General features: G+C 53.3%; 3 protein-coding genes, 1 non-coding gene and 1 pseudogene across 5 annotated transcripts; 2 read left to right on the forward strand and 3 right to left on the reverse strand.

Moving 5' to 3' along the window:
• Positions 1-11,803: 11,803 nt before the first annotated feature.
• On the reverse strand, positions 11,804-11,888 carry TRNAQ-UUG. The gene has a single exon. It is a non-coding gene; the product is annotated as a tRNA-Gln (tRNA).
• An 18,296-nt stretch (positions 11,889-30,184) lies between these two features.
• Positions 30,185-55,887, forward strand: LOC123603102 (GRB2 related adaptor protein). Of its 2 annotated transcripts, none has more exons than XM_045487567.1 (6): positions 30,185-30,366; positions 39,839-39,936; positions 43,889-44,011; positions 52,515-52,650; positions 54,491-54,664; positions 55,367-55,887. In XM_045487567.1, exons 1-6 carry the CDS (start codon positions 30,289-30,291, stop codon positions 55,448-55,450), a joined length of 693 nt encoding a protein of 230 aa, XP_045343523.1. In that variant the 5' UTR covers positions 30,185-30,288; the 3' UTR covers positions 55,451-55,887. The 2 variants fall into 2 exon arrangements, with proteins under 2 accessions (XP_045343523.1, XP_045343522.1); XM_045487566.1 differs by having other exon boundaries at positions 30,187-30,366; positions 52,515-52,683.
• SLC5A10 (solute carrier family 5 member 10) lies at positions 55,875-114,738 on the reverse strand. Its single transcript, XM_045487565.1, has 15 exons — positions 114,542-114,738; positions 108,923-108,994; positions 108,560-108,664; positions 108,185-108,244; positions 107,510-107,614; positions 102,707-102,812; positions 102,333-102,413; positions 100,640-100,845; positions 96,843-96,978; positions 63,704-63,811; positions 61,246-61,396; positions 57,183-57,351; positions 56,785-57,000; positions 56,346-56,403; positions 55,875-56,224 (listed from the first exon to the last, which is right to left on the reverse strand). Exons 1-15 carry the CDS (start codon positions 114,653-114,655, stop codon positions 56,118-56,120), a joined length of 1,794 nt encoding a protein of 597 aa, XP_045343521.1. The 5' UTR covers positions 114,656-114,738; the 3' UTR covers positions 55,875-56,117.
• Positions 72,646-100,578, forward strand: FAM83G (family with sequence similarity 83 member G). The gene is made up of 6 exons (XM_045487564.1): positions 72,646-72,817; positions 73,273-73,939; positions 86,688-86,855; positions 94,106-94,230; positions 94,971-96,228; positions 100,058-100,578. The coding sequence occupies exons 2-6, from the start codon at positions 73,418-73,420 to the stop codon at positions 100,466-100,468; spliced, it is 2,484 nt and encodes an 827-aa protein (XP_045343520.1). The 5' UTR covers positions 72,646-72,817; positions 73,273-73,417; the 3' UTR covers positions 100,469-100,578.
• A 10,803-nt stretch (positions 114,739-125,541) lies between the features above and the next one.
• LOC123604219 lies at positions 125,542-126,509 on the reverse strand (annotated as a pseudogene).
• Between the last annotated feature and the right edge of the window lie 2,806 nt (positions 126,510-129,315).

The raw sequence follows: 129,315 nt of genomic DNA on the forward strand, positions 1-129,315 counted from the left end.
TTGGCTGCTCCGTGCCTCCGTTTCCCCATCTGTAAAGTCAACTTAATGACACCTCAGAGGGCTATTCGTGAGGAAACACACCTGGAGCGTGTACCCAGTAAGTGTGCAATAAATGATAGCTGTTCCCTCTGATGTTCCTCCACTGCGAGAGAAAATATGGCTGAATCATCAGAGCTATTATTATTATAGGCCAGCGTGGGTAGGGTCAGTCCTTCTCTTGGGTTAACCTTTACGGGCTTCTTACTGTCTCAGTTTAAGTTCTCCTAAAACCGACCCTGAGACAAGAATTGGGGTGCAAGGGGTCTTTGGGAGGTGACCCTCGGGAGCACCAGCAGACACGGGGGAGGGGAAGTGATGTTGCGGACAGGAGGAGAGCAGGGAAGGAATAGGGTCCTGCTGCTGGCAGCTGCTTCTCAGGGCCACTGGGAGCCTCAAGAAATGGGTAGCGCACATCTCAGAATTGCCCCCTCAAGGACAATTGGGAAGGGTAGCACCTGCCCTAACTGGTTGAACTTTGCCCCTCTGCCTTTCACCTGGGCGGAGCGTTCCCCTGCAGCTAGAGAAAGCCCCCCCCCTCCCCCAGGGTCCTTGAGGTGTCGGGTTGTGACTTCAGCTCATGAAATACAGGACTCCCGGTTCAATTTGACCTACCCGTTAATAATAAATGGTTTTTTTTTTTTTTAGAATAAGTATATCCCATGCAATATTTGAGACATACTTATACTAAAGAATGGCTACATTGTCTCTCTGAAAATCACCCTTCTCTGCGTGTCCTGTGTTTTATCTGGCCACCTGTTCAGGTGCGTCAGAGCTGGTAGCTGGTGCTGCCTGGGGCTGTTAGAAGCCACAGCAGTAGCCCCCCACAGGGATCTTTCTTATTGGGTTTCCCCACAACATGACGGCTCATTCCAAGAAGGGGCATCCCAAGGGGAAGGAGCCAGAAGCTCTTAGTTCTCTTGAGGTCTTGACTCCGAAGTCCCAGGGCATTACTTCTAGTGCATTCCATTGGTCTGGGCTAGCCCAGATTCAAGGGGGAGAGGACATAGGCTTTCCTCCTTGATGTGGGAATGACACATGTGTATGGGGCGGAAAAGCTGGTGGTGTCATCTTGGGAGATAATCAGCTGCAGTGGGAAAGCATTTCCTTCTTAATTTTCTTTCAGTCTGTTATGTGCAAGTGAGATTTCTGCACGGTGTTAGGGAGATTTTAATGTTTGTTTTTTTTTTTGTTTTGTTTTTTTGAGACAGGGAGAGACAGAGCATGAACAGGGGAGGGTCAGAGAGAGGGAGACACAGAATCTGAAACAGGCTCCAGGCTCTGAGCCGTCAGCACAGAGCCCGACGCGGGGCTCGAACTCACGGACCGCGAGATCATGACCTGAGCCGAAGTTGGCCGCTCAACCGACTGAGCCACCCAGGCACCCCAAGGGAGATTTTAAATGTTCTCAAAGGTTTTCCGATTATGGGTTGTGACCCCTTAGTTATACAATCAGAGTAGTGAATACAAACCAATAGTGTTTAAATTCTTTAAAAAAGATTTTTTTTTTTTTTAAGAGAGAGGGAGAGGGAGGGCACGAGCAGGGGAGGGGCAGCGAAGGAGACAGGATCTGAAGCAGGCCCTGTGCTGACAGAGGGAGACAGGATCCCATGCAGGGCTCCAACCCACGAACTGTGAGATCATGACATGAACCACAGCCAGACGCTTAACCAACTGAGCTACCCAGGTGCCCCTAGTGTTTACATGTTTAATCTTTTTATATATATTTTTATTTATTTATTTATTTATTTATTTAACGTTTTATTTATTTTTGAGACAGAGAGAGACAGAGCATGAATGGGGAAGGAGCAGAGAGAGAGGGAGACACAGAATCGGAAGCAGGCTCCAGGCTCTGAGCCATCAGCCCAGAGCCCCACGCGGGGCTCGAACTCATGGAGTGCGAGATCGTGACCTGAGCCGAAGTCGGACGCTTAACCGACTGAGCCACCCAGGCGCCCCGACATGTTTAATCTTCTTAATTTGCAACTTCGAGCACGCACAGTAGAAAGCATGAGCTCCCCACCATTCAGCTTCAATCCCCACCAACAGTTAAAAAAAATTTTTTTTTTAAACGTTTATTTATTTTTGAGAGACAGAGTGTGAGTGGGGAAGGGGCAGAGAGTGAGAAAAAAACACAATCTGAAGAGGCTCCAGGCTCTGAGCTGTCAGCACAGAGCCCAATGCAGGGCTCGAACCCACAGACCGTGAGATCATGACCTGAGCTGAAGTCAGACGCTTAACCGACTGAGCCACCCAGGCGCCCCGCCACCAATAGTTTTTATACTCATTTATCTACCTGCCTTTGAGCATTAAAAAAAAAATTAAACAAGATAGATCGCACCCAACAGAATATAAAATATCAGAAAAATAAGGGTATTACTTTGTGAAATATTTGTTTCATCTTTATACTTGTCTCCTGGGTTGGAAGGTAAAATGTGTTTGAAAATCCCTTCTCTGATACTTGACTAATCTTCCCTTTGAGCAAAGAACGAGCCACACTCGGCTTTTGCGAGAAACAGTATCAAGTAGCGGGTAATAACTTTGTCTCGTTTTCATCATGGTTTCGTTGTTATTATGTATAAAGTGGTTAATAACATTGTCGCTTTTATCATAGTTTCATTGTTATTATGTATAAAGTGACCCTCGTGTTCCACTTAAGAGTAGCAATAGGCAAGTTCTCCCTTTAAAGACATTTACTGACGTTTTAAAAGATGTCCTTGTAGGGGCGCTGGGTGAAGCATCCGACTTCAGCTCAGGTCACGATCTCACAGTTCGTGGGTTCGAGCCCCGCGTCAGGCTCTGTGCTGACAGCTCACAGCCTGGAGCCTGCTTCGGATTCTGTGTCTCCCTCTCTCTCTGCCCCTCCCCCGCTTGCACTGCACTCTGTCTCTCTCTTCTTCAAAAACAAATAGACATTAGGAAAAATCAAATTAAAAAAAAATAAAAGATGTCCTTGTAGAATAAGATTAAGTTCAATTACAGTAATAGTTCAGGGGGGCGAGAGGAAGAGAGAGGAAGGTTGAGGAAGGTTGCAGGCCTCCCCTGGCTCAGGCCCCTGTCTGGGAGCCCCCGGGTCTGGTGGTCGTCAGGAAAGCAGGGTTCTGGAGACGGCGTTCCAGGCCTGGCTCCGCGTGCAGCCTGGGCCTAGGCACATCCCTCTGCCTCCGTCTCTGCAACTGCGGGAAGCGGAAAGTGGGTAGGGTCAGTCCTTCGCTTGGGTTCTGTGTCTGTGTGGTCTGGGCCCTGAGGAGTCCCTTCTTTCCAGCTCAGCCCCCGCCCCCCTCCCCTCACTGAGCCCTCGCTTCTCAGACAGGAAGACCACCTGTAGTTCCGAGAGATGCCGCAAGGGGGCAGAGGCGGCCCTCGGCTGAGGGCCCGGCTGCCTGCAGGCGTGGGCCTCGGGATGTGGATAAACCATGGGGCCCTGGAAAGAACCTATTTCCCTGCGCCCCTGTGACCGAGGTGCAAACCGGTGTCCCTCCAATTCTTGGGCTATCTATCCCCCTCCCCCCCCCCCAAGTAAAATGGGTTACTGTAAGGATTAAATAATGGGAATATAACGTACCTAGGACATGAACCTGACTTTCCCATGGGAACTGTGGGCCTCCGCACAAGGGCTGTGGGCCACTTAATAAGCTGGAAGAATTTAAGGCATTTTTATTTCCCTGTGCATGATGGGGGAAGCTTGTGAGCACAGAAATGGTGTGATTAAAAATTGTGAGGTTTGGCGGGGGGCGCCTGGGTGGCTCAGTCAGTTAAGCTCCCCACTCTTGATTTTGGCTCAGGTCATGATCTCACGGTTAGTGAGTTCGAGCCCTGCATCAGGCTCTGCGCTGACAGTGTGGAACCTACTTGAGATTCTCTCTCCCCCCCCCCCCCCGCCCCTCCCCAACTTGTGCTGCCTCTGTAAATAAATAAGTAAATAAATAAACTTTAAATTTTTTTAAGAATAAAAATTGCAGAAAAAAATGCACTTTATTTTTTTTTATTTTTTTTAACGTTTATTTATTTTTGAGACAGAGAGAGACAGAGCATGAATGGGGGAGGGTCAGAGAGAGAGGGAGACACAGAATCTGAAACAGGCTCCAGGCTCTGAGCTGTCAGCACAGAGCCCAACAGGGGGCTCGAACTCACGGACTGTGAGATTGTAACCTGAGTTGAAGCCAGTGCTCAACCGACTGAGCCACCCAGGCGCCCCAAAAAATGCACTTTAAAAAAGCTATCTACTATCCTATCATCTTGGTATAAAAGCTTTGCCATCTTTTTTTTCACTGCAAACATAAATATATGATCCCTTGCCTATAAACTCAGGTATGCAAAAAATGTCCCCTTCGTTCATGAATTTTTTTTTTTTAACTTTAAATTGTGATAGTTGTTGTTGTTGTTTTCCCCAAGGGAGCAACTTCTTTATGTATTTATATTAAGTAGGCCCCATGCCCAAGATAGGGCTCAAACTCACGACCTTGAGATCAAGAGGCACATGTGGTGGGAGGGAGGTGTGTGTGCCTGCGTGTCTCAGTTGGTTAAGTGTCTGACTCTTGATTTTGGCTCAGGTCATGATCCCAGGGTCGTCAGCCTGTTGTCAGCTCTGTCCTGGTCGTGGAGCCTGCTTAAGATGCTCTCCCTCCCTCTCCCTCTGCCCCTCCCGACCCCCAGATTAAAAAGTTGCATAATTTACTGACTGAGCCAGCCAGGCGCCGCATAAAGGGTGATAGTTTGTTTTATTTGTTTTTTTTGTTTGTTTGTTGTTTGTTTGTTTTTTAGTATTTATTTAGTTGAGAGAGAGAGAGAGAGAGAGAGAGAGCATGAGCTGGGGAGGGGCAGAGAGAATGGGAGACAGAAGTTTTGAAGTTGGATACTTAACCAACTGAGCTACTCAGGCGCCCCCTCTGGTTGGTTTTATTAAAAGAATATATGCTTGGAGGGCCTGGGTGGCTCAGTCGGTTAAGCGCCAGAGTCTTGATTTCAGCTCAGGTCACGATCTCATGGTTTGTGAGTTTGAGCCCCGTGTCAGGCTCCACACTGATGGCAGAACCTGCTTGAGATTCTCCCTCTCTCTGCTCGTACTTTCTCTTTCTCTCTCTCTCTCTCTCTCTCTCACATAAATAAATAAATAAACAAATAAATAAATAAATAAATAAAATATATGCTCAACAGAAACGAATCCAAGCAGTTTTGAAAGTATGAAGAAAATAGGCAATAAATCATCATCATAAGTGGGATTTTCTCTTTCATGAATATAATTTCAGAATTCTGTCTACACAACCTCCTCATGTCTCTACAGGATGATAGGATAGATGGAAAGCTATGATTATGAGATCATAATCCATGCTATTTTTTTCTGTGGACAGCCAGGGACTTGCTTGCCTGTGTGTGTGTGTGTGTGTGTGTGTGTGTGTGTGTGTGTGTTTAAAATTAATTGGTACATGTTGCAGGGGCAGTTTTAGTGTTACAAAAAAATTGAGCAGACTGGGGCGCCTGGGTGGCGCAGTCGGTTAAGCGTCCGACTTCAGCCAGGTCACGATCTCGCGGTCCGTGAGTTCGAGCCCCGCGTCGGGCTCTGGGCTGATGGCTCAGAGCCTGGAGCCTGTTTCAGATTCTGTGTCTCCCTCTCTCTCTGCCCCTCCCCCGTTCATGCTCTGTCTCTCTCTGTCCCAAAAGTAAATAAACGTTGAAAAAAAAAAAAATTGAGCAGAAAGTAAAAGAATTCTTACATACCACCTCGCACACACACCTGCGCACCCCTATTTTTCTATTGTTTTTAATGTTTATTTATTTATTTTGAGATAGAGAGCCCAAGCAGGGGAGGGGCAGAGAGAGAGAGAGAGGGAGAGAGAGAATCCCAAGCAGGCTCCTGAGGTAAGCACAGAGCCCCAGGCAGGACTCAATCTCACAAACATAATCTCAGATCTCATTACCTGAGCCAAAATCAAGAGTTGAACACTTAACCAACTGAGCCACACCCAGGTGCCCCTCTGTTCTTAATTTTTCGAGAAACCTCCAGACGGTCTTCCAAGTGGCTGCACCCGTTTGCAATCACACCACCAGTGCATGAGGGTTCCACTGTCTCCACATCCTCACCAACATTTGTTGTTTCTTGTGTTTTTGATTGTGGCCATTCGGGCAGGCGTGAAGTGTTATTGTGGTTTCGATTGCAATTCCCTGATGCTGAGTGATATTGAGCATATTTTCATGGGTCGGTTGGCCATTTCTGTGTCTTTGGAGAAATAGTCTGTTCACGTCTTCTGCCCGTTTTTAATTGAATTATTTGTGTTTTTGGTGTTGAGTTGTATAAGTTCTTTATGTATTTGGGATACTAATCCTTTATCAGATATGTCACTGGCAAATATCTTCTCCCATTCAGTAGATTGCCTTTTAGTTTTGTTGATTATTTCCTTTGTTGGGCAGAAGTTTTTTTTTATTTTGATGTAGTTCATGTTTCCTTCTTTCCCCCTTCCCTCAGGAGACATATCTAGAAAAACATTGCTATGGCTGGTGACAGAGAGATTACTGGCTGTGCTCTCTTCTAGGATTTTTATGGATTCAGGTCTTTAATCCATTTTGAGTTTATTTTTTATGTATGGTGTAAGAAAGTGGCCCAGTTTCATTCTTTTGCGTGTCGCTGGCCAGTTTTCCCAGCACCATTATTGCAGAGACTTTTCCCCATTGCATATTTTTGCCTCCTTTGTTAAAGATTAACTGACCACATAATCGTGGGTTTATTTCTGGGCTTTCTACTCTGTCCCATTGATCTTTGTTCTATTTTAGCACTGCACTGTTTTTTGTTTTTTAATGTTTATTTTTATTTTTAAAAATTATTTAATGTTTATTGTATTATTATTATTATTATTAAATGTTTATGTATTTTTGAGAGAGAGAGCAAGAGAGCATGAGTGGGGAAGGGGCAGAGAGAGATGGAGACACAGAATCCGAAGCAGGCTTCAGGCTCTGAGCTGTCAGCACAGAGCCCCACATGGGGCTCGAACCCACGAACTGCGAGATCATGACCTGAGCTGAAGTTGGACGCTTAACCCACTAAGCCACCCAGGTGCCCCTTTCTTTAAATGTTTGGTAGAATTCACCTGTGAAACCCTCTGGTCCTGTCCTTCTGTTTGTTGGGAGTTTTTTTTTATTACATATCTAATTTCATTGCTGGTAGTCAATCTGTTCAAATTTTCCATTTCTTCCTTATTCAGTTCTGGGAGATTATATGTTTCTAGAAATTTATCCATTTCTCCTAGGTCGTCCAGTTTATTTTTCATAATATTCTCTTACAATCCTTCATATTTCTGTAGTGTTGGCTGTTATTTCTCCTCTTTCATTTCTGATTTGGGTCCTCTCTCTCTCTCTCTCTCTCTCTCTGATAAGTCTGGCTAAATGTTTATTAACTTTGTTGATCTTTTCAAAGACCTAGTTTCATTTATCTGTTCTTTTTTAAAGTTTATTTATTTTGAGAGAGAGAGAGAGAGAAAGAGAGTGTGTGTGTGTGAGTTGGGGAGGGACTGAGAGAGAGGGAGAGAGAGTCCCAAGCAGGCTCAGTGATGTCAGCACAGAGCCCAACTGTGGGGCTCAATCCCACAAACTGCGAGATCATGACCTGAGCTAAAATCAAGAGTTGGACGCTTAACCAACCAGCCACCCAGGTGCCCCTCATTGATCTGTACTATTGGCTTTTTTTGTTGTTTGTTTTGTTTTTAGTTTCTATTTTGTTTATTTCTGCTCTAATCTTTATTGTTTCCTTCCTTCTACTAGTTTTGGGTTTTGCTTATTCTTGTTTTTCTAGCTTCTTTTTCTTACTCGATTACAATGGCTAGTCCCTCCAGTACAATGTTGAACAAAAGTAGTGAGTGTGAACACTTTTGTTACTGATTTAGGGGGAAAGCAGTCTTTCACCATTAAATACGATGTTAGCTGTGGGTTTTTCATAGATACCTTTTATCATGTTGAGGAAATTCTCTTGTATTCCTAGTTTGTTAAGTATTCTTATCAAAAGGAGTGTTGGATTTTGTCAAATGTTTTTTTTTTCTGAGTCTATTGAAATGACCTGTGATTTTGTTTTTTGTTCTATTTGTACGGTATACTACATTAATTGATTCTGGGTGTTGAGCCAGCCTTGCATTCCTGTGCTAAATCCCACTTGGTCATGGCGTATCACTCTTTTAGTGTATTTTTGGATTTGGTGTGCTAGTATTTTGTTCAGGATTTGCATCCATATTCATAAGAGATATTGGTCTGTAGTTTTCTTTGGTGGCTTTGGTTTTGGTATCAGGTTAATACTGACCTCATAGGAGTGTTGTGTTGCTTCATCTTCTATTTTTTGGCAGAGTTTGTGAAGAATTGGTATCAATTCTTCCTTAAATATTTGGTAGAGTTCAGCGATGAAGCCATCTAAGCCTGGACATTTCTTTGTGGATAGTTTTTTCTTTATTTACTACTCCTCGAAACACTTCATTTATTATGGATCTCTCAGATTGTCTATTTTCCATTGATTCAGTTGGGTAGTTCATGCCTTTCCAGGAATTGTTCCATTTCATCTAAGTTATCTAACTTGTTGGTGGACAATTGTTCATATATTCCTTCATATTCCTTTTTATTTCTGTACGTAAGTAGTAATACCCCCCCCCCCCACCCTTCATTTCTGATTCTGGTAATTTGAGTCTTTTCTTTTTTTCTTGGTTTGACCTAGCTAAATGTTTGTCAATTGTGTTGATATTTTTAAATAACTAGCTTTTTGTTTCAATTATTTTCTTTATTTTTTTCTGTTCCCTGCTTCTTTAATTTCTTTTCCAATCTTTATTATTTGCTTGCTTCTACTGATGTTTTAAGTTTAGTTTGCTCTTCTTTTTCCAGTGTCTTTTATTATTTATTTTATTCTATTTTTATTCATTTATTTTTTGTGTGGGTGAGAGAGAGACAGAGTGCAATCAGGGGAGGGGCAGAGAGAGAGAGAGACAGAATTTGAAGCAGGCTCCAGGCTCCGAGCTGTCAGCACAGAGCCTGACGTGGGGCTCGAACCCACAAACCCCAAGGTTATGACCTGAGCCAAAAATCAGACACTCAACAAACTGAGTCACCCAGGTACCCCTCCAGTGTCTTTTTGTTTTTTATTTATTTTATTTTTTTATTTTGAGAGAGTGTGCTCATGTGAATGGGGGAGGGGCACAGACAGAGGGAGAGAGAATCCCAAGCAGGCTCCATGCTGTCAGCCCAGAGCCCAAAGCAAGGCTTGATCTTATGAACCATGAGATCATGACCTGAGCCAAAATTAAGAGTCAGATGCTTAACCAAATGAGGCACCCAGGTGCCCTGACCTCTTTTTCCAGTGTCTTAGGTGGAAGGCTAGGTTATTGATTTGAGAGTTTTCTTTCTCTTTTTTAAAAATTTTGTTATTTTTTAATGTTTTTTTAAAAACTTGCTTACTTATTTTTTTTTTTTTAATTTTTTTTAAAAAAAAATTTTTTTTTTTCAACGTTTATTTATTTTTGGGACAGAGAGAGACAGAGCATGAACAGGGGAGGGGCAGAGAGAGAGGGAGACACAGAATCGGAAACAGGCTCCAGGCTCCGAGCCATCAGCCCAGAGCCGACGCGGGGCTCGAACTCACGGACCGCGAGATCGTGACCTGGCTGAAGTCGGACGCTTAACCGACTGCGCCACCCAGGCGCCCCATATTGAGTTCTTATTTAATTCCACTTTGTGGGGCACCTGGGTGGCTCAGTCAGTTGAACGTCCGACTTTGGCTCAGGTCATGATCTCCCGGTTCGTGAGTCCGACTCCCACGTTGGGTTCTGTGCTGACAGCTCAGAGCCTGGAGCCTACTTCAGGTTCTGTGTCTCTCTCTCTGCCCCTCCCCTGCTTGCAGTCTCTTTCTCTCTCAAAAAGAAATAAGCATTAAAAACATTTTCTTAAAAATTTTTTAATTTACATTTATTTATTTTTGAGAAACAGAGAGAGACAGAGCATGAATGAGGGAGGGTCAGAGAGAGGGAGACACAGAATCCAAAACAGGCTCCAGGTTCCGAGCTGTCAGCACAGAGCCCGATGCAGGGCTGGAACCCACGAACTGCGATTCGTCCTGTTTGTGTCCTGTCATGATTGACCTGAGCCGAAGTCGGACGCTCAACCCACTGAGCCACCCAGGCGCCCCTAAAAACATTTTCTAAAATTCCACTTTATATTGTTTTTATCCTTTTAAGCTTGTTATGGTTTATTTTATGGCCTAGCGTGTGGTTTATCCTGGAGAAATTTCTATGTGCACTTAAGTAGAATGTGTATTCTGCTGATGTTGGTGGAGGGTTCCACAGATGTCTGTCAAATTTTGTTAGTTTATAGTTTTATTCAAGTCTTCTATTTCTTAGTTGACTTGTGGTCTAATTGTTTCATTCTTTTTGAAAATGGGTTATTGAAGTCTCCAAATATTTTTTTCATTTTCTATATTCTCCTTCATTTTGGTCAGTTTTCTTTCGTGTGTTTTGGTGATGTGCTACTTGGTAACTATTGTTTCAAATTGTTATACATTCCTAATGGATAGATCCTTTTATCATTATGAAAATGTCCCTCTTTGGAGAGCCTGGCTGGCTTAGCCAGTAGAGTATGCGAGTCTTGATCTTGGGGTCATGAGTTCAAGCCCCACATTGGGCATAGAGCTTCTTTTTTTAAAAACGTCCCTCTTGGAGTGCCTGGGTGGCTCAGTCGGTTAAGTGGCCAACTTCGGCTCAGGTCATGATCTCATGGTCCGTGAGTTCAAGCCCCGCATTGGGCTCTGTGGTGACAGCTCAGAGCCTGGAGCCTGTTTCAGATTCTGTGTCTCCCTCTCTCTGACCCTCCTCCGTTCATGCTCTGTCTCTCCCTGTCTCAAAAATAAATAAAACGTTAAAAAATATTTTAAAAATAAAATAAATAAAAACGTCCCTCTTTGTCTAGTAATATTTTTTGCTTTAAAGTCTATTTTGTCTGATATTACTATAGCCACTCTAGCTTTCTAGTAGTTGTTTGCATGATATATCTTTATTTTTTATTTTTACTTTTAATGTATTTGTATGTTTTTTTTTAAGGTTTTATTTTTAAGTAATCTCTGTGCCCAACGTGGGGCTTAAACTCATGACCCCAAGATCAAGAGTCGCATGCTCTACTGACTGAGTCAGACAGGTACCTAGTCTTTGTATCTTTGAATTGAAACTGTGTCTCCCATAGACAGCATACAGTTTTGGGGTTTTTTTTGAAGATTTTTTTAAATGTTTATCTTTATTTTTCAGACAGAGAGACAGAGCATGAGCAGGGAAGAGGCAGAGAGAGGGAAACACAGAATCAGAAGCAGGCTCCAGGCTCCCAGCTGTCAGCACAGAACCCGACGCGGGGCTCGAGCTCACAAACCGCGAGATCATGACCTGAGCTGAAGTCGGACGCTCAACCGACTGAGTCACCCAGGCGCCCCATAGACAGCATGCAGTTTGATCTTGTTTCTTAATCCTGTATGACAATCTCCACCTTATTTAATCCATTTATATTTAATGTTATTACTGACATAGTTGGATTTATGTCTGCCATGTGACTTGTTGTTTTCTATATTTCATGCCTTTTTTCTTCCTGTATTCCTCCTTTATGGCTTTCTTTTGCATTAAGAGAATATTTTCTTTTTTTTTTTATTTTTTTTTAACGTTTATTTATTTTTGAGACAGAGAGAGAGAGAGCATGAACAGGGGAGGGTCAGAGAAAGAGGGAGACACAGAATCCGAAACAGGCTCCAGGCTCTGAGCTGTCAGCACAGAGCCAGACGTGGGGCTCGAACCCACGGACCGCGAGATCATGACCTGAGCCAAAGTCAGACGCTCAACCAACTGAGCCACCCAGGCGCCCCAAGAGAATATTTTCTAATGTGGAATTTTAATTCCTTTAATTATTCCCCCCCCCTTTTTTTTAGTATTTTACCAGTTACTCTAGGATTACCACATACAACTTAACTTATCTGAATAAGCTTCTGATTTATATTAGCTTAATTCCAGTAATAGATATAGAAATGATACTCCTATATGGCTCTATTCTCCCCCTTTCTTGCGGTATTACTGTGTATGTTGTTATATTACATCCATTACTGTTACAAACCCAATAATACATTGTTATAATTATCACCTTACCATCTATAGTTATTTCCTTAGCCCAACACAGTTCTGCTCCTACCAACTTCCTTTGTGCTGTCATTGACAAATATATTGCACATATTACATTTTTACATGTTACAGCCCCAACTATACATTGTATACACATTACTTTTTAAAATTGCTTTATAAATCAGTTAGAAGTAGGAGAAATCCACTTCTATTTTCTTTTATAATTACATAGTTGCCTTTTTGTTTGTTTTGTGGACTCAGATTATCATTTGGAGTCACTTGCTTTCAGCCTGAAGAGTTTCCTTTAATATTTTTCTTTCTTTCTTTCTTTTTTTTTTTTTTTTTGTACAATTTATTGTCAAGTTAGCTAACATACAGTGTACCCAGCATGCTCTTGGCTTCAGGAGTAGATTCCCATGATTCATCGCTTACATACAACACCCAGTGCTCATTCCAACAAGTGCCCTCCTCAATGCCCATCACCTATTTTCTCCACTCCCCATCCCCCCATTCCCCTATCAACCCTCAGTTTGTTCTCTGTATTTAAGAGTCTCTTATGGTTTTCCTCCCTCACTGTTTGAAACTAATTTACCCCCCATCTCTTCCCCCATGGGCATCTGTTAATTTTCTCAAATTCCACTATGAGTGAAAATATGTGATATCTGTCTTTCTCTGACTGACTTATTTCACTTAGCAAAATAGCCTTCAGTTCCATCCATGTTGTTGCAAATGGCAGGATTTCATTCTTTCTCACTGCCAACTAGTATTGCATTGTCTATACAAACCACATCTCCTTTAAAAAAATTTTTTTTTAATGTCTATTCATTTTTGAGAGACAGAGACAGAGCACGAGTGGGGGAGGAGCAGAGAGAGAGGGAGACAGAATCTGAAGCAGGCTCCAGGCTCTGAGCTGTCAGCACAGAGCCCGACATGGGGCTCTAACTCACGAACCGTGAGATCATGACTTGAGCCGAAGTCGGCGCTTAACCGACTGAGCCACCCAGGCGCCCCTAAACCGTATCTTCTATACCCATTCGTCAGTTGGAGGACATTTGGGCTCTTTCCGTAATTGGCTAGTGTTGATAGTGCTGCTATAAACATTGGGGTACATGTGCCCCTATGAATCAGCACATGTCCCTATGAAACAGGAACCTCCACACTGTTTTCCAGAGTGGCTGTACCATTTTGCATTCCCACCAACAGTGCAAGAGGGTTCCCGTTCCTCCACATCCTCGCCAACATCTGTTGTTTCCCGAGTTGTTGATTTTAGCCACTCTGACAGCCACTCATTGTGGTTTTGATTTGTATTTCCCTGATGATGAACGGTGCTGAGCATCTTTTCATGTGTCTGTTGGCCATTTGGATGTCTTCTTTGGAAAAGTGTCTTTTCATGTCTTCTGTCCATTTGTTTCACTGGATTGTTTGTTTTTAGGGTATTGATTTCGGTAAGTTCTTTATAGATTTTGGATACTAACCCTTTATCTGATAGGTCATTTGCAAATATCTTCTCCCATTCCATCAGTTGCCTTTTGGTTTTGTTGATTGTTTCCTTTGCTGTGCAGAAGCTTTTTACCTTGATGAGGTCCCAGGAGTTCATTTTTGCTTTTGCTTCCCTTGCCTCTGGAGACATGTCAAGTAAGAAGAAGTTGCTGTGGCCAGGGTCAAAGAGGTTGTTGCCTGTTTTCTCCTCTAGGGTTTTGATGGTTTCCTGTCTCACATTTAGGTCTCTCATCCATCTTGAGTTTATTTTTGTGTATGCTGTAAGAAAGTGGTCCGGTTTTACTCTTCGGCTTGTTGCTGTCCAGTTCTCCCAGCACCATTTGTTAAAGACACTGTCTTTTTTCCATTGGATACTCTTTCCTGCTTTCGCCATACATTTGTGGGTCCAGTTCTGGGTTATCTATTCTATATCATTGGCCTGTGTGTCTGTTTTTGAGCCAATACCATACTGTCTTGACGATTACAGCTTTGTAGTACTGGCTAAAGTCCAGGATTGTGATGTCTATCACTTTAGTTGTTTTTTTTTTTTTTTCAACATTACTTTGGCTATTTGGGGTCTTTTGTGGTTCCACACAAATTTTAGGATTGTTTGTTCTAGCTCTGAGAAGAATGCTGGTGCAATTTTGATTGGGATTGCATCGAATGGGTATATGGCTTTGGGTAGCACCAACATTTTACCAATATCTGTTCTTCCAGTCCATGAGCATGGAACGTCTTTCCATTTCTTTGTGTCTTACTCCATTTTTTTTTCGTAAGTTTTCTATAGTTTTCAGCCTACAAATCTTTTACATCTTTGGTTAGGTTTATTCATAGGTAGTGTATGATGCTTGGTGCATTTGTACTTGGGATCAATTTCTGGATTTCTCTTTCTGTTGTTTCATTATTGGTTTATAGAAATGCAGCCGATTTCTGTACATTGGTTTTATACCCTGCGACTTTGCTGAATTCATGTATCAGCTCTAGTGGCTTCTTGGTGGAGTCTTTCAGGTTTTCCATGTAGAGTATCATGTCTTGTGCAAAAAGTGAAAGTTTGACTACTTCTTTGCCAATTTAGATGCCTCCTATGTCATTTTTTTTTTAATTTTTTTTTGATGTTTATTTATTTTTGAGACTGAGAGAGACAGAGCACGAATGGGGGAGGGGCAGAGAGAGAGGGAGACACAGAATCGGAAGCAGGCTCCAGGCTCCGAGCCATCAGCCCAGAGCCCGCCGCGGGGCTCGAACTCACGGACCGTGAGATCGTGACCTGAGCTGAAGTCGGACGCTTAACCGACTGAGCCACCCAGGCGCCCCCTTCTATGTCATTTTGTTGTCTGCTTGCTGAAGCTAGGACTTCTGACACTATGTTAAACAACAGTGGTGAGAGTGGACATCCCTCTCGTGTTCCTGATCTCAGGGGGAACGCTCTCAGTTTCTTCCACATTGAGGATGATGTTAGCTGTGGGCCTCTCATACATGGCTTTTATGATGCTAAGGTATGTTTCTTCTATCCTGACTTTCTTAAGGGTGTTTGTCAAGAAATGATGCTGTATTTTGTCAAATGCTTTTTCTGCATCTATTGACAGGATCACATGGTTCTTACCCTTTTTTCTATTAAGTGATGTATCACACTGATTGATTTGTGAATATTGAACCAGGCCTGCAGCTCAGGAATGAATCCCACTTGATCATGGTGAATAATTCTTTTAATATACTGTTAAATTCAATCTGCTAGTATCTTGCTGAGACTTTTTGCATACGTGTTCATCAGGGATATTGGCCTGTAAGTCTCCTTCTTAGTGGGTCTCTGTCTGATTTGGGAATCAAGGTAATGCTGGCTTCATAGATTGAGTCTGGAAGCTTTCCTTCCATTTCTACTTTTTGGAACAGGTTGAGAAGAATAGGCATTAACTCTGCTTTAAATGTCTGGTATAATTTCCCTGGGAAGACACCTGGCCCAGGACTCTTATTTGTTGGGAGATTTTTGATAACTGGTTCAATTTCTTTGCTAGTTATGGGTCTGTTCAAATTTTCTATCTCTTCCTGTTTGAGTTTTTTTTTTTTTAATTTTTTTTTTAACGTTTTATTTATTTTTGAGACAGGGAGAGACAGAGCATGAACGGGGAGGGTCAGAGAGAGGGAGACACAGAATCTGAAACAGGCTCCAGGCTCTGAGCTGTCAGCACAGAGCCTGACGCGGGGCTCGAACTCATGGACCGTGAGATCATGACCTGAGCCGAAGCCGGCCACTTAACCGACTGAGCCACCCAGGCGCCCCTCTTCCTGTTTGAGTTTTGATAGTGTGTGGGTGTCTAGGAATTTGTCCATTTTTTTTTTTCAGGTTGTCCAGTTTGTTGGCATATAATTTTCCATAGTATTCTCTAATAACTGTTTGTATTTCTGTGGTGTTGGTTGTGATCTCTCCTCTTTCCTTCATGATTTTATCTATTTTGGTCCTCTCTCTTTTCTTTTTGAGAAGTCTGGCGATGGGTTTATCGATTTTGTTCATTTTTTCAAAAAACCAGCTCTTAGATTCATTCATTCATCTGTTCTAGTGTTTGTTTGTTTATTTGTTTTTGGATCATACATTGTTTATTTCTGCCCTAATCTTTTCTCTTCTTCTGCTGGCTTTGGGGTTTCTTTGCTGATCTGCTTCTAGTTCCTTTAGGGTGAGGTTAGGTTTTGTATTTGGGATTTTTCTCGTTTTTTTGAGCCAGGCCTGGATTGCAATGCATTTTCCTCTTAGGACTCCCTTTGTTGCATCCCAAAGGGTTTGGACTGTCATGTTTCCATTTTCATTTGCTTCCATATACTTTTACATTTTTTTCTTTACCTGGTTGACCCATTCATACTTTTTTTTTTTTTTCAACGTTTTTTATTTATTTTTGGGACAGAGAGAGACAGAGCATGAACGGGGGAGGGGCAGAGAGAGAGGGAGACACAGAATCGGAAACAGGCTCCAGGCTCTGAGCCATCAGCCCAGAGCCCGACACGGGGCTTGAACTCACGGACCGCGAGATCGTGACCTGGCTGAAGTCGGACGCTTAACCGACTGCGCCACCCAGGCGCCCCGACCCATTCATTCTTTAGTAGGATGTTCTTTAACCTCCATGCATTTGGAGGCTTTCCAAATTTTTTCTTGTGGTTGATTTCAAGTTTCATAGCGTTGTGATCTGAAAATAGGCATGGTATGATCTCAATTCTTTTATTTATTGAGGGCTGTTTTGTGACCCAGTATGTGATCTATTTTGGAGAATGTTCCATGTGCACTCGAGAAGAATGTGTATTCTGCTGCTTTTGAAGAACATTTTTTTTTTCAACGTTTATTTATTTATTTTTGGGACAGAGAGAGACAGAGCATGAACGGGGGAGGGGCAAAGAGAGAGGGAGACACAGAATTGGAAACAGGCTCCAGGCTCTGAGCCATCAGCCCAGAGCCCGACGCGGGGCTCGAACTCACGGACCGCGAGATCGTGACCTGGCTGAAGTCGGACGCTCAACCGACTGCGCCACCCAGGCGCCCCTATTCTGCTGCTTTTGAATGAAAAGTTCCAAATATATCTGTCAAGTCCATCTGGTCCAATGTATCATTCAAGGCCATTATTTGTTGATTTTCTGCTTAGACGATCTGTCCGTTGTTGTAAGTGGAGTATTAAAGTCGCCTATAAGTACTGTATTATTATCAATGAGATTGCTTATGTTTGTAATTAATTAATTTATATATTTGGGTGCTCTCCAGTTGGGGGCATAAATTTTTACAATTGTTAGCTCTTCGTGATGGATAGATCCCTAATTATGGTATAATGCCTTTCTTCATCTCTTGTTACAGTCTTTAGTTTAAAATCTAGGTTGTCTGATATAAGTATGGCTACTCCAGCTTTCTTTTGACTTCCAGTAGCATGATAGATAGTTCTCCATCCCCTCACTTTCTTTTTTATTTATTTATTTATTTATTTATTTATTTATTTTTTTTCATCCCCTCACTTTCAATCTGAAGGTGTCCTCAGGTCTAAAATGAGTCTCTTATAGACAGCATATAGATGGGTCTTGATTTTTTTTTTTTTTTAATTCATTCTGATACCCTATATCTTTTGATTGGGGCATTTAGTCCATTCACCTTCAGAGTGATTATTGAAACATATGGATTTAGTGTCATCGTGTTATCTGTAGGTTTCATGTTTGCGGTGATGTCTGTGGGCCTTTGTAGAGTCCCCCTTAGGATCTCCTGCAGGGCTGGTTCAGCCTGGTTCAGATCATGAACCTCTTCAGTTTTTGTTTGTCTGGGACAGACTTTATCTCTCCTATTCTCGATGACAGCCTTGCTGGATAAAGGATTCTTGGCTGCACATTTTTCCTATTCAGCACATTGAATATTTCCTGCCACTCCCTCCTGGCCTGCCAACTTTCAGGGGACAGGTCTGCAACTACCCTTATGTGACCTTTGTAGGTTAAGGTCCATTTGTCCCTAGCTGCCTTCAGAATTCTTTCTTTGTATTTTGCCCATATCACTATGATAGGCCATGGTGAAGACCTATTCTTATTGCTTCTGAAGGGAGTTCTCTGCGCCTCCTGGATTTGGATGTCTTCCTCCTTCCCCAGATTAGGGAAGTTCTCGGCTGTAATTTGTTCAAGTAAACCTTCTGCCCCTTTCTCTCTTTCTTCTTCTGGAACTCCTATGATATAGATATAATTATGTTTCATTGAATCACTTAGTTCTCTAATTGTCCCCTCATGGTCTAGTATTTTCTTATCTCTCTTTTTCTGGGCTCCATTATTTTCCATAATTTTATTTTCTATTTCAGTGATTCTTCCCTCTGCTTCACCCATCCTTGCTGTCACTGCATCTAGCTTGTTTTGCACCTCATTTACAACATTTCTTAATTCATCGGGACTGTTTCTTAGTTCCTTGATCTCTGCAGCAATAGGTTCTTTCCTGTCTTCTGTGCTTTTTTTCAAGCCCAGCTACTAATCTTATGACTATTATTCTGAATTCCTGATCGGATATACTGTTTATAGCTACTTCGAGCAATTCTCTAGCTGTCTTCTCTTCCTGGAATTTCTCTTGAGAACCCTTCTGTTTCATCATTTGGGCTAGTTTTCTATCCTTTACCTGTTTTTATAGTTAGTTAGGTGTCCTGCATCTGCAAGCACGACTCTATTAAAGAGGGTCCTATGCTGTCTAGGGTCTGGCCCTTCAGGAGGTGTTTTTGGAGTATGTCGCGTGCTCTCTGTTGTGACTCTGGCTGCTTTATCTCCCTACTCGTAGTGGTGGCTTGAACCTTCCACCAGGTGTGCTTCGATTTGTTCGTTGAAGTAACCCTGGAAAAGAGTTCAAAGGGGGTGGTGGGGGTGGAAGAAGCCTTATCCCATACAAAGAGAGAAATAACAGGGGCAGGGAAAAAGAAAAGAAAAAAAAAAAAACTGACCAGGCAGAGAGTCAGAGAAACTATACGGCTTAATCCAGAGGGAGAGGAGAAAGTAAAGAAGGAGATACCGAAAAGGTGTCAAAAAATAGATTAAAGGGGCGCCTGGGTGGCGCAGTCGGTTAAGCGTCCGACTTCAGCCAGGTCACGATCTCGCGGTCTGTGAGTTCGAGCCCCGCGTCGGGCTCTGGGCTGATGGCTCGGAGCCTGGAGCCTGTTTCCGATTCTGTGTCTCCCTCTCTCTCTGCCCCACCCCCGTTCATGCTCTGTCTCTCTCTGTCCCAAAAATAAATAAAAACGTTGAAAAAAAAATTAAAAAAAAAATAGATTAAAAATATCTGCTTAAACAAACCAACAACCAGCATAGAGAAGGGAAGAAATGAGAGAAAGAAAAGAAATATAGAAAAAAAAAAAAAAAAGGAAAAAAATATATATATAATAAGAATTGACCAAGAATCAAATCAGGAAATGCAAAGTTGCTGGACAATATCCGATGGTGCCTTGGAACAGGTGGCTGTGCTGGTCTGGAAGCTGGTGGAGGGGCCGTCTGGTCTGGTCAGTGTCAATTTCACTCCGATAGATAGGAAGTTACCGGGCACGGAGGGGCGGGGTTTGGTGTAAGTGGGTCCCGCCTCTACCGTGAGCCCACCGTCCAGTTCCTTGGAGCCCCACCATGTTGGTGATGAAAAGAAAAATGGTGACACCCCAGTTTCTCCTCCCCACAAGCGGGTGTCCCAGACCACTCCGCTCAGGCCGTTTGTCCTGCTCCACAGTCTCCTGAGCCCCCGGGCGCTCGCTCTCCACCACCTTGACCTCTGATGTCTTAAAGGATCCAGCTCTGTGCCCCAGTTCCCGAGTAGTGCCACTGTGCCCAGCTGACAAAGGGCCTCTGGCTGGCAGGTGCCTGCGGGGTCTTTTGTCCTTGGAGCGGCTGTATACCTTCTTCCCACAGCACTCAAGGGAGGGGACTGCTCTCTCCGACTGCACCTCTGAGCTCCCTACCGAGCCTGGGGCTGGCTCCCTTCCCCACCAGGAGCGTGCACAGGGTGGCAGGCCCCAGTCCGGAGGAAGTCCTGCAATCCTGGATCGTCACTCCCAAGGCTGTTTGCAAGTTAGAAACGGGCTCTCTTTCCGTTTTTTCCATTTCCCTGTCTGGGGTCCACAGAGGTTTTTCTCGTGGCCAAATACAATCCCACAATTCCACAGCCTCTCTTTCTCTTCCTTTTGTCTCTCCACAGAAGGGGATCCCTCCCCTCCCTCCCTAAGCCGCCCATTTTATCCCTCCCAATTTGCAATCACGCACCTATGGCCCGCCAAGCTGTCCCCGGGGGCCCCTGGAGATGATGCCTCTGTCACTTTGTAGCCCGGATTCCTGGAATTCCAAATCTTCTGGCCTCAATACTGCTGTGTTTGAGATATGAGGGAACTTTGGGCCCCCCTACTTCTCCGCCACGTTGACCTCTCTTCCTTTAGTATTTCTTATAGGGTGGGTCTGCCAACAACACGTTCTCTCACCTCTGTTTCCTGGGAAGATCTTTATTTCACCCTCATTTTTGAAAAGATAGCTTTGCTAGAGACAGGATTCTTGGTCGACAGCTGTTTTCTTTGCCTGCTTCGAGGATGTTATCTCACTGCCTTTTGTACGCTGGTTTTTGCAGAGAAGTTAGGTGCTCATATCTGTTAGGTTCTCTTGTAAGAACTTGGATTTTTCTTGTTGCTTTCAAGATTTTCTCCCTGGCCTTTGACTTTTAGCATTTGTGCCATATAATGTCTATTTGTGGTTTTATTTGTATGTATTTTGCTTGGAGTTTGTTGAGCTTCCTGGATGTATAGGTTACTGTTTTTCAATATATTTGGGAAGATTTCTGCCATTGTTTCTTTGAACGCGAATTTTTTTGGCAAGGGTGCGGAGAAAGGAGAACCCTCTTGAACTGTTGGTGGAAATGCAAACTCGTGCAGTCACTTTGGAAAAAAAAAAAAAAACAGTATGGAGGTTCTTCAAAAAGTTAAAAAGAGGACTACCCTAAAATCCAGCAAATTGCACTACTGGGTATTTACCCAAAGGATACAAAAATACAAATTCTAAGGAGTACATGTACCCCCAATGTTCATGGCAGCCTATCAACAATAGCCAAAGTATGGAAAGAGCCCAAATGTCCGTCGAGTGATAAATGGATAAAGAAGATGTTATGTGTGTGTATATAACACACACACACACACACACACACACACACACGCACTGGAATATTACCCAGCCATCAAAAAGAATGAAATCTTGCCATTTGCAACGTTGTGGATGGAACTAGAATGTATTATGCTAAGTGAAATAAGTCAGAGAAAGACAAACATCGTGTGATTTCACTCATGTGTGGAACTTAAGAAACAAAGCAGATGAACATAGGGGAGGGAGGAAAAAGAGAGGAAAATAAACCATAAGAGACTCTGAACAATAGAGAACAAACTGAGGGTTGATGGAGGGAGGTGGGTGGGGGAAGGGGCTCGATGGGGGGTGGGTCCTAAGGGAGGCACTTGTTGGGATGAGCACTGGGTGTTGTGCTAAGTGATGAATCACTGCATTCTACTCCTGAAAGCCGTATCACACTGTATGTTAACTAACTAGAATTTAAATAAAAATTTGAGAAGAAGAACAAAAGGACCTTCTAGTGAATTTTTCGTTTTAGTTATTGTACTTTCCACCTCAGTAACTTCCCTTTGGCTCTTTTCACAATTTCAGTCTCTTTATGATTTTTCTATTTGATGAGACGTGACATCGTGCCCTCCTTTTGCTTCCTTGATCATGGTTTCCTGTAGTTCCGTAAACATGTTTAAAAGGACTACTTTAAAGTCTTTTTCTGGTCAGTCTGACATCTGGTCTCTGTCACAGGCAGTTTGTGTTGCCTGTTTTTTTTTTTTTTCCTGTGTATGGTCATGCTTTCTTGGTTTTTTGTTTTTTTTTTTTGTTTGTTTGTTTCATTATTGTTGTTATTTTCTTATTTGCTCAGTGACAACCGGATAATTTTGGTGAAGTCTCTTTCCTCCTCACAGGGTTAAGGCTCTGATGTTCTTTTCAGGGAGGCACAGGGAATTCAGGGAATGCTCCTAGCCACCCTAGGATGACAGTGGTTTGGGCAGGTCTCACATTCCTGACCACACCCAGCTGTTAAGCTGCCCTAATTTCCAACTGATTTTTCTATTGTTTTCAACAATACCCTGGGGCATACATTGTTCTATGAAAGAATCGTAGAACAGTAAGAATCCCATCAACTCTGTCTCCTTTGAAGGAATACTGTATAGTTCATAATTAAAAAATTTTTTTTAAATATTTATTTTTGAGAGAGAGAGAATGTGTGAGCAAGGGAGGGAGGGCAGAGAGAGAGAGAAGGAGACAGAATCCAAAACAGGCTCCAGGCTCTGAGCTGCCCCAATGCGGGGCTCAAACTCACACACTGTGAGATCATGACCTAAGCCGAAGTCGGACGCTTAACCGACTGAGCCACCCGGGCGCCCCAGAACCTCCACTATCCTCGAGAACACCTTTAGGTCTGAACTTCTTCTCTCTCTGCTATAAATGAGGTCAGTTCCTTCGGGAAGAGAGTAGGAGCTGTTTTATGGCCAGTTTCTAGCCCCAGGCAAACCTCTGAGCCAGGGTTCTGGAGGCGGGGGTGGGGACCAGGCAAGCTTCTCTCTGAATAACACTCCTGCTTTAGGAGCTGAGCCCTGGTGAGGAGCTAGGGAGGGATCAGCCCGAGGTCCTTTCCGCTGGCCCCTCCCCGTGTGCCATCACCACCTCGTGAGCCCAGGCCAGAGTAAGAGGGCCCCAGGGTTCCCAGTACACTGTGCTCAAAGCACTGGCTCTGTTCCAGGGACAGAGGCTGGGCAGAAGGGGGCAGCCACCTCTCAACTGTGGTCATGCACTTAGGTGGCTGGAGCAACTCGAGAAATGCTGACGTCCTGCGCCTCCCAGGAAGAAGGCCCTCTTAGTAGGAGCTAGGGCGAGAGGGGCCCTGTGTTACTGGTCTGGGGGAAGAGGGGCGGTGTGTTGTTGGTTTGAGTGGGAAGGGTGTAGGTGACAGTTTTAGGCAACAGGCTTGGGCGCAATGGAAAGCTGGCACCCACAGTGACCCCGTAGGGACTGCTATTGCTGTTTGCCGTGACCCTCTCCTAGGTGGGAGGCCCCTTTGGGAATTGGTGACCGGCCTTTTCCACCACGGGACAAACCCTTTCTATTCCTTCGGACTCCCCCTTGGGCTGTGTTCTTAAAAACTGGAAGGAATTTGACCTCAAGGCCTGAGGAGAAAATGTCTCCTCTCTTTATGTAATGTTTCCTGGCCTCGGGAAAAACTGGCCCAGATCAAGAGGTAAGGCCCCTCACAGAGCTCTTTCTTATAATACTGTTTTCCCGCTTGACCTCTTTTGCCAGAACTCCTCCAAATGGTCAGAAGTCTCAGATGTGCAAGCCTTCATGGCCTTGTCCCCAATCCCGGCCCCCAGAAAAACTGTAGAAGGTGCCTTTCTGGGTCTCATGGCCCATCTAACCCCGTGGACATTCTAGATTACCCCTCTTTTATTCCACCTGGTCACTTTTCCCCTCCCCCTGAAGGTCCAGAGGCTCCCCTGATCCTATTAGTGCCCTAGGGGCCCCTGCCATTGCCACCACCCTACCAAGGCCCCCTCTCTTACATCCCAAACCCGTCTGGCACTAACTATGAGCCCCAGGACCTGACTTCTGTGTCTCCACAAAATGTCATGCCCATCAGTGAGGGAGTGAACAGGGATGCAGGGACCATTAGGGTCCACATTTCCTTTCCAATGTCTGATCTGTCTCAGATAGAAACAAACTTGGTTTGTTTGGTTTTCTTTAGCCAAGATTAAGGTCATGTATCACCCCAAAATCCCACAACCCATCTCAGTACCTCCGAGGTTCTTTATGGGAGATCTTTCCTCCAGACAAATCTTATATTAGGCCCTGAAAGCCACCGTCTCACACATTATATTATACCCTGAGGGCAAACTATCTCCACCCAAACCAGTACGCTCCAAAACCTGGCCCCTCTTTCTCAGGAAACAACATCCAAAACTTACATCCGGGGATTGGGTATACCTCAAGACTCTTTCGCAGAACAAAAAGCCATGTGAACCTGTCTGAACTGGGTCCTATCAAGGTCTCCCCCACCACTCCAACAGTGGTAACCCTTCACGGCTTCCCCAGAAGCCATCTTTCCAGAATCAAGACTCCTCCTGCCCCACATGAGGAGACCTCCCGCCAAGTCCAGCTGTGAGCCATTGGAGATCTAAGCACTGTTCCAATGAGACTCAGGGGGTACACACCCTGAGGCCTAGAGACCCATGAATCTGGCCCATACCCGGTCCCCATTCTCTCCCATTCAAGCATTCGATTATATTATCTTAGAAAAACTCCCTACTTTCCTCCCCAAACGCTCAGGATCTCTCCTTCCCAATTGCAAGACTTCATTCTCGACCTTTTCCTTCAGGGTGACCCCTCCGAATTTACTTGGTCAGACATCATAACTTTCCTGGAGCTGTTCCCCCCCTTGATGTCCTGCTCTCACAATATAATCATCACCCCTTTTGGGGTTAACCTTTTTCTTTGTCATCGTCACCTTTTGGTGCATATCCAGTCTCTCCTTCACTGTCCTGCCCGCTGCTCTCTTGTGGTGTATTCAATAAACCACCATTTCCTTTGTTCTACCTTGGGTGAATTCTTTTTGTTTTTTTATTTTTTTTACTGTCTATTTATTATTGAGTGACAGAGACAGAGCATGAGCAGGGAAGGGGCAGAGAGAGGAGGAGACACAGAACCTGAAGCAGGCTCCAGGCTCTGAGCTGTCAGCACAGAGCCCGACGCGGGGCTCAAACTCATGCACCAGGAGATTGTGACGTGAGCTGAAGTCAGACGCTTAACCTACCGAGCCACCCAGGCAACTCTACCTTGGGTGAATTCTTTCACCACCCTTGCAGCCGGCTTCCACCGGCTTGTCACCACAGGGAGGGGTCTTGTGTTGGTCTGGGAGAAGGAGACGCCTGTGTTGTTGGTCTGGGGAGAGAGGGGTCCCTGTGTTGGTGGGGGAAGGGGGTCCCTGTTCTCTTGGTCTGGGGGAGGGGGAGCCTGTGCTGTTGGCTGGAGTGGTCCAGAATCGAGTCTGCACCTCATCGAGCCGGAAGGAGGGTGGAGGGAGGGAGTGTTCTTGGTTCCAATACCACAGACCCTCACCTATCTTACCAAATCTTCCTAAATGTTCTTGCACGGCTTTTCATTTTCTGTTCACCCTTTGGACCATTTCCAGAAGCGTTCAGTATTTTTTCGGTTCTGTTTACTGGTTTTCACCGGCTTTATGGGAAGGCAGGTCCGTGGCACCCCCTTGTGCCGGATGTCTATGTCTGAAGGCAGAGATCTGTTTTGTTTTGACTTTTTTTTCTCCATCTCATGGGAGAAAATGCACAAAACCTTACATGGAGCTCAGCACAGAGTAGAGGCTCAAGAAATAGTTCTTAAGTGAACGAGCCCCAGAAAACAACGTGATCCTTTCTCTCCACTGTCTTGTTGAACTTTCCCTGACAAGTGCTTACCCTCCTTGCCCAGGATGAAAACTCAGGGAGACCCTTCAGATGTCTCAGTCAATATCTGAAAATAAGAAGGTCCCCATCCTCCCTCCTTGGGGTGTTAACGGTATAGTCCAGTCTATAATTACAGGACTCCAACTTTCACTGAAACTGCACTTCCCCGACCCCCTGCCCCAGATCTAGACCTGGAACGGGGGGCGGGGGGGGGGGGGTCGTGATCAATTTCTCTGTCTTCCTCTCTAGGTTGCAAGCTGCCATTTCTTTCTCTCTTTTTTTTTAATTATTTAAAATTTTTTTATTTCATTTTGAAAGAGAGAGAGAGCGTAAGCAGGGAGGGGCCGAGAGAGAGAGGGAGGCACAGAATCCGAAGCAGGCTCCAGGCTCCAGCTGTCAGCACAGGGCCCGACGTGGGGCTCGAACTCGTGAACCACGAGATCGTGACCTGAGCCCATGACCTGAGCCGAAGTCGGACGCTTGACTGAACCACCCAGGTGCCCCTCAAGCTGCCGTTTCTGTCTCTCGTCCCTGCTGGATCAGCCCCGAGGGTGATGGGTGTGTTTGTCTCCTACGGCTTCTGTACCAAGTTATCACAAGCTCCAGTGGCTTTAACGACACACGGTTATTCTATATAGTTTTGGAGGCCAGAAGTCCAAAACCAGTCTCTCTGGGCTAACGTCAAGGCAAGGGTAGGCTGGCTCCTTCTGGAGCCTCCAGGGGGAGAATCCACACATGGCCGCTCTCAGCTTCCAGAGCTGTGGTCCCAGCGTCCCTTGGCTAATGACCCCTCCCTCCATCTCCAAAGCCAGCAGCCTTGGTAGCATCAGACTTTGGTCACATTCCTGCTTCTTCTCCATCAGCCTTCCCTCCGCCTCCCTCTCATAGGACTCTTGAGGTTACCCTGAGAGTCCCCCCCACCCCCCACACCCCAATCATCCAGGATCCTCTCCCCGGCTCAAGATCCTTACTCAGTCACATCTGTGAAGTCCCTTTGTCAGATGAGGGAACATTCGCAGGGTCCTGGGATTAGGACCCGGATGTCTTTGGGCCATTAATCAGCCTGCCACATGGGATCAGGGTCTAAGGACTGAGAGTCTTTTGTGGCTGGTTCTGCTGTGGCCTGTTAGTGACCAATGCTGTGCCTCCTGTGGGCAGCTTTTGAGGGACCTCCGTGGGAACCCCAGCTGCAGTCCCCCTGGTGTGCCTGATGCTCGTCCCAACCTGCAGATCTGATGTCCCTTCCTCCCAGGCCCTGCCATCCACCCTCAGCTGGGGTGCCCAAAGCCCCCAAGGGCCGTCTCAGTCAAGTCCCTTTCGGGGGGTCCTGTTTGGTCTCTGGGAATTTGGTGCATTTATGCTGCTAAGATTTGCCGCCCACCCCCGGCACGACGCCCTTGACTCGCCGTGTATGTGGCCCAGGCTCCAGGCTGAGGTCACGTGGCACAGGGGTTATGGCACAGGCCTGGTTCAGGTTTGCCTGGGTTTGAACCCCAGGCCTGCCACTTGCTAGCCATAGGCCCTTAGGAGAGCTACTAGCCTTTTTTGTGCATGACCTGGCACCGAATAAGCCCTTTGAAAAGCATAAACTAAACCAGCCACCTGGCCCCCCCCCCCCCCCCCGAGCCCCAGGGGACACATGGTCTGCTTCATAAGGAGTCCCCTCCCACCTCTGCCTCTAGGCACCTCAGATTTGGGGTGGGGGTGGATCCCAACCCCGTGACTGCACCATTCTGAGGCTTTGAAGCCTCAGCTGAAACTGAGCCGGAAAGAGGAACCTTATGACATCCTGTCACAGCAGGGTCTGGGGCAGGCGGAGGACAGGGAGGGGCCGTGGGGCGCTAGCCAAGGCCTGGCCGGCTAGGGCTCCGGGGTAGGCAACGGTTTCTACCATGTTCCTCTTCTGGCTCCACAACTTTCTTTTTTTTTCCTTTAAACGAAACCTTTTATTGTGAGATGACTGTAGATTCACGTATATCCTATCAACTTTCTACATAGTAAAATTTCAGACCTTCCAGAAAGCCGTAAGAAGGGCATAATGACACCCACACACCTTTCACCTGCGTTCACCAATTCATATCTGGTTGAGTTCATGGTTTTTAATCTATTATCCGTAACTCTATAGACGCTCATAGAAATGTAGAAATACGGACATGCTCGGTCCACTAGGCATTATATTTCTTTTTTTTTTTTTTTAATTTTTATGTTTTATTCATTTTGAGAGGGGAGGGGGAAGGGGCAGAAAAGAGAGAGAGAGAGAATCTCTCTGCGCTGTCTGCAGGGAGCCTGACACGGGGCTCAAACTCACAAACCTCATGACCATGACCCAAGCCAAAATCAAGAGTCAGACGCTCAACTGACTGAGCCACCCAGGTGCCCCTAGGAATTATACTTCTAAAGACTCATATATAATGAACTTCTTTCTTTCTCTCTCTCTATATATGTTTATATATATATATGTGTATATATACACACACATATCTATGTGCATATACATATATGTACACATATGCACACGTATACATATGTGTGTATGATATGTGTACATATATGCATGTATATACATACATATATATGTGTATATACATATACGTACACATACACACATATGTGTATATGTGTACATATATGTATATACACACATATGCTTATATATGTGTATATACATATATGTACACACATATACATATGTGTGATATGTGTATATACATATATGTACACACATACACACATATCATATACATATGTGTGTATGATATGTGTACATATATGTATGTGTATATACATATATGTGTATACATATATGTACACATATACACATATACATATGTGTATATGTGTGCATATGTGTACATATATGTATATACACACATATGCTTATATGTGTGTATATGTGTGTATATAAGTATATACACATATGCTTATATATGTGTATATACATATATGTACACATATACATATGTGTGTATGATATGTGTACATATATGCATGTATATATACATACATATATGTGTACATACATGTACACATATGCACATATGTATATGTGTGTATGTGTACATATATGTATACACACATATGCTTATATATACACATGTGTATGGTACACATATATACATGTGTATATACACACATATATACATATATACACACACATATATATACATATATATGTGTATATATACACGTATATATATGTGTGTATATACATATATATGTGTATATATACACGTGTATATATATGTGTGTATATACATATATATGTGTATATATACACGTGTATATATATATGTGTATATACATATATGTACATATATATGTTCATAGATGAATATATTTACATTGAATGAGTGTGTGTGTGGTTATACGCATTTTTCCCCCCTAGCTCTGCCTGTGTAGTAGTTCTAGGAGCAATAACAACTCCAGAATAGTAAGCACAACGAACACCAGCTCAATCCTGGTTAAACACCACCCTCTGCCTCCCGAGGCAACTGATTCCAGGGCTGGGGCAGGAGAAGTCTTAGACGAGCTTGAAACATACTGGTAGAAAGGAAGTGCTCAGAGAATGATGGGGACTTGTCATCATTCTGGGGAGTCCTGCGAGGCAAGAGGACAAGGAGGCAGCTGGAAAGGGGTCCCACTGGTCAAATCTGGGATACTGTGAGCATTTCAAATAATTCGTTGTAGTAACGGATTGTCATCCATTGACTAAAACACCTACGCGTGACGTAACTACATGGATATAAACAAAGTCTCCTGTCTTTCCTGGAAAGAACCTGGGTACTAAACAATACCATCGTATTTATCCATTTATGCTCCTTCCCACAATACTCACTCAGTTGTTCCAGAATTGCCGCACTGGTGCCACAGCCCATAACGCACCTACTAAGGGAAGGTCAAGACTTATTTGCAGTTCTCTTTGACCTTAGGATCTCAATCGCATGGCCTGGCATTTGAACCGGAAGAGGCACCTTCGGATTGGGCTTTGACGTACGTGTAGGAGTCTCCCGGGAAGACAAAGTGGAAGAGAGGACCCTGCAAAGGGACATGCATGTGCAAAAGGCCTGGGGAATGAAAGAGGGGTGTGTACCCCCCTACTAGGGCAGGGGCCCAGTGTTTGTTTACGGGGAAAGGAGATAACAAAGGGTGGGTCTGGAGAGGAGTGTGGTGGGGGGTGGGGGATGGGGGTCGTGGCTTGGAAGGGCCTTGAATGTCAGGCAAGGAGCTTGGGGTTGATGTGGCAGGCACTGGGGAGTCCTGAGGGGCACTGGGCTTTACAAAATGTGCAGGGCAGATCGGCAAGTTGGTGGGGGTGATTGGGACCGTGAGATGCGATGCCCGAGCTGCCGGGGGCGGCTTTGGGGTCACTTCTCTGGAAACCTCCGTATCTCGTCTGTGACTTGTGCCAAAGGGAGGATCCACTCCCGGGGCTCCCCGGGGACTCCCCAAGAGCCCTACCTGGCCTTTGGGGTCTGAGGCAGAGGCTGGGCCACTCACGCACTCTCCGTGTTCTGTGACATGTCTGCTTCCTGTTTCTCCTCCCTCAGGGGAAGCCTCAAAAGAAAAACGCGCTCTCAAAACAAAGGAAGACGGGTCCTCGACTGCAGAGGAAGCAGGAAGCTCTGACCCTGCTCTGAGCCCAGCTGCCGGGGCCTGGGGACAGCGGGATGGAGTCCGTGGCCCTGTACAGCTTCCAGGCCACGGAGAGTGATGAGCTGGCCTTCAACAAGGGGGACACGCTCAAGGTAGGGTGGCTGGGATGCGCCGAGTTGGTCACACATGGAATGGGGGGGGGGGGCGGTTAAGAATGAGGGCCCAGGACAGCCCCCCAAACAGAGTCCAGCTTCTAGAGGAGGACGGGCCCAGCTTCTCCAGTTACTGTGATTCTGGACAAGCCACTTGCTTCCTCTGAGCCTCAGTTTCCTCATCTAGGAAATGGGGGGATAATTAATTAGGACCCGTCCTTTGGGGGCTGTTGTGAGGGTTCAAGGAGATGTTACCATAGTGCCTGGCAGGGGTTGGTTCAACACCCAGTTTTCCGGGCGAAGAATTTGAAAAGACAGTTGAAAGGAGGGAGGGAGGGAGGGAAGGACAGAAAAGCTCTTGGGAAAGAATCACGTGGGCACACTAACCTCCTGGGGCTGAAAGAAATGTGCCCAGAGTGTAAGAATGAGCTTCCCAGCAGTGTGGAGAAAAGGGAAAGGAGAGTCCTACCACAGCTTGTGTCTCCTTGTCTGCCCCCCCCTTTTCTGTTTTTAGTTTTTATTGTTTATTTTTTATTTTAGAGAGAGAGCGAGAGAGCACATGTGCGAGCAGGGGAGAGGGGCAGAGGGAGAGAGAGAGAGAGAGAGAGAGAGAGAAAATCTTAAGCAGGCTCCATTCCACAACCCTGGGATCATGACTTGAGCCAAAATCAGGAGGCAGACAGACAACCGACTGAGCCAACCCAGGTTCCCCTTTTTGATGCACATCGCAGCCTTCTAGGGTGGTCCGGGCCGACGGGTTTGTGGGCGCTCTCTCTGGCAACGTCCCTGCTTATAAGTCTGCATATGCAAGCAGAGGTCAGGGGCCAGATTCAGAAGCGGCCATGCCAAGATTTAGGCACCGGAGTGCCGCTGACGTATGTTAAGGAAGTCACTGCCCCCTCCCTGGGCCTCAGTCTCCACACTGGAGCAGTGGCCATTAGACGGGGTGTCTCTCCACCCTGCTGGGCCCCGCTCTTGGCCCCAAGCTTCAAGCACAAGAGGAGGGGACAGGAACGGCCATTTGCTGACACCCCACCAGAGCCAGGTCCCGAGCTCAGCAATGCACGCTAACGTCCCAGTTAAGCTGCCGAGGTGGGGAGAATCAGTGCCCCCTTTCACAGGTGACTAAACTGAGGCACAGGGAGGTGACACGACTTGCTCGGCATGGGGCCAAATGTGGGGTGCACCTACGTCCTTTGCCTCTGGTACCTCCATTCTGTCCCCGTGGGTCTGGGCTGGGGTTTGGGGAGCTCATGACGCTCCCCAAGAGGAACAGTGTCCCCTTAGGGGGCTCCCTTCCTCTCTATGCTGGGATGCCAGCACTCAGGTCCACCTGAGGTGCCGGCTGGAGGCCCCGGGGACACGTGGCCATGTGGGGACGGGGGCAGGCTTAGCACCAGCACCACCTATAGCCAGGGTAAGAGACCTTTGGTGAGAATCATGTCTAGTTGAGAGATCTTACTAATCTGAGAGCAGTTTGGGGTCTGTAGACCCAGATGTAGGGCTTGGAGGGGAGCAGGACAGGGAGGAAATAGGAATGAGGTGGGTGCTGGGCTCCAGCTGAGGCTCAGAGTGACCAGCCAGCGGTGGATGGGGATCAGTGGGCGTCCCCCAAGCGACCGCAGCAAAGGCTGTGAAATCTCCACTTTCCTCCCAGATTCCTGTGCCCGCGACCCCCACCCCCATGTTAGTCAAGTTTCCCCACTAACTTCTGCTAAAGCGTCAGCCGACACCTGGTGTGTTTCTTTTACCAGAAGTGCTGGCTAAGGCAGGAGCGAGTGAGCTCATGAGGACAGGGACCACACCAGGGCACCAGGATGTGAAACAGTGCCTGGCATGCAGTAGCCTCTTAGTAAGACATGGGGAATGTTGCAGGGAAGAAGGAAGGAAGGATTAAAGCGTTAGCTGAAACTTGGGCATCCCTCATGTCCACAGAGACTGACAAGGGGACCTTTCAAGCTCAAAGAACGATGGAGAAATGCCAGGCAATGGGAAAAGTGGACTTTTCTCCCCTTCCTTCCTTCCTTCCTTCCTTCCTTCCTCCCTTCCTCCCTTCCTTCCTTCCTTCCTTCCACAAACACTTGTCAAGCTATGGAGCACGTACTTAGGCATTGTCCTAAGTGCTGAGGGTGTAGCAATGGAACAAGGCAAAGTCCCTGCCCTCCTGGAGCTGACATTCCAGAGAGTGAGTGACACCAGGAGGTGATAAATGGATTGAGGAAATCAACCCAGGGAGATGAAATGCAGAGGGCCAGTGGGTGGGAGGGGACAATGGGACAGCTTTAGGTGGGGTTGTCAGGACAGTCTCTCAAAAGAGGTAACATCTAGGGGTGCCTGGCTGGCTCAGTCAACAGAACATGAGATTCTTGATCTCAGGTCATGAGTTGGAGCCCCACATTGGGCATGGAACTTACAAAAAAAAAAAAAAAAAAAGTGGTAACACCTTAGCTGAGACCTGAAGGATGAGTTGGAACCAGCCATGCAAAGAGCCAGGGGAAGAGAGCAGCAGGTGGGAGGGAACAGCTGGTGCAAAGGCCCTGAGGCAGGACCGTGTCAGTGTGTTTGAAGAGTTGAAAGAAAGGTCTGTGGCTGAAGTGCAATGAGGGAAGAGAATCACAGGGTAAGGGTGATGTTGGGAGGTAAGCAGGAATTAGGACCTGGGAAGGATTTGTATTTCATTCCAAATTTGAGGCATACTCACGGAAGAGTTTTCAGTAGGGACAAAGACTGGATCGAGTTTACGTTTTGAAAAGATAACAGAGGGGACAGGAATGGAAGCAGAAAGGGGCTCTTGCAGTCCACTAAGTAAGAAATGAAGGTGGCTTAACCTACAAAAAAAAGGACAAGCTATGAATGTCCTTAATATGTAAAGAGCTCTTATAAATCAACAAGAAAAAAATCACAAACAGCATAATAGAAAAATGGGCAAAGGATACGAATGGGAAAATTGCCGAAGAAGCAACGTAAGCAAGTAAGTGCCCAATTTCACCAATAACAAAAGACATGCTCCTTAAACCAAGTAATCGTTCCCCATTTGCCAGACCAGTGAACTTTTATTTTAAAAAGAATCTCCAAGTTTGTTGAGGATGCGAGAAAACATGCACTTTTACGTGTGGGAGGTGGATAGGTAAAGTGACGAGCATTTTGATGGGAACTTGGGAAACATATAAAAAGCCGTAACAATATCCATGTGTGTGAGCTAGAAATTCTGCCTCTGGGAACCCGAGATGTAATCAGAGATGTATATGTGTTCTCTCATAAAGGACTCAGGGAGCACTCAGTGTGTCCCTGGTCCCATTCTCCGCCCTGGAGACTCAGCAAGGAGAAAATGGGCGTAGTCGCTGCTCACGCAGCTGGTATTCTGGTGGCAGACGTGGGCCACAAACCAGATAAATAAGGAAAACACAGAGTTTGTCAGATGGAGAAGGTGTATAGGGAAAAATAGAGCCGGTGAGAGGTGGGGCACGTTGGCAAAAGCGTCTGCAGTGTGAAATTAACCTGCGTTACCGGCTTAGTGCCAAATATTACACAGTCCTGAAAATGCTCTTTGGGGAGGGTGTTTCATGCCATAAAAAAGCGCCTGATTCAGCATCCAGTGGCGAAACGCAGAATGCAACCCTATCCACACAGACAGAGGGTCACCTCTACACAGATAATCAGTGGATGTTCATTTTGTGGAAGGGAAAATGGACAGTTTTCTGGGCACTGGATTTGTGCCTAGGAAAAAAAAAAAAGACTGGAAAGCAATGACCTGACAAGCTAGCAGTTGTCGGTTCGGGGTGGTGGGCCAGGAGCTATTCACATTTTCCCCTACTTTTTCTGCACATCTCACATGTTCTGCAACAAGCAAGCATTCCTTCGAGGGCCAGCTGAGGCGGTGGGGATAGCATGTTCACGGTCGTGCAGGTGCAAGGTCACATCCTGCCTTTATTTCGGATTTGGATGGATTTTTTTTTTTTTTTTGTATTAGCTTTATTTTATTGGTTTTTTATTTATTTTTGCATTAGCTTTTAAACAGACTTTATTTTTCAGAAGGTTTTTTTTGTTTTTGTTTTTGTTTTTTACTTTTTAACGTTAATTTATTTGTGAGAGACAGAGAGCTAGCCGGGGAAGGGCAGAGAGAGAGAGGGAGACATGGAATCTGAAGCAGGCTCCAGGCTCCACACCATTAGCACGGAGCCCAGTGCGGGGGCTCGAACCCACAAACCGTGAGATCATGACCTGAGCTGAAACCAACAGTCAGACTCCTAACCGACTGAGCCACCCAGGCACCCCTAGAAATTTTTTCTTTTTAAAGAAATTTCTTTTTTTTTCAACGTTTATTTATTTTTGGGACAGAGAGAGACAGAGCATGAACGGGGGAGGGGCAGACAGAGAGGGAGACACAGAATCAGAAACAGGCTCCAGGCTCTGAGCCATCAGCCCAGAGCCTGACGCGGGGCTCGAACTCACGGACCGCGAGATCGTGACCTGGCTGAAGTCGGACGCTTAACCGACTGCGCCACCCAGGCGCCCCATTTTTAAAGAAATTTCTTAACATTTATTCATTTTTGAGAGACAGAGGGAGCCAGAGACAGAGCCGGTGAGGGAGCAGAGAGAGAGGGAGACACAATGTGAAACAGGCTCCAGGCTCTGAGCTGTCGGCACAGAGCCCCACACAGCACTCGAACTCACAAACTGTGAGATCATGACTTGAGCCAAAGTCGGACGCTTAACCAACTGAGCCACCCAGGCGCTCCTTAGAAGTTTTCTTTTCTTTTCTTTTTTTTTTTTTTAATGTTTATTTATTTTTGAGAGAGAGAGGCGGGGGCCGGGAGGGGCGGAGAGAGGATCTGAAGCCGGCTTTGCGCTGACAGCACAGAACCAGATGCGGGGCTTGAACTCACGAACCGGGAGATCATGACCTGAGCTGAAGTTGGTGCTTAACCGGCTGAGCCACCCAGGACCCCCCAGAACAGCTTCAGATCTACACAAAAATCAAGGAGACAGTACAGTGGCATCTGGACCCATCCCTCCCTATCCATAACATCTTACATTATTAGCACCATGCCATTTTTCCCCCACAACTGTGACAAAGTGTATTAGGGGACACCAGAAAGGACAAAGTGGAGGGGACAGGGTGGGCAGGGGGCAGATTAGACACCATCTCTAAATATATAACAACCACAGCTGGTTTGTAATGGTTCGCTGTCCATTTCAAATTTCAGACTGACTGTCCTCTGTCCAAGTGATTTTGAGTTATTGCAATGGGATCGTCTGTTCTCCTCTATGCATTTTGTCTTCTACAATATATCTGTGGCCTTGGATGAGCACTTGTGTGGCTGCATTCGTATGTCTACCTTGTCTTTCTCTGCATCCCTGGTAGAGACACAACTGATGTCCCCACGGGAGCTGCGTCACGTCCTGGGTCTCATAAAGCCTGGAGGTAGATGGAGGTTGCTTCTGACTTGCAAAGATGCTCAGATCATCTTTCCAGATGGTGGAGGTGGAGGGCGAGGTCCCAGAGGCCACCAGGGTGGAGAAGGTGGGGGTGGCCCAAAGCCCACGGATGGTGATAAAGGGCAGCCCGCGGGGTATGACACGGAGGGCAGTTCTGGGAAAGGAGGAAATGCTCTGGCAGCCACCTTGACCTTAGGTGCCTGAGTGGCTCCGTCAGTTAAGCGTCTGACTCTCGGTTTGGGCTCAGGTCATGCTCTCACAGTTCAGGAGTTCAAGCCCCCCGTGAGGCTCTGCGACAACAAATCTTGAAGTTGCAGAAACCTACAACCACCGTGCAATTTTTACCTTAATGGGCTGATGTGGCTACGTTATTAACTAACGAACATACTCAGAGTTTCTGCCTGGCTTTTATTTTTTTTAACATACCGTCTTAAAACATTCTTTACCCCGATTCCCGCGTTTCTTGGGGCCCCCTTAAGTTTTGCTCCCGAGGTGCCTCACCCCCCTCACTCTTGCGGAGCCCTCCTTCTGTGCAACTGTAAAATCGTGAGCACGATGTCACCCTGTGTGCCCCCTTCTCCCGGGGCGCAGCTCCTGGAGCCATCCCGTTCATCCTCCCAACCGGCGCTTCCTGAGTGCCCCTGAGGGCCGGGCCCTGTCCCAGAAGTGCCCACAGGCAGATCCCAGCCTCTGGGAGCCCAAGGTGAGAACATCTGAGCTCTGGTCTTGGAGGAGACCTGGGTGGCACATAGACCCACACTGGACACACGGCCCCAGACTTCACTTCCTGGAACAAAGCATCCTCCCCGGTAGGCTGGGCATGTCCGGGTGCACAGGACCCCACTGTTCCCAGCTGAAGGAGGGGGGCTGGGTGGTGGCTTCACCCCCATCTCTCCACGGATGACCCGGCCCCCGAGACCCAGACTCGGGGAGCCCACAGCCTCCTCGGCATCTCCAGAGACAAGGTCGATGGCACCTCGGACCCAATGCCGACAACCCTGAGCCCTCTAACCTGCTCCCCGACAGCCATTCCCATGGCAGCCTGCCAGCGCTCGGCCCAACCCCCCCCCCCACCCCGAGTCGTCCTGGCTGCTCCCCAACTGTCTCGTACCCGGCCTGTCGTTGAGTCCTGTCAGCGACTCTGCCGAAACCTGTCCAGAACCTGACCGCCTCTCCACACCCCCTCCCCGACTGCCCTCCTCCTCCAGGCCTCCCCCGACCCCGGGCAGGTGCACAAGCTCCTCACTGCCCCACCTGCCTCTGCTCCTAGCCTCCCCAGTCTCCACACGGTGGCCGTAATTCAGAGCCTGAGCCTCCCCTGCTGCCCCTCCCTGGCTTCTCTTGGCTTTTATTTTTATTTTTTTTTTAAGTTTAAATTTATTTATTTTGAGAGAAAGAGTGAGAGCACGAGCAGGAGAGGGGCAGAGAGAGAGAGAGAGAGAGAGAATCCCCAAGCAGGCTCTGCACTGTCAGCACAGAGCCCGATGTGGGGCTCAATCCCACAGACGGTGAGGTCATGACCTGAGCCGAAATCAAGAGTTGGATGCTTAACGGACTGAGCCACCTGGGCGCCCCTTCTCTTGGCTTTTAAAGGAAAATCTGAACAGCTTCCCGTGGCATACAAGCCCTACGTGCTCTTGCCTGGCTGGCCTTCCCCACTTCTCCTCACAGTTCTGCCCTCCTGAGTCAACTCCAGACCCTCTGGACTCCTCTCGGTTCCGAGAGCAGGGCTTGCTACCACCTCAGGGCCTTTGCACTGGCTGTTCCCTCTGACTTGGACACCGTTCCCCGCATTTTCTCACCTCTGGTTCCTTCCTGTAACCGGGGTCTCAGTTCGCATATCACCTCTTCAGGGAGGGTTTTCTGGACCACCCCATCTGTCCCCTGTTGACAATCTGCCTGCCCTCAACCAGACATCCTCGATCTATTTCGGAGCACCTGCCACTAGTTTAAGGTACCTGTTCAGTTGTTTCCTTCCTTCTTTATTGTCTGCCTCTGCCCACAATGTAAGCTTGTTCCCTGCTGTCTCTCTAGGACTTTGCATGGTATCTGGCACACAGCAGGTGCTCAGGAAATAACTGATGAGTGAATTCCCTGGCTGGGGGCCTTGGGGTAGGACAGTGTCCTGGGTGGAGGGCACCCATGGGGGTAAAGGCCAGGGGCAAGCCAAGGTGTGAATTTCACCAGGGAGGAGCTGATCTGTCTCCTTGGTGTCGGTTTTCATGGCCCAGAGGGTCTGTAGCTTTTGAACAATTTTAACGGTAAGAATTCAGCCAATCTGGGGCACCTGGGTGGCTCGGTCGCTTAAGGGTCCAATTCTTGATTTCGGCTCGGGTCATGATCCCGTGGTTCGTGAGTCTGAGCCCCGCATCAGGCTCTGTGCTGTCCCTGGCTCGGGATTCTCTCTCTCTCTCTCTGCCCCTCCCTTGCACGCACTCTCTCTCTCTCAAAATAAATAAATTAACTTAAAAAAAAAAAAAAGAATTCAGCTAATGTAGCTAATGAGAACATCACAGATGAGAAAACTGATGCCAAGACTAGAGAGAGAGTCGGAAGCAGACGGAGTAGCCCAGCCCCAGGCTCCAGGGCATCTTCCTTGAATCTGTGGCCATGGGAGACAGCCCACAGGCTTTAATTCTCCCATTAAGTTGGGGAATTATTTTTGTTTTGTTTTCAGCAAAAGCTTTCCTGAGTCAGCCACCTGCTTTCCGTCTGTTTCCGGGGGCTGCTGACCTTGCCCAGGCTACAGACTCAGGAAGGAAGGAGTCAACGGGGCCTGGCAGACAGACAAGGGGGTGTCTGCCTGCACGGCCTGGGCCCAAGGCAGCAAATCCCAGCTCTTCCTGGCAAAATGGAACTAAGTTGATGCCCTTGCGTCTGCCTGGCCCCCGGCCCTTTGCACCTGCAATGCCCCCATAGTAGTATGCTCCTCTATATCTGATTTTTTTTTTTTTTTTTCTGTCAACAAATACCCACTAAGATTGAGCCGATGTGCGCATCTGCTCCAGGACTGACAGGAGAGATGCCCCCTTGGCCCTGGGTCCAGACACAAGTGGGAGGTAGAGTGGAGGTAAAAACCAGTGGGCCAGGGTCCCCCCAGACCAGCTGAGCCAGGAACCCCAGGCCCCAGAGTCCTGGCTTGCTGTATGGGCTCTGCCTCCCCGCTGCTGGGTGGCCTTGCTCACCTCCCACCTCTGGGCCTCAGTGTCCCCATCTGTGAAATAGCCTTTGGTGATGAGCTGTCATACAGAAGGCTTGCCCCGGGGAAAGGAGGAAGGGGCCCCAAGATTCATTCTGTACATACTGTTCCTCCCTGCCGCCGCTTGGTTGCTCATCCACTGCAACTACCAGCCCGACTCAGGCTGTTTCAGTTCCTCTCGACCCACCTGTGGGGCTGCAGAGATCTCACGCCATGGACGAGGAGCCCATGTGACCTGGGCAGGCCAGGCCTCGGCCACATCTTAGCCCAAAGACCTCCTTTATTTTGCTCTCTGGTGCCTGAATCCCCACCACCCTGCATTGTCACCCCTGAACTCAGATTATAAGGGTTGTTTAAGTGTAAGTGACCCCAGGTGACCACCAGTAGGCGCTGAGCTCAGGCTGGGGCTCCCCGACCTTCCGGGGTCCCTCCGACCTTCACCCCATGGCTCGGTGCACGGCATGCAAATGCTGCAGAAACCCCACGTTCAGGGGCACAGCTCAGGAACTGAGGCACCCCAGATCTGCCCCCCCCCAGATCTGCCTGGGAGTCCAGCTCCGGCCCCCCTAAAGTTCAACGCACTGACCAAAACCTCACTGGGTCCCCAGCTGTCCAACCTGGGGAGTCTGTGACCCTCTTGGGGACAGGCTGTCCCGGGCCCTGAAATCAGACACGGCCCTCGTGAACTGGGGCATGTCCCCAACCCTCCCCTGTGAAGTGGGTCCTGGGCTGGCATGGGTGATGCCCACCTGGGGTCCTTGAGCGGCGAGACCTCAGCTGGTGGCAGCCGTGCCTCTTCGGTAAGCAAGTGACCGTTGTCCCTCCCGCCCGCAGATCCTGAACATGGAAGATGACCAGAACTGGTACAAGGCTGAGCTGCGAGGTGCTGAGGGCTTTATTCCCAAGAACTACATCCGTGTCAAGCCCCACCCGTGAGTGGCTGCCCCCCCCCCCCCCCGCCCCCTGCCCCGGCCCTACCCTCAAGGCGGCCCCAGCCCCTGCAGTCAAGTGTCCTCACCTGGCCTGGCCCAGGCCGAGCCGAGCTGCCCGAAGGGCACCCCTTAAGCACGCCCCTGGCTTCTAGTCATCAGTGTCTATGCTGAGCAGGGGCAGAGGACAGAGATGTGAGGACCAAAGTGGTGGCAGGGTCAGGGCCAGCCCAGGCCACGCCCCTGAGGGCCTGGAACACCAGAGAACACCCAGGAGAGTGCTGAAGGGGACAGGGCCCCGGGCTCTCAGCCAGCTGGGCCGCTGGCTGCGGCGGGGTCTCTGGCAGGTCCTGCTGTCTCTATGCCTCAGTTTCCTTACCTGTAATACAAGAAGGGCCGAGGCTTCAATCTGCAGAGGATTCTAGAGCTGTCTTTAAGAGTGGGTGTCATGTATAGGGCCGGGCATCCTGGGACCTGGGACCTGCTGGCCCAGGGAAGCTCCCAGCACGCCCTCAGCAGGTGGCCTCCTCCCACGCTGCTGCCCTGAGAAGGCCCCAGAACAGGCCCCAGTGGCCGAGAACCTATGAAAAACCGACTGGATGTGCCTGAGATGATGGTGGAGGTAGGCCCCTCACTCAGTCACTCATCAAACACTAGCCGCAGCCCCAGGGGGCCTAGCTGGGTGATGCCAGAGACACATGATGAGACGCTGGGGTTGGAGCAGCCCCATCCTGTGGGAGCGACAGGTCATAAAGAAAGCGCGAGATGGGAAGGCCGTCAGCATTGAGGTAACTGGGGAAGGCTCCTCAGAAGAGGTGACAATGAATGGGGTTTTGAAGGGTGTGTAGGAGTTAGCGAAGCAGCAGAAGAGGAAGGCATTCTGGAAGAGGGGACAGAGAGGACAATGAGGAAGAGCCCGTGGCAGGAGGGCCTCAGATGCCAGGCTCACCGTGGTGGGGAGCGTGGCAATGGCTGAGCAGGGGAGGGACCCTGTCACAGGTGGAGGCGTGTGACAGGGCCATGCAGGCTGGAGGGGACAGACTGGAAGCCATGAGGTGTGTGTGACGGTGAGTTAGCAGGGGAGGGCAGTGCAGGGTCAGGGTGGGAACTGGAGGGTATTTCCTCTTTATCTGCCTTCGAGTTATTTCCAAGCTGCTAGCACCTCCGGCTTCCTGTGCGGGCAAGGCCCCGTCCCACCCACATCCCCAGCTACCCTGCCTGGGTTCCAGGCATCCCCAGCCTCCCCACGCAGAGGCCGCTGCCTCTAGCCGACATCCTGGGCTGCAGCTAGGACATCCAGGCCCTGCGGTGGCCCTGTGGGCAGATATCTGTCCCTCTGGCCTTATAGTCTTTCGGTCAATAAAGGGAGAGCACGAGGGGAGAGAGAGAGAGAAATGCCAGGTGCCCCAGGGAATCCATAAGCCAACGGAGGACACAGGCAGGAGTGACCACCGTGGGCCGGTGGGTCAGAGAGAGACCGCCAGGGGGAGGAAATGGCCTGGCGAAGGCCGGAAGCCCAGAAGGCACAAAGCTGCTGAGGAGCCCTGAACAGAAGCTTGCTGACCCAAGATTTCGGTGCAGGGCCAGGCCTATCTGGGCGACGCTGGTGGCTGAGACAAGACCGCAGCTGTTGGAAGCCATGGAGGGTCCCCATGTCTGAGGCCCTTGGGGTCCCGGGGGTCAATTCTAGCCACTTACATCTGGGACAGAGCAGGGACAGGGGTGAGGCCCCCAACCCACCCGCCAGGCCATGCCCAGATGTGTTCTTGGCTAACCTCAGCACCCTCCCTGGCCCCAAAATAGCGGTGGGGAAACTCGGCATCTGACTCAGCCTGTCGGGCCCCCGGGTGTGGGGGGGAGGGGAGGGGGAGGGCTGGGGCAGGCTGGGGTCCCAGAAGGCCTCATCCTACACCAACCCCACTCCTTCCCTGAGCACCCCCACTGTCTCCCCTGCCTGCCCGGGGAGCCCCTGGGGGAACCGTGATACCGACCAGGGGCCCCAGAGGCACCCACCCGGCCGTGTGCCCGCGGCGGCTGTCAGGGAGGGCTTCCCAGAGGAAGGGCATGGTCCGCTGGGCCTGGAAGTTACAGTAGAAGTTTACCAGGGAGGGCAGCAGACAGGCCTAAGCGAGTGCTCTGCAATCTCTCCAGGGCAGACACTGGAGACAGCTGGATTCTGGGGGTCTCGGGAAATGCTTGTCCCGCACCCCGTCCTTCAAGCCACCTGAGGACCAGCCCTGCCTTCTCCTGACGGGGGGCAGGGCTGGCCTCCTCAGAGGGTGTGGTTGCCGAAGCCTTTGAGGGTGACGGCCGCCCACACACTGACGCCTCCTATGGGGTTTTGTGGGTTCTTTGGAGACACCCAAGCCCTCAGGAAACACCCACTCAGGGCCCCACTGGGACATGGCCCCTGCACCTGTGTCCTGCTGGGGGCCGCGGCCTCCCAGCTCAGCCTCCCGAACTCCGGGGACCCGGGCCGAGCTTTCCAGATGGTGGCCTTGAGCCCCCACACTCAGCAGCCGTCTTCTCTGCCTCCCCTCCCAGGAAATCCACCATGAGATGGGCTCGGGGTCCCCACCAGTCTGGGGACAGCAGTAGGCTAAGCCTCGCTTCTGGGTGTGGGCTCCACAGAAGCAGCACCTGAGACGCAGTGGGAGGACGAGAACTTTCTTTTGGAGTGGGAGGCGGGCAGGGAAGGAGCCAGTAAGTAGGGCTGTGCCGTCCACACGGCCGCGGACGGCGGCGACAGACAGGAGGGGCACCGGAGGGAGAGGACGCGGCACAGGCACCCCAGAGTGTTCCATCGGGGCAGGGAGGTGAGTGTTTGTCCACCTGCTCGTCTCAGAGAATGTTCCGGGGGCTCGGTCCACCCTGCACACAGGCCTGCGTTAGTCGCCAGAAAAAAGCCCCGGGGCCGAACCCTGGTGTTCGCATTTGGCCCAGCCCCGTGCGGGGACGGCGGGGACGGTGGGGACGCGGTGGGACACCACCGGCAGCTGCCGCTCCACCTATCGCCCTAGCTCTGGGCTTCGAGGGCTCGTCAACATCCTGACACAACAGGAAAAGTCCCACCTCACATCCGCCCCCGGCGCCAAACTCAGACTCAGGAAACATTTGCTGAAAGAGGGAAGGGAAGCTTGACAAGGGACGGAGTCTCTGGACCCCACCCGGGGTTGGCCGTGGTGCCACCATGAGACTCTGGCTGCTCTGGGCCTCAGTTTCCCCAGCTGAACAAGAAAGGGCCCAGCCAGAAACCACCTGGACGCTACAAGGGTGGGCAAGGCCCAAAGAGGCCGGGGCTGCGTGGGCCACACAGCGAGATGGGCAGGCCTGGCAGAGAAGCTGAGCCCCAGCCTTTTGCCTCCAGGTGCTGGGGGCAGAGGGGCAGTGGGGGTCTTGCAGGACTCTAAGCATTTACCAACCACTTCTGCATTACCCAGTTCTATTTGGTCAGCTCGAAAAGGGACTTGGACCTGTGAGCAGAAGTCCAGACGGCCTCAGTCTGTGCATCTGTGAAATGGGTGCAGGGAAACTGCTAGTGCTTCTGCCCTCCATTTTTTCTTCTTCTTTTTTTTTTTTTTTTTTTTTTTTTTTTTTCACTTTTCAGAATCTCTCCTCTAAAACAGAAGAGTTCAGCTGGGGTTGGCCAGGTCGAGGCGCCCTAAATTTTGATTTTTCTCATTTCATAATTTCTCATTTCATAATATGTTTGCCTGGCTTGGGCTCAGGAGCCAGAACGCCGGGATCGGGTCCCCACTCCTGCCTGCCATGGCGTGTACCCTTGGGTTCGTTGCTGTGCGATTCTGAGCCTCGGGCTCCTCATCTGTGAAATGGGTGCAATCACATCTCCTGTGTCTCGGGACCGCCGTGAGGATCCGCGATGTTGGACGCCCGGCACACGGGGAAGGGGTAGCCTGGCCTCCCCACTGCCCTCACTCACCCCCTCTCTCTGCAGGTGGTACTCGGGCAGGATCTCCCGGCAACTGGCCGAAGAGATTCTGATGAAGCGGAACCACCTGGGAGCCTTCCTGATCCGGGAGAGTGAGAGCTCCCCAGGGGAGTTCTCTGTCTCCGTGAAGTGAGTTCTGACCCATGGGGGAGCGCAGAGAAGGGTGGAGAGAGTAGTCTCCCTGAGGGAGGAACAGCCAGAACCTGGAAGCAGGTGACTGTCTGGGGTGGGGGGGGGGTGGGGAAAGACACGCACCCCGGCGTGTGGTCCAGAGTGGTGGGAATATGCTTGGAAAGGGGGTCGGGGCTGCCTGCAAGGCCTCAAGTGCCGGCGCGAAGGGTCTCTGGACATTATTCTCTGGGCAGTAGGGAGCCATCATAGACTCATCATGAGCGGAGGAAGAAGGATGCCAGGATTTGATGTCACAGAAGCCAATGGGGGTGGGAGAAGCCTCGAGACACCCAGGGCAGGTGTCCTGGATGTGCTGTGGACAGGGTGCCATCATACGGTGCCGTGATTGAGATGAGGGACTGTGGGGCTAGGCTGCTTGGGTTCAGGTTCTAGTTCTGCCCTTTCCTGGCTGTGTGACCTTGGGCAAGTCACTTAACTTCTCTGTGCCTGCTTCCTCTGATGTGAAATGAGTAATTGCAAGGAATATATGAGTCAATATATATATATTTTTTGAGTCAATATATTCAGAGCGACTGAATAGTGTCTGAATAGCGACTGAATAGTGTCAGGCAATAGTGCCTGACATTGAAGCAGGGTGGCTGTGATGGGAGGGTCTGGCTTTGTGACCAGCAGCTCCTCGGGCGTGACGTGGCAGTCTCTGGGGAGCGCAGAACCCAATCCCAAAGGCCACAACTAGGGCCATGGAGGAATCCAGGCTGGAAGGTAGAAACAACTGGGGCCATTTTTTGGCAGATCCCTCCGGCTGCTATGAGGAGGAGGGATGGTTGGGAGTCAGCGGGAGCACTTGGAGGCCAGCGAGGAGCCAGGCCGGAGGTGGCGGTATCTGGGACTCTGGAGGGGGCTGAGGACATGAAAAGCGACCGGGGAGGGGAGTGGCGTGGATCTGCGAAGTCAGGGCCCCCAGCAAAATGCCGACTGTCAGGGTCTCCGCGGGAGGTGCCCACGGTGCCAGCTTTTCCTGTCACTGACCGCTGTATTGGGGTGGCAAGGTTGCCAGCGGGAGGGAGGGAACAAACAGTGGACCCTGGAGCTTGGCAGTGTGGCCCCTAGGAGGCCGTTCTCCTGGGACTGGGTTGGTTCACGGCCAATGGCTTGATTGTCCAAAGCATAAATGAACATGGGGCCACTTTGTTGGTTAATTTTGGGGGCCGGGGGGGGGGGGGAGGAGTGTGACAGGGCGCTGGGGTCCAGGGAATCCCAAAGAAGCAGAGAAAGAAAGACACGGACAGGGAGGCTGCTGGGGCATGTGTGTAAAAATGACCCAACATCACAAGAGTTCTCAGCACTTACCTGATCCCCTCCAAGCTATGCAAGCAGCCGGCCAGTTCCTTTTACTTCCCTTCCATCCTTGACCTCCAGGGAACAGACCGGTTATCCCAGCGGATGGGAATGGCTCTGGCCCTCTTTGAGCCTCTATTTCCCCATCTTAAAATGGGAGCACTGTTGAGGCGCCTGGGTGGCTCAGTCGGTTGGGCGTCTGACTTCAGCTCAGGTCATGATCTCGCAGTCTGTGGGTTTGAGCCCCACGTTGGGCTCCGTGCTGACAGCTCAGAGCCTGGAGCCTGCTTCAAATTCTGTATCTCTCTCTCTCTCTCTGCCCCTCTCCTGCTTGCACGCCATCTCTCTGTCTCCCCAAAATAAATAAGTCTTTAAAAAAAATTTTTTTAATGGGAGCACTGTCAGTGTGCATGTGTATGGGGGTGGGGGGGATGCTGTGAGTTCTTAGCTCTGATCCACCACCCCACCCCCCGCCCCAGGATGGTCGTGGGCATCTGGAGTGCCCCCTGGGTCACTTCCCACTTCCACAGCTCAGCCTCCACTCCCCAGGATCCGTGCGAAAGCAGGAAATGGAAATTTTCCGTGTGCTGGCTGTCCGAGGGCCTGGTCAGCTGGGAATGGCGCCACCAGGTGGGCTGGTCCAGCTTTGAGGGGCTCGTGGAATCAGTTCAAAAGCCCAAGATCACCCAGCAAAGCAGGGGCACAGGGGACTCAGCCGGACAGCTTCTGCAGCTGGAGCTGAGGGGAGGTGGTGGCCCTGCCAACCCCCACCCTGCCTCTCCCGCCTCTGCGATCAAATCACACCTCCATGCACTGCCCTCTTCTGGCGATTCTTTGTAAATGCAGCCCGGCTGGTGCAGGTTCAGACGCTGCTGTGTGTGTGTGTGTGTGTGTGTGTGTGTGTGTGTGTGTAAGAGAGAGAGAGAGAAAAGAGAAGAGAGGGGGAGGGGGAGAGAGAGAGAGAGAGAGAACCACAGAGTGGGACAGAGAGAGGAGTCAAACCAAGGAGTGTGGTGGGAATGTAGACACGGCCTGGCCCAGGGGTCTCCACGATGAATGAATAAATACAGGCAATTCAGAGACAGGGACACTTTCCACACGGTGAAGGAGGTGATATCTGAGCTGGGCCCTGAAGCCCGAGTAGGAGTTTGGTGTACAAAGAGAGGAGAGGCATGTCAGGCACAGGGACTAGCCTGTTGGGCCTGGAGTTGGGGCGGGGCAGGGGTGGGTTTGGAGAGCAACAAGTCCGACCAGGAGGGGAGACAGGCAGTACTAGGAAGTAGTTGTTGAGCAGGGGAGCCAGCACCCACGTCCTGGGAAAAGGCCTGGGAGCATCTTTCGGAGAAATCCTAGCACATGCCCTTCCGCACGTCCCCCAGGTCATCCTGGCCGAGCCCCCTCCCCCCCCCCCCCGTTCCCCCCCCAGGTCAGAACCAGAAGGAGCTTCCAGGGCTCAGCTAGCTGTGGTTTGTGCACAGCGTCACCAGGTGGCGTCTTCCACCCCCCAGTTTCATCCCAGCTGAGCCACGCCTCCCAGGTCCTCCTCCCATTCCTGGTCCATTGTCTCTCACAGGGGCCTTTCAGTGGCCCTTGGAGGATCACAGGGCAGGGATTAGAGTTGGAAACTGAGACTCAGAGGGCGTATATGGCTGGGAGTGTGGGCTTTTGAGCCAGAATCTCAGCTCTGATACTAGTTGAATAACCCTGGGCAAATTACCCTCTGAGCCTCAGTTAGGAAACTGTAAGTGCTCCAAAAATGCAAGTTATACATATTACCTTCTAAGGGCCACACTGCTTCCCAGCCCCCTGTCCCACGAACCCAGGCTACTAGAGAAGGGGCAGTGACAGAGTGGCAGGGAACCCAGTTCTCGTCCTGACTTCGCTTCCGTCCGCCCCACCCCACCCCGTGCTCCTGGGCCGGTCCTGGCTTTCTCTTGGCTGTAATGGCCTCATCTACATCATAGAGACAGCACCCCCCAGGTTGTGAAGTTCAGTGACTCGATGGCCATCCAGCAAAGTGACAGCGGTGCAGGTTTAGGTGTGAGAGCATTTCCGCCTGCATCGGCTTGGCTCTCAGGGACTCTGACCCCATTCCACGTGGCATCTCCCGCATGCTCACGCCAAGCCCCATAAAGTTGTCCGAGGTGGGGTTTATGGGCCTGGGCTGCCTCTCGGAGTGAGAGCGGCCACGGCTGACTGCCCTTTATGAATTTACAAAGGGCTGTCTGCCACCACTTCCGGGGGCATGTCTGAGCTGGCAGCCAGCAAGCCAGGGACCAAGGCTGGGGCGCAGTGCCTGGGCTGTGTCGCTTTTGTCCCACACTCCCAGCCAGCCTGCGGTGGACTTCTCCACCGTAAACGGCAGGTCGCTCCCCCGCGCGGGGCATTTTGCTTCCGTTCAGTCCGGAAGCGCCCTGGAGTCAATGCACGTATGTTTGCTCTGGTCACCGAGTACCTAGTGTGTGCCAGGCCTTGTCCCGGGCGCTTGGGATTCGGCCATGAACAAAATGGGACAAAGCTCCCTGTCGTTCGGGCACCCATTTCTACTGGGGTGACAGGAAACAGTTATACAAATTATATAAAATCGTGGAAGATGATAAAGGCTCTCGGGAAAGTGAAGCAGGAAAGAAATGGTGGCACAAGGTGGAGGGTGCAATACTTTGTAGGCAAAGACAGAGAAGAAGTGATCCCCAGAAACCCCGTTGGCAGGAAACGGGGGCTCAGAGAAGTGCAGTAACTTACCCAAGGTCACACAGCAAGGAAGAGCAGAGAAAGTGCCCATGGACCCTCTGCGCCCTGACAGACCCACCTATCCTGAGTCCCAAAGACCCACGCATCCCTGCCAAGGTCCCTTTGGTTCGATTTCATGTCTGCTGCGGCACGTGTATTCCACCCCAGCCCTTTTCTGAGGCTAGAGAAGGGCCATGCCTAATGGAGATCACCCGGTGGGGGTGGGCACCCAGACCTCTGCCCTGGAGGGCCCACAGGCCCCAGCTGGGGCAGTCCTGGGGCTCCTGACCTTACCCCAGCCTTGTTTACCCTGTCCCTTTGCTGCTGCCACTGTCCCTTGGCTGCTGCCACCAGGCCAGAAAAACCAGCCGGGCAGGACAGGCTGTTGCTAGCACCAGGACTCAGTTGGTCCTTGAGGCTTTTGTTACAGCCCAGAGGCCAGGCCCTGCCCCTCGTTCCCCCCACCCCGCCCACAGTGGGCGGGTGTGGGGGTCACACACAGAGACAAACACACCCACGGCTGCAAAGAAAGGGACTCACACATACAGTCGCACTCACGGAGCAGAGAGAGAGAGAGAGAGAGAGAGACCTCCCCCTCCCCCCCACACCCCTAGACACGACAGACACGGACACCACTCACACGCAGGCCAGGACACTCACACAAACACCGTGGGCACTGCCCACTGTTGTGGACCAGCTCCACATGGCCCCTCCTCTGGCCTCGTCCAGGTTGAGACCCCTTCCTGGCCGCCCTTCCTGCCTCCAGCTCGGCAGGGCTCACAGGGCATGGCTGTCTGCACTCAAGCCACCCCCCCTGTCCAGTTCGGGGGTCATCTGGAGTGAGACACTCCCTGCAGACACTCCCTGCAGCTCCCCTGGGCCGGGGGGAGAGAGAGTCCACAGAGGGTCTAAAGGGTTCTCAAACACCTCAAGGCTCCACCCGGGGCCTTGAAGGATGGCTAAGGCCAAGACCACAGAGGAAAGGGAAGGTGTTCCCGGGGAGATCACTAGCAAGGGCCCCACGAGTCTGGAAGATAAGCTGGCTAGAGAGAGGGAGACTGCCCCAGATGCTGAGTCCTTGGGGCCACCCGATGGAAGTGGCCCTGCTCAGCCTCAGACAAGCGTGATCACTGATCAGGAGGGGCCACGCCTGGCTTACATGGCCGCCCCTGGCTGTGGGCAGGCCTCTCTCCTTTCTGGGTCCCGCTCTCTTCACTACAGAACAGGAAGGTTGGATCAGGTGGGAGAAGGGACAAGGCCCGTCATTTACTGAGGACCTACAATGCACCACACACAGGTGAGGGGCTGGAACACGCAAGCATCCCAGATTTGAGAATTCTCCCAATTCTCAGATTGGAAGGTTCTAGAATTCCTGGGTCCCTTGTCCCTTTCCTGTCTCATCTCCTCTTCTCTGCTCGCCGATCGTCCTGTGTGATCAGGGAATGCTTTGTTCCTGATAACTTTCCTGGTAACTGAAGGTAACCTCCAAGCACCAAAAAGTTCAAAGTTGTGGTCCGTTGGGGTTGAGGTCATTTTCTTTTTCTTTCTTTCTTTGTTTCTTTCTTTCTTTTTCTAATGTTTAATGTTTATTTTAATTTTAGAGAGAGAGAGACAGATCACAAGCGGGGAAGGGGCAGAGAGAGAGGGAGACATAGAATCTGAAGCAGGCTCCAGGCTCTGAGCTGTCAGCACAGAGCCCGACATGGGGCTCGAACCCATGAGCCGTGAGATCAGGACCTGAGCTGAAGTCCGAAAGCTGGACGCTTAACTGACTGAGCCACCTGGGCGGCCCCTGGAGATCATTTTCACAGCTACTACCCCCTTATCTGTCCCCTTACCCAAAGGGGAGGGGCCGTCCTTACCCCAGGTTCCTCCTCCTGCCTCTGCACCAGGTGGCCCAGACATGGAGTCCTTGGGGTCCGTTTCCTGGTTTCTCACTTGCCCGGCTTCGGGTTGCCTCACTCCGCTGCTGGGAGAGACACTCCTCCCCGAACACCCCTGCCAAAGTCTAGGGACCGGGGAAAACCTGATCTCGCAGGGACCGGACACTAGGGAGTCATAGGGCTTAGAGGCTGCCTCAAGGGGAGTGTGTGGCCTCTGGGAGGCTGTGGCAGACCAGACAGGGCAGGAGGCACCGTCCGCCTGCCCGCCCTAGTTCCATCCCAGGAACACGGGCATGCATGTCGGCCGGCCGACAGCATGAGCGGCTTAGTCACCTGGGAACAATGCTTGCTGATGAGCGGCTTTGTCTCGGGTTTGGGGATCACTGCTCCACCCGGTCCCAGAACTGGCTCGCCTTGGAGCTAAGCTGACCCGAGATTTGGATGTGTCTTAGAGAGGGTGTCGGGTCTATTTCAGGGTCAGGACACCTGGAGGGCTGGAATCACAGCTCAGAGCGGACCGGACAGGAGAGGGTTTCAAGAACAAAGCACCTGATGAGCATTTAAGCCTTGGGCCTTGACGCTCTAGTCCCTGGGTCTAGCCTCTCCCAGCTGGGCTAGCCCTCAGGGCCCACTCCGGCCTCCCTGCCTTTTCCGTGTGTAGTATGCAAGCCATTATGGGCAGTGGGTCAGAAGAAGACCGTACAAGGGGCTGAGGAACCCAGGGAGACCTCTGACTCTGACTGAGTTTGGGCCATTTTACCTGGGCTTTGAGGCATGAGTAGGAGCTTGACTCGAGAAGAATTTGGAGAAAACTGTGTATGCAAAGGCTTGGAAGGGAGGTATGTTGGAGTGGAGAGAGAGATTCTGTGTGGTTTGGACCCCTTAACATGGGCAGGGTGGGAGGCATCCCACTTTGCCCACCCCCCCCCCCCAACACACGAACAGAACAGATTCACCTTAAACAATTGTCTTCAGTCTTTAATCTTAAACCTTCAACCAAGCAGCGCACCCGCCCCAGGACTGACGCTGGAGGAACCACGGGTCCCAGGCCTTCTGGGCTCTCAGCTCCACCAGCCACCTGGGCAGGAAGCCCTTCCACGGGCAGGTTCCTAAGCTGGCTTCTTTCTGCTGGGGAGCCGGGGTTCTGCTGTGTTCTCCCCGAAGTCACCAGCAGAGTCCCCGCCTCCTGCAACCCCCCTCCGGGGAGTACATCAGCACCCCCCGTTGGGCAGGTGAGGAGGCCGAGGCCCAGAGGCCCAGGTGAGCTGACCGGAGCAAGGAAGGGTGGCCGTGGCCTTTTGGCCAGGCCCAGAGGATGAGAGGGAAGGCCTCCTGGGGATCACAGCCCAGGGAACAACGTGGTGCAGTAGCAGTCCTGGACTGGGGCTGACAAGGTCTGGGATGTTCCCCGTATCACAATTACAATTATGATTATTGCTATTGTCGTACAATGAGAACCAGCAGGGGAGCATGCTAGAATGACGCTTGACACGTGGGAGCTTGGAAGTGGCCCCAGCTCCGGTTTCTGTTGCCACGTGTGACCCTGGGGGGGGTCACGGCTTGCACTCGGGGCCTCAGTTTCCCCACCGTACAAAGGGCTCGGTTTGCACCTCCTGGACCACGTGGTGGGGCCGGCCACCCTTGCAGAAGGGAGGGGAACCGCAATGGTTTGTGCTGCCCATTGTCCTCACGCTGGCCCCACCTCTGGTCCCAGTCCATCATGGCCTGTCCTGGCATATGGGACATGCTGCGTGCGGGAAGAGAGTATATGAAGCGTATGAAGGAGGTGAGGCTGGGCAGGTAATCAGAGCCAGATCTCGAGTCCGAGGTGTTAAGATTTTCTCCCGAGGGCAATGGGGAGCCATAGAAGGTGCTTGAGGTGGGGGGCAGATAGAGACATGAAGCATCCGACACACCTGAGCTCCTCTCCCACCTGCAGGCTTTGGTCTGAGTCAGCATGGTCTGAGGACTCACTCTTCGTGGGACCGTGAGGACCGGGAGGGGGCTAGGGGAGATTTTCACGTCTGAGGGGCATAGTGAAGAGGTGTGAGAAGAGAAGCCCGTTTATTGATTGATTGATTGATTTTTAAAGTTTATTTCTTTATTTTGAGAGAGAGAGAGAAAGAGAACGAGTGGGGAAGAAGGGCAGAGAATCCCAAGCAGGCTCTGCACTGTCAGCACAGAGCACGAGTCGGGGCTTGAACCCACGAACCGTGAGCCCACGACCTGAGCCGAAATCAAGAGTCGGACGCTCAACCGACTGAGCCACCCAGGCAACCCCCTCCTCCGAGAGGAACCCGTTCAATGCTGCCAATTAGCCACAGGCAGCATTTTCTGAACCCTTTTCCAGAAGGAAGTTGCTACCATTATCCAGAAGCTGAGGTTTAGAGAAGTTCAGTGACCTGCCTAAGGTCTCACGCCGACCTGCCCTCCCGCCCTGCACCTTCTCCCCCGACTGCGGGTCTCAACCAGGGCTGAGAGGGGCGAGCTTCCAGGGGGAGGCAGAAGGGAGGCCCCGGGGCCCCGCTGAGGCTGCCCCTCTCCGCTAGCTACGGCGACCAGGTACAGCACTTCAAGGTGCTGCGCGAGGCCTCGGGCAAGTACTACCTGTGGGAAGAGAAGTTCAACTCCCTGAATGAGCTGGTCGACTTCTACCGCACCACCACCATCGCCAAGCAGCGGCAGGTTTTCCTGCGGGATGAGGAGCCCCTGCTCAAGGTAGGGGCCCCCCCTGCCCCCCCCACGTGAGCCTCCGTGGGGGGCCGGGACACCTGCCGGGTCTGGCCACCCCCCACCCCCACCGGCAGCCCCGCATCCAGCCCAGGCTCTAGAGTCCGACTCTGGTGGCACTGCGGCGAGACACGCAAGGGTGGGGACGGAGAGGGAAAGGAAAGGAAGGAAGAGAACGGACGTGACGCGGGGCCACCAGTGTCTGGCTTGTTCTCAGCTCCTGGCGCAGTGCATGGGTCACAGTAGGCACTCGGTGTGAATTTGCATGAATGAAGGTACAGACACCTGCCGAGCCTACTGGGTGCCGTGCGCACTGAGCTGGGCTTAGTATGCTGGGGTCCTCATCTGGCCATTGCCCAGGTGAGGAAACTGAGGCGCACCCAAGACCACCCACCGGGCAGGCTCAGTCCGGGTTTCTGGCCCCGAGGAGCTGGTCTTGGGTGGGGTGGAGGCAGTGTGAGCACTCGTGGGTGAGGGCCTGGCTGGGCTCAGGGTGTGTGTGTGTGTGTGTGTGTGTGTGTGTGTGTGTAGCGGGGGGTGGGTATCCAGCCGCCACTGGTCCTCGCAAGAACAGCAATTTGCTAGCCAGCCCTTTCATCAAGGGGCCCCTAGGACCAGCCCTCGCTCTCATTAGAATGATGATAGCAGCCAACAGGGTTATTAGCCCCGGTGTGGTTTCCTCTGGGAGGGGGGTTCGGCAAGGCCTGGGGCTAGAGGTCAGGACCCTGGGACGGCCCAGCTGAGCCTGGGCTCTTCAGGGGAACCAGGGAGCATAGCCTGGGGGGGAGGCTGACTGCTACAGAGAAGCTCCAGTCCTGCCTGTCCCTAGACCCCCACCACGCGTGACCTTTGTCCGTTCCTCAACTGGGCCTCAGTTTCCCCTCTCATGTGCCAGGAGGGTCAAACGGTGCCTCGGGAGACCCCCATTCATGCACTCTGGGCCGCCAGGAAGCTGCCGGGCCTCCTCAGTCTGATCCTGGGGCTGGGTCGGTGGCGAGCTCTCCGTCTGAGCCACCTTCCCTCCCCTCCCCCCCCCTCCCCCAGGCCTCTGTCCTAGACCTCCTGCAACCTCTCCCCTTCACCGCCGTGGGCCAGGTCTGCCCTTGGAGAATGTGAGGGAGCCAGTGTGGAGCTGGCTGAGGGCTCCCCACACCGCCTCCCCCCCACCCACACTGCCTCACTCTGGCCTGGGCCCTGGGGTCACCCACCCTGTGGGAGAACTCCAGAGCTGGCTCAGTCCCCTAGGACCCATGCCGCCTCCTACTTCCTGGGCAGAGAGCCGCTAATTACAGCCTGTCCACTGATCCTATCACCCATCCTGGATAAGATTCCGCAGGCTCAGAACGGAGATGCCGGTGGGACCGGTAGGGCCGGGACACCGGGTATAATCGTCACGGCGACAGGCTGACGTGCCTGCAGAGAGCTCTTGTCCGCCCGCCATTTGCAGGGGGGGAAACTAAGTCCCACGAGGGTGGGGACTTACCCGAGGTCACCTCGGGGTATAGATAGGACAGGAACCCAGGCCTGAGAGCTGGGAGCGGCCCTGAGTGACATCCTCTCCCTCAAAGCTCGGTCAAGGGCGCAGCCGTAAACTCTGTTCTTAGCTATGCACCACTTTACGGCTTATAAGGCCCGTTCCTGTGGCCAGGACAGCGGTGTTGGTCTGTGGAGAGGGTGGCGTAGACTTGGAGTGAGAACAGAGTCCAAGCTCCACTCTGCCCTCCCACCCACAGCAAATCACTTCTCTTGTTGGGGCCTCCTGAAAACCCCCACTAACCACCTCCTCCCCTCGCAGGGCCCCCGGGCCTGCTTTGCCCAGGCCCAGTTTGACTTCTCGGCCCAGGACCCCTCACAGCTCAGCTTCCACCGCGGTGACATCATCGAGGTCCTGGAGCGCCTGGACCCCCACTGGTGGCGGGGCCGGTTCTGCGGACGCGTGGGCTTCTTCCCACGGAGCTACGTCCAGCCGGTACAACTGTGACCGGGGTGCGGGCCCGGGGCGGGGGCAGAGCCAGCAGGCCATCCGCCCACCAGACACTGAGGTCCAGAGAGAGGACGTGGACGCCCCGTCCCAGGGTCCCACGGGGCTCAGCCTCCCTGGAACGTGGACCTCCTCACTGCCAGGCCCGGGCTCCCGCTGCTTCATACAAACGGAGACGGGGCCTCGGTGCCCGAGGACCGCTGCAATGTTCAGTGCTCACCAGGCAGGGGGAGCTCCCAGAGCTTCCTGCTGGCCTCTTCCTGTTGGCTGCCAGCTGCATGGTGTCACGGGGCAGGGGGACAGAAGCCCCACTCACTCCAACCATCAATGGCTGCGGTCTCAGGGCTCTTGTATTTGGGGGCTCTACCCGAGGAAGCATGGCGGACGGGTTCACCTGGGGCTGACCATCTTCTGGGCCTCCCTGCCCACCCTCAGATGGCCCCTTGAGGTGTTCTGGCTACCGGGAAAGTGGCTTAGCGGTGAGGGCCAGGCAAGGGGACTGCACGCACGCACATTGACCTGGACCAATGGACGGACTCCAGGTGGAGACTGACTTCTCAGCAGCCCCCTGACGACTTCGGGCCCCACTTGGGGGTCCAACACCCTCACCCCACCACAGACACTTTGGGGAGGGCCTGCGGGAGGGGAGTGCAGGGATGAAAGAAACAGGCAGCTGTCCCTCTCCCATAGGCCCGACACGATGGACAAGCTCCGAGGGCAGGCCCCGGGCACAGCCACTTGGGGGACCTGGCTGCTCTGGCCTTCTCTGTTTAGGCCCAACGTCTGCCCGGACTGGGGTTCCCGGAGCTCAGGGAAGCTACAGGCCAGGCGGGAGGCCAGGGCCACCGCCGGACTTTGAGGTCCAACAGCATCTGGCATGGGACACTGGCCTGAGCACCGGCGGGGCGTCCACATGGAATGTGCCACCAGCAGCCGGTACTGACTAGCCCCTGCCCAGGGCCTGGGCACTTTGGGGAGCAGGAAGCATGAAACGGGGCTCCGAAAGTGCTTCGAATGCCAGGCTGATGGTGGAAGGGACAGGGAGCGGGGAGGGAGGGAGGGGACGGCCTCGTGGCAGCCAGGAGCAGCTGGGATGGGAGGCAGGAGTCCAGGGCCGTCTGGAGACCCTTCAAGCCCCGAGCTGCTCCTGACCTGGGCCCGTGTATTCAAAATAAAAACAGGAAAATGAGTATAAGGATGTTGATGGGAAACCTCATTTTCTTTGCTTTGTGCTGGTTTTGAAATACCACCTTCTTTCTGTCCGTCGCCCCCCGACCTTCTTAGGACTCTTCCTTTGCTGGCTCAACTGGTGTGTGGGCACCGGACCGGCTACGCAGTCGCGAGGGGAGTCCCTGGGTCTCTGGGCCTCGGTGTCCTCAGTGAAAGCGAGGTAGACCTGAGGATTCCGAGCTCTCCGGCCTTCTTGGCCACGGGGCCAGCGTCAGGCGAAGTAGGCGTAGAAGAAAATGTTGACACACATGAGCAGGATGGCGTTGAAGCCACACACACGGGCCCAGAAAGCGTGTTTCTGGGGTGTCCGGCCATCGCCTGGAGGAGGTAGGAGGAGGAGAGGGAGACAGATGAGGACCACAGGGCCACACTTCATACTCCTACGTCCAGGGTGCCTTGGGGTGGGAGGGAGACTCAGAGCCTAGGGTCACACACGTACCTGCTTTGGCTCCCACGAGCACATCCTGAGCCAAGGTCCACCAGGTAAGGTTCTCAATCTGCGGAGAACGATCGGGACATGGGGGTGTGGCAGGACAGGGGCGGGCCCAGACAGGGTCAGGGGTCGGTGACGGAAAGTGGGCAGCTGGGTTCAAAAGGGGACGGGGGTCAAGAGCTAGGAAATTCTGTTTCTTTTTTTTAAGCGGATTATTTATTTTGAGAGAGAGAGCAGGGGCGGGGCAGAGAGAGAGGGAGAGAGAGAATCCCAAGCGCTGTCAGCCCGACGTGGGGCTTGAACTCATAACCCACGAGATCACGCCCTGAGCTGAAATCAACAGTCGGATGCTTAACCGACTGCACCACCCAGGCGCCCCAAGAGCTGGAAAATTCTTGAGTCGCAGAGGGTCGGGGGTCAGAGTCAGGGGCCGGGGCAGGCTCACCCGGATTCCCTGGGGGGGTGACGTCAGCAGGCTCCCAGCCACCACGACGACCCCGCTGAGCACAAAGAGGGCGACGGCAAAATGCAGGTAGTGGATGCTGCTGAGGATGGCAGGCCGCGTGTCCGGGTCACCGCAGCGGGGGGCGGGGTGCAGGAATTCCAGGACCAGCCGAGTGGCACCCAGGGCCAGCCCCACCATCAGGCCCCAGAAGGCCCCCTGGGGAAGGGGAGGCAGGGCAGGTGGACGGTGAGGGCCCAGGTTCCCCCAGCATGCACACGGGCGGCAGGGGAAGATGTGAGCCAGACGCAGCCCGTCCACGGGGAGGGGACCGAGCCCCGACCACCCCCCCCCCCCCGCCCCCGTCCTGTCTGCCCCGGGGCGGCCCCTCCCCCACCCACCTGCTCATTGGCACGCCGCCAGAAGATGCCCAGAACAAAGACTGCAGTCACTGGGGGGGCCAGGGAGCTGGTCACCGACTGCATATAGATAAAGAGCTGCCCACTGTTGGAGTCCTGCAGGATGGGGATCCAGGCCACGCTGACGCCCACGAGCACCACGATGACCAGCCTGTGGGCAGGCAGTGGGCGTGCTCGTCCCGGAAGACCCTCCCTCAATTCTCCCGCATCTCCCGCAGCCACTAAGATGCGCTCTCCAGCCGTCCCCTGCCACCCCAGCCTCCTCCCTGGCCTCTGGTCCGCTCCTCTGGGGATGTGGCCGGCCCTGCCCTGCCCCCACCCTTCCATGGCTTCCTGCAGCCTGCAGGTCCGCCCCGACTCCACCTGTCCCTGGGGTCTCCACTGGGTCAGCCCTCAGGGAGCCCCCCCGGCCATGGCCCCCCAGGCTCTCCTCTTTGTCTTCAAGGCACTCATCCCGGGGGACATACAGAGGTATGTTGGGGGGGGGGGTTACATGCTCCCTGTCTGTCTCCCCGGCCCTGGCTGGAAGCACCAGGGGAGGTGGGAGCCTCATCCATGGAGCCCACTGCTGCATCCCCTGGCATACAATAGGTGCTCAATAAACACTTGCCGGCTTCCTGAGAGGCCTGCGGCCCTCACATTCCAGCCAGACTGATCCCCCCCCCCCCCCCCCCCCGCAGCTTCTCTAGTGCTGGTGGCCTCTGGCTGAAACCCTCCTCCCCACTAGAGCCTGAGGCTGCAGACCCGCACCCCTCACAGGGTGACCTCTGTCCTAAGAGTGCAAGGCTTGGGTCGGGGCCCGGACTCCTCAGCTCTGAAGCCTGAGACCTCTGGCCGGAATGAGCCCCTCTGCCTCCCTCCCTTGTGTGGACCCCTGCTTCCGGCCCCTGCCTGCCTCCCCTCTCGGTGCAAGGCCTCCGCCGCGGGGACATGCTTCGCTCACTCATTCAGCAGTCGCCCGTTCGAAGCCCACCGGAGTGCAGGGCATCATGCGAGAAGCCCACACTGGGTGACGAGTGGGCCCTGTCCCTCCCCAGCACGGACAGCAGGGCAAAGAAAGATGAGTCTGTTACTCTGTCCTAAGGGCTGGGCTCAGGGAGCCCAGAGGAAGTATCGATCCCAGAGGGCTTCTAGGCAGAGGAGGGTCGCCCTCCAGCCTCAAAGAGGTGTGGGGCCCAGCTAAGGAGGCAGAGCTGGGGTCAGGTGTCCTATCTGCTCCTCCTTGGCTGAGTGCCCCTTGCCCCTGTGTCTTGGGTCACTTGGGCACACCTCACCCCCAAGGAGGGTGGTGGGTGAGACCCCCCTGGAACCCTAGACGGGACAGCAAGGGCGAGAGAGGCCACGTCTGCAGCTGGGGCGGGTCCTTTCTGTGTGCCTGTCCGCCCGCCTCCCTTTCTTCCCTTCCAGGCCTGAGGGAGAGGGTGGAGGAAGGAGGTACCACCTTGATTAAGGCTAATTAACCCTTAGCCTGGCAGGCAGGCGGGCGCTGCCCTCTTCAAAGGCATAGGCGGGTTCCACGGACACCCAGCCCACCCCGCCCTCCCCACACAGTCTTCTGCAGCCCACACCGGGCTCAGCGTCTGTGCGCGGGGCCTGGCCTCTCTGGGCCGGCCTGGACTGCGGCCCTGGCCTGCCCCCTGCTCTCCAGGGCTTCCCCTTCCAACTCAGTCACCATCAGGCTGCCAGAGAGACCCCAGGTCCAGAGGCTGTTCCTTCTGCCTGGAATGTCCTTCTCCAATTCCTCCCCTGGCTGACCTCCTCACCCTCCAAGGCTCAGCTCAAGGCCTTCCTCCTCCAGGAAGCCTTCCAACCCCACCCCTTCCTGCACACACACTGCTGTCGGGATGACTGACCCTCTCCAGCATTCCTGGGCTACAGCTGCGGTGGTGGGGGCGTGGCCCTCAAGGGCTTTGAGATCTCTCTGGATCCCCCATATTGTTCAGCTTGATGCAGGATAATAGGGGGGCGTCGGGCACTCCTTGTGGACTGGATAACAGAGAATGGCAGACAGAAGGGGGGAGCAGGAGTAAAAGGCCCTGGCAAAGATCAGGGCCCCAGACGTGGGACTGTCACTTGCCCCAGGCCTGTGATGGCTCCTCTGGTGCCACCCCAACCTGATGAGACTGTCAGGGTCACTGGCATGCCCCTGCCTGTCCCTGCCCCACGATGGCCTCCTCCCCAGGCTTCTGGACATGCTCTGTTAGCCCTCTCTGTGAGTCCCACACCTCCTTGGATTGAGGCTCCAGAGACCCAGGACCCCACACCATCGAGGAAACGCAGCTTAAACGGTGTTGTTTTAAGCAGGAAGAGGCTGGAGGTGTTGGGGGTGTCCCCATGCTGCACGAGGGAGGCCTTTTTGAGCTGAACCCTGGCCCAACACCTAGCATGAGATCCTTGCCACTGCACCAAACTGGCAGCTGAGGGAACTGGGACCCAGAGAGGGCGAGCAACCTGCCCTGTGTCACACAGCCTTATGCCCACAGGCAGGTTGGTGGAGCCTGGGTTGGCTGGGGCTTGACATGGTAGAAGAGGTGGGAAGGAGGGTCAAGGGCACCATGGCGGCGGGGGGGGGGGGGGTGAGTTGGAATGGGGGGGGCAGTTAGGACTTTGGCTTCAGGTGGGAAGAAGAGAGAAGCCTGCTTCTGGGGAGGCCAGGAAGTCGGGGGCAAGAGACATGGGGGCCACTGAGCGGGCACTGAGGCTACCCGTGTCCCAGACCCGGGGACCCGGTCACACTCTTGGCAGCTGGAGGGCACTTGGTCCCGGGATGCCAAGCCCGGAAGGGCTTTGGAGGAGTCTGCCAGATAGGGGCAGGTTTTCGGGGCCACGGGGCCACTGAGGAGGGGCGGGGGAACAACGCAGGGGGGGAGAGGAGGTCAAGGGGCCAGGACCTGCTGACACAGAAGCTTCGTGCAAGGCCGGAGGGAGAGGCTCCTTGTTTTGGAGGAGGCTGAGAGCCTGCAGATGAGCTCACACTCGCCTGCTGAATGGCGTGTCCCGACAGAGCCCTTCTGACAGCAGTGGGGCTGACTTACGTCACTGGGCCGCCTGCCTGGAGTTGCAGCAGAGACCCCGCCCTGAGGATGAGAGCCAAGGGCAGGGGGCCGCAGGGTGCGCTGTCGGTCAAGACGCGCACCAGAGGCTGGGCCCCTCGACCGGACGGGCAGAGTTGGGGGAGCAAGCCTCGGAGGGGCACGGGAGGGTGGGAGCTGGGAGAGGGCCCAAGCGGGCGGGCACGTTCACACACTAGGCACCAACCTCTCATTACCCGTTGCTGAGTTCACCCCAAAGGACTCTCTGCCGAGTACAGGGATGGAGGGCTGGGCCAGACATGGCCCCTGCCTGTCTTTGTGGGGGGTGGGGGGCATCAGGGAGACAGGTGGACCTATAGGGGCCACATGTCCTGCGGGAGGAATCGGACCATGGTCCCCTGTGGGAGGCTTAGAGGGGAGAGGGGCTCACTCCTCAGTCAGGCCTATCAGGGAGGGCTGCGTGGAGGAGGGGGGACACTTGGGCAACGTCTAGAAAGATCAGGGAGGCTCCTCAAGGTGACAAGGAGGGGACTAGCAGGGCTAGGAGGAAACGGGAAGAAACTCAGTGGGGCCAGGGACAGCTGTGGCCTGAGAGTGGCCATCCTGAGAACTGGCTCTGGGCCCTCTGTGGGGCAGCTGGAAACCATCAGGAGGGCTAAGGGCTCAGATTTTAGGAAGACAGACAGATCCACCGGATGACTGGGGAAGGGGGACTCTACCCAGCAGAAATGGCCTCAGAGATTCAGCTCAGAGTCCAAGATACATCTAAGATGAGGGCCGTGACCATGAACGGGTGGCCAGAGCGATGTGGGATGTGGGATGGACAGGACACTCTGGCTCCTTGTATCCTCTCCTTCCTGGGAAGTTCCTCCGCAACTGGCAAACTCCTACTCACCCCTCAAAGCCCCCCGTTGGTGGGGCCCCACGGGCCGTCGTGTGGCTGGGGAAGCCTGGGTCCCAGCCTGTCCCCGGTGCCTGGCACGACCCCTCCCACCGCCCACCCCCCACCGTACCGGCCAATGAGCAGCAGCTCCCGCTCGCCAGCGAGGGGCCTCAGCCGCCTCCAGATGTCCATGGTGACAAGTGTACTGCTGCTGTTGAAGATGGAAGTCAGCGACGACATGAGTGCGGCCATCATCACTGCAATCATCAGCCCCCGCAGACCTGGGGGTCGGGAAGACAGGGCCGCTGTGACTCTGCTTGGGAGCCCCTCCTGCCCGTGTCCTACTGGCTGAGGCCCCCCTGGTCAGCATCGGCCGTGCACAAGTCCTCGAGAGCAGAGCCCCAGGGGGAGGGAGGCTGGAGGTTTCCGGGGACAGAGACCCAAACACAAGAGGCTGGGAGGCCAAGGGCCAACGGCGGGCCGGGGGTGGGGGGGTGGTGATGGTCGAAACTTCTGGATTTGTGGCTTCCTGTGATTGCTTCTGCTCTTGAGGGTGCAGTTACCAGCACCTTGTTTCCACAAAGCCTTGCAGGTGAAAAAGCACTTTCACACCTAGGACTTCAAGTGACGGAAGCATTATTAACCCGTCTGACAGATGAGGAAGTGGAAGGTCCTAGCGGGAGGAGAGGTGCCCAGGGACTCACCGTAGCCAGAGGCAAAACTCTGGGGTGGGGTGGGGAGAGGAAGGCCTGGGGCGGGACCCTCTGCCTGGAGGTCACAACTCGGTCAGGGCGCAGTGGCCCAGTGTCTGGGGTTTCCTGCCATTTCTTGTGGGTGGCAGGCCCCAGCAGGCACTGGGGGGGTCCCCTTTCTTGTTGGCTTTGTAGAAAAGGAAATGCAGTTCCGGGGGGAAACAAGGGGGCGTCCCCACCGAGGTGGGCAAGGCCCTTCTTTGCAAAGCCTTCTGGGAGTCATGGGCTTGAGGGGAGCTGAGGGTGGGGAGCCGTGAGAGACAGAAGGATGCTCACTTTGTAACTCAGTGCTGTGTGGCGTAAGGCTGGTCGCCTCCCCTCTCTGGTTCTATCTCCAAGGCTTCTCGTACTTTTTCTTCAAGTGTCTAAGCCCCTCCTCCACCTCCGCAGATTCTCTGTCTCTCCTCCAACCCCTGCCCTAGGATACACTTGACACAGGCCCCCTCCCCTGAGGACTCAGCCTCCTGGGTGCCATTTTGGCCTGGCCTTGCTTCTGTGCCTGACCTGCTGTGTGACTTGCAAGCATCCCATGGCCTTCTCTGTTCACTTATCAGGCTGACTGGGCTGGCCCCCAAAGAAAAGCGAGTTAGGCCATGGTTTTCCCCCAAACATTTCTCCATCCTGTGTCTCTCGCTCGGGGAGATGGATTAACTCGGGGTTTATTCTCTACCCATTTCTCAGACAGGGAGCCGAAGGCCTAGAGAGAGGCTATGGTCCAACCATGGCTGGGGGCTTAGCGAGTTCCTCCCAGCCCCCAGAACAGAAGAGGCAGGTGAGGCCCAGAGGTGGGAACCCACAGCGAGGCCAAGCCTTGGGCCAGGCACCGTCCCTACATTCTTAGGTTTAATCCCAGCAACCACGCTGAGGGGTGGGTAGGCGTCACGATCTCCAATTTACAAAGGAGGACACTGAAAGTGACACGCCCCAAATATCTCAGCCAGCAAGTGGCAGAGCGGAGTTTTGATCCCAGGTCCGTGCACCCACATCCCCTGGGCCTCGGCACCCCGGGAGGGAGGGAGGGAGGGAGGGTGGGGCCAGGAATCCAGCTTCCACAGAGGAAGCCACAGGGAGGGAGGGAGACACTTAGGGTTGGAGAATCTGGTGGTGAAACCAGGCCGCGGAGGGTCTCAGAAGGCTCGGAGAGGCCCAAACCTGCCCACTGCTGCTACCAGCTGGGGGAGGCAGGAACTCACGGGGGGCTTGGGCCCCGGATCCTAGCGGAGTGAGCAGTGGGCTTGGAGCCCCGGCAGACGGACTGGGGCATCTCAGCCACTCTAGCCATGGAGACGTCACTTTCCCCTCTTTGTGCCTCACTTACCCTAGCTGTAAAATGGAGCTAATAACTACCTCATAGCCATAACTGGGAAGCGGTCCGTAAAAGGGTCTGGCACCCAGCAGGCCTGGAAGAGACAACGGCGACCTTACTCAAGGGCTCCAACAGCACAGGTTAAGAGGACGAGTTCTGGAGGCAGATTATCCCGGTTCAGGGCCCAGCTCTGCAGCCCAGCTGCCACGTGACCTTGGGCAGGTCTCTTAAGCTCTCTGGGTCTCAGTTTCCCCACCTTTAAAGTGGGGATGATAATAACAGCACTTAGGGTTCCTGAGAGGAAGATGCAAATTGGTCACGTGGAAAGTCCTCGGAACAATGCCTGGCCCCTGGGGGGGGGGGGGTGCCGTGAGCATGTGCTCTGTTCTACTATTTCCTCTTTTCCCCAAGGAGGGGAACGTCCCGCGTGGGCGTCACACTGGATCCAGAGTGGCCTCCGCAGCCCCCAGGGCCCCTGGCCCTCACTGGTCCCACCCCACAGGCCGCCCAGACCCCACCCAGAATCTCACCTACGGGCATCAGTTCCATGACCAGCTTGGGGTAGGCGATGTTGGAGCAGCCGATCTCGGCCCCACAGGCCCGAAGGCACTCAGACGGCACCACACAGCCCACGTCATCTGCAGGAGAGGGACGCAGTATGTTCCACCTGCCCCACCCCATCCTCCGGACACACCTGAGCCCCTGGTGTGGCCGAGACCCTGGGCCTGATCTGCTCTGTCCGTCACCACCTCTGACCAGCAGCTACTCGGCCCCAGGTCTGTTTTCCAGTCTGGGTCACGAGGAGGGGGCTGGCCTCTATTCTGGTCCCTAATGCCTTGATTTTTTTTTTTTCTGTTGTCCTCTGTCACAACGCCTTCTCCCCCTCCCCGGCCAGGCCAGGGGGTCGCCTGCAGTGTGGCCCTGCCCATGTGAGCAGTCCGCCACCTGTACCCATCTGGGGCGCTAGTCTCCCTCACCCCCCTCCGGCCCCCAGCTCTTCTCCCCAGAGGGGCAAATGCAGGCTAGAGGGGCACCTTCCCCCACCCCTGGGCTCAGAGCTTCAGGCTGGGGCCTTTCCTCCTGACCCTGACCTGGAGCTATCTCTGGGTGTTAAGGGAAGACCCCTAAAACACAGGGGAGTCAGATCATGTCCTGGTCAGAACTACCCGGCAGTTCAGCAGTCAACAAAATCCCTCCAATCGTCGTGATGCCGGGCTCTTCCAGGCTCCTCTGGGCTTGTCCCCTTCCCACCTTGCCCCAGCCACAGGGGCCCCCCTGCCACCTGAGGCCTTCTCCACCAGCCCCTCTCCCCAGGCCTTCCCAGGCGGGGGAAGATTTTCCTCATCTCTTTACTCCGGACCACTGGGGACTGCTTGTTTGTTTTTGCTTTTCCAAGGGGCTGGTGAGCTGGTGAGGAGGGGGCTTGGTCTCACCGAGGCCACCTCCCCAAGGCCGGGGCAGCGCACACTAACTACTCTTTTGTTGAGTGAACGCGGGATTAGCGGGTGTCCTGGACTGGACCCTATGCCCAGGCCGCCTTAGCAAGATGTCTCGGCAGAACCCTGTTTGGAGGCAGGAACCACGGTGCCTGGCTCCCGTGTGACCCTGTTCCTCCACTGTCCCCCGGCAGCCGGGGCTCCCCAGCACAGAGTGGGTAATGGCGGTCAACCCCGCGGTCACGTGCTCCTCCCGTGGAACATTCTCTAAACACCTTGTGGCCCGCGTCCCTTGGGATTTTCAGCAGGGGCCTGCAGAGAGCAGAGTAGACGAGAAGATGGTGATTGTGGGGGAAGTTCAGAAACAGAAGCTCCCAGGGGACAGGAGTGAGAGCCGCTCTGAGGGGAGGGGGGCAGTTTCGGGGCTTAAATTTCAATATGGCGGCAGGCACCGGCATTCTTGGGACGCGCTGCTTCCTTTGCAGACCAGGCACTTCTGAGTTAAGTACTGTCCCCTCCGATGCTCCTTCTGAAAAGTTCCTCTACAGATGCCCAACCCACTTCAGGGGGGGTCTCAGATCCCCTTCCTCGAGGCCAGCGGGGCTGGAGCAGCATCACCCCACCCCCAATGACCTAGCATCCCGGTCTCTAGCCCAGACCCTCTCTTGAGCTCCGGGTGTCGGGGACACCTGCTGCCTGTCATCCCTGGCACCTCCCACTCAGAGTGTCCAATCAGACATGTCCTCTTCCCTCTCCCTAGCCCAGTAAGAGCTCACTGCCTTCTCTCCTCTCCCCCCATCCAGTCCCCCAGCCCCACAGTCTTCTCCTCCCACGGCCCTGCTGGCCTCACTTGGCCCCCTGCTCTGCTCTATCTCCTCTCACACAATTTGGGCCCCAGCTCTCCACTGCCTCCCTTCCATCCATCCCATCCTTGCGAAATTACAGTTTCACTCAGGAGCCCCCTCCACCCACACCCCTGGAGCCCTTGGCTTCCTGGAAACAAAATCCTTCCCACAGCATCTAAGGTCCTTGACAACTGGTCCCATCCAGCATGCACGCATCAGCCACCCTGACCTGCTTGCGTTTTCTCCTACGCACCCAGCCCTTTGCCACCTCCATGCCTCTGCAGACGAGGTCCCCTCCTCCCAGGGCTCTGTCCTACCCTTGTTTACCTCCTGCTCCACGGCCCATTGCAAAGGGCTTGTCCTCTGAGGCTTCCTCTGACACCCCCCTTTCCAAATCCTCCCCCCACAACCAGGGCAAAGCAGCTTCCTCTCAAAGACTCCTGTGGCCAAGGACTGAATCACAATTGTTTGTATATTTTACCTCCCCCATTAGACTGGGAGCTCCCCAAGGGCGGACACTGGGTCTGAATCATCTCCCAGTCCTAGCTTTCGGTCAGTTCAGGGCTCGCCCAGAGGAGAGATCCTGTGAACATTTGCGAATGAATGAGTGAGTAACCAAGTAAGTGGTAGGGAGGAAGGAGGAAAGGCCTAGGAGGAAAGGAGGAGACGGAGAAAGGATGCCAGAAAGAGCCATGATGAAGGTCAGGCACTGTTTGATCCAGCTGCCCTATTTTCCCACCTGCAGCCCAGCGGGTGAGCAGATGAGAGCCAGAAAGGGCATGACTTGCCTGGGACCCATAGTCGGGCCCAGGACAAAGCCCAGGGCCCCACGGCAGGACTCCAGGGAGCACTGGGGTCCAGCACACAGAGGGCAGGTGATGGGTCCCTGCTGACAGGTTCTGGGCCTGCACTGGCTGGCGGTGGTGCTTGGAGGACCCAGCCCTCTTGGGAGAGTCACAGTCACATAATGGCTCAGAAAGCCGGAGTCAGGAGATTCTGGTCGAGTTGATTCAGCCCATTCCAGGCTCTGGGCTTGGGCCACCGCCTCTGGGCACCACTGGCTGGCTTGCCGGAGTTTGTGCTGAACAGCAAGAACCTCTGCTTTATGACAGCCGCAGAGGTGTCTCCACTTAAAGTCCCCTGAATATGCCACATTCAGGAGTGAGCAGCCTCAGGACAGTGAGGGCCAGGGAACTGAGAATGGGGCTTCTGAGTTTGCGAGAGAACCAGCTTCTGTGGGCCTGGGAGCTCCCCAACTAGGCTCTACTTTTGCATTGGCACCTCCGTCAGCCAGGGCCGACACCAGAAGCCTGGGAGTTGTCCCTCTCCTTGTCCCCCATGTTCTCCCTCCCTGTGGCCAATGCCACGTCCAGCCACTGGGCTTGGTGCCCAGGTGAACTCCACCTCCTTACTGTACTGTCTTGTCCCCTCTAACCCACCCACCCTGCAAGCCGCAGAGGAAACATCTAAAACCACTAAGCTGCCCACCACCCTCCCTGCTCATATACTTCCGTGGCTCTCCATCCCCTGCAGGAGGGATCACAAGCCTCTAATTGTGCCATTCGTGGCCCTCTACCCACCTAGCCACTTTCAGCCACACCTCTGGGCCTCTGTGTTTTCTGTTCCCTCTCTCTGGAATACCCTTCTTTCCTTCATAAACTCAGGGAATTCATATGAATTCATACTCTCAACTTGTGGATGTCTGCAGGCTTTGGGCAATATGCTCATGGTACCAATAACTCGGTGACCTGTGACAGCTTCTGCCAGTGTTTGTTGATGGACTGAATGACTCTTCCCAATGAGGCCACTGGACACAACACCCTGAGGGCCAATCAAGGTGCTCCCCACTCCTTATCGAGGCCTGGCCCATCCCTGGGAGACAGTCCAGATGTGGATGTTGCAGTAAGGAGTAGGAGAAAAGCACACAGACCTGGGTTTAAGTCCAGCTATCCCAGTGCCCTACTGTGTGATCCTGGGTGATTATTTAAGGTCTCTGAGGCTGTTTCCTCCTCTGTAAAGTCCTTTTGGGGGACATCCAGAGGCCAAAATTCAACCTCAACCTAAATGTTACAGCTGATACAAAAATTAATTCAAAATAGATCACAGATTTAAATGTACGATGTAAAAACTATCAAGCTTTTTCAGGGGGAAATAGGAGAAAATCTTCAGGACCTACGGCTAAGCAAAGAGTTCTTAGACTTGACATCAAAAGCAATATCCATAAAAGAAAAAAATGGATAAAGTAGACTTCATCACAATTAAAAGTTCTGTGTAAGACACCTGTGAAAAGGATAAAAAAGAAAAGCTACAGAACAAATCAGTAAAGTTGCAGGATGTGCAGTCAATATATGAAGATCAGTCATGTTTCTAGACACTAGCAATGAACCATCAGAGTAATTAAGAAAACAGTCCCATTTATGATGGCATCAAAAATAATAAAATACCTGGGAACAAATTTAACCAAGGAGATTAAAGACTCATGTGATGAAAATTATAAGACACTGATGAAAGAAATTGAAGATGATGCAAATAAATAGAAAGGTATACCATGTTCATGGATTGGTACAATTCGTGTTGTTAAAATGCTCCTATCACCAAAAGCCATCGACAGGTTCAATGTAGTCCCTATCAAAATTCCAACAGCATTTTTCACATAAATAGAAAAAAATAATCCAAAAAATTCCTATACAACCACAGAAGACCCCAAATGGCCAAAGTAATCTTAAGAAAGAAGAGAAAAACTGGAGACATCACACTTTCTGATTTCAAACCAAATTACAAACCTATAGTAATCAAAACAGTACAGTATTGGCACAAAAACAGACACATAGATCAATATAACACAATAGAGACTATATATGTGTATGTATGGTCTCTCTCTATATATATTCAATCAATTTATGACAAAGGAGCCAAGAATATACAATGGGGAAAGGATAGTCTCTTCAATAAATAGTGTTGGAAAAACGGGACAGCTACATGCACATGAATTAAACTGGACTGCTATCTCATAACATACACAAAACCAACTCAAAATGGACTAAGGATTTGAATGTAAAATTCCTAGAAGAAAACATGGAGGGGGGAGTGGGGAGTAAGCTCTTTGACATTGATCATGGCAATGATTTTTTTTTTATTTGACACCGAAAGCAAAGATCTTCAAAAAGACAAAACAAAACAAAACAACGCCCCCAAATGAGACAATATCAGATTTAAAAGCCTCTGCACAGCAAAGGAAACCATCAACAAAATGAAAAGGCAACCTATGGATTGGGAAGAAATATTTGCAAACCATATATCTGATAAGGGGTTAATAGCCAAAATATATAAAGAACTCATACAACTCAATAGCAAACAAAACAAAAACCAATAACAACACAATCCAATTAAAAAATGGGCAGGGGTGCCTCAGTCAGTTAAGTGTCCGACTTCAGCTCAGGTCATGATCTCTCAGTTCGTGGGTTTGAGCCCCACATCGGGCTCTGTGCTGACAGCACAGAGCCTGGAGCCTGCTTCAGATTCTTCCCCACCCCTGCTCATGCTCTGTCTCTATCAAAAATGAATAAATATTAAAAATTTTTTGAAAACAAAAATTTTTTTAAATAATAATAAAAAATGGGCAGAAGATCTGAGTAGACATTTTTCCAAAGGAGACATACAAATGGTCAATGGGTACCTGAAAAAAAATGCTCAACATCACTAGTCATCAGGGATATGCAAATCGAAACCACAATGAAATATCACCTCACACCTATTAGAATGGCTCTCATCAAAAAGACAAGAGATAACGTGTTGGCAAAGATGTAGAGAAAAGGGAACCCGTTGTGTGTGTGTGTGTGTGTGTGTGTGTGTGTGTGTACTACCAATAGGAACATAAGTCAGTGCAGCAACTAAGGAAAACAAGAAAACAGTATGGAGGTTTCTCAAGGAATTAAGAATAGAAGAGTGTCCGGCTAGCTCAGTCTGTAGAGCATGGGACTCTTGGTCTCTGGATTGTGAGTTTGAGCCTCATATTTGGTGTAGAGATTACTTAAAAATAAAATCTTAAAAAAATAAAAATAGAATTACCATATGATCCAGCAATGCCACATCTGAGTATATCTATCTTTTTTTTTTTTTTTTTTTGAGAGAGAGAGAGAGAGAGAGAGAGAGAGCACACACAGGAGTGCAAGCAAGTGGGGGAGGAGCAGAGAGAGGGAGAGGGAATCCCAAGCAGGCTCCATTGACTCGGGGCTTGATCTCACAAAGTGTGAGATCATAACCTGAGCCTAAATCAAGAGTCAGATGCTTAACTGACTGAGCCACCCAGGCACCCCGGGCATGTATCTTAAGGAAATGAAGTCACTATGTTGAAGAGATATCTGCACTCCATGTTCATTGAAGCATAGTTACAGTAGCCAAGACATGGAAACAAACTAAAGGGTCCATCAGCACATGAATGGGTAAAGATGTGGTATATATATATATGTACACACACACACACACACACACACACACACACACACGTATATATACATATATATAATGGAATACTGTTCAGCCCTGAGAAAGAAAATCCTACCATTTGTGACAACGTTGATGGACTTTGAGGGCATTACGCTAAGTGAAGTAAGTCAGACAGAGAAAGTCAAATACTGTCCGATCTCACTTACAAGTGGAATCTAAAAAAGTCAAACCCATAGAAAAACAGAGTAGAATGATGGTAACCAGGGGCTGAGGGTGGGGTGGGGTGGGAGGAAGAGGTGAGATGTTAGTCAGAGGGTACAAACTTCCAATTATAAGATGAATAAATTCTGAGGATCTAATGTACAGCGTAGTGATTATAGTTAATAATATTCTATTCTATACCTTAAAAAAGAAGAAAAAACAGAAAAAGTTACAGACCAGCAGAAAATATATGTGGACTATATACCTGATAAAGACCTTGTATTTGGAATATATAAAAGGCTCTCAAAAATCAAACAACCCAATTAGAAAATGGGCAAAACACATGAACAGACATTTCACCCAAGAGAACATACAGTGGCAAATAAGCATATGAAAATATGTTCATATCATTAGTCATTAGGAAAACGCAAATTAACACCATAATAAGAGATTATTACACACCTACAAGCATGGAAAAAATAAAAAAAATTGTGACAACATAAAATGCCATCACGGATGTGGATAAATTAGATCACGCAGATGTTGTTGGCAGGAAAATAGACATAATACAGTACCTACACAAATGAATACGTATAATACGTATATGAATGTTCATAGCAGCTTTATTCGTAATAACCAAAAACTGGAAACAACCCAGTGTCCTTCAACAGGAGAAACTGTTAAGCGAGCTCTGGTGCATCCAGGCCATGGGATACTTGTCAGCCACAGAAATGAACAAGTTACTGATATACATGATGATCTGGATGATTCACCAGAGAATTATGCTGGGTGGAAGAAAAAGCTAATCCCTAAAGGTTAAATACTGTGTTTTCCATTTATATAACATTCTTGAAATAACAAAATTGTAGACATGGAGAACAGACAAGTGGCTGACAGGGGTTAGGGATGGAGATGTGGGTATGGCTGGCAAGAGGGAGGTCTTGGTGATGACAAAGGGTTCTGCCTCCCAATTGCAGGGGTGGCCACCCAAATCTACACAGGTGGTAAGGTTGCGCGTGTGCATGAGCATACACACACACACGCACACACACACACACACACAAATGAACACATGTAAACTGGTGAAATCTGAACAAGTTCTGGAATGCACCAATGTCAATTTTCTGGCTACCGCATTATTGTACGATAGTTCTACAAGATGATACCACTGGCAGAAACAGGGTGGAGGCTGCACGCAACCTCTCTGTTGGTGGTTGGTTGGTTTGTGTTTTGTCTTTTTGTCTTAACAACTTCCTGCGCATCTGTAACTATGGACAGGTAACTGTAGAGGTTGGAGGGCTGCCTTTCAGACCTGAGAGTCAGGACTCCCTTCATGAGCCTCCGGGCCCCTGTGAAGTCATAAGAACAAAAAGAGAGGCCGATGCCCAGAGAGACCCTTGATCTGGGCCCTCAGTGGCAGTGACATAAATCAGGCTTCAGGACTCCCAAGGCAGTGCGTGCTCACTGGGACTGTCTGCCTCTCCCTTCTGACTGAGTCTGGTAGGGAGGATGTGGGTATATGTGCGCCTACCTGGGAGGAGCTAGGGGCACCTGTGGGGCTCTGCTCAGGGAGAGGCAGGGGCCTGGCTTCTGGGGCCATCCAGACACAGTGTGAAGCCCCTGTGGCTGGGGGGGAGGGGGGCTTCATGGCAGGGAGTACAGGACATGAGGCTTGAGGGGTCAGTGATGGGGACCACAGGGGTGCTGGGCCTGGAGAGAGCAGACACTGCTCCGGGCGACAGACCCAGGTGGATAGATGGTGGGGGGTTCTGGAACGGGGGAGGCCTAGAGATGCCACCAGCCAGCCCTCAGCAACACAGACCAGTGTCCTCAGGGCCCCCATCCCCACCCAAGCATGCCACAGCCCTGTCCAGATCCAGGTTTAATAGGCTCTGTTGTCCCTGCCCTTGCAGCCTGCTGTTAGATTTGGTCCCCACACCCCCACCCCCCAACCAGGGTCCCAAGCCCCAGGACACAGAGCAGATAGTTGGGCCTGACTCCAGCCCACCAGCAGCCCTCTCTGGCCCTCCCCACGCCAGGGTTCGGGTGGGCGCTGCCAGTCCTGGGTAGGTACCCCTCCCAGCAGGGAGCAGGGCTCAGGGACTAAGAACTGGCTATCTATCTGCCCTGTCCACACGTGGCTCTGTAGAGGCTCCTTCCTGAGTGTGGGTCAGACTGTGCCCTATCCCTCCGTTGGGGGCTCCCAGCCCAGTACCCTAACTCTACTTCCACAACTGGACAGCTGTGTATCTGCACGGACTTCCCGTCCCACCCAGGAAACAAGGCACTGGTAGGGTTGGACCAAGGGTACAACAGGTCCTCCCACCCCGGGGGCAGGGGGAGGAGCGGTGCGCTGGAGCGGTGCAAAGTTGTTGATTTGCTGTGTGTTCTCAGTAAGAACACTTTCCCTCTCTGGGCTGCATACTTCCAAGAGTTCTTGGACTTTGGTCCCTGAGCTTTCCAGAACTCGGCCACCTGGGGCTGGAGGCAGCGGAGGAAACCGGGAGCGCAACCACCCGAAGTCGGTGTCTCTCAGGGATTGGTGGGGGGGATGGGGGGGGTGAATCAGCTTCCGGCCCCGCCCCCCAGAGCGGCACGTGACCGCAGGTGGGGTGGGCGGGGCGGCATTAGTCACCAGCCCGCCGCCTGCCTGGGCGCTTCGTTCTCCCGGCAGGGCTCTCCTTGCCGGCTCTGTCCCCGCGCCCGCGTCCGCCCGGTAAGCGAGTCCCCCTGGATCCCGGACCTCCAGCGCGCCGTCTGCCAGCCGCGCTTCCCCGAGCCTCCTCCGGGCAGGCCTCTTGGGTTGCCGGTCGTGGCGCCCGGAGATTTTAAGACCCCGCTCCCTTCCCGGAAGCCGTCGGAATGCTGGGCGCCGCTGAGCTGGGCCAGAGGCCATCCGAGTTGTCTTCTGCCTCCCACTCTTGGAAACTTCTGGGAAGGTCCCTGCTGGCTCTAGTTCCTCCCAGAAGTTGCCCAGGACTTTGGGCAGCTCCAGAATTCCTCTGGGATGTGGGTGCCCCCCGGCCCCCACTGATAGAGGCGCAGCGCGCCCTGGCGTGGGTCGCGCCCCGCCGTCTCTCCCACTGCCGCCCCACCCCCGCCCTGTCGCCCCTCCCTAGTCCCCGCCTGCACTCTGACCTGACCTCCGCGTTCTCTTGGACTCCCTCGCAGGTTCCCTATGGGCAGAGTTGCTGAGACGCCAGTGAAGCCCCAAGAGTGCGCGGGGCCGCAGTCGCGCGGGAATTAGGATCCCGACCTTGCTGAGTGCTGTGTCGCCCGCCCGCCCACCCAGCAGAAGCGTCGGGGCAGTGGCACCATGGCCTTCTCTCAGGTGCAGTGTCTGGACGACAACCACGTCAACTGGCGCTCCAGCGAGTCCAAGCCCGAGTTCTTCTACAGCGAGGAGCAGCGGCTGGCCCTGGAGGCCCTGGTGGCCCACGGCCGCGAGGCCTTCTACGAGGTGCTGAAGCGCGAGAACATCCGTGACTTCCTCTCGGAGCTGGAGCTCAAGCGCATCCTGGAGACCATCGAGGTGTACGACCCGGGCTCGGAGGACCCGAGGGGTGCCAAGTGGCCCCGGGGGCCCGAGGACAATGGGGTTGGTGACAGCGAGGAGGCCAGCAGGGCAGGTGGGACCCCCACCGAGGCCGAGCCACCGCCCTCTCTGGAGTACTGGCCCCAGAAGTCCGACCGATCCATCCCGCAGCTGGACCTGGGCTGGCCCGACACCATTGCCTACCGCGGTGTGACCCGGGCCAGCGTCTACATGCAGCCGCCTATCGATGGGCAGGCCCACATCAAAGAGGTGGTGCGAAAGATGATCAGCCAGGCCCAGAAGGTGAGGCAGCTGCTGGGCGGGAGTCCCCGGAAGGGAAGCTGGCTCGGTGGGCCTGCGTCCGGCCCCCAGCATATACGGAGACCGCAACACTGTCTCTCTCTTGTGCGTCTCTTTGCTTCCTCCCTGGCTGCCTCCTCCCCTGCCCTCATGGGGTTCCTCCGTTTCTTTGCACAGGGATAGGGGACCCAGGTTCTCTGGCAGGAGATGGTGGGTCACCCCATCTCAAAGGGCCTTTGTGCATTGTTGGGGGAGGGCTCTGATCTCCCCAGACGCTGCAAGTACGTTCCCCAGAAGAAGGTGCTGTGATGGGATGGGGCGGGGAGAAATCTCCGGGTTTTCTCTCACTTACTGTCCCTCAGGATGGCTCTGATTCACCCCTGAGAAGCAGGACGCTCTCACACACGCCGTGAACCCTCTGGTGTTGCTTTTTCCTGGGTAGTGGAGAGAGTCTGGAGTGGTGGAGAAGGCCTGGAGACTAAAACACAGCCTGAGTCCATCTGAGGCTGGCCTGGAGGTCCGAGTTCAAAGGTGCCTTTTTCCTGGCTGTGCTGGGCGACTGAGCGTGCCTTGCTCGCCCTCTCTGAGCCTCTGTGTGAGCTTTGCAATGGCAGAATCTTTCCAGGCTGGGATGTAGGGGATGGGGGTGGGCCCTGGGTGGAAGCGGAGTGAATTCAGCTCAGGGTTGTCCGCCTGTGAATTTTGCCAGTGAAGGGACCTCAGGCATTGCCTGTTCTCGACCCCTGCCGAGCCGTGCTGTACCCTGGTGCGGGTAGTCGTTCTCAGCCGATGCACTGACACACATCCTCGGAAGGGCCAGGCCGGGAACTGGTGCGCCTTCTTACTGAGAGGAATTCTGGGTTTCCAAGCACATCCTGACATGATTGGTAAAGCCTGCGTGGCGAACAGTGTTGAGAAAGGTTTTGAAGCCAGGTCCGAGCTCAGTAGAGAGCAGCGAGTGATGAGCAATGTGTGTGTCCATGGAGGTCTTTCTAGCAGAGTCTAACCCTTCCCCGGGCCCAGAGCGGGGCAGCAAATCGCATAAGCCCAGAACGCTGGCTTTGGGGACCATCCTGGCTGACAGGGCCTGGGGGAGCTCTTGGGCAGGGAACCCAGAAGTGGGTCAGGAGCTGACAAGGTGGCCACGGGTTAGGTTTCTAGAAAGGTGGAGTCCCTGTCCCCTGAGGGGGCTGGCAGAGTCAGATAGCCCGTGTCTCGGAGCCTGGCTCTCGGCCTGATCCCAGGGAGCTTTGGGGCTTCGGGTTTCTTCTGGTGTGTCAGCTGGAGGTGGTTAGGACCAAAGCTGCGTCTTTGGCGGTTGTAAAGATAGAATCGGGTGACGGGGGTGAGGAGGAGTTTCAGGAAGAGGAGGGAAAGGGGGAGGGGGAAGGGGCCTCCATAGTTCCTGGGCTGAATAACCCGCCCCGCACCTGCCATGGCTCAGGACGGTGCTGCTGATGCGGTGCCTGACCCGAGGGCCTGCAACCCAGTCCTCTGGGAGGGCCTGTTGGGATCCCATGACCCCTTCTTTAAAACTGGGAGAACGGAGGCCCTGGGTGGGGCTTGACCTGCTGTGCCAGGGCTCCCCCTCCTCTGCTCCTCGCCTCCCCACCAGGAGTAGGAAGGAGGCAGACACCAGATCTCTGCTTGGCATGGGAACAGCCGGCCAGTCTAATCTCCCCCAGACAGAGGACTGATGGCCTGGCCCAGTGATGGGGGCCAGATAGGGGCGCCTGGGGCCAGGCTGGACACCGGTGCACCCTCCCCACGTGTCTATGTCCGGGGCGAAGCCCCAGCCACCCCATGCAGTTCCATGGGCCCCCGAAACTTTGTTTGCTCCCCACAAAGGCCGCACCAGGTTACTGGCGTCGCTTAAGAGGACGTGGCCGGGGGGAACGTCTGTCTCGGGTTTGAACCCCAGTCTGTGTGGCAACTGCAGTTGGCGCGGCCCCCTGATCGGCTGGTGTTGCCCCCTGTTCCCCTCAGAATGGGGCCCCCCTGCTGAGACTGCCCCATGCTGTCAGCCGGCAGGGAGCCTCCCAGACCCAGGAGGAGGGTCTGAGGCAGTAGAGGCTCATCTGTCAGATGAGAGCACTGAGGCACGGAGGACAGGGATTTGTTCACACCCCGCGGCACCAGGGTGAGCCACGCCCCTGCTTTCCATCCTGGCTGCTTCCCTGTCAACTCCGTCCAGGGGGCCCGTGGCCAGCATGGTGTGTGGGTGGGCGGGCAATAATAACAGCCACTGTTTTCTGAGTGCGAGGCACTTTATAATTTCAGGTAGTGTTATCTGCCCATTTTTCAGATGTAGAAACTGAGGCCTGACAGCTGAGTCCCTGCCAGCGTCACCTAGCTAGTTCTTGCGTGGAGGGGTGGGGACCAGGCCTGTGTTGTCCTCAGACTCTAGGACAGGTCCCCTGCCCATCCTGGCCTGACAGAGCACAGCCACAGGCAGGGCAGGGAGGGGCGGCTCAGCCAAGCTGCCTGCGATCCTCCCATCTGCCCTGCCCCGGCTGCTTCCCAGGCCCCAGCGCTGGGCTGTGCCGCTGACGGATGCTGACGGGGGCTGACGAGGTGCTTTGCCTGGCCCGCCCGCCGCCACGGGGACCTCTCCCTGCCTTATCTCTCCCCATGAATCACCTCTTCCCCTGCGCCCCCGCATCCTCTCCTCGCCCCCCCAGCAGCAATGCGCGGAGAACACTCCCCCTCCCCAGGCCTGGGACGGGGAGCCCGCCGTCCAGCCGCTGGGCCCGAACACTGCCCTACCCCTGCCCGCCGGGGCACCTGGGCCGGGGCGGCTGGTGCTGACTCAGGGCGGCCCGGCCCGCCACCTCCTCACGGCGGGCAGACCCTGGGGCAGGGAAGTGACACAGCACACGCTCAACCCGCCCCGGCTTGGCCGTCAGGGAGCGGCTGTGTCTCCGTCAAGACTTCTGAACCCCCCTCTTTCCCCAAAGACTAGAACGGAACTGGTACCAGGAGCCAAGAGTGCTGGGATCGGGTCCCTGCTCTGCCTCCGCCACTGTGTGACCCTAGACGAGCCTCAGTCATTTCATCTGTAAAATGGGTAACACTGAAGATTGTCAGGGGTCCCTTCAGCTCTGACATCCTGTTGCCCTGCGATTCTGGACTTCTCTGGGACGAGAGACCGGAGGGTCTTGGGTCTAACTCTACCGGCTGTGTGGCCCTGATCAGGCAGCCTGTGCTCTGAGCCGTCTTCCAGCCCCATTGGGCTCCAAGTCTCTGAGATGGAAGGCCATCTGCCTGCCGCTCCCCCCACCCCGGCCCCTGGGGACCAGTGATTTCCCTGGGGAAAAACCTGCTTTGGGGTTCCAACTGCATACCAGAGGCCAGGCCTGTAGTATCATGCCCAGGAGGGATGAGCCCCAGTCTCTCTGTTGCAGCCTCAGAGAGAGGGGTGAGGCCGGGCTGGGTCCGGGAGGGGGCTGAGGAGGGAGTGCCCCCCCTCCATGACATGGGCCCCCCCCCGAAGGATCGCTTCACCAGACCCAGACAGCCCAGGGAAGATCCCAGGGGCAGGTGGGAATCACCGACAGGTGAGAAGACGGATGGAGCATGAGGGAGAATGAGTTTTGAAGGTCGGACTAGAACCCACTTCTCGTGCCTGCCAGGCCAGGGCTTGGGAACGGAGACCCAGAGAAGTTAAGTTTCTTGCCTAGGGCTACACAGCAGGAGGAGACGGCAACCTCACGAGGCCTGATTAACCCCACATCTTTTCTGTCAACCCCCTGCCTTCACACGCCGAAGTCTTGGCTCACGGCTTGGCTCCAGGAGAATAAAAGCAGCTTAATGAGGCGTTTCTTAAATGCCAGCTATATGCCGGCTGCTGAGCGGGCACTTTACCCCCATTGTAATCCTCCCGGCAACTCCATAAAGTAGGTGTTGTCTCCTCAGTGCAGATGAGGAAACTGAGGCTTGGTGGAGCTCAGAGAGGGCAGGTATCTTGCTCACAGAGCTAACAGCGGGAGGAGCTGGACCCAGCACCCAGGTCTGTGGGCTCTGAGCCTCTTTTCCCCGGGAGAAAATGCATCACGGCCGATGTCTCTGAGCCCTGCCTCTGATGGGAGCTTTGGCGCCTTGCTGCGGGCCCCCAGCTTGACTCAGGACAGTAAAAGCACTTTCACGAGGCTCCTTGTCCCCAGCAGGCTCCCAGACACGGTGCTCTCCCCAGCGGGGATGGGGGTGGGGGCACAAGTATGACCAACACAGGACTGGGGAGACCAGGGCTACCGGCAGCTGAGGCCACGGCGGGTCCCTTTGGAGCAGGAGGGAGGGCCCGGCAGCCTCGCTGCGTCCAGAGGCCCCAGGGGCGGCCCGGTCAGCCGGAGCCCAGAAGGAGCACGGCTGGCCCAGGCTCGCGCCGCGAATCCGGGGAGTTGGCTCCTGCCTGCTCCAGCAATTCCCAGCCCAGGCCCAGGGCCCTCACCTGCCAGGTGGGGAACATCTGATAACATCGTTCCAGGTGTCAGCTCCGTGTCTCCCAAGGCTTCCTACCCGACGGCGTTTGCATCTTAATTGAGAGTTTGAGGAGAGCCAGGAGGAGCCCTGCCAGGAAGGAGGGCACCGGCCAGCCTCTTGGAGCACTGGGGCAGGGGCGGCGCTCCCTCCCACAACCCCTGCCGACGTTATTCGCGTCGCAGAGGAGGACGCTGAGGTTAGGGCGCTCAGAGCGGGCCAGGGCCTGCGCGGGGCTCCACAGAGCCCCGGTCCCCCGGCTCGGCAGGCTCACCTTGAGGCCAACCGTCCTCGCCCTGGGCCAGCAGAGAGGGGCCGGTCCTCTCACGGGCCCCCGGCTCTCCTCTCCAGCTCGGCCACCCCCTTGCTATGTGACCGTGAGCCTCTGTTTCTTCATCTGCAAAATGGGGACTGGCCACGTGTCTTGCGGCAGTAACAGTGAGCCACCCACAAACTATTGAGTGATCCGAGGATGCTCGGTGCGGGGCAGGGCCGCCCCTCCACACTGGGACCACGCCCTGCGTCCTGGCAGGCACTGGTCTGCATGGGCTGCTCTAGCCTCCTTCGTGGCTCCCGAATGATCTCCAGGCTTAGGGATCTTCCCAGGGTAAACGCCACGGTGGGGGGGGGGGGGGCAGATGGGCTTGCATACCACTCAGACCCACACCCAGGCCTCTGCTGCTGTCTCACCATGCTGTCCCAAGATAGTTGCTTTGCCCCTCTGATAGCACCTGTCTCAAAGCATGCTGGGACTCAAATGGGAAAAGAGGTTATGTCAGGCCCTCGGTGTAATGTCTGGCATGGAGCTGGCGTTTCATAAATACCAGTTCTCTTGGGTCTTCCTCCTTCCCTCTCGCCTGATAGCCTCTCTCAGGGAATAGTCTGGGTTGAGAAGTTGTGAGCTCCCCGTCCTGGAGGAGTTCAAGCAGGGGCTTGGTGGGATCCAGTAGAGGGGAGTGGGCATCAGGTGGCCCGGAGGCCTCAGGCAAGGAAGTCCTTTCCGGGCCAGTCTTCCTGGCGGATTAGGATGCTCAAGGACACCTCAGCATCTGTCACCCTTGGATCCCAGAGAAGCTGAGATTTTACAGGCTTTTGAATTTACGAGTCCGAGATTTTCCAGTTTGAAGATCCTCAGCTTGTGCCACGCGCTGATGACTGTGTGGTGGTCTGGTTGGCTGGACTTTGTGACTGCGGGACTCTGGGGCCCCTTGGGGCCAACGGGAAGGGGGAGGGGCCTGTCTTATCCACAGGGCGCAGCCCTGGTCACCTGGCCCTCCCCCATGCTCTGCCCTTTTCTCTGCAGCATTCCTGAGCCTTGGTGAGGAGGCCGATGTCTATCTGGGGAGGGCTGGAGACTCAGGGCAGGGCCCGCGCGGCTGGATGGGGCTGGGCCGGGTCCCTGGACAGAGGGCTCTGGGTGTGACCAGTATAGTATGTGCCTCGACCCCGTCCGCTGCAGTCATTTGGCACTTAGGAGGCCCCAGCCTCCTTTAATTGGCCTTAATGAGGCTTCTGTTTTAATAATCCAGAGGGTGGGGAAGGTACCAGGGCTGATGAATGTCAGAGGGGAGAGACCTCGGGTTATCCGTTCCATCCCCCGCCCCCTCCTCCCTGCCCCGTGTTATCGAGAAGAGAAACCAAGGCTTGGAGAATGGAAGTGCTGGGCTACGGGCCACCCAGGGAAGGAGTGGCAAATGCCCCAGGGCAGTGCTGATGGTCAGGAGTTTGTTTCAGAACCCAGAGTGGGCTCTGGGGGGCGGTGCGTGGAGTCACAGCTAGAATGTACACAGGATCCCCCACCAGGGGAAGAGCGCTAAACAGGAGGTCTCTGCCACCAGCTGACTGCGTGGCTCTGGGACGGGGACTCCTCTCTCTGGACAATGGGAGTGGTCATCACTGCCCCCACTTAGTCCCTGGAAAAGGGACGCCTGTGTGAGTGTCAGAAAGCTGGCCTGGTTATCCCGACCCTGGCTTGGGTCGGCATGTGTTATTACCTACACAGACTCCCCCGCCAGGCCGCAGGACCAGGCTGTGCCCTCGGCGACAGGCCTTTGGAGCCAGAGGATGGGCAAACTGGTTTGGAGAATGCCAGAAGTCAGAGGGAGAGTCCCTCACAGTGGGGCCAGCGGCTTCCAGGTGTCCTCCTCAATGCCCGGAGAACCTTCTAGGCCTTTCAGACAGTGTCGCCTTAATCCTGCTACCACCAAGGGAGGGGTGGGGTGCAGGTGCAGGGGGTGGGGTATGTGTGTGTTGGGGGGGGGGTAGCAAAGTAATTGCCCTGCCAGTGAGGGAGGAGGAGCCTGTGGCTCCAACAGGGAGCCTTAACCCCTCCATGTGTACAAGGGGGTGGTGATAACTACAGGGGAGGTCTGCCAGAGATGAATCCTCCCAGTCTTTGTAGGTCTGAAGGGTCTCAAAATTTTGGTTTTGAAAGCTCTTTTCACCGGGTAGAGAATTCTAGGTTAAGAGTTTTTTGCATTTAGTGCCTTAAAGATGTTGCTCCGGTGTTCCCTGGCTTGCGATGGTTCTGTGGAGAAGCCGCCTTTTCTTTGTTCCTCACCATGTAGTGGTCTTTTCCCCCGCTGCCTGCTTTACACATTGTCTCTTCATCACGGACTTTAAGTGATGTGATTATGATGTGCCTCGGTGAGGTTTTCTTCACATCTCTTCTGCCTGGAATTCACTGAGCTTCCCCGACTCTGGATGTAAGTTTTCATCAAATGTTGAAATGCCATAGACACTATTTTTCAAACATTCTTCTATCCTCCCCACCCCTCTCCACCTCAGCACTTTTGAGACTCCAGTAACATGCCTCCTGGACCTTCTAGGTGGACTCCCAGTTTGCTGATGCTCTGAGCCGATCCTGGTTGTTCAGTTCCTTAGCATGTGTCATTTGGGATAGTTCCTATTGTGTGTCTTCAAGGTCATTCATCTTTTCTTCTATGGTGTCTAATCTGTTATTAATCTCATCCGGTGTATTTTTCATCTTAAATGTTGAATCGTTTTACATCTTGAGATTCAGTTGGTGGAGGGGAGCAGGGGAGAGGGGCAGAGGGAGAGAGAAAGAGAATCTTAAGCAGGCTCCACGCTCACCATGGAGCTTGATGCCGGACTTGATCCCACAACCCTGGGATCAGGACCTGAGCTGAAATCAAGAGTTGGATGCTCTACCGACTGAGCCACCCAGTCACCCTTGGTTTGGTGTTTTTTATGCTTTATTAAGTGGGACTAGAGAAGACTTAATCCAGGGTAGAAGTTGGACTAAGGACCACCTCTGGCCTGCTGCCTGCTTGTAAATAATGAAACACAGATGCGTACATTTGCTAGTGTGCCGTCTGTGTTTGTTTTCATGCTGTAATAGCAGAGTTGAGTCGGTCAGAGCGATATGGCCTGCAAAGCCTGAAGTATTTACCATGTGGCCTTTACAGAAAAAGTTAGTTGGCCTCTGGTCCAGGCCTTATTTGCCCACTGCTCACGTACTATCCTTCTGAGGACTCTCCTGCAGGCCCTGAGTTTTAGAGGGGTGTGTGGTCTAGCTGAGGTGGGGACGTAAAAGATTCCTGGTCCTGTGTGAGCACTGGTGACTGTCCCAGCTGCTCTTTTCTGGCAGTTTTGTCCCAGCCTGCGTGGTTTCCTCTGTGCATGTGATACTTGGCCACCAGCTGAAGGCTCGAGGGGCGGCCCTGTAGCATCTGGTGTTCACTCTCTGCAGCCCCCTCTCCTCCAGTACTCCATCCTGAGAATTGTAGCTGCCGTGCTCCGGGCACGCCTTGTCTCCTCAACTCCTGGAGACTGCCGGACCCCACCAGGGTCTCCCCCTCCGCTCTGCCGCATCCCAGAGGTAGCTGAGGTGGTCCTGGGGCTGACGTCATTCATGTCCCTTCTCTCAAGGGTCACTGTGCTTGCTGCAGTCCTGTTGGCCACGGTTTCACAGATCGTGCCTGGTTTTTGTCGTGTTGTTGTTTATTGTTAAGGCGGGAGGGTCAGCGTGGGCTCTGTTCCTCTGCTGTGGCTTGAGGCGGAAGTCAAATCCAGGGTTTAGAGAGTCATCGTTCCAAACTTTAGAACAGTCTGCAGCATTCTCTGTGTTGTTCCCGCGAGCTGCCGCCATGCACCAGCCTTCCAGCTGGCTCGGAGGGAGGTAGGGATGGCGAGTGGTGATGCCTGGCCTGTCCACCCCAGAGTGCACTGTGGGTCTGGTGGGTCAGGACTCAGGTTTGTGTGCCAAGGAGGCAGGAAAGTGACAGCGGAGGCTCTGAGCTTGCCCCGTTCCCGCATTAATTCACACACACACACACACACACACACACACACACACACACCACCCCCCACCAGGACACTAAGGTTCTTGCCCAAGGCCATGCGTCTTCCCATGCCGCCACCCTCTGCCTTAAATTGACAGACCCGCCTATAGTTCCCAAGACCCAGCGAGGGACTTGGGGTCCTCGTGCACCCTTGCTGTGACTGCGTCTGGGCTCCAGGGTGGGCGGGCTGCTTCTGTCTCCCCCGTCTGCTCTGAGCACTTTGAAGGGACAGACCATGGCTGGCTCTCTCTGAGCCTTCTCCACGCATCTCCGTGGCCGAGGAGGGCGGGGCAGGTGTTACAGGGAGCTCTGGGAACCCCTGACCTGGGTCTCAGAGTCCAGGCCTTCAGAAGATAGGTTGCCACTCAGCAGGTTGCTGTGGCACTTCCAGAAGTGCACAAGCCATTCGCGTTCAAATGGCAGAGAGGAGCTGGGAGCGGTGTTTAAGTTGGGGTTTGACCATGGATAGGAGTCGTCCGTGTGGAAGAGAAAAGGAAGGTGGCCCAGCAAGGAGAATAGTGTGTGTGGCTCCAGGCCCGGGGTTTTAGGGAGGGGTCAGCTGGATCAGGGGCCCCCGGGGAGAGATGCTGCTGCGGAGCCTGGGCCCACGGTCCGCAGTTTTCCGGGTTTTCCAGTTGCGTGCAGAACCCCCTAGCCGTCTCACTCCTGCCCTTCGTCTCCCGGCGCTTCCACAGACCTACTCTACCCACCGGTCCCGTGAGCACACTTCTGCTCCAAGAGTGGTTCCTGTGGCCACAGGGAATCTGAGAAACAGCTCTGGGGGTGCCAGGAGTCGCAGGCTGGGTGTCGACCCAGGGAGGCGGGGAGTCCCGTGCCGCTGGTGCAGAGGGAGGCAGGCAGGACAGTGGTGGGCACTGTGAGATGCTCCAGCTGGCCCAGACAAGCCAGGCAGGGCTCCTGGGCAGGGCACAGGGTCACCTCCAGCTTCCAGCCTCTCCCTCCATCTTCTCCCCGGCTTTGGCCCTGGCCTTGCCCAGGACCTCTGCAGAACGTGTCTCAGCTGGGACTGCAGGAGGTGGCTGGTGTTGCCCTCTGGGTGGGGCCAGCAGCTTTGCGCTCAAGCCACACTGTGGGCTGGATAGACCACAGCAGTGAGCCAGGCCAACACCCCCATGTGGCAGATACGGAAACCCGGGGCCCGGGAGGAGCGGTGGCTTGTCCCTGGCTTCCCTCATTGCTGCGGCCCAAGCCACTTGGTCACATTCTCTGTTGACAGAAGCTCCCTGAGGCCCGCCTTAAGCCAGGCTCCCTCCACGAGGGATCTGAACGGGGAGCTCTGCCCTTGATGAGGTCACCGTGTTATGGGCAGGCTGAGCCACCCAAACAGATAATCAGGCAAGGGAGTGAATCCCTCCGTGCCTCAGTTTCCTCATCTGTAAAACGGGAGTAACAACCACTGCCTCACAGCATGTTTGAGAATTGAACGAGGTAGCCGTTATTGGGGCTCATTATACCATCCCACGGCACGAGGGCCTGGGACCGCTCTCGCTTTCTTAAGCAGAAGGCATGCTGGGTGGGGCGAGAGACCCGGGTTCTGGTCTCGAGTCTCTGGCCCCTGCTCTTCCATGCACAGAATGGGGATCTGCATGCAGAAGTCAAGGGCCTCCAGGAAGCCTCTGGTTCTGACTGGACAAGCTGTGGGGGCCTCCGTGGGGAGCACCAAGCCCCCTCCCCCAGCATCATCCCAGTGCCTAGGGGGCACCAAGCACCCCTCCCTGCTCCCGGCGTCAGCTGGCACCTGTTACAAGCCCTCCTTTGACCGCCCCCTGGCACTGAACCCAGTGTTTGGGGAGAGCTGGCGCTCAGCCCGGGGACCCTGTGGAAGGGATGCACCATGGGGGGCTGGCCCCAACAGGTCCAGCCCAACAGCAGTTGATCCCTGGATCAAGTGCCCTACCTGCTAGAGGGCGACTGGGGAAGGACACACGTGGAGTGGGTCCTGCTGAGGCATGTCCCCCAGCCCAGGCCCAGGGCAGGTCCCCATCTGCCACAGCAGGCAGGGCCTGGAACCGGGCCTGACCGATCTGGTGGGGGAGACAAGGAAACGAGGGGTGATGGCTGCCTCGGAGGAGAACTGGGTTGGCTCCGCCCTTTCCAGGGGCGGCTTTATCCAAGGGGATCCCAGGGCTGGCTCTAGGGCTGTGGGATCCCAGGCGAGGAAGTCCCTGCCACCACCCCAGCCACCTCAGGGTCTCATCATGCTCCACCGATGAAATCCAAGGCTGTTGTGAGCCCACCCGGCTGCCCTCGTGTCTCATCTGCCCTCTCATCCACCTCCTCGCCAAGCAATCTCTGGCCTTTCCTTAAACATCGCCTGGGACGGGGAACTCACTCTCTATCAATACCCTTTGCCTAACTTCGGGTCAGAAAGCGCCTCCTCAACTAGTACCAACGTCTGCCTCGACTGGCTCCTCCCTGCTTACCCTATAGCCCCTGCGTAGTCCGTACAAACTCCCTCTGCCCGACCCGAAACAGCCCCTCAGAGACTCAGAGCCAGCGAGCGGCTGTCCCCCAGAGAACGGAGTGAATCCTGGGCCTCAGCCACCATGGCGCCCTGGCTGGTCCCACAGCTCTACTGCACCCGTTGTGTCAAAGAGAAAGCTGGGCCCAGAGAAGCTAGGCGTCTTGCTCAGGGTCACACAGATCGAGTCCGGGGCAGGGCAGGGCAGGGAGGAGCCCAAATGGGCCTGCAGGGACCAGCTGGGTGAGCTCACCGGAGTGTGCAGACTCCTCCCCAGCAGGTCCCAGGCTGCCTCTCCTTCACCCTGTGCCTGCGGATCCCAGTGAGGGGAGCCGGGCAGGCCACTCTCATGGTGGGGGTGGGGGTGAACTTGGCTCCTTAGCGGGCCTGGGTAGGTTCTAGCCTGACTATCCCCAGTTCATTGTATGGCCGAGTCCCTGGCCTCTCTGTGTAAGGCTTTTCCAGAAGGTTCTCAGACCCTGGACAGGGCAGTGGTGCCAGCCTTGAAGGATTGGAGGGGCTGGATGTCTGTGTTGGTTGTCAGCATCAGGCCCTGATTCTCATGGGCTCCCCCTTAGTGCCTGGTGGGACAGGGACGGACGGGGGACGAGAGAGAAGGCCAGAGATGGTCACCGAGCCCCACCAGGCCCAAGCGTCTGCTGACCACGCAGGGGAGCTCATCCCAACCACCCTGTTCTTTCCCTGTTGCTTCTTCCTTCCTTCGTGCTTTGACTCAGGCCAGTGCCCCTGCCTGTCCGGCCTGGAGCGTGTCACTGCCCACGTCGGGCTAGGGCTTGGGCTAGATGCACTCTGATGTCTTGGGGTCTCACCCTGAGCCCGGTCCAGGAGGCTTGAGGTCAGCCATTGTGAGGACAGATGTCACACGTGCTGGTTTGGACTCTGTCCAGCCAGGTAGGAGAGGTGGCAGCAGAAAGCCTGCCAAAGTCCACAGCAGCCCCGAGCTGCACGGGTGACCTCAAGAACAGCTGTGCCGGATGCTGCCTTCCTGGCTGTTGATACATCGGGTTCATCTCAGCATCCCAGGGTGGCAGGCGGAGGGCGATGGTGTGGGCTGCTGTTCTGGCTCGGGAATGCAGCCCAGGAAGGGACCAAAACAGGGCGCCCCCGTGCTGAGCCCTGACACCCACAAGGAAGGCTGCTCTGGGGACTGGCCCTGACACGCTCCAAACCTCAGGCTGCAGCCCCCGACTCCAAGGTGTTCTGTCTTCCCTGCACCTGCCTCACCGGCCAGGATACACAGGCTTTGTTCTCTGCAGTCTCGTGTTACGGAAACAGCGGGCACGTTGAATGTGCTTCTCCTCTATTTGCCGCTGCTCCAGAGAGTCCAGTCCCAGCCCCGAGGCCGTGGGGGGCAGGGCGAGCGGGGCGCCCAGACAGGGTGGGGGGTGTGGGAGGGCTGAGTGTCCTGCCGAGGCACCTGTCCCCACCGCCGCGCCGCCCAACAGCCCTGGTCTCTTCCTGCTCGCAGGTGATCGCCGTGGTCATGGACATGTTCACTGACGTGGACATCTTCAAGGACCTGCTGGAGGCCGGCTTCAAGAGGAAGGTGGCCGTGTACATCATCGTGGACGAGAGCAATGTCAAGTACTTCCTGCACATGTGTGAGCGGGCCCGCATGCACCTGGGGCACCTCAAGGTGAGCTTGGCTGGTCATGAATGACCAAGCGGTCATTCAGTTGGTCAACAAACACTTGGAGCACCTGCCTTCTAGGGACGGAGTCCTGTGCCTGGCACAGAGAGTTCAGTGATCCTAGAGCCTCCTGCCAAGTGGTCGCCTGACCTCTGGCTGAATGCCCAGAGGGACAGGACACTACTTCCAACGGTCAGAGATAAGATAAATGTTGATCAAGGGTTGATCAGACACTGGAACCCACGCAAGGTGCCACATCACATGTTATTTCAAAGCAGCCCATGCCACGCTGGTTACCTGTCTTTGCTTGCACACTGCCAGTGACAGGGCGCTCACCACCTGGTCTCCAGCAGCTTACATCCTATCTGGAGAGCTCTGACTCCCAGGAAGTTATTTCTGGGGGCTTAAGCCAGAATCTTTCTCCGTGCGACACCCACCCACCGGTGGATCTGGCTCTGACAGAGGCAGCTGCCTCGGGTTGAGGTCAGGCAAGGCTTCCTTGATGGCTGCAGAGTTGAAATAAACTTGAGGAGGGAGAGCAGAGTAGAAAGGGTTTTCTAGAGAAGGTCACCATGGAGCAGAGGTGGAGGGATCGGGGTGAACCTGGGTTCTTCACACTGCTTTGCTGTGTGTCCTGGAGCACATCACTTCCTGTCTCTGGGCTCTAGGATTTCACTGGTCCCAAAGAGAGGCAGATGGACCAGGGGGCTGGGCTCTTCCGCTCAGATACCCTGCACTTGATCCCTCACTTGCGGGCAGGAGGAGCCCTCCTTCCACCCAGCTGTCATTTGGCACCTACTGTGGGCAGCACGTTCCCCAGAGAGTACAGATCAGTACGCATGACAACAGCTGACACTTTCATAGTATTTCACTTGGGTCGGCCCCATCCTAGACACTTCACATGGTTATTTTATTTACTCTGCATGATGACCCGATGGGATAGGGCAGTTGTTCCCATTTTACGGATGGGGAAACGGAGGCACCTGTGCAGGTGTTTAACTTGCTGCCCGTTAAGTTAAACATATGGGGTGTGGGGGCCAGCACCGGAGCTCCCTGGCTGAGCCCCAGCTTCTGACGGGTCAGAATCCCCTGGGCTTCAGGCCTGTGATCTGAGCAAAGTCCCTGGAGAAGGGGCGACGCCGGGCTGGTTAGTGAGGGGCTGGGCTCCTGTGGCTGTAGTTTGTCAGTATCTGTCAGTTGTGCCCACCCATCCCCGCTGAGGCCTTTCAAGTGGCTGTGAGCTCTCCAGGCGGAGAGTCTGTGGCTGTGGGGCCATTTTTATGTGGTCTCTCCGGCGGGCTGACCCCAAGCCCCGCGCTCACCCACCACCGCGCTGCCCGCCGTGTAATTAGCACCGAGCGTCGACTCCCGGGGCAGACAGCTCATGCTGGAGAGGTCCAGAGCGTGTAAGAGGCGTCTTTTGAAAGGTGACCGCAGAAGCCTCTGCCCTGTGGGCAGCAGATCAGAGAACCTCCGGGCCCATCCCCACTGCACCCTTGCCGCGTGCCCAGTGCGCACCTGACGCCCATCCCATTGCTCAGCGCCTGCATGCTCCTGGGGCAGGATGAAGAAGCTTGTCCATGCCAGGCGGGATCTGAACCCAGGATTGGCCGCTCCGAGGCCCAGCCCCCTGTCTAGTGCCTTTCCTCAGCAGCAGAGGCTCAGATGCAAGTCTGCTCGGAGCGTTCGGAGCTCCCAGGAGGTGGGGGGGAGGCAGGACTGGGCTGAGAACGTGACCCAGAAGGCTGCACGGCTCACTGTGCCAAGCCAGCGTGGGCCTTGGGCACGTGGCTCCACCTGTCTGAGCCTCCGGTGCCTCGTGGCCGTAATGATGTCTCATAGGGTTGTTTGAGGATGAAATGAGAGGAGACAATGGCTGTGAAAGCGCTCTGTGCGCTAAGGGGAGTTACGCGGCTGTTGGCAATAACAAGAAATTATAAACCCCAGGCCCCAGGCGGGGGAGGGTGTGTGTGAGGCCAACCCCCCAACACTTGAGCTTGAAATGAGGCCATAGCCCGAAGCATGGGAGGGGCAGCTCACCCCAGGGGTCCTTGGCACATTCTGCCCTGCTCACCACCTCCCTGCTCTGGGGAATGTTAGCAGGCTCTGCACAGTGATGCGCCCAGGAGCTGGGCGCCACGGAGGGTCAGGTACCTTCCTGGGAAAGAACGTGTGACCCTGACCTCCTCATTCTTGCTGTTGAGCCCGCCCGCTCCACAGCCTGGGCAGGTGGCCAGAGGCTCCTGTGCGCCCAGCCCTGGCCAAGTGTCACCTTGTCGAGGGCCTGCCTGCTCGGCCTACCTCCCTGCCCGCGGGCCAGCTGGGCCCGGACCTGTCTCAGGAGCACTTCCTTTGCCGGTAATCCCTGGGCCCGCCCTCGGCTGCCCGCCACCCCTGCCCAGCTCTGCAGCAACCTGCCCTCAGCTCCTACAGGCCCAGGATACAGGTCTGACCCTGGTGGGGTCATCCTTGTGACTGTGGGGGTGTCGGGCACCAGTCTGGGCAACGCCAGGAGCCAGGCCTGCGCCCATCTCTGCCACCTACACTGTAACCTTGGGCAGAGATACTGAATCTTTCTGGGCCTCGTTTTCCCTTTCCCTTCCCCTTCAAGCTGTGTTCCGGCTGGGGACTACCCCCACGCCCTCACCTCCAGGCAGCCCACCACCCTGCACCCCAGCCTCCTGCCTCCTGAGCCTTGAGCTAACACAACACATTCTGCAAACAGCCGGTGTATTGTGTGGGCCAACCCCTCTCTTGCTTCTGATTTTGAGGTCAAGTGCAAAGACATGCACCAGCACCTTCCCGGGTGTGAGGGTCCCGGCCATCCCCAAGCACCCCAGCCTGCTGGCTCAGCTGGCCCCTGACTCTCTCAAGCAGGGAGTGGGGGAATGAGCCACGCCAGGTGACCCAGTCACATTTGGGGTGAGACTGAGGGCTGAGGGATGCCCCAGAGGCAGGGGGAGCCAGGCTGGGCCTCCAGCCTCACAGCTGAGACAGGACCAGAGCTGTGAGATGCCTGACTGATCTGAAAAGCTAGTCGGCTCTGTGCGGCCAAACTGGAAAAACCAGCAGCCACTTGGGCTAAGGCCGGACCTATTTCTGATGAACAAGAAAACTCCAGCCACCGTGGCCGTGGGAAGGCACTTGGTGAGGATACAGGATTCAGCCTGTGGCTTGGGTTCCACGCTGGCCAGGCCAGCCTTGGCCCCCTTCTGGTGCCCCTCCCCTCCCGTCCTGCCGTCTCTGATCCTGGCCTGGGTCTGTAACGGACTCGGGTTGTGGGGCAATGCTTCTCAACCAAGCGGGGTTTGTCTGGCTTGGGATATTTGGCAATGTTTGGAGACTTTTTTAACGGTTGTGACTGGGAGGGTACTATTGGAACCTGGCGGGTAGCAGCCAGGGACACTGTTAAGTGTGCACAGGACAGTCCCCACAACAGGGAATCGCCTAGCCCGGAATACCAGCAGTGAGCAATCCACCTTAGTGAGACTGAGCAACCCACCGTAGGGGAAGAGCCAGGGGCCCCTCAGACATCAGGGTCCTGGAGCTGGGCTGGCTCAGCCCTGCCCCGTCCCCTACCCCTGAGGGTGCTGTTCATCCCAGCTTCTTGCTGTTCATCCCAGCATGGGGACATGGGTGCTCTGTCCCCTGCAGTCTGCACGGTTGGCCCGATCTCGCTGTCACCGGCCAGACCTGGTCAGGGTGTGTCTCCGGGCCTCCCCACTTCTCCTTGGGCCCAGGAGATGTTAGCAGGTCCCTGCAGAGAGCCACTATGGTCCAGCTGGGGGCTGGACTCCACCTACTGGGAGACCATGGGTCGGTCACTCCCCCTCCCTGAGCCCACCTGACTGTCACACACGGCCGACAGTCCTGGCCTCTCTGGGCCTGACCTATGACACTCTAGATATTTTCTGGTCCTCTGTGTCAGTCCCCTCTTGCCCCTTGAGCAGAACGGATCGTATCCCAGGCACACTGCATGTGGTGTCACATCCTACTTTGGCACCTCAAATTATGGAGCCCCCACTGAGTGCCGGGCACCTTGCTGGCCCTCAGCCACGTGCACCGTGGCTTCCTTCAGTCTTCGCAGCAGCCCTGAAGCATAAGAGCAGGTAGGCCCATTTCACAGGTGAGAAAACTGAGGGGTAGGGAGGCCCAGCTGGCATCCATTTGGTGCCAGGACTGGAGCTATGTTTGACCAGAGCTCGGGGGGGGGGGGGTGGGCACTGGGCTGGTCCCCTTTGCCTACCACTGTCCCACGTGTGGGCCACGGCCAGCTCAGTACAGGGTCAAGTGGCATCTTTGTGAGCTTAAGAGGCCCCGTGGGGGATACAGGCAGGGCACTACCGGTTTGCCCCAGCCTAGTGTCCCCCACACCGTGCCCCATACGTGGCTGGGGCAAGAGCTGCTCTTGGAGCAGATGAAACACTGCCCAGCCGTCCCCCCAATGTCCGCTCAGGGACCCATCACTGCCCCTTTGACACACGAGCAAGTTGAGGTTCCAGAGGGTCCACGGGCTTGCCCCGGCCACTCCTCTTGAGCCAGCCTGGGTGCCCTCCACCCTGCCTGCTCTGTGCTCTGCTGGGGGTGCCCCGGGGCTCGGAGACAATGCAGCTTTGTGGGATCGTCTCCCTGCGCTCACCCGAGCCCTGACTCCTGAGACGTTACCTCATCTGGGCCAGGCCCCATGGGGCGGGACCCACCCGGGAACAAACAGCTCCAGGATTGGATGGGCCTTAGAGTCGAGGCCATCCATGCAGCATGCAGACAGGGAAACTAAGGCCCAGAGAGGGCCAGAGACCCACTTAGAGTCCCATAGCAAATCTGGCACAGCCAAGGCTGCCTCTCCTGGAGTTGAGTCACTCTGAGATGTAGGTGGTGACCTCCTGGGCCCTTCACGGGGCCACGCTTTGAGGTGGGCAGGGGCAGACACCGGTGAGGGGGGAATTGAGGCTGTTCTTCCGGGCTGAGGAGAGGCCTGTGGCCCCAGCATGCAGAGCTCTGGGCCGGGAGCCCACAGAAGCCACAGAACCAGGCTGTGGTCGGGCGCAGGTGACTGGAAAAGGCCTCGAAGCGCCTCCAGGATCTTTGTTACAACTTCTGGTCCCTGAGCATGCTCCGTGTTGGGTACAAAGTCACGAGCACTAATTGTCCTGGGTCATGGCCAGCTTCCTGCTGAGCTGGCTGTGTACAGACAGGCAGCCTGGGGGGCAGGGGAGCCGGCCCTGGGAGTAAAGGCTTATCTGCCTACTGGGCTGGGCCCAACACCCAGCGATTATTCAGCCCACAGCCAGGTGGACATCCATGCCCGCCCCATAAGCTCTGGGTACTGCCCTGGGGCTGCCCAGCGGAGAGGGGTCTGAGACCTATCACAGAGGGAACAGACACAGGAGCGCCCTTGGGCCGGGGGCCCGGGCGGAGGGAAGGCTCCCACTCCCTTCTCTCCGCTGCCCCTGCCCTGACTCAGGCCGTCCCTCCCTGTCCTCCACTTCTTGCTTCTCATTCACTTCATGTGCCCTCCCCCCCTGCCCCACCGTCGGGTGCCAGAACTGTTCTTGAGGGGCAGCTCCAACCCGGTCAGTCCTGCTCTGAATCCTTCCATGGCTCCCTACTGCCCACAGGGCCGAGCCAGGCCCTTAAGCAGGTGTGGGGTCTTGCATGGGCATCTGGCTGAGCCTGTTCTGCAGGCTCCATCACCCACCCTCCTCCCGCAGTGTCCTCTCGGGTCTTAGGCTGCTTTGGTTACCAGGCCTTTGTGTTCCCACGTCTGGAATGCTGCACCCTCTTCCTGCCTGCCCCACTCATCTTCTCGCCCTCTTTCCCTTCCGGGCTTTCCCTGGAGCCTGTCCCGGCCCCCCACACTGGGGGCTCTAACTCATCTGCCTCCTCCCTCACCTCCAGCGGGGCGTCCTGGTCACCGTCCTTTCTGTGTGTGTGGCTGGGGGCTTGGCAGGGTTGAGGAATGAGTGTACGAGTGGGCAGTTAGTAAGCGGGGGCCAGTGAGTGGGCGAGGGTGACGGGGAAGCCACAGAGGTATGATGCCCTCTGGAGGGAGTGATTCCTGTCACAGCGACCCGTAGGCAGACCGGTCAGGATGCTGTCAAGGGGGTTCCTGCCCCGGACAGGTGTCAGATTCACTGGGGCTTGTGTTAAAAATGAAATTCCCGGGGTGCCTGGGTGGCTCAATCGGTGAAGCATCTGACTTCGGCTCAGGGCGTGATCTCGAGGTTCATGAGTTTGAGCCCCGCGTCGAGCTCTGCACTGGTGGTACAGAGCCCGCTTGGGATTCTCTCCCTCCCTGTCTCTCTCTGCCCCATCCCCACTTGTGCTCTCTCTGTCTCTCAAAATAAATAGACAAAACAATGAAATTCCCAGCCTGACCCCAGTCCTCTGGAGGCACATCTCTGGGGGCACCCGGGAGCCTGGGTTTCTAACACACTCTGGGGAATTACCAGATGAGCACAAGTGTCCTTCCCATCCTGAGGCTCTACTTTGGGGTCCCCTCAACTGTCCCCTCCACTCCTGGGCCTCAGCTGCACTCGCTTTGCCCTTCCTGGGGTCTGCTGTGCCCTAACTCTCCTGGTGGAAAGAGAGTGCCACAGGGCCCCACAGACTGTGCACCAGGGAGGCCTCAGGTGGTCAGGGAGTCCAGAGAAAGGCAGGAGCGACCTGCCTCTGACAGGAGGCAGTGGTGGCCCCGGGTCTGCTCCCTCTGGGTCTTCACTTCCCTTCCCATGGTCTCTCGGGGCCCTTCTAGCTTGCTTGGAGCCACAGGGCCGCTCACTCACCCTGGGAAGGCCACAGACTCGCCCGAGTGCAATCCCCAGGTTCCCCGAGAGCAGGCCCCCCCCATCCCCAGCTGCACAGCCGCCAGGGGACTTTTCTAAATTGTGTCTGCACGCCCCTCTTGCTCAAGACCCTGCAGTAGCCTCCTGCCACCTGCACCGGCTTTTCCCAAGCTGGCCTGGCCACGCAGGTCTTCTCCTGCCCCGGGCTGCCCTGTGGACAGCCTTCGGGTCACACCCAGGCCACCCTGCCCCATGCCCTTTGTCACTGTCACCCCCCCCCCCACTTTCTACCTTCATATCGCTGCACTCGCCACCTTGGTCTAGACCCTGTGGTCCCCACGTACAGCACCCCCTTTCTCCAGGCCTCACTGCTCCACCCTTCCCCATCCGAGCCCCTCTCCCCCGCACACCCCGCCAGTGTGGTCAGTGCTCTGATCACATGTAATTCTGCCTCCTGTCCCCCCAACACAGAATCTCAGGGTGCGGAGCAGCGGGGGAACAGAGTTCTTCACACGGTCGGCCACCAAGTTCAAGGGTGCCCTGGCCCAGAAGTTCATGTTCGTGGATGGAGACCGGGCCATCTGCGGCTCCTACAGGTGACTCTCCAGCTTTCTGGGGGCTGGGGACAGAGGTGGCTCCGGCTCCCAGATGGTTTCTGCCCTTAATCCTGCCTTATGACACCCTGGTTATTCCGGTTCACTGGTCCCAAAACTGCTGAGGTGTGAGCGGGGCTGGGGCACGCCCTCACGCCGCCCGCCTGTCTCCGGAAACGGGCTGGGGAGGGCTTTTGTCTTTAAGACTGTTGTTCCAGCCTAAGGTGTCACCAGCCTAGAGATGGGTGTGGGCCAGGCACACGGGGCGGTCACTCCTAGAGCCGCCTTCGAGGATGGGCCAGGATGAGGATGGCTGTGGCCCAGCTCTGCAAGCCCCACCGAGCAGGGGGCACAGGGCGGGGGCTGCCCACAGCCACGCTGGGCTTGGCAGCAAAGTCACGGGTGATAGCACCTGCCATGTGCACGGGATGACAGCAGGGATGTTCCGGGCATCCTGTGAGCGTCCTTACGGGGGGCCCTAACCCCCAAGAGGAGCCCCACGCTGTGCTGTTTTACACAGGTGGGAGCGGCCTCAGTGTAAGCGACTTGTCCCAGACTCAGGTCTGACCCCGAGGCTTGTGCCGTTCCCTGCCCCTGCTCACTTCTTGGTTCCATCCAGGGCCCCGTGGCCACAGTCTGATGAACACCGGCCTGTGGGTGCACGGTGGGGGGGCCCCAGGCTGGAGGGAGGGGGGCAGGCCCCCACGTGCCTGACCGGGCTGCCCCCTCCCGCTGTGTTGCAGCTTCACGTGGTCGGCCGCGAGGACAGACCGCAACGTGATCTCCGTGCTGTCTGGCCAGGTGGTGGAGATGTTTGACCGGCAGTTCCAGGAGCTGTACCTCATGTCCCACGGTGTCAGCCTCAAGGGCATCCCCATGGAGAAGGAGCCGGAGCCGGAGCCCATCGTGCTGCCCTCCGTGGTACCACTGGTGCCCTCGGGCACGGTAGCCAAGAAGCTTGTCAACCCCAAGTACGCGCTGGTCAAGGCCAAGAGTGCCGACGAGATCGCCAAGACCTCCTCTGAGAAGCAGGAGGGGAAGAAGCCCCCGGGGCTGCGGGGCGCGGCGCTGGCCGAGCGGCCGGGAGACCTCGCCGAGGCGCCCCCACCTATCCACCCTGGGCTGCTCAACCTGGAGCGGGCCAACATGTTCGAGTACCTGCCCACGTGGGTGGAGCCGGACCCGGAGCCCGGCAGTGACATCCTGGGCTACATCAATATCATTGACCCCAACATCTGGAACCCCCAGCCCAGCCAGATGAACCGCATCAAGATCCGAGACACTTCCCAAGCTGGCACCCAGCTGTGGAGGCAAAGCCAGGACTGTGGCCCCACCCCCGGGCCCGGTGCCCCCGAGGACAGGGTCCCAGCTGAGAGCGCTAAGAACGGCCTTCCCCAGGGGGACCCTGAGCCACAGCCCCCCGTGCCCAAGCCCCGGACAGTCCCTGTGGCAGAGCTGCTTGCCCAGCATGGCGGCGACGGTGTGGACTGGGCCCTGGCGGCCCCAGGGGAGGAGACGCCCCAGAATGGGACAGACCATGAGCCGCCCAGGACACCGGGCCCAGGCCATGCCCCACTCCAGCGGCAGGTGTCTGTGACCCAGGATGACCCTGACGGCCACGGAGCGGTGATCCCCAATGGGCTAGATGGGGAAGAGGAGGAAGACGATGATGACTATGTGACCCTCAGTGACCAGGACAGCCTCTCAGGCAGCTCTGGCCTTGGCCCTGGCCCCCGGCGGCCCTCGGCGGCCTCCTCTTCTGTATCGGACGAGTACTTTGAGGTGAGGGGGCGCTCAGCCCCTCTGCAGAGGCGCCACTCGGAGCAGGTAGCCAACGGGCCAGCCCAGCCCCCCCGACGACAGCTGAGTGCCCCCCACATGACCCGCGGGACCTTTGGTGGACCCCTGGGTGGCTCGCCGTGGGCCCCAGGTCGGGAGAGAGAAGAGGCGGGTACTCCAAGGAGGATGCAGGCTCCGTACTCCACGGACAAGGAGACCCAGGTGGGTCGGGGTCCCCGCATGTGAGGGGTCCTGGGAGCCCCTCCCCCAGCCCCAAGCACCCAGTGTGGTCACCTGCTGGGGTGCCGCATCCCCAGATCAGACAGCTTTGCACGCTATGTGCAGATGGGGAAACTGATGAGCAGAGGGAGGGGGTAGGTGGCAACCACCCAGGGCCACACGCGTGGCTGGTCCCAACCCATGCTGGGCACCCACAGCCTCAGTCCCCCACAAAGTCAACCTAAGCCAGCCACTGGGAGCCGAACGGAAACGCACCTAACATACCCAGAGATTTCAGACACTGGTGTTACAGCGAGTCAACTCTGCCCTGCCATAGCGGTTGACCCCCTCCCTTGTTTGCTGACCGCACCGAGATGGTTCTTTCTAGCCCTGAGGTCACACGGCAGTAAGTGGTCCTTGTCTGGACCTTATGCCAAGCCACCTCCATGTCAATCCCTTTGATTATGGCCCTGGGGAGCACTCTCCTCCGCTCTCCCCTAGGCTAGGAAACATCTCACATTCGTCCTTTGCCTCTCCTCCCGGTGAGCACTGCAGGTCAGGGACCCAGAACCCTGGACCCCCTGCAGCCCCGGCCCAGCCCCCGGTGTCTGTCCTACCTGGAAACAGCGCACGGCTGATCATGCCTGGCATGATGATCAGGCCCATGGGCAGCATCTTGAGGTAGCTGGCCAGGATGGAGCCCGCCTTGGCATGGTTCAGGTCCCGGGCGGACAGCGACCGCTGCACGATGACCTGGGGGCACGAGGAGGGGGTGAGTCTCAGCCCCGCTCGGGGGTGCCACTGTTCTGTATCACTGGCCTGGAGCTTTAAACCCAGGGATTTGGGGAAGCTTACGGTCAAGTAGCAGAGGGGTGCTAGAAGCTGCCTGAGCGTGGCTCCCCATGTAGCCCGAGGCAAATCCTAACTGGGCCTCAGTTTGCAGATCTGCAGCATGGGAGGAGGGACAGATAATTGGAACCGATGGCATCTGAGATCCCTCCCAGCTCTGACATTATGAGTTTCTTTCTTTCTTTCCCTTTCTTTCTTTCTTTTTCTTTCTTTTCTTTCTTTCTTTCTTTCTTTCTTTCTTTCTTTCTTTCTTTCTTTCTTTCTTTCCTTCCTTCCTTCCTTCCTTCCTTCCTTCCTTCCTTCCTTCCTTCCTTCCTTCTTTCCTTTCCTTTCCTTTCCTTTCCTTTCCTTTCCTTTCCTTTCCTTTCTTTCTTTCACACCTTTACTGAGTGGCTCAGTCGGTTAAGCGTCCAACTTTGGCTCAGGCCGTGATCCTCGCGGTCCGTGAGTTCGAGCCCCACGTCAGGCTCTGTGCTGACAGCTCAGAGCCTGGAGCCTGTTTCAGATTCTGTGTCTCCCTCTCTCTGACCCTCCCCTGGTCATGCTCTGTCTCTCTCTGTCTCAAAAATAAATAAACGTTAAAAAAGTAATAATAAATAAATAAACAGCTTTGCGGAAGTATAATTCACATAGAGTTCAGCCACATAAACTGTACAAAACTAATACACAGTGTTAGTGTGTTTGTTCACAGAGTTGTACGATCTACACCTTCTAAATCGAAGTATTTTTCATTTGGTGCTCTGCAGTTTAAGTCACCAGCTGCAGTTCAGAAGTAAGATGTGTGATTTTAACCTATTTTCCAGACATGCTGGTTGAACGGAGAGCTCCCAGCATTTATTTTCCTCTGAGACGTGATAGAGCATTCGTTACGGGGTCTGGAGGGGCAACCCTGAGGTTGAAGGACAAGCTGACCTCAGTCCTGCTTTGGCACCGGCTACCTCTGACTTGGGACAAGTCGTGGCCTCACTTGGGGGCCTCAGTTTCCCTGTCTGGACGATGAGGGGGTTCGGCGCAATTCTCTGATGTCCTGTGGGTGCAAGAGCCCAGGGCTGCGCTCCTCTGTGCTCGTGGCGGGCAGCCCTGGGAGGCAGGGGTGGGGGGGGCAGCTGCTGTCACCCCATTCTGCAGCTGGAGAAGCCGAGGCGAGCGGCAGGGCCGGGCCCTTCCCTGCAGTGTCAGCGGGCTGCTGCGTCCCCGCGACCTCTCAGCCCAGGCTGGGCCGGCAGCTGTGACCCACTCCCCGTGCTCGGCCACTTAACCTCCCTGATCCCCTGTGCCTTCATCTCTAAAGTGGGCTACTAACACAGGGTTGCTGCAAGGACCGAGCGAGGCACCATGCAGGTGGCCCGGCTCACGCCCGGCTGGTCGCGAGTTCCCCAAGCTTAGGCTTCCCCTGGGGTGCAGCCTCGGGGTCAGCCACGGCTCAGTGCTGGCCCGGGGGCCTTTGGACCCTGGCGCCACTCTGGGAAAGTCCTGAACTGGCCTGGTTGTCTGTCTGTCTCGGCCGTGAGGTGAAGGCGAGAGAACCTTCCCGTGGGTGAAACCAGGTTACGGGTGCCGCGCACTCACACCGGGAAAGATGGCGCTCGCTGTTCTGATTAACGTAGCTGCTGCTGTCGCCTGAAAGGGACACTCCACGTGAAACAGGAGCAGCAGGTGACAGAAGGTGCATCGCCACAGCAGGCAGGACCCCAGGAGGCCCCCTGGCCCGAGTGCCTCCCTGCGTTTCAGACAGGGACACTGAGGTCAGAGAGGGGCTCCATAGAGCTCTCTGCCCATTGGGCCTTTCGCCTCCTGTCTTATTGGGTCAGTTTGTTTCTGAGTTCGAGTGTCCGTGACACGTGGGCGATGAGCCAGGAGGTAGTGAAAAGTCTAAAGACCATGAAAAGCCCTGTGGCCCCAGCACACAGAGCTGCCTTCTGGTGCTGACTAGAGTGGGCATCCTGGGGGGCTGGCCTGGCCCAGTGGCTGGGTGGAGTCAGGCAAAGCCCCTGCTTGCTGGTGAGGGTCACAGCAGAGTAGCACCAGGCACGTGGGATCCGGTGCAAAGGTACCTATGTCGCAGGGGTTCTGGTCCCAGTCCCGGTTGTGCCCCAGGCAGACCCAGCGGGACCCGAGGTGCAGGTGCCTCTATTGAGGGGTTTTGGTCCGAGGCCTGAGCGGGAGGACGCCAGGGAAGTGAGGCCGCAGCCGGGCCGTGAAGCCCCAATGTCAGCGGCGTTCGGCCTCGGCCTCCCTGTGTGACCCTCCTCTCCAGGCAGTAAGGCCCATCCGGCCCTGACCTCGAGGCCAGGCAGCGTGCTGACTCACTTGGCCTTCGTGGGAAGATCTCCTGCCCTGTGTCCCGCCCAGAGACGGCAGTGTCAGCCAGGCCCACGCTGAGTGGCGAGGAAAGGAGAGGTGCCCGAGGGGGGTGGAGGGGCATGTCTTGCAGGGAAGGCTCTCCTCATTCGTCCCACGGTGGCTGGCCGGGTCGGCCCTTGGGCCTTGCTGCCTCACTCGCGTGGTGGGGTCCTTGGGTAAGATGGTTGTCTGAGGCTTTGCTGGCACAAGACCTTTTGCTGCCTGGAACTGCCCACGGCCTTCCCGGGCAGGCAGAGCGGGGGGCATTGCCCGCCTCTGCCCAGAGGGGTAGGTGGCTGGCGGAGGTGACCTGATGCGTTCACAGCCCAGGGAGGACAAGATTCAGACTCCAGAAGAAGACCCAGCCCCTGCAGTCACCAGCACTGCACCACCCGCAGTGGACGGGTGGAGAAGGCTGGGGCAGGAACGGTAGGAACTCGCCTTACCGTAACCGTGAAAGGCGGGACCCATCGCTGTGTGACACGAGGGGAAACTGAGGCACAAAGTAGTGAGACGAACTTGTCTAGGACCGCCCGCTGGTGAGTGGCAAGGCCAAGAGGCATAAACCCAGGTGAGCCGGCTGCCGCCTGCCCCTGGCCCTTGGGGGGTCTCCTCACTGTCTCTGCTCTTTCTCTCCTAGGGCCAACAGATCCCCCATTATAGAGTCCCTGCCTCGGGGACCAGGGATAAAGATGGCTTCCTGCGGCCCGTGAGGACCTCGGGACCCCCGCGGTACCGCGCTGCGGCTGCCGATGGCACCCAGAGCTCTACCAGGAAAGCAAGCCCAGCCGTAACAAGCACGTACCCCTGGCAGGCCAAGGCTGGCCCCGTGCCCCGCACGCTGGCAGATCCCGGGACTCCAAGGCCGGCCCGAAATGCCAGCCCCCAGGCCGATGGCAGGGTCGCTGAAGAGCATCCAAGTCCTTTTGGAATCCCCTACTCCAAACTGTCCCAGTCAAAGCACCTGAAGGCCAGGACGGGCAGCGGCCAGTGGGCCTCATCTGATTCTAAACGGAGGGCCCAGGCCCCCCGGCACCACAAGGAACCCTAGCACCCTGTCCCTGGGCCTGGAGCCGTGCAGTCCGTGGCCTGTGCCCCAGCCCAGACTCACCACGCAGGTGTTCCTGGGGCCGCGCCAGGGATCGGCAGATGGCCGCCCAGACTCTCCAGAGCCCACCCCGGAAGGCAGGAAGGTAGGGCGGGTGGCGACAGCGACACTCACCTGGTCAGTGCACCAGTACCAGGTGGCCATGATGGTCAGACCGAAGGTCATCCCAGTCCACGGGAGGTCCCCTGTGTGGGGGTCTCGGAACATGTGCATAGCGTCTGCACGGGGCAGGTGGCAGGTCGTGTTTGCGATGGTCCTGGATGGGACGGCCTGGGCGTAGGCTGCCGCCAGCTGCTCATAGCCGCCGATCTGGTCAAAGGCTGGAGGAGTCGGGGTGGGACGGGGACGGGCTGGTGGCCGATGGCCCTGTCTCCGGGCCCCCACTTCCCGATGCGCCAAACTTGACTTTTTCCCATCCACCTTTCCCAGTGTCTGGAGAGGCGTGGAGGGTAGAGGGTTTTCCAGAACAGGGGAATTCAAATGACTATTTTATTTGTATTTAAAAATAATACTATTAAATGAGCATTTTGCACGTGGACACCACAGTGTCCTCTTGGCCCCCGGACGCCTGTTGGCCTCGGGCAGGGGTTCTCTGCCAAGCTTCAGACTGTCGAATCAAGGAAGCAAAAGTATTTTTTCTTGGCATTGGAGGACCTTCCCGGGGAGTCTAAAAGTGTTAAAGTCCTGACCTGGGGCTCCTAAAGGATGTGATTTTGGCAGAGCTGAGGATGGCTGGCACGTAGCACTGAGAACAGAAACAAGTCCCAGAAGGGACGAGGGCATGACCAAAGCCACATGGCCCACCGGCCGGGGCTCGAGCCAGAAGTCTTTCCTCTCGAGGCCAGAGCACATTCACTCCCTCACTGTTCCTGTCTACCTCAGAGTCAGGGCCCTGTGTGGCCAAACCCTGGCCCATCTGCGGCTTTTGCCGTGTCTGTAACCACCCCTCCCGTCCAGGCTGGGCCCGGCTGCCTGGGTCCCTCTCCTGCAGTGGGGTCTCCCCCCTGGTCTGAAAGCAAGCAGGTACACAAAGTCTGGATACAGGAAAATCCCTAGTCTCACCTGCAAGCCCCTCTCCCCTGCCTTTCCCAAGCAGGAAGCCTGCTCCCGGACTCTAGGCCCCCGGCCTCATTGCTGCCTGGAGCCCAGGCCGGGCCGGGTACTCAGAGCAAACGTACAAACACTATACAAAGATCGGAAGTTACCAGGCTAGAGGATCCTACAGTCTGAGTCTGGAGGAGGCTTTAAAGGCCTCTGTTCACCCTCTGTGGGATCCTCCTGGCTCTGATTGCATACTTCCCAGGACGGGGAGTTCACTACCTATTTATTGAGGGAGCCCTCTGAGCTTCCTCCGGGTTCCCTGACCAGTATCACCGAGCTGTCTAAACCCTCTTCTCTCCTCCCCTGCCATCGGCCAGCAACCCGTAGCAGCACTTCTTGGGATTATGCACATGATTTTAAACAGTTGGAGCCCATCAATGCCCTGGCAGAGTCCTGATTGTGTGCGCACCTGCCCTCGGCCCTATTTCACCATCTGGTCCTGAGCCAGGGCAGGTGCCGTGGCCCTGCATTCTTGAGTCCCTTCCACACCAGACCGGAGCCGGCCCGGAGCTGGTGACAAGTGGCAGCTGGGCGACAGGTGGGAAAGGAACACACAGCCTCTGTCACCCAGGGGAAGCTGACGGGCTGACCGCCTCATGGCTCGACCTTGTGAGTCCACCACCCCCTCCTCCCCGCCCAGTGCTGGCACCTGGGTCCTAACAGGGCGGACCCCCAAAAGCGCTGGCTGCGGGGGGCTACCCCTCACCTTTGACGGTCAGGATGACGGCCCCCACCACCATGATGAGCGTTTGCAGGGCGTCCGTGTAGATCACAGCAGCCAAACCCCCTGTGGGTAGAAAAAAGGGAGCTGGAGAAAGCTGTGCCCCGAGGGAGCAGGGACGGCTGTTCCACGTACGTGTCCCCTGCCCTCTCACAGGTGGGTGAGCTGTGGACCGCTCAGCTGGGCCGGCGGAGCCCGATTCAAATCTCCGCCGGCCAGGCTGTGCGGGGAGGTGGCCCCCCGGCTCCCGCCCACCTCTCAGGCCCCTGCACACCTCTGCCCGGCCACGTGGACACCCGGGCTGGCGGTCAGGTCCTCTGTCCGCGGGCCCCCGCCCGACCCCCGCGAGGGCGCCGTACCTGCGATGGTGTACAGGGCCGTGATGGCGAGCATGAGGGTGGTGGAGAGGTAGAAGTTCCAGCCCAGACAGATGTGCACAAAGAGGGCCCCTGCGTACAGGTCGATCTGCGGGAGGGGAGAGGAAGTTGTGCGGAGGCCCGAGGTGACCGCAGGACTCAGGGCACCGCTCACTCGACGTGCGGCCTCAGTGCCCCGTGGACATGGAGGGAGAGACGCCCCACGCACACACCCACCGGCGCTGCTGGGAGGGCGGGAGGGGGTCGTGGCCGTGGACGAGCGGTTGTGCAGGGGATGCTGCTGATTTAATAAAGTCCCGAGTGGCCGATGTCCACCAAGGAGCAGTGTTGTTATTGAGTCTGGCCCCTGCCTGGAGATGTAAAGGAGGAGCCCTGTGTCCTTGGTTCCCAGGGGTCCATGACAAGGAGGAGTCCAGGAGGGCTTCCCGAGGGAGGCCCGAGAAGCCTTACGGGCCTGAAGACACAGATCTGCAGCCTAGGGCTCCAGGCCCATATCCGTTTGGGTGTGCCCCCTATTCTCTGCTCCCCATTAGACAGGCGGCCCTGAAAAAAGACCAGACGTGTTCTGGGGGCAGGCTGGGGGGGGGCAGGGGGGCAGTCTTGCTCACTGCCCTCCGGTGGGGTTGGAACTGAAGCCAGGACCACGTCTCGGGCCAAGGCTGGTCCCCAGAGGCTGCACTGGATACAGACGCTGCCATTCCAGACCCTGGGGCAGCCTATGGGGCTGGAGTCCTAGTCCTGGGGTGAGCCTCACACCCCTAATTCTACCCCCACCCCCATACTGTACTGGGAGCCCAGGGAAGGAGGGCAGGACTGTCCTGTGAGCTCAAGGGGGCTCCACCCTGCCAGGTTTCCAAATGTGCCATTCTGGGCTTGCTCAGTTCGGGGGAGATGACCTGAAATACCACCTTTGGGGCCAACAGCCTCCCGAGAAGGTTGAGCGAGGCTGCGTGGGACCAGGGGGCATGGGGTCCCTTCGAACTACTGCAGTGCCTGGCCCGACATCCAGCTGACCAGCACGGGTCAGTCGGTCTTGTGGACCCCCGGTTCCCCCAGGCTCCAAGCCTTAAGGACACAGAGCCCCGGCCGAGCCCGGGTGTCACTCCAGAGCCTGTGTTCCCTGTCCCTCTCCCTCCAGGCCCCTCCTTTACCCTCCCTTGGAGAGACCAGCCAGTGGGGACTCTGACAAGGTGCTTTGAGGAGATCGGCAGCCTGTCACTCTGGTCCCTAGCTTTGGTGGTGTGTGAGTGTGTGTGTGTGTGTGTGTGCATTCATACGTGTGTCTACCTCCAGCTCAAGGAGAGAAGCCCAGGGTTGTGAATATCAGAGCAGGAAGGACTCTTCAAGCCCCCTCCCCCATCAGACCAGAGGAGACACAGAAGCCTGGGGAGGGGACGGACTTCCCCGGGGCCAGGCTCCAACAGGTATCAGAGACTGGAGTTGCCAGGTGAATGGGGAACAAGAGGTCTCTAGAAAGCAGCAGCCCCTTCTTCCCGCCTGCTCATCCTCCTGCCACCCAAGACCCCTCTCCGCACCCAGGCCGCCCTCAGAGCAGAGCCCTGATCTGTGTGGCTGGCCTTCAGGCCCCGGCCACTCATCTCTAAGCCCAGGTGACTCTGGCCACACCAGACTGGCCACCATTCCAGGCCCAGCACGTCACGGCCTCCAGGCCTTGGTTGGCCAGGTCCCTGTGCCTTGGGGCTGCCCAGTCCGCGGGCTCTGTCTTCCAGAACTATCTTCTCCGACGCCCTGCTCCCCTAACCTCTACTCCTCAGGGACTCCCGTCTGGGGCGGTGGGCCGCGAGGAGCCATGAGGACTTGGACAATGTCAGGAGCAGTACAGGCCAAAGTGTGGTGGTGGGACTCAGCCGCTGTCCTCACTCCAGGACCCTGCACGGCATCCAGCAACAGCCTGTGCTGCAGCGAATATGAGATTGCCTACAGGCTCCCGGGGAGTAACCCCCCGACTAGGAACTTTAGACGGCACCCAGCCCGACTGGACCTCCCCTTCTGCAGCCCGAGCCCGGTCTCTTGGGGGCCCAGGAGAGCTGCGGCCTCGTAGAAGCTAAGAGCCCTAAACTGTGTCCCTGATCACATGGCTTCGTGGAGGTCATGCCGCCTCCTGGGCCTTGGTGGCTCTTATCTGGAAAATGGGTAAGCAGATATGGAGACGGGCACAGGGGCAGGCCCAGCCTCCTCCATCCCTCTACAGAGCCCTGCCCTCAGCGGAGGCTGGAGGAAGGGGGGAGCGGGACCTCCAGGGGTGGCCCATCTCCATCGAGGCCACCACTGTTCCTTCAGGGCTCCAGAAACTTCTCACCTTTGCCACACCCCCTGGCACCTGACCCACCGGCCACTGCTGTTGATTCTGTTTCCAAACTACTCCCATGTCTACCCTCTGGCCCATCCCTTGGGAAGCCCCTCCCCGCCTCCTCCTGCACTCAGCTTGTTCAGAGGAAAATCAAGTTCTCTGCATTTCCACCGCGCATGGAATAAAATCCAGCTAGCCAGGCCCAGAGGTCCAGGCGTCGTCCACCAGGCCCCCTCTGCCCCCTTCAGCGCTCACCCCTCCCCGAGCTCCACAGCTCCCTGTGCTCCAGCCTCGCCCCTTCCCTCAGCTGCCGCAAGCCTGGCCTTTCCCACAGAGACCACTCTCTCCAAAGGGAGCCTGCTCTCATCCTTGTAGATTTCAGCCTCGCCTCTGCTTCTTTCAACGACGTTTTTACTGTTATGATTGTATTCGTCTGTTTACTTCTCTGTCTGGAACGCTAAGCTCCCCGAAAGCAGGGAATGTGTTTATCATCCAGTGCTCAGCCAGGGCACACATTATGTATGTCAGGGGTTGGCACACCAGAGACCACAGACCAGATCCAGTCCACACACCTTGGTGTGGAGTTTCTCCCTCCAGCAGCAAATATGAGCAGCTCGTGTGTGTCCTGCAAAGCCAAAACTACTTACTTTCCAGCCCGCCGCAGACAAACTTAGCTGGCCCCTGGCATGTATTTTTTTCATTCAGTCCTATGAGCTATGCCAGGCATGTAGCACTGGGGGCGCATCCATGAACAGAGAGAAGAAAAGAGGGAGGCAGACAATAGACATTCTAAGTGAATTATGCAGACTGTCTTCAGGCCAGAAGATAGTCCGTGTACGGAGAAGAGGGAGAGCGGGGAAGGGGCAGGCCTCACTGAGAAGGTGAAATTTGAAAGACTTGACACAGGTGAGGACGTGAGCCATGTGGATATCCAGGGGAAGAAGGTTCCAGGCAGAGAACACAAGGGCAAAGGCCCTGAGGCAGGGTCACGTCTGGTGTGTTCATGGATGTGCAAGGAAGCCAGTGTGGCTGCAATGATGTGTGTGACAGAAGAGGGACAGGTGAGGTTAGCAGGGTAGCAGGGGCCCCATCTTGGAGGATCTTGAGCCTTTGCTCCAAGTGGCCTAGGGTATTGTGCCCCATTTCTCTATTTTCCAGAGGTTAAATGACTAGCCCAGGGCCACGCAGTGATGGGCCTCAGTGGCCCCTGACCCCATCTGAGGGTCGGGGTGGTGATCCCCGCAACCTGCCATCGAATGTTCTCTGCACACCAGCATCCCCACCCGAGGGATGACAGCAGGTGAGCCCTGCGGTCTCTGTCAGGACAGGCTGCAGCTGGGGTGGGTGCTGAACGCACAGACACCCGGGGCATTCGCAGGGCTCCGCCCAGTGAGGTCAGGGCCTCTGGGGGCCAGCTGGGCGCACGCACTTCAAACAGTTTCAGCCCAAAGCCATCAGCCAAGGCGTCCCCGGTCCTGCCCAAACCAAGCCGGGCAATTAGCGTTCCTCCCGCTTCCCTCTCGGCCTCATCCGGAAGCCCAGCATTGGCGTTGGAGCCCCAGCCTTGACGTCAGTGGGTTGCTTTCCATTTTATAGGAGGGTAAGTCCACTCATCTCCCTTCACAGTGTGGAGTTTGAAGTGCCAAGTCCTGGCTGCCTCGGTGCAGCAGAGCAGCGGCCGGGGGCCCCCCCGGGGACTGGGAGGCTGGGAGACAGAGGCCTGGGTTCTTTGGTCTCCGCCTGACTCACCATGACCTTGAGCTAGTCACCGTCACTCTCTGGGCCTCAACGGCCTCATCTGCACACAGGGGTTGCAGGATGAGATTGTCTGTAAGGACCTTCCCTCTGAACCCTCCTTCCTTCTGGAATCCCACGCAAGCCACCCCGACATTTGAGGTGCGCTTTCTGCCCTTACCCTTCCAGGGGGACCGGGTCCAGGCTCCCAAGGGAAAAGAGGCCTGGGGTGCCCACTAGGGAGGCACCCCAATACCAGGAGGCCGCCGCCAGGGGTCAGCTTCTCGAAGGAGTTGACCGGCCACGGGATGGGCTCCCTGTGGCCGCTGAACCGCCAGAGACCATGAAGGCTCTCAGCGCCCCCTAGTGGGCAGTCCTGGTTCACCTCCGCGCTGGCCCAGGGAAGCCATCCAGGCTGACCCCCAGGCTCCCACCAGTGACCTCTCATAGCGAGAACCCTGAACGCCCTCATATCTAGACCCAGGGCAAAGCAGAAGTCAGAAGGCCTGCTTTCTGCCCCCAACCATGCCAGCTGCCCAACCCTTCTGGAAGCCCTCGTCACGCTATCCCAGACTCAACTGTGTGGGCAAATCATTGTCCCTCTCTGGGCCTCAGTTTCCCCAGCTGTTGAACAAGAGACAGATGAGAGGATGTCAGGTGTGTCTGAGGGGCCCTCAGAACAGGGATGATTCCAGGCGATGCTGGCGGGATGCTGGGAGTTGGAGGGGGGGGCAGCTCACCGATATCTTGGTGAAGACAGACAGCAGCAGAGACAGGATAGACAGGTACATGCAAATCCGCTGGCCTCCGTAGCGCTTCTGAATATATTCAGGCATGGTGACGATCTGGGGAGGCACAGGGGGCAGGAACTAAGCACTCCCCCGAGATCACACCCAGCTGTCAGGGCCCAGAGCTTCTCAAGGGCAAGGCCAGACCCACATACTCATTACCATCCCACAACTGGGGACGGTGACTAGGGACAGAGGCACAAGTCTGAAGGCTGTGGTGACAAATCCGGATGAGCTACTGACGCGACTTGATGGGGAAGGACTGGGAGAGATCCAGGGAATGGAAACCACTGGATTCAATGGCTGCCCAGTGGGGCGGAAGGAGTGGGCAGAGTCAGGGACAGTGTCGCCCAGGTGTGTGCTTGGGTGGAGGGAGCATCACCCCCCAGATGCGGCGAGCAGGGGCCTTGGAAACCAGCAGACATGGCTCCCAGGCTGAGGGCCTCGGGAACGTGTCTTCATGAGTTGACAGGAACGTTAGTTGGCCTAAGAAGAAACGCAGCCCTGGGAGCAGTGGGCTGGCTCTACCACGTGAAGCCGGGGTTCCTGTTCATCAGCATCACCAAGCCAGGGGAGCAAGGCCCCGATGCAGGCGAGGCCACCCTGAGTCCCCGGGAGTAGACTCACCTCCGAGGAGATGTAGATGGGCACGAACACCCATGCCAGGGCCAGCAGCACATATGTGGCCTGAGGGGGACAGGGACAGAGTGAGGACGGCAGTCCCCAGCTCCCACAGACCCTGCATCCGGGCCCAGCGGACTGGAGACCTGACCCGCCAGAGAACCTGAAGAGGGGAAGAATTTGCCTCTTCCTCCCTCTGTGGCCAAGGCTAAGCTCCCTATCCAGCACTCTGAAGGCCATCCATCCCCGGGAACAACCCCCGTCTAGACACTGGCTGCCCTGAGTGGCCAAGGGCAGAACCCACTGGAGCCCTATCAAGGTCTCTGCACCTTTCAAGGTCTCTGCACCCTCCCGCAGCTGCGTCCACCCCTGCCTGCTTACATTCCACTCGAAGCCCGCCACGGCCAGGCCCCCGGCCGCACCCGAGCCCGCCAGTCCAATAAAGAGGCCCGAGCCCTCGCTGCTGGCAAAGAGAGAGGCTCCAATCTGGAGGACAGAGGGGAAAAAGAATCAGCAGAGGCAGCCGCCCCCACCAGACGCCAAAGCCAATTCCCGGCACCCCATCCCGACGCTCCCAGCTTGGGGGCCCCTTGCCAGCCTCAACCTGCCCCATCGCTGGGCCCCCCCACCCACCCCGGGCGGTGACCTTGGGCGAGGAAGACACACAAAGTGACCGCAGGGATGAGCCCCTAGGCAGCACCTGCATCCGGGATCAGATGCGGGGCAGGGGGAGAGAACACTCACCGGCCACCAGGTCATGTCCCGGCCCGCCAGGAAGTAGCCTCTCACCGTGTTCCTGCTGGCCCGGCATGAAGACTGCAAGAACAGAGGCAGAAAGGAGCTCAGCAGGTGTTCGAACAAAACTCATGCCTGAATGTTCACAGCAGCCAAAAAAGGTGGAAACAACCCAGACGCTCAACGACTGATTAACACAACGTGGTCTATCCGTACGACAGAATATTACCCAACCCTCAGAAGGCATGAAGTTCTGACACCTGCTACAGCACGATGGCCCTCGAGAACATTCTGCTAAGTAAAAGGAGTCAGACACAAAAGGCCACATATTGTATGATTCCGTCTATATGAAATGTCCAGGACAGGTGGATCCACGGAGGCAGGAAGTAGATTAGTGGTTTCCAGGGGCCGAGGAGAGAGGGCAAGGGGCAATGATTGCTAATAGGTATGGGGTTTCCTTTCGGGGTGATGAAAAAGTTTCGGAAGCAGATACAGGTAATGGTTGTAAAACAGAATGAATGTACTAGATACCTCTGAGTTATACAGTTTAAAATGGTTTCATGGGGCGCCTGAGTGGCGCAGTCGGTTAAGCGTCCGACTTCAGCCAGGTCACGATCTCGCGGTCCGCGAGTTCAAGCCCCGTGTCGGGCTCTGGGCTGATGGCTCAGAGCCTGGAGCCTGTTTCCGATTCTGTGTCTCCCTCTCTCTCTGCCCCTCCCCCGTTCATGCTCTGTCTCTCTCTGTCCCAAAAATAAATAAATGTTGAAAAAAAAAAATTAAAAGAAAAAAAATTAAAAAAAAATAAAAAAATGGATGTGAGGGCGATCTGGCTGCGACATCTGTCACCCCATTGATCACCAGGGTTGATTCGGCTGATCTGGCTGGCTAGGCGGGTGTCCCCTTCCTCCCTCACCGCTCCATGTGCGTCCCTCCCGAAGCTGCGCGCTCGGTCGAAGAGGACGACCTTCCCCGATAGAGGAGGACCGTTCTTCGGTCAAGGGTATACGAGTAGCTGCGCTCCCCTGCTAGAACCTCCAAACAAGCTCTCAAGGTCCATTTGTAGGAGAACGTAGGGTAGTCAAGCTTCCAAGACTCCAGACACATCCAAATGAGGCGCTGCACGTGGCAGTCTGCCTTTCTTTAAAAAAGAAAAAAAAAAAAAAAAAAAAAAAAAAGAAAAAAAAAAAGAAAAAAATAAAATGGTTTCAATGGTGAATTTCATATGATCTGAAATTACATCAATGAAACAGAAAGGACAGAGGGAACCAGAATCTTATCCACAGCCTTCCACCCCAGCTCCTGGGCCCCGTGGTCCCGTTCCTTCCCTTCACTCATTTCCAGACTGCTCTGGACCATGGCCCAAGCCCCCGGTGGCTCCCCGCTGGCTCCCCGCTGGCCCCCCACTGGGGGAGGGATGGACACACCAGGGAGCTGGGGGCCATGAGCACGGCTGACTGTCGCCGTTGACTAAGACGCCCTGTGCTGGGCCAAGACGGGATCCTCCCCACTTCTTATCCCAGACCCGCCAAACTGCCTCAGGGCAGTTACTGTAGCCTTACAGGTCAAAGTCTAAGTTTTGATCATTCCACAGTGCGTAACTAAACTGAGATTTTTTTTTTTCTAAGATTTCTAGTTTTAAGTAATCTCTACCCCCAATGTGGGGTTCGAACTTACAAGCCCAAGATCAAGCGTTGCGTGCTCTGACTGAGACAGCCAGGTGCCCTGAAGCTGAGATTTTTGCCTCTTGATGAGGACTTTGAGCTAAGGATTTTGAGAGCCTTTGGGCCTTGATTTCTAACTTCTAGTATTCTAATCTCTGATACATTTCGAAGAATTATCACTCAAGTATTCTTGCATACCTTTTGTGTTGGTGGGAGTATAGAGTTTTGTGCTCCATAATATAATTAAAAATCTGAAATCAGAATGCCTGGGAGCAAATCCTGGCCGCTCTGCTTCCTGTGTATGACCTTGGGCAAATTACTTCACCTCTGTGCCTCAGTTTCCTCATCTGTCATGCGGGCCTTCCCTTGCAGGGCTTCTGTGAGGTTTAACGAGTTAATACATGTGACACTCTAACAACAGTGCCTGGTACCTAGTAAGTAAGCCCAATAAAGGTCAGTGATTATATGGGTTTTTCAAGCCCTCAGTGCTATCCGGACAGGAGAAAGTGAATAGATGTGAACTTGAGGACAGAAGAAATTTGAAAAGAGGGACCCTGGAGGTATATTTAGGTATATATTTTGCATTCCTTTCTCCCAACATATATATCCTAACCTAAGACTGAATCACAAAGTATCGATCAATATACAGGCCTCTTTCTACCTGACTTTAATTGCCGCCCCCCTCCTCCCACCAGATTCAAGATGATTCACCTGAATTGTCTGCATGTGACATTCAAAGCTTTGGATATGGCTCCTGCTTGCCTCTCTCCCACCCCATCTTCCATCACTTTCTGTGAGCTGTGACCCAGCCATATTGAATACAGTAGTATCTGAAGACTCTCACGGTCTTGGCCAGGATGGCCACGTCCAGCTTTGTGGGCTGCGCACTGTGCAACTTCCACAGCAGCTCTGTTCTTAGCCCGGGATTTTTCCAAACATGTCCTTTCAGCTTTCAGGGATGTGGTAGGCGCGGCCAATTGCCTCCTTCTTGCCCCTTCCCTTCCTAAAGGGGTCTCATTTTTCCTAGCAATTGGCCTGAGTGGCCCCGGCCCAGTCTCCAATTCCAGGAGTCCTGAGTCATCTAAGCCATGGAGACTATCACATTCCTTAGCTGCCGAACCTGGTTCAGGACAGTTGTGGACTTAAGCTGGGATTGCTCCTGGCCTCCTGGGAGGCGGAGGAAGAAGCTGGGACTCTGAGGGTGCTGGCAGCCATGTTCACCCAGTTAATATTCACCGAGTGCCCCTCTGTGGCAGAGTTGGTCCCAAGTGCTTTACCTTTATGAGGTGTTTAGTCTTTTTTTTATATATAGTTTTATTTTTAAAAAATTCTTTGGGGCGCCTGGGTGGCTCAGTCAGTTAAGCGTCCGACTTCAGCTCAGGTCACGATCTCGCGGTCCGTGAGTTCAAGCCCCACTTCGGGCTCTGGGCTGATGGCTCAGAGCCTGGACCCTGCTTCCGATTCTGTGTCTCCCTCTCTCTCTGCCCCTCCCCCGTTCATGCTCTTTCTCTCTCTGTCTCAAAAATAAATAAACATTAAAAAAATTTTTTTTAATTAAAACAAAATTTTTTAAGTTTTTAATTTAATTAATTTATTTTTTAACATTTATTCATTTTTGAGAGACAGAGAGATCGTGAGCAGGGGAGGGGCAGAGAGAGAGAGACACACACAGAATCCGAAGCAGGCTCCAGGCTCCGAGCTGTCAGCACAGAGCCCGATGTGGGGCTCAAACCCACGAACTGTGAGATCAGGACCTGAGCCAAAGTCAGACGCTTAACTGACTGAGCCACCCAAGTGTCCCTAAAAAAAATTTTTTAATGTTTATTTTTGAGAGAGAGAGAGAGAACAGGGAAGTGGCAGAGAGAGGGGGAGACACAGATGCAGAATCCGAAGCAGGCTCCAAGCTCTGAGCTGTCAGCACAGAGCCTGACACGGGGCTCAAACCCACGAACCATGAGATCATGACCTGAGCCAAAAATCAAGAGACAAACGCTCAACCGACTGAGCCACCCAGGTGCCCCGAGGTGTTAGTCTTTGCGGCAGCCCCATGAAGTACGTACTGTGACCATCTTCGTATTACCAATGAGAAAGTCAAGGCTTTCACAGATGAAAGTGGCTAGTAAGTGATGGAGTCAGGATTTGAACCCAGGCTAACCAGACAGGCTGGGCATCTCACCTCTGTGAGGGAAACTGGACTCAGGACAATGCCACACATGCATGGGAGGCTGAGAAAATCAGCGACAGCCCTGATGATACTCTGGAAACCCCTGGATCCTACCGTACCTGAAGCCTTCACTATTGCTGGACTTTTCAGAATGGACGTCATTATATTTCCTTCATTGTTCAAGCTCATCTGATACAGGTTTTCGGTCCCTTACTCACAGATACCCTAAGAGATGCAAAAGCTCAGCCCAAGGTCGCTTGTAACGCCTCCTTAAAGGCCCTCCCCTGGGTTCTCCTAAACCCACTGTCAGCACCTTTGCAGGTGCACCTGCCCAGACCAGCCCAGCTTGTTCCATCTGCTTTTGGGTGATGAACGCCTACATCTGACCCCCTGTGGGATCCTGCTCCAGGGTGTACTCCTTGAGTGGCTCTGTTCTTTTCTGCCTGTGCTCACAGCCCTGTGGCCTTGGAGGGGCAGGGTGGAGCTCCCACAGCCCCGCTGCACACAGCACCAGTCTGCAGGGGAAGGCTGAGCTGGGAGGGGGCGAGTCCTGGGCAGCAAGGCTGATGGGCCGTGTCACTGGGTGGCAAAGGGCCTGGCCTCAGATACCCAAAACATTTTCTTACGTGAGTAAATCCTCCCACCCACACTGGCTGGGGAGGCCTTCTCTCCCTCCTCTTCCCTCTCTCTCCCCTCCTCTTCCCTCTTTAGGTCTTGCTGACCTCTGGCCCTCTGGCTTAAATCAGCGGCCAGGGAAGACAACATAGGGATACTCATTCTCCTCCAGTAGATAAAGACCATGTGTCAGCACTCAGGGCTGCTGGCCCGGGCACTGCTGGGGACAAGAAGGACGAGCCTGACTTCTGCAAACCCACAGCTGGTTTCTGTGTTCACGTCCTCACCAGAAAGGCCTCCAAGGTCAGCATTATGAGTACACAGGAGGGACCCCTCCCCTATGTACTGGGACCTGGGGTTCGCTGGGGAGGTCCCAGACCCCAGAGCGCTGGGGTTCATCTGTAAATGGGGCTGGCCTTTGCCCCGGGGCTGTGGGGACCAGGTGCCGAGCACAGTGCCTGCCTAGCAGGACCCTCACTACCACTGGAGTCTGTGATGGCCTGAATCACTTCTCTTTCCTATAGAAAGTGAGAGAAACTCGCTTAGGAACTAGGCTAGGCTGGTGGACAGGGAGCTTTTTTTTTTTAAGGTTTTATTTTTATTTTTGAGAGACAGTGCAAGCAGGGGAGGATGAGAGTGGGGGGCGGGGGGAGACAGAGGATCCAAAGGAGGCTCTGTGATGACAGCAGCGAGCCGGATGCAGGGCTTGAACTCAGCAAGTGGGAGATCACGACCTGAGCTGAAGTGGGACGCTCAAATCACGGAGCCGCCCGGGCGCCCCGGACACAGAGCTTTTAAAAGTAAAGATCCCCAGGCTCCGTGTGCCTCTCCCCTCCTCTGAACAGACCATGAGCCCATCTGACATGGGGGAGACAGAGGCCAAGAAGGCGATGAGCCGTGCCGGGCCCCCAGCTTGTCCGCACAGACGCTCAGTGAACTTCCCGCGAAGCCTGCCTGTTACAGAGAGGCCCTCCTCCTCCTCACTTTGTAGACTGAGAAGCCACTGCCCAAAGAGAAGGGGGCTTGGTCAAGGTCCCAGATGAATCTACCCCAGGGCTGGGAAGAGGGCCCCGGGGGACACCCGGCCTCCAGGGGACACGATACAGATGCCTCAAGGACCTGCCAGCCCAGTTCCCACCCCCCGGTTCCCCCCCTCCCCCGGCTGGCCGCCCACCGCAGGCCTCTCACCCATATGCCCACAGCCAGGTTCAGGGCGAAATACACGGTGATGACGATGAGGTCGGTCACGCTCAGCTGCGGGCTGGGAGCACGGGGGTCGCCGGTGGAGTTGTCCGCCTCCATCCCGAGGCAGGCGCCAGCCCTGAGCAAAAGGAGCTAACTGAGGGCCGAACCGGGTCAGAAAGGGCTTCCCGGCAGGCAATAAATTGATCATTAAACCGAGCACGATGGTGGCATCTCCAGCCCACAATGTGGCCGCGTGCTTGAGAGCGGCTTCAAAGTGCGGCTCGGTGTCCTCCACCCCCCCCCCACACCCCCCCCCCCCGCAGTGGGGAGCAAGTCCCGACCGTGAGAATTGGGGAGAGCTCGAAGGGGGCTGGAGGAGGGGAGCCCCCCTGCACTCAGAGGGGGTTTGGGAAAAATAAAGGGGAGGCCTGGCTGGCTCAGTCAGTAGAGCGTGCGACTCTTAATCTCAGGGTTGTGAGTTAATCTCTGGGCGTGAAGTCTTGTGACTTGACCTGTATTTAATTTGTATAGGAAGCATGGCAGGTGGGGGACAGATGCCTCACCTCCGGGGACATCAGGCAACCATGCCCTGCGGCCATCAGGCCACGAGTAGCCTGAGAGGGTCTTGGAATGGCGACCCCCTGAGTCACGTGGTCCACTTCTAGCCACGACAGACAGTCCCAGCCCCAGAACGTCCCAGTACTGAACAATGAAGTCCTGCTGCCAAATTCTGTGCTTTCTTTATCTAGACTTAGTTGAAACAATCTCAAGCCCCTCATTTGACCATCTGTTCGGGTCCCCGTGGTCCCCTCGGGACATCCACGGAAGGTCACAATATCTAGCAAGTGCCTGCCAGGAGCTGAGGATAATGCTTAGCTTAGGTGATACCATATCGCAGTCAAGGAATGGAGGCCAGGAGGCTGAGCCATCTGTCATTATCTAGCCCCGGAAGGGACCGAGCTGGGATTCAGCTCCAGATCTGACCCCAGAGGCTCCCCATTGGTGGCAGTGAGGGCTCTGACTCCATCTAGGGTCCTAGATGCTTGCTCACTAATTAAGTCATCATGCACAGCCTGGTGGATGTCTCCGACATGGCCCGTGGCTTTGCAAAACATTTGAAGTTTAACCAGGACGCGCAGCTCTTCCAGAAGTGTTAATGAGTGAGCAGCAGCCCCCGGGAACACACTGACCCACAAAACCCAGCTCTGCCTGTTACTTGGTAACTGGAGGTAGACTGTTTAAAGATTACATGCAAAACTAGACAGAGGAGAACAATTAAGTCACTGTTTATAGTAAATTCGGGCGGGCTTAGACTGCCCCCTCCCCAACTACCCTCACCTTCAGTCAACTAGCCTCTCGGATGGTGTTGACTTTCCAAGCCATTGCTGAGAAGCATATCATGAACCAAAAGATCACTTTATACGAGTCAGAAGGACCCAACTGGGTACTGTCCAGATTTTGTAAGCCAGCCGCCTAAAGATAAAGTGGTTGAAAAATAGTATTTGGTCCCCTCTCCTCAGCCTGGGTCTCAGAAGGAAACAAACCACCGAGGGATAAAACCCCCTGCCCTCTGATGAAAGTTCTGGGGAAAAGAGGTCATGAGGAGCACATGGGTGGGGCGGGGAGAGGGTGACAGTGAAGGAGGTGAGAAATTCCACACGTAAGCCCAATCACATTCCATATTCCCACCCCATCCTACCCAACATGACCACATGCAGATCAAACTCTTCTGGCCCAGCTCACCCAGGACAGAATACGGGGCCAGCCTCGCCAAGGAGCCATCTGTATCACACCCTGTAAGCCGCATCTATCCCAAGAGGAAGCCCTGAGCTCATGTTTTCCACTACGACCAACTCCATATCTCTGGACACCAACTGGATGTCCTACAATTTGACTCAACTGTCACTACCTACCTGAGTTACTGCAGACCCCACGGGTTGAGCCCTCAGTCTGCCAGAACTGTGCCCCACCTCAGATGCCAGGTGCAAATCTTAGGCCTCCCGTACTTCTGGCTGACCATCTATAAATGTTGGAAGGTCCCATGATCCCTTTCAAAGATGTCATAATTTGCTAGATGGCTCACAGAACTCAGGGAAACATTTACAATTACCAGTTGATGATAAAGCTTATTATAAAGGATACAGATGAACAGCCAGATGAAGAGGTACATAGAAGTGAGGTCCAGGGACGCCTGGGTGGCTCAGTCGGTTAAGGGTCCGACTTCAGCTCAGGTCATGATCTCGTGGTCCGTGAGTTCGAGCCCTGCGTCGGGCTCTGTGCTAACAGCTCAGAGCCTGGAGCCTGTTTCCGATTCTGTGTCTCCCTCTTTCTCTGCCCCTCCCCCGTTCATGCTCTGTCTCCCTCTGTCTCAAAAATAAATAAACGTTACAAAAAGATTAAAAAAAAAAAAAAAAAAAAAGTGAGGTCCAGAACAGACCAAGTCCATGGGTGTGTTCACCAACCTGTAACTTCCTGAACCCTATTTGTTCTGTAGGGGGTTTTATGTAGGTTTCTTCACCTAGCACGATGGATTCAATCACTGGCCACGGATGATTAACGCAAGGCTAAAAGTTCCAACCCTCGCATCATGCCTTGGTCTTGTCATCAGTTCCCATCTTGAAGCTCTCCAAGGGCCACTGAATTGTACACCTTAAAATGTTGAAAATGTCGTGGGGCACCTGGGTGTCTCCGTCGGTTAACTGTCCAACTCTTTCGGCTCAGGTCATGATCTCACGGTTCAGGAGTTCGAGCCCCACATCAGGCTCCGTGCTGACAGCTCAGAGCCTGGAGCCTGCTTCCGATTCTGTGACTCCCTCTCTCTCTGACCCTCCCCTGCTTGTGCTCTGTTTCTGTCTCTCAAAACATGAATAAATATTTAAAAAAATGTTTTAATGTTGAAAATGTTGAATTTTATGTTATGGGCATGGTACCTTGATAATAAAAAATAGACTTATGGGATTTAGAAGGCTTCAGAGGTCTTGGTATTATGTACAGATGTACTAAACCAAGGTAAAATCCTGTAACCATTAAGAAGTTTCTCTTCAGGGATGCCTGGGTGGCTCAGTCAGTTAAGCTGCTGACTCTTGACCTCGGCTCAGGTCATGATCTTGTGGTTCGTGAGTTTGAGCCATGCATTGGGTTCTATGCTGACAGTGTGGAGCCTCCTTGGAATTCTCTGACTCCCTCTCTCTCTGCTCCTCCCCTGCTCGTGCTCTCTCCCCCCCACCCCACCCCAAAAAAAAAACTTAAAAAAAAAAAAGAAGTTTCTCTTCAAATATGGGTTGCCTGGGTGGCTCGGTTGGCTGAGTGGCCAACTTCAGCTCTGATCATGATCTCGCACTTCCTGAGTTCAAGCCCAGCCTCGGGCTCGCTGCTGTCATCACAGAGCCCACTTCAGATCCTCTGTCCTCCTCTCGCTCTGGCCCTCCCCTGCTTGCACTTTCTCTCTCTCAAAAATAAAGAAGTTTCACCTCAAATAAATAGGGACACAATTATACTTGGGACCTTAATGCCTGACTCCCAACAATGGATAGATCGTCCAGAGAATCAATAAGGAAACAGCAGATTTGAGCAACATTATAGACCAGATGGACCTACCATACACAGAACATTATACTCAACAACAATAGAATACAGATTCTTCTCGAGTGCACATGGAACGTTTTCTAGGGTAGACCATATGCTAGGCCAGACATATGTTAGACAAAACAAATCTTAGCAATTTCAAGAAAACTGAATTCATACCAAGTATCTTCTCTGACCACAAGGGCATGAAACTAGAAATCAATAAGGAGAATACTGAAAAATTCATGAATACGTAGAAATTAAACAACACTCTCCTGAACAACAGTGGATCAAAGAAGACATTAAAGGGGAAATAACAAACAAGTACCTTGAAACAAATGAACATGGAAACACATCATACCAAAACTTATGGGATGCAGTGAAAAGCCGTTCTAAGAAGGAACTTTATAGCCACAAACACTTGCATTAAGAAGTAAGAATGAGGGGTGCCTGGGTGGCTCAGTCGGTTAAGCGTCCGACTTCGGCTCAGGTCACGATCTCACGGTCCGTGAGTTCGAGCCCCGCGTCGGGCTCTGGGCTGATGGCTCAGAGCCTGGAGCCTGCTTCCGATTCTGTGTCTCCCTCTCTCTCTGCCCCTCCCCCGTTCATGCTCTGTCTCTCTCTGTCTCAAAAATAAATAAAAACGTTAAAAAAAAAAAAAAGGAAGTAAGAATGATGTGGGGCGCCTGGGTGACTCAGTCGGTTAAGCATCCAACTCTTCGTTTCAGCTCAGGACAAGATCTCACAGTTTGTGCAATCAAGCCCCGCATCAGGCTCCATGCTGACAGCGCGGAGCCCGCTTAGGATTCTCTCTCTCCCTCTCTCTGCCACTTCACCACTCTCTCTCTCCCTTTCTCTTAAAATAAATAAATAAACTTAAAAAAAATGATGAGCACCCGGTGATGTGTGAAAGTGTTGAGTCACTGTATTGTACACCTGAAACTAATAAAACACGGTATGTTAACTACTGAAACTCAAATAAAAACTTAAAAAAAAAAAAATTAGTAACAAAGATCTCAAATAAGCAACCGAACACCATGCCTCAAGGAACTAGAAAAAGAAGAACAAACTGAGACCAGTTGGCAGGAGGAATGAAATAATAAAGGTTGGAGGAGAAATCAGTGAAATAGAAAATGGAAAACCAGTGGAAAAGATTAATTAAACTGAGAGTTGGATGTGAAAAGATAAACAAAATTGATGAATCTTTAACTAGACTAACCAAGGAAAATAATAGAGAAGACCCAAATCAACAGAATTATAAATGAAAATGAGACAGTACAACTGATACCACAGAAATACAATGGATCCTAAGAGGCTATTATGAAAAGTTGCATACCGAAAAACTGGGCAACCTAGAAGAACATGAAAAAAAAAAATTCATAGAAACATACAAACTACCAAGACTGAATCAGGAAGACAGAAAGTCTGAATAGACTGATTACTAGTAAGGAGATTGAATCAGTAATCAAAAAGCTCCAAGTAAAGAAAAACCCAGGACCAGAAGGCTTTACGGCTGAATTTTATCAAACAGTTAAAGGATTAACACCGGTCCTTCTCAAACCCTTCCAAAAAAGGAGGAGGAAACATGCCCAAATTCATTTTATTAGGCCAACATTACCCTGATTCCAAAGCCAGAAAAAGACACTACCAGAAAAGAAAACTACAGACCGGTATTCTTGATGAATATAGACGCAAAAATTGTCAATAAAATACTAGCAAACAGAACTTAAGAGCACATTAAAAGAATCATTTACATGATCGAGAGGAATTTATACGTGGAGTGCAAAGAAAGTTCAACATAATGCAAATCAGCCAATGCAATACATCACATTAATAGAACGAAAGAAAAAATCCTATGATCATCTCAATAGACGCAGAGAAAGCATGTGACAAAATTCAATGTCCATTCATGGTAAAAACTCTTAACAAATTAGAGATAGAAGGAACTTCCTCAACATAATAAAGACCGTGTATTGATAAGTTCACAGCTAACATCATATTCAAGGATGAAAGTTTGAAAGCTTTTCCTCTAAGACAAGGGTGCCCACTCTCGCCAATCCTATTCAACATAGTACTAGAAGTCCTTGCCAGATCAGTCAGGCAAGAAAAAAAAATAAAAGTCATCAGCATTGGAAAGGAAGAAGTAAAATTGTATTTGCAGATGACATGATTTTATATACAGAAAATCCTGAAGACCATCAAAAAACTGTTATATCTAATCAACAAATTCAGTAAAGTTGCAGGATACAAAATTAACATACAAAAATCAGTAGTACTTCTATATGTTAACAATGAATTATCTGAAAAAGAAATTTTAAAAACGATCCATGCACAAGAGCATCAAAAACAATCAAATACTTAGGAATAAATTCAGCCAAGGAAGTAAAAGAGCTCTAGTGTGAAAATTAAGACACTGATGAAAGAAATTGAAGATACAAATAAATAGAAAGGTATCCCATATTTATGGATTGGAAGAATTAATATTATTATTTTTTAAATTTTAAATGTTTATTCTTTTTTTTAATGTTTATTTATTTTTCAGACAGAGAGAGACAGAGCATGAACGGGGGAGGGTCAGAGAGAGGGAGACACAGAATCTGAAGCAGGCTCCAGGCTCCAAGCTGTCAGCACAGAGCCTGGCGCGGGGCTTGAACTCACGGACTGTGAGACCATGACCTGAGCCAAGGTCAGATGCTCAACTGACTGAGCCACCCAGGCACCCCAATTTTATTCTTGAGAAAGAGAGAGAGTGCACGTAAGCAGGGGCCGGGGGGGGGGGTGCGGGGCCAGACAGAGAGGGAGACAGAGGATCTAAAGCGGGCTCATTGCTGACAGTAGAGAGCCCTATGCGGAGCTCAGGCCCATGAATCCTGGGATCATGACTTGAGCCGAAGTCAAGGGTCAGAAGCTTAAACGACTGAGCCCCAGTCTAGGGGCCCCAGAAGATTCTTCTAGGCGCCCCAGAAGAATCAATATACCACCAAACCCATCTCTAGATACCATGGCATCCCTATCAAAATTCCAATGGTATTTTTTCTTTTACAGAAGTAGAAATAACAATCCTAAAATGTATATAGAAGCACAAAAGACTCCAAATAGCCAAAGATCCTGAGAAAGAATAAAGTGGGAAGCATCACACTTCCCGATTTCAAACCTTACCATGAAGCTAGAGTAATCGAAACAGTATGGTATTGGCGTAAAAACAGACAAATAGGTCAACAGAACAGAATTGAGAGCCCAGAAATAAGACCAAGCAAATATGGTCAACTGATATTTGACAAGTGAGCCAAGAATGTGCAAGGAAAGACAGTGTCTTCAATAAATGGTGCTGGAAAGTTGGAAATTCACATGTAAAAGAATGAAACTAGACCCCTGTTTTTCACCACTCACAAAAATTAACTCAAAATGGGGGCGCCTGGGTGGCTCAGTTGGTTAAGTGTCTGACTCTAGATTTCAGCCCAGGTCATGACCTCACGGTTCATGAGTGTGAGCCCTGCATCAGGCTCCGCGCTGGCAGTGTGGAGCCTGCTTGGGATTCGTTCTCTCTCCCTCTCTCTGCCCCTCCTTAGCTTGCTCTCTGTCTCTAAGCAAATAAATAAACTTAAAAAAATAATAAAAAACAAAACAAAAAAAAACCCAAAAAACAAAAATTAACTCAAAATGGATTAGACTCCTAGAAGAAAACATAGGAAAAAAAGCCTCTTGACATGGGTCTTGGCAATGATTTTTCAATATGACGCCTAAAGCATAAGCAACAAAATCAAAAATAAAAAAGCAGGACTACATCAAACTAAAAAACTTCTGCACAGTAAGAGAAACAATCACAAAGTGAAAAGACAACCTATAGAATGGGAAAAACATTTGCAAACCTACATCTGATAAGAGGTTAATATCCAAAATATACAAAGAACTCATACAACTTAATAGCAAACAAAACAAAAAAACTCCACAAATAATCCGATTAAAAAATGGGCATGGGGTGTTGGTTGGGGGAGATGGGCTAAAGGGGTGATGGGTACTAAGGAGGACACTTGTTGGGATGAGCACTGGGTGTTATACGTAAGTGATGAATCGCTAAATTCTATTCCTAAAATTATTATTACACTCTATGTTAACTAACTTGGATTTAAATTGTAAAAACAAACAAGTGAATACATAAAATTAAACATGGGCAAAAGACCCAAATAGACAAACAAATGGCCAAAATGTACGTGAAAAGATAGTCAACATCATTAGTCGCTAGGTCCATGGGTGGAGTGCTTTGGAGTTCTTATCCTAGGGCCAGATTGGTCAATTCAAAACAAGAGAGTGGGGTTTTGGTAAGCCCCACAGGGGTCTTATTTAAGGGGTGTATAAGGCATATGGGTGCTGGGAGGCAGGGGAGACTCTTGATAAGAAGGGCTATGTCTACCGTATAGAAACACAACTAAATTTTTGGTTGGTAGTCTTCCATTCTATAGCTAGGCTGAACTTGTTAGTGCTAATCAGGTTTTTTTTGTGTGTGGATTCTTGAGGATTTTTTCTGTATATGACATTAGGTCATCTGTGAATGGAGTTAGATTTACTCCTTCCAAGTTGTATGACTTCTATTTTATTTCTTGCCTAATTTCTCTTCCTAGAACTTTCAATACAATGTTGAACAGAGTGGTGAGAGAGGATATCTTGTCTTGTTCTTGACTTTAGGGTAAAACTTCAGTCTTTCACCACTAAGTATAATCTTAGCTGTGGGTTTTTCATATATACCCTTTTTCAGGTTGAGAATCTCCCTTACTAGTAGTCCTAGTTTGTTGAATATTTTTATCATGAAAAATACTGTTGGGTTTTTCCAAATGTTTTTTTTTTCTGCACTCACTGAGATGACCATGTGTGGAATGTCCCCCTTTATTCTATTAATATGGTATATTACATTGATTGATTTTTGTACATTGATCTACCCTTGCATTCCTGGAATAAATACCACTTGGCCATGTGGATAATCCTTTCGATATCGTACTGGATTTGGTTTGCCAATATTCTGTTGAGGATTTTTTTCTATTAATATTCATAAGAGATATTGGTCTATAGCTCTCTTTTCGTGTGGTATCTTCATCTGGCTATGGTATCAGGGTAATCCTGGCCTCATAGGATGAGTTAAGAAGTGTTCCCTCCTTGTCGAATAGTTCGCTCAGGCTGCCCTGATAAAATACCGTAGAGTGGGTGGCTTAAACCACAGAAATTTATTTTCTCACAGTTCTGGAGGCTAGAAGTCCCAGATCAAAATGTCAGCTGTTCTGTTCCTGGCAAGAGTCATCTTCCTGACTTGCGGATGGCTACCTTCTCTTTGTATCCTCACACAGAAGGGAGAGAAAGAGCGAAGGAGAGAGAGGTTCTGTCTCTTTCTTATAAGGACACTAATCTGTTGGATCAGGGTCCCAACATTATGACCTCATTCAACCTTAATTACCCCCACAAGTCCGCATCTCCAAATGCAGTCATATTTGAAGATTGTGGCTTCACCATATGAATTTTGGGAGGATGCAAAAAGTCAGTCCATACCCTCCTCTTTAATTTTTTGGAAGAATTTGGGTAGAATTGGTGTTAATTCCCCTTTAAATGTTCTGTAGAATCCACTAGTGAAGACATTATTACTGGTCTTCTCTTTGTTGGAGTTTTTTGGATACTGATGCAATCTCCTAATTTGTTACGGCTCTATTCAAATTTTCTATTTCTTCTTCTTGAGTCAGTTTTGGTAGTTTGTGTGTTTCTGGGACCTGTCCGTTTCAGCTAGGTTATCCAATTTGTTGGTGTGCTTATTCTCTGAGTGTTGTCTTATTCTTCTTGCTTCCGTAAAGTCAGCAGTAATATTCCCACTTTAATTTCTGGTTTCGGTAATTTGAGTCTTTGCTATTTTTTTCTTAGTCAATCCAGCTAGAAGTTTGTCAATTTTGTTGACCTTTTCTTCTTTTTTGTTTTTTTACGTTTCTTTATTTAGTTTTGAGAGAGAAAGAGAGAGAGAGAGAGAGAGTGTGCGAGTGGGGGAGGGACAGAGAGAGACAGAGACACAGAATCCAAAGCAGGCTCCAGGCGCTGGGCTGTCAGCACAGAGCTCAACATGGGGCTCAAGCTCACTGGCCGCGAGATCATGACCTGAGCCAAAGTTGGACACTCAATCGACTAAGCCACCCAGGCGCCCCTGGATCATGGTTTTTAAAATCCAGGCTGCCAAGCTATGTCTTTTGATTGGATAGTTTAATCCATTTGCATTAATAGGATTACTGATAAGAACTTCTGCCAATGTACTATTTGTTTTCCACATCGTACGTATCCTTTTTGAACCACAATTTCTCCACTTCTCCCTTCTTTTGTGTTACATAGATATTTTCTAGTCCACCATTTTGATCCCCTTCTCCTTCCTTTTATTTATTTTTTTTAACCTATTTTCTTAGTGGTTGCCCTGGGGATTACAATTACTATCCTAATGTGATGGTTAATGTTGAGTCAACCTGGTTACTTACCCAGTTTTTGGTCAAACCAATTTAAATGTTGTTGTGAAGGTTTTTTGTTTTGTTTTTTTTAACACTTATTTATTTTTGTATGAGAGAGAGAGTGAGCACGAGTGGGGGAGCGGCAGAGAGAGAGGGACACAGAATCCAAAGCAGGCTCTGGGCTCTGAGCTGTCAGCACAGGGCCCAACACAGGGCTCGAACCCACAAACTGTGAGATCATGACCTGAGCCAAAGTCGGACGCTCAACCGACTGAGCCACCAGGCGCCCCTATGGTAATATATTTTTAAAACGTTTATTTATAAATAATATTTATTGGGGGCCAGAGGCCAAAAAATAAAATTTTATTTTTCAAGTTTATTTCTTTATTTTGAGAGAGAGAACATGTGGCAGAGAGAGAGGGAGAGAGAGAGAGTCCCAAGCAGGCTCTGCAGTGCAGAGTCCAATGTAGGGCTCAAAATCATGAACCCGGGACATCATGACCTGAACCAAAGTAGGACACTTAACTGACTGAGCCACCCAGGCGCCCCTAAAAATGAAAACATTTTTAATGTATTATGTTAAACATTCTTATTTGTATTTCTGTCACCTAAAGTCTTACTGTTCACAAACACTAATGCCATTGTACACGGCATGGTAACCACTTTGATAACGAAGGTGTTATTTTGGTTTTGCACATGTGAGTTGATGTGTTGAAAAACTTCACTCACATTACAACCTTAGGGGGGAAGAAAAATCTCGGTGCCAACCCCACCTCGGACCAGTTGCTACCATTGCGATACAGCTAAACCACACGCAACATGCCCTCAATTTTATTTTGTTTTCGGGGAACCGTGCAGAAGAGCCTAGAGCTTTTTCTGTTTAGCACCTTGTATCAAAGTAATGAAAATGAGTATGGTGATTACATGCGCACATGTACAAAATCATTAACTCTACAAAGATACATCTTTCCAAAGTTACAGGGAAAAAAAAAAAAAACTTAAAGCATGCATTTCATTCTTTAAAGGGCTGCTGAATGGTTCCCTGAGAAAAGGGTGGCTGTTTCCGAAATCAGCAACTGCTGATGAGGATTTATTGGCACAGATGCGACCAGCATGTTTATCCGTACGTCTTCCCCATAATCTCAGCCAGTGCCCGGGGGATGGAAACTGACCGTGTGGTGGGGATGGAAATTGACTCGTGTGGGGCCGCAGGCCCCAAGCCGTCTTGGAACTCCCACCACAAGGACATCTGAATGTTTACAGACACGAATCTGGGTTCTGTGAGCATCCTTAGCGTGCTGCTTTATGCCATTCACCTTTTTACATCCAGGAACCAGGAAGGGGAAAGGCTCCTCTTCTCTTCCGTCCTCACGCATGTTGCCGAGGATGGCTTCAGAGCATCGTGACGGAGCTTTCCGTGGTCCGGGCTCATCGCTGTCCCGCTCTTCATAATCCACCTCCTCCTGGCGGCCCTCTACCCGTTGGGAGTGCTGCTGCAGAATGAAGAGGAGGGGGTGATGGGTGGGGTCACGGGGGCAGTAAGGCTTCGCCTGCGGTGGCATGGTGGGATGGACATATTCCTTCAAGACACTGAGCTGGACAAGGTCGGCGAGAGCTTCGGTTGAATCTTCTTCTTTGGGGACTCCGGCTTTCGGCGGGTGACGTCCGTCGTGAATCTATTCGTGTAACCGAGAACAACATAGGTTGGCTGCTGTAATTCTTGTTGTTCTAAAACACTTGGATCTGGACTGCATTGGGCGAAACTGGCCAACTGGCAGTGTCCCCCGCAAGCAATTTTTACTGGTTTATTTTTAAAATTTAAGTATAATTAACATACTTTGTTTCATTAGTTTCAGGTGTACGGTATAATCATGCAGCCATTCTCTGCATTACTCGGGGCTCATCATAAGTGTATTCTTAATCCCCTTACCTATTGCACCCATTCTGGTAATCACCAGTTTCTTCTCTGTATTTAAGAGTCTGGTTGGTTGTTTGTTTCTTTTGTTTGTTTTGCTTCTTCAATCCCACATACGAGTGAAATCCTATGGCATTTGTCTTTCTCTGACTGACTGATTTTGCTTAACATAATACTCTCTAGATCTATCCCTGTTGTTGCAAATGGCAAGATTTCATTCTTTGTTATGGCTGAGTAACATTCCATTATGGGTGTGTGTGTATATGTGTGTCTGTGTGTGTGTATACCATTCATATATATATATATATATATATATATATATATATATATATATACACACACACACCTACCCATATGTATATATATCTTCTTTATCCATTCATCTATGGATGGATACTTGGGTTGCTTCCATATCTTGGCTGTTGTAAATAACGCTGCAATAAACATAGAGGTGCATATATCTTTTGGAATTAGTGTTTTCATTTTCTTTGTGTAAATAGCCAGTAGTGGAATTACTGGATCATACGGTAATTCTATTTTTAATTTTTTGAGGAACTTTTTTTTTTATTTATTTTTTAATGTTTATTTATTTTTGAGAGAGAGAGAGACAGGGTGTGAGCAGGAGAGGGGCAGAGAGAGAGGGAGACACAGAATCCGAAGCAGGCTCCAGGCTCTGAGCTGTCAGCACAGAGCCCGATGCGGGGCTGGAACCAACGAACTGCAAGATCATGACCTGAGCCGAAGCCGGATGCTTAACAGACTGAGCCACCCAGGTGCCCTTGTAAGAATCTTTAAAATCAGATAGAACAATAGACTAGTGAAAAATTAACAATACATTAATATTGACTTTTTAGTATATGTGCTGCTGAAATGAGCACAATATTGACTTCTTTATTTACTTATGTAGTTATCTTTAGTCTTCATGTGGACCTGAGTTATTTTATAGTGTCATTTCAGCCTGAAGGACTCCCTTTAGCAGATCTTGTAAGCCCGATCTACTAGCAATAAACCCCATCTGCTTTAGTTTATCTAGCAATATTTTAATTTCTCCTTCATTTTTTAAGAATTTTTTTGCTCCAGGGAGAGGGGCGGTGCCTGGGTGGCTCAGTCGGTTAAGCATCTGACTTCTGCTCAGGTCATGATCTTGCGGTTCATGAGTTCAAGCCCTATGTCAAGCTCTGTGCTGACAGCTCGGAGCCTGGAGCCTGCTTCGGATTCTGTGTCTCCCTCTCTCTCTGCCCCTCTCCAGCTCACATTTTGTCTCTCTGTCTCTCTCACTCTCTAAAATAAATAAACATTAAAAAAAATTTTTTTTTAAAGAATTGTTTTGCTGGGTAACAGGTTTAATGGTAGATGGCTGGGGGTTTCTTTCCGTGTTTTGAATATATCATCCAACTACCTTTTGACCCTCATGGTTTCTGATGAGAAATCAACTGTTAATCTCAGCGAGCCCTCCGTGACAAATTGCTTCTCTCTTGCTGCTTTAGGGGTCTCCCTTTGTCTTTGGGCAGATTGATTATCATGCGTCTCACTGTGGATCTCTTTGCGTTTATTCTATTTGGGGTTTGTTGAACTTCTTGAATGTGTAGATTCATGTCTTTCATCAAACTGGGTGAATTTTCAGCCAGTATTTACTGAAATATACATTCTGCCCCTTCCTTCTCTTTTTTTTCTGGGACTCTCATTATGTGTATGTTCATAAACTTGATGGTATTCTACTGGTCTCCTAAGGTGTGTTCATATTTCTTCTTTTTGTTTCCATTTTTTATTATGGTACAATATACATAAAATTTAATACCTTAACAATTTTTAAGTGCACAGAACAGTGGCATTAACATATTCATAGTGTTGTGCAACCATCACCACCATCCATCTCCCTGTCTCTCTTCATTTTGTGACACTGAAACTCTGTACTCATTAAACAATAACTCCCCATGTTCCCCTCTCACCAGCCTCCAACAACCACCATTCTATTTTCGGTCAATGATTTTGATCAATCTCACATCATTTATGTGGAATCATATATGTTGTAGCATATGTCAGAATTTCCATCCTTTTTTAAAATTTTTTTTAACGTTTATTTATTTTTGAGACAGAGAGAGAGATAGCATGAATGGAGGAGGGTCAGAGAGAAAGGGAGACACAGAATCTGAAACAGGCGCCAGGCTCTGAGCTGTCAGCACAGAGCCTGACGCGGGGCTCGAACTCACGGACTGTGAGATCATAACCTGAGCCGAAGTCAGACGTTCAACCGACTGAGCCACCCAGGCGCCCCCAGAATTTCCATCCTTATAAAGGCTGAATAATACTCCATTGTATGTACATGCCACATTTTTTTTTTAATCCATCAATGGACACTTGGAATGCTACCACATTTTAGCTATTGTGAGTTATGCTGCTATAAGCATAGTTATACAAATGTCCATTTGAGATGTTTTCAATTCTTTTGGGGTGTGTGCCCAGACGTGGAATTGCTGCATTATATGGTAATTCTAGTTTTTTTCCTGAGGGACTGCCATATTGTTTTCCACAGCAGCTGTACCATTTTATATTCCCACCAACAGTGCCAAAGTGTCTCAATTTCTCCACATTCTCCCCAATAGTTTATTTTCTGATATTTGAGGATTTTTTATGGGAGCCATCGTAATGAATGATTGGTGATGTTGAACACATTTTATGTGCTTATTGGCCATTTGTATGTCTTCTTTGGACAAATGCCTATTCACCTCCTTTGCTCATGTTTTAAAAAGTAATCTCTACACCCAGTGCGGGGCTTGAACTCACAACTCCCAGATCAAGAGTCGCATGCTCTACCAACTAAGCCAGCCGGGCAT

Source organism: Leopardus geoffroyi, chromosome E1 (assembly GCF_018350155.1).
Source record: "Leopardus geoffroyi isolate Oge1 chromosome E1, O.geoffroyi_Oge1_pat1.0, whole genome shotgun sequence".
Taxonomy (NCBI): Eukaryota; Metazoa; Chordata; class Mammalia; order Carnivora; family Felidae; genus Leopardus; species Leopardus geoffroyi.

Excerpts from the sequence above, each read along its gene's own strand:
- LOC123603102 (XM_045487566.1), top strand. The coding sequence starts at position 30,289 with ATGGAGTCCGTGGCCCTGTACAGCTTCCAGGCCACGGAGAGTGATGAG. Across the intron at positions 44,012-52,514 it reads GAGTTCTCTGTCTCCGTGAA|CTACGGCGACCAGGTACAGC; the intron begins GTGAGTTCTGAC and ends CCTCTCCGCTAG. Across the intron at positions 52,684-54,490 it reads ATGAGGAGCCCCTGCTCAAG|GGCCCCCGGGCCTGCTTTGC; the intron begins GTAGGGGCCCCC and ends CTCCCCTCGCAG.
- FAM83G (XM_045487564.1), top strand. The coding sequence starts at position 73,418 with ATGGCCTTCTCTCAGGTGCAGTGTCTGGACGACAACCACGTCAACTGG. Across the intron at positions 94,231-94,970 it reads GCCATCTGCGGCTCCTACAG|CTTCACGTGGTCGGCCGCGA; the intron begins GTGACTCTCCAG and ends GCTGTGTTGCAG. Across the intron at positions 96,229-100,057 it reads CCACGGACAAGGAGACCCAG|GGCCAACAGATCCCCCATTA; the intron begins GTGGGTCGGGGT and ends TTTCTCTCCTAG.
- SLC5A10 (XM_045487565.1), bottom strand. The coding sequence starts at position 114,655 with ATGGAGGCGGACAACTCCACCGGCGACCCCCGTGCTCCCAGCCCGCAG. Across the intron at positions 108,995-114,541 it reads ACCTGGCTGTGGGCATATGG|TCTTCATGCCGGGCCAGCAG; the intron begins GTGAGAGGCCTG and ends CTGTTCTTGCAG. Across the intron at positions 107,615-108,184 it reads CCATCTACATCTCCTCGGAG|ATCGTCACCATGCCTGAATA; the intron begins GTGAGTCTACTC and ends GTGCCTCCCCAG.